The sequence below is a fragment of the Gopherus evgoodei genome, chromosome 24 (genome assembly GCF_007399415.2).
Source record: "Gopherus evgoodei ecotype Sinaloan lineage chromosome 24, rGopEvg1_v1.p, whole genome shotgun sequence".
In the NCBI taxonomy this organism is placed as follows: Eukaryota; Metazoa; Chordata; order Testudines; family Testudinidae; genus Gopherus; species Gopherus evgoodei.
In genome coordinates this window covers 6,853,759-6,981,559 of record NC_044345.1, presented here as the reverse complement: position 1 = coordinate 6,981,559, position 127,801 = coordinate 6,853,759, and the positions used below count along the sequence as shown (strand labels likewise).

Here is a 127,801-nt window from a genome sequence, read left to right as displayed (position 1 = left end):
GCTATTATGTAGACATATCCTCAGTGTGTTATCCCTGGTGTCTCCATCATATTCCTAATCTGACATTTATATCCTGCATAGTTCCTTCATTTTCCATTGGCTACAATGCTTTCCTTCACTCCCTGTCCTGAAATGGGGTAGGATGTTGCTGTGCGCTGTTAAGCAGCTTGCAGGATTCATTACATAGAGGGTGACAAGATACCAAATGTGAAAAATCAGGACGAGGGTGTGGGTTAATAGGCGCCTATATAAGAAAAAGCCCTGAATATCAGGACTGTCCCTGTAAAAACAGGACATCTGGTCACCTCCCAGAAGAGGCTGCAATTCCCTGACAGATGGTTTGAAGCAAGGCCTGTAAGTAGGCCATTCGCATAACGTGGGCTTGTCTGGGACCAAACCTCCAACCCTGTTAACAAGAACACAGGCGTCACCTACCAGTTTGGTGCTGTTTTTGGTTCTAAATCCTGTTTTTTCCCTCTCCCCCCCCCCCCCCAGTGGAACATTTTATGAGCTGGGTTTCTCCTCCCTCCTCCTTTTTTTTTTCCCCTTAGTTTCAGGATTGATAGATCTGCAGCGAGAACAATTGGAAATTCCATAGTTGCCTCCCCCCCCTTTAAAATACCCGCCTGTCCTGGTGCAAGTGGGGAAACCCACAGGCACCCAGACAGCCGCTCCCCCCGCCTGCAGGAGGCGCAAAGCCAGCGAGCCTGGATTTTTCCATCGCTTTCTGGATCGCCCCCGCCCAGACCAGACCCTCCTGCTTTCTCACTCCCCGCCCCCCCCACTCTGCCTGCCTCCGTGCTCCCCGGCAGGCCGCCCCCCACCCCCTTCACTCACATCCGGCCCCGCCCCCCGACCAGCCACCCATTCATCACTTCCCCTTCGGCCCGCGGGGCCCGCCCCCATCCGCTCGCGCTCTCTATATAGCGAGCGGCCCCCGCCCGCCCGCCCGCCTCGATTGTCCGACCTCGGAGCAGCCGCCGCCATGTTGGCGCTGAAGCGGAACGCGGTGATCGGCCTCAACCTGTACTGCGGGGGCGGCCCGACGCTGCCCCCCTCCGCGCCGGCCTCCCCCAGCGGCGCGGGGACCCCTCCCGCCCCCGGGCCTGCGGCGGAGGGCGTCCGGCCGGCGACGCTGATTGGCGGAGCCTCTTGGGGTTCCAACGGTCATTCTGAGGGGGCCCGGGCGCTGATTGGCTCCCCCGCAGCCGCCCCGTCTCTGGTGGCCGGGGGGCCCCGGCCCGGCCCGCTGTGGCGGCCGGAAGAGGAACTGGACGGCTGCGACCCCGACGCCGAGCGGATGGGCCCGCCGGGCGCCGCCGGCGGCTCCCTGCCCAGCACCCCGCCCGCGGAGGACGACGACGAGCTGGACGGGCTGTACCAGGACTCGCTGGAGCTCATCAGCCGCTACCTGCGGGAGGCCGCGGAGCTCGGCGGGCCCGGCGGCAAGAAGCTCCTCAAGCGGCTGCTGAGCGGGCCGCGGGGCGCCGGCCCCGCCGCCATGGAGAAGGCGCTGGAGACGCTGCGGAGGGTCGGCGACGGCGTCATTGAGAAGCACCAGATCGCCTTCCAAGGTGGGGGGCGGGGCGGGGCGGGCCACCCGGGGAGGCGGCGGGGCGGGGCGGGGGTGGTCTCCCCCTCCAAGATGGCGGCTGGGGGGAGGCGGGCGCCTCCCAGGCCTCCTGCCCTTGGCTGCTGCGACTCGGCCCCGGCTGGGGAGTGGCGGGAGGGGCCGGGCCCCTTGGGGAGCCGGGTTCAGGCTGGATCCCGGCTGAGGGGAGTTGCGCTTGGCACGGGGGGAGCCGTACACGTGTTGTGCCCCCCCCGGAGAGCGCAGGCGGGGGGGGCCCTGCTGGTGGCCTGTAGAAGGCAGCGGGTGTTGAGTCAGGCTGGGGCCCGGGGGCTTTCGGCGTGATCCCGGGCGGTGGCTCCCAGCCTGCGCTCCGGACCCCTGCAGCGTTGCAGACTGTGTCTAAGGCTCATCGCAAGCTTGGCCTTGCCCCGGAACCGGGGTTTGCAGCCGGGCGCCACGCAGGGTCTCCCGAGGGGTCTGCACCTCCGTTTGACATGGGTGTAGGAGGCCCGCAGCTGGGGAGAAAGTTGCAAACTACTGATCTGGGGAACGGCGAGCGAGCCCCGAGGAGCGGGCTGGGGAGTGGGGCTCTCCAGCTGAGTGCAGCAGGCTGGGCTGCAAGGCTCTTGGCACCAGTTAGAGGGCATTCTTGACAAAGCTGTTTGGAAAGAATAACCTTCGTTTCTTCCAAAACGAAACTAAACCTTGTTTATCGAGAGGGTGGGGAAAACCCTTTGACTTCTGCAAAGCTAGATTGTCACATATTAACCATAGCAGGGTGCAAGAAGTGAGTAAACATGCAAATATATTGTAAATCTTGTCCAAAGGTTAGCCAGTTGTGGATTAGACCTTTTATCTTCTAGGCTGCAGTAAAACAGAAGTACCAGCAAGTATTTATTCAGACGTTGATTTGTTGCACTGTTTTAGCATTTTACACCAGCTTCATCCTTTAATGCTGCACAATAGTCTTAAAATAGCTACAGAAACTTGAATGCTAAAGTCCATGTCCATAGGTGGGTGTCCTGAATCTTCTTGACTTGTAATATTCCCATCTGTAGTTTCTGGCAACCTCTGAAGATCAAGTTTTCTTCAGTTCTCTTTTAGTGTCTCAAACTGGATTAGTAATAGCAAAAGAGAATTTCAATACTACATTAAGCCCTGAGTTTCAGGTTCTATTGAAATGCCAAGCTTTGAAAACTTTTTCATGAAATTTGTGTAAGTCACATATTACAGTAGTTGCCATAATATGAAGTCTCAGAACTCCTGGAGACTTATAAGCAATGCTGTAACTTTTTTTTCTTTTTTGAAGAGAAACCTCAAATAACTTCTAAAATTTAATGAGTCTAAAGTATTTGAGATACTGTAGACTTTCCACGGGTTATATTGTCCTTAGTCAAAGAAGATAAGGACTTTCTGTGAGTTTAGTTCCTTGGGGAATGGAATTCATTAGCCTTTACAGTTGGCATTAAGCCACCTGAATAAATTATCTCTTTCATGAGTTTGAGTATATTGCTGGGATAAACAGCATTTTTGGGTGACTAATCTTTTAATTCCTGGTGCTGAATAGGGAACTAATATTGGAGGAGAATCCTGTAAATTTTAACCAACAACAAGAAGTAGTTAGTAGTTTCAAATGTCTGATGTTTGTTGTTCATCAAGAGGGCCCTGGGGCCAGAATGGTTGGACTTCCTTTTAATAACTAAACTAACATGATAAAGGAGTGACCATTTTCATAATTGTTCCAACTCACCTCGCCTGTTCAAGGAGTGGCCAAAAGACAGGCTGAAAAGAAACTGATTTTGTTGTTTAGTGGTCTGTCATTCTATATCCAGTGAGGAGGGAGGGTACTGTGATTTGGCTAATAGAGATTTTTCCCAAAGCTTAAGTGCAGTGTCACAGCACTTTCATTTTAGGTCCCTGTCTCAAAGGCTTTAACAAATTAAAATAGCTCATGCTAATATAATTGTGTACTAACACTTCCAAACTTAATGCCTGCATGCCTGGGGATAATGGCTTTCCCATCTTCCTCTATTCCACTTGGGAGGAAGGATATACCATACTGTCTAGCCTCTAAGGAGGATATTTTTGCTGGTGTTTATACTACCTATTGTATAGTGTTTGCAGTCACTTAGTGAGTTACTTTTGTAGTCTCAGTGTGTTTTTCTGCTAATCTTTTACTTCAGGGATGCTTCGGAAGCTAGACATCAAGAATGAGGATGATCTGAAGTCAGTGACTGCCGTTGCAACCCATGTTTTCAGTGATGGAGTAACAAACTGGGGTAGAATTGTGACACTCATCTCTTTTGGTGCCTTTGTTGCAAAACACCTGAAGAGCATAAACCAGGAGAATTGCATCAACACACTAGCAGGGATCATCACAGATGTGCTTGTCACAGGCAAACGAGATTGGCTAGTTAACCAAAGAGGCTGGGTAAGTGAGAGATTGCAGGGACTGAATGTGGCTAACAGTTGTCCATCAGTCTATAATGTTTACCTATCTCTGGCTGACACTTGGTGACACTTATGCTTGTACATGCCTAAGGTATACAGGGTCATTTACCAGTCCAGTTAAAACTACTGGCTGGAGCAGTGCAAGTAGATTATGAATCACTTAATTGGTGTAATAAACATATATGTGGTGCTTTATGGTGTTACTCTGTACTTAGAGCACTTTCATCCATATATCTGAAAGCCCCATCTACATATCTCCAAATTAAAGATAGGAAACAGAAGGTGCAAAGGTGAATTCACTTGCTCTGTCATACCATGAGTTCTGCAGTTAGATCCAAATTCCACACTCAACCCATGAGACAGGTTCCCCTAATCAGGTGGAATGTAGTGAATTGTTTCTGTATTTGGTACAAGTTTGTCATAATTAGTCCCCAGTTGGTGTGCAGGGATGCTGCTGTTATGAGAACTTCATAAAGGCAAACTGCATTGTGTGCCTCTTCTCCCCCTCCCCCTCCCCCCCCCCCCCCCCCGGAAAAATGGCTAATGTTAGACATTAATAATTGACTTCTTTTTTTTCCAGGAGGGATTTGTTGAATTCTTCCGTGTAGAGGATCTAGAAGGTAGCATCAGGAATGTTCTGGTGGCTTTTGCAGGCTTTGCTGGACTGGGAGCAAGCTTGGCCTATATGATGCGATGAGCCAGGAGTGGTATAAATGACCTAAATGCCAGGTGGGCTAGCTCTCCTTTGCATCTGGAGTTATTGAACTGCACACTGCCTACTGTGAGAGAATACCTATGACACTGTACTTCGCAGGAACATAGAGAATAACATCTGGGAATCTTGTTGAGTGACTTCTCCCCAGAAAGGATAGTATGGTGCAGTCTGACTGAGAGTACCAAGAGGATTTTTTGCTAACGAGAACAGAAAATGAAGCAAGTAACACTGCTTCCTTGAAGAGCCCTGTGAGAGGATGCTAAGAGTATTATTTCCAAGTGCAGCCTTGTCACCTAAGGGGAACAGCTCCTGTTCTGCAAATCAACAAAAGCACCAGTGGCTCTTACTCTGGACTACCTAGAGGCTTTTATTAGTTTGGTGTGATGGCTGTATGTGGAATGAGTTTCATTTCCTTAGCTCTGAGTTGTGATCATAGCTCACTGGAAATGTGGACTAGGGTCCTGTGGACCCACTGAGTCTCTAAGTTTTGTAGCTTGTGTCTTGAGTTAAAAGTGAAAAAAGGTTTATTCTGGGTATAACCAGATATACCAGCTATGAGTGGAACTTTTGCTGAAATATTCCTACATTCCATCAGCAGTAAAAAGGGTACAGTCAATCTTGAAAGCTGAGAAACCTGACCTAACTGTAGCTAATCAACCTCAACAGGCTGTCAGAGCTCCTTAGGCCATTATTTGCCCCCTCTGTTATGACTCCCAAAGAACACATGCAGCTAGAAAGGGAGTGCAGTTGTAAGTATGTAAAAACTTCCCAGAGGGTGGGGAGGCTGTACAGAGAACTTTGTAAATGTCTGTAAAACTGTAAAATATGTACATTTTTACAGAGATCTCTTGAGAAAGATGGCTTGAGTGAGTCCAGATCACTTTATTGAAATACTATACTTCAGCCCATTGCACACAGCATTTTATTTTTTGCTTCTTTTACCTGACTTCCACAAAGTGTCTCTTCCTCATGTACTCTAGTAAAACTGCTAGGCTTTTCTGGCAAAGATCAGCTATGTGACTGATTATTGTGTTCCCCATCATGTGCTGGCAACAGCACAAGTGTTCTTTTTATTATTTTGTTTTAATCTTTGGGCTGTTCCTGACTCTTTAATGGGTGGGTGAGTGTTCTGGAAGCCACTGTTGGCTATTTCCTAGTCACGTTTTATTTTGACCTATTTTTTTAGTCTTGATTCAAAACTAAGCTAATTTGAATGTAAGCATTTTCTCAAACTAAATAAAACTAAATTGGATTGAATCTGCAGTTAGCACCATGGATCCATTAATTTGACATAATTCAATCCTTCAGTAGCTACTTCTGGACAGACTTGCAGGGAGTAATCTGGTTTAACTATGAGGCAGTTGATTCCCTCTTTGGGTGCACAATAGTTTCACGTTGAATTTCGTTTTCAGCAAAATTAGGTATTGGTTTTCACTGTATAAAATCTTGTTCAGACTGAATTAGAGTTGAAGTGGAAGCTAATGTAAAACAAAGCCTAGACTTTAAACATGGTGCTAGTGTCAGGCTTGCTTGTTTACATAATAAATGAGCATCCTACTCTTGTCAGTAAAGTGGTTTTTGTTCACTTCTGCACAATTAAATCTTGCTGCTGTTCCTCTGCCTGGAAGTTAAGGCAGTAGCACCACATAACAGTATTCTGTGGCCAAGTGTATGCTATGACTCTAGTGAACTTTTCTCCCTAATGTGCATGTAATTTCCAGCCTTCTGCTACAGTGGTAGTGGAAGTCTTCAGTTATCGTATGGGCATGTACAGTATATTCATTCAAAGTGTTCTACGGGCCTGGGGTAGCTCATAGCCCTTGCACAGGGCTTGGAACTCCCTCTGACCATAGTGCTATCTCTACTTGCATCCAGCTGTTGCATCAATCACACAGATGACAAAGCATTATAGCTTTTCTAGTACTCTCTGTAAGCAGCTGCTCTGGCTGTCTTAGCAATAGTTTCCAACTGTGAACGAGGGGGTATCAAGACAAATCCCTAACATCCTGTCCATAGTACAAACGTTGTGAGAACCCTTACTCCATGATCATGTTCAGTTGACCCAAAATTATGTTAGTAAGGAAATACTCAGATTCCTCTCCAACACTTTAAATCTCAAATTGTTCAGCAGATTACAACTATCTTTAAAAGGAGAAGGGGGAAATCTTTCTTCACTGAGCAGCTCAATTTACCTCTTCAACAGTCACATACAAGAGTTCAACTAAACATCACACAGGACTACATAAAAAGTGCTAACAGCTGCACTCAGAGGCTCAGCCACAAAGGGAGAGGCTAATTCAACAGTTGCAGTAACATTTCACAAATAGCCTTTAATCTTTAGAGCTTTTGTTTAAGCTTGGGGTGGGTTAGTCTCTTCAGCCCTGCCCTGACATTCAGGCAGGGTCCAGACTATGTGTACAACTGAAATACTTGTTACTTTTCCTTCCCCCTTTGCCCAACCCCCAGATGTGCAACAGCCTTCACCAAACAAGTGTAGTTTTTCAAGGGTGTATTAGACTCCAGCTGCTCTGCAATTGTGCCTGCCTTCTTTCCTGTAGACTGTTCCCTCCTAAAATCATGCAAATATATAAGTATATCTGTATTTAAACCACACGTGCTTTCTGTAACCTAGTAAGGGTTTACTATTAATTACAGCCACTGTGTAAACTAACAGTGCAGTTTTAGCTATACCTAGAGCCTACTTTCTTGCCTGAGGCAAGAAGACATCAATTGATATTCAAGTATTGTTCCTGCCTGAAGCAGCTACCCAGGATTGACTGTCCCATACAAGCTTCTTTAGAAACAAGTACCTCTCCACGGCAGCTTCCCTCCTCCATGAGGGTAACTGGCCTGATGCATCTTGCTGCAGAAGCAATTCGTGCTGACATGTTACCTTACCAAAGGTTCCTCTTGATAATGGGATATGTGCTAGAGCTGCTAGCTTTTGACCTACCCAGAGTCATGCCCTCCGTCACTGCAAGCTGAGGGTGTTAGGACTGGTTTTAAGGGTATAGTGATAGGGGGCAGGGGGTTCTTCAGTATCAATGCACCTTTCAATGCGAGCAAACAGCTGTATGATATTACAGCAGAGTGAGGTGCAGGGGTTTACACTTGGTTCACAGTTTGATGTTTCTGTTTGCAACTAGAAGCTTAATTTTGGTTTGGAACAAAAACGGGTTTGTTGAAGAACAAGGTGATGAAAAAAGAATCATGCTTGCTCACCCTCTCAAAAGAGCTTTAGACTGGCTCTGTGTATACTGGTGATAATGACAAATTGCTTATGGGGAGGCAGGGTACTTGACACCATGGCAAATAGCTGTTTCATAGGCCTGTCTGAAAAGGCAAAAGCTGTATTGTGTGTAGCATGGGATGGTCGTGATCCTAACTGATGGGGTCTTCTCCCTGCTGCTTCTATGCCTTCATCCCTTGCTTGGGAGGCAGAATTCTTGGCAGCCTTGTTAAAAATGAAACCTTCTCACTATTAAACTAGAAAATGCTTAGTGTAATAATCATGTGCCTCCCTTTTCCTCACCCCTACTTTGAATGAACAGTCTGTCAGCTTTCATGTAACAATGAGGCAGATGGCCACCTTCTACAGCAGCAGCTAGTCGCTGGCCCAATCCTCAAAGGTATTTGGCTCCAACTTCCATAGGAATCAATGGAAGTTAGGGGCCTCAGTACCTTGGAGAATCTGGGCCTGAGCCCCTGGAAGAAAGGTGGTATTTTTAGTATATGGTGATGAGTCTGGAAGTGTTTGGCTGGGTCTTCCTTTTAAGCTGCTTCTAGGAATGTTCTCTATGCAACCTCTTCCCATAGTCCAGTGGCTTCATGCAAAGGTGGGGCTGTGTTATGGAAATATGCAAATACAGAATTTGTAGAGTGATTTCCCCTTCGCTACTTGGCTGCTCTTTTTCTAGGTAGTGGGTGTAAAGTGCGTCAAAGCTCTCTTGCTTCCTGGTAACCATGTCTATACTGTGAAGGCTATCTATTCACCACAGACTATCTCGGCTTTGGTAAAAGGGTGGCAACTTCCTTTCCCTTTCAAAGAAGGGCTTTCAGAGAGCAGAAAATGCACCAGTAATCACACTCCATACTTTATTTTTCCCTCTCTGGAGCAGTTAGTTAATAAAGGCTCATGTTCTAAACAAGAGTTTCCTCCAATTTTTGAACAAGGTCAGTGCCTTCATTTGTCCTTTCTGAGAATGATCCCGCAGGTCCTGGAACCAGCTGAACTGATCAGCTAAGAAACCCTCCTTGCCCTGTTAGCTATTAAGTTATCACAACACTAAGACACAGGAACGTCCATCAAACCCAAGGCTGAAGACATGCAGCAGTAGCATTTCTGTAGTACCTAGAGGCCTCATTGAGGTCCCTGTGGTTCCATATGGACCTATCTAATGCACACTATGGAGGGGCTGATTGATGTAGCAGGGCTTCTTGTATATTTCATTTAAAAAGAAGTTTGGGGCTTGCTTATGCAATATATCCTACTATGAAAAGTAGTTCCTGGTAACAAAACACAGTAGTAGGAACGTTATGAATGCCTGCTCTATCATCTTGAACATCTCTCTCTCATCCCCCATTCCTAACCCTTTTACTCTCGTTTTAATAAAGGTTCCCTGGACTATTTGAATCCCTTACTCCCCCACCCCTGATGGGATTTGTGGCCCACCAGCCAATCTCAGTTCACTTTTTCTTTTATCAGAAACTGGCTGAGATTTTCAACACTGGCTCTGGGATTTGGACATCAGAGAAGGGTGTCCAATCCCTTCCCCCTCACTTCAGGAAGCTTTAAAACTCAGTCAAAAACTAGACTATTGAATATAGTCACAGGATGCTAATAGAATTAAAAGTGACTGCGGTGTCCTCAAACTGCTGCTGCAATGGCAGCCTGCCATTTTGGGGATAATTCAAAACTCGCCTTCAAAACTTCACCACTCTTCCCCCCCTGCCCTGCCCCAAATCCCTGTGGGGCAACCATTATTTTCAGTCTGTACCCCACTGACATTTCTCTGCATTTAACACCCTTGGCAGAGGGATTTACTGTGCACCATGGGGTGTTAGTATGTGGCTGGAATACCAAAAAGGTCTGCCCACAATGTGTCTTTGGAGCTTTTAAAATCAAGTCATTCTGCTTACCAGTTTGCATCCGCCACACACAGGCTGATGCCGGTTGTTGCTCAGACATGAAATGTTTCATACCCTTTGAAGGGCAAGGAGGGAGGGGATTATGCTGTACCTTTACAAAGAATTAGTTTCTGTCACAAATGGTTGTTAGATCCCTGGGCCCAGCCCTCAAAGGTATTAAGGCTCGGGAGTTTGGAGTCTGAATATCTTTTGAGGAGCTGGGCCCTGACTACAACTTTCAGGTCAGAATTGAAGTGGGGAAAGGAGCAAAATGGTAATCAGAAGTGATGTTTAAAGGTCAAGCCCGTGCCACCTGCTGTGGCTAGAAACATACTTTTATGGCACTGCAAAAGTAGAAACCTCAGCACTAACGCAGGGTTAATTTAGTGTTCTCGTTGGGCCTTTGTCTAGCAGTGCTTTTGTACTACTGGTTTGGGGCAAAACATTGAGAGTTCTCAAGCTAACAAATGTACTTTTCACTCTCCCAATTATAATGCTCAGGGCATGATGTAATAGTTTCTATAGTGACAGACAGACGCCATAAACAGAGGACTGCAGTGATCAACTGTCTCTGCCAGCTATTCACTGCTGCTCCCAGCTAAAATCCCATAGCTTGGCTCCATATACCAAAGTTACACTGTACCAAAGTATAACACACTGAACACTCAGCAATGTGGTTTTTTGCATTCTTGCTAAAGAGCTTACTTCATACTGTGGCATGAGACTAGGCCCATTTCCTTTAATGGATGCAAGCTGAAGGTTTTCTGAAATACCGTGCAAACAGCAATGTGCAAATCATGCCTGAAATTTTTTGGTGTTGCAGTGCAACCATTGTGCAAATCTCTCTTGGTATGCATGCTTCCGCAGGTACCAGGCCAGTGCTGTGACAAAAATAGACAGCCTAGGGCTTTCATAGAAATTTGAGATGGCAACAACCTGTTACGTGATCTAATCCAGCAATTTCCAGAACCCCACCAGCCCCATTTTCCTGGTTTCTTTCCTAGAGTCTATTCAGTTGCCCCAAACAATAGTTTTTCCATTATTTCTCTTGGGAGGCCACTCTAAGTCCTTGTAGATGGTTATATTCACCTTTTCATTAGACTCAATTAAATAGCTCCCATCCATCACCATAATATCTGAACGTCTCCTGACTCCCGATCAGGTATCGACGTATTATCCCCATTTTAGAGATAGGAGACAAGGCACATAGATGAAGTGAGGTGATTGAGATCACAGCCTATGGGTATGTCTACACAGCCGCCGTCAGAGCGCTGCCGAACGTGGCTGTGGAGTCGGGGATCCAGCGTTGGGAGAGCAGCGCTGTAATAAAACCACCTCCGCGAGGGGAATCGCTCCCAGGGCGGGGAATAGCACTGTCTACACTGCCACTTTACAGTGCTGAAACTTGCATCGCTCGGGGGTGTTTTTTCACACCCCTAAGCGAAGAAGTAAAGTGGTAGTGGTACACCAGGCTTGAGTCTGTAGCAGAACCAGATCTCCTGAATCTCAACGCAATGCGCAGCCTCAACTTTCTCTTCTAAAGTGCTCCACTTTGAGTCTTCCCTTAGACAAACTCACATCAGTTTTCTTCTCAGAAGTGGTCATCAAAGGAAAGGTACTTTATCTAAGTGCTTGCTCTCCATCCTTCTACTGGGGATATTTTAGATACTTATCACATTACTGTAGTATCTGAACAATTAAAAATGTTCGAAGTATGTATTCTCACCCCTGTGAGGCAGGCCTGTGATCCCCATTTACAGATCTTTAGCGATAGCTGAGCAGATAAAGTCATGAGCCAACCCACCCCAACAGCTGGTTGCATGCAATGTTCTCACTTCACATCGTGGTCCCGACTGTTGGATTGGCATCTGGTTTTCAAGTCCCTTTGCCAGCCCGCCGGCTCCAAGCGGGACATTCTGTTTGCCTTTCAAAGCTGCCATTTGTGAAGCGTGTTCTTAGAAAGTCCCTTTACTCTGTTCTCTTGCCAGTGAGCAGATGCTAGTGTCCCAGAAATCCCCGGCACGTTGGCCAGCACTCCAGCCTCCCTTTCTTGGAAATCTCAGTAGAAAGAGAAAGGCTAGAGGAAGCCATGACCAGGACTAATGGGGTTCGGGCAAAGCTGCTGCGATGGATGCTCTTCAGCACTGCCACAGGGCTTTACACCTAAGCGTAGTCCTATGGACAAAGCTGACTTATATGGGATCTTCGCAAGGGAGCCTCTTTTAACTTTCCATCCTGGGAACAAACACTTGAATGCTGCCCATCTGTTAACACCATTGCTTTCCGATGAGATCATTGCCTTGGCTCCTACTGTAATAAGAGACCCCAGGGCCTTGCAACAACAACAAAGGGAATCCTTCCAAAAAGGAGGAGGAATCATTGCTAGAGATGGGGGGAGGGGGCATTCTGTCCCCCAACAAGTTTGCACTGGTTCATGGTTGTGTGACTGCTGGAGTTACATTGATGTAAAACTGGCGTGAGTTGCCCTGAGGATGTTTCGTGCCACCTTGGCTGCATTGAGCTGCCTTAAAGTGGGTGTAAATAGCCCTCTGGAGTCCACTTAAGGCAGAGGGCCTCCCTAGCTGATCTCTTGCTGCACCAAGCCTGCTCCCAGGCCCTCAGCACAGGGTGCTGGGCCAGAGCACGCTGCACTGTGGTTTCTCAGTGGCCCATGGAACAGAACAGAGTAGAGAGTATGGATACTTCCACACAGCTGCTGGGAGGTGTGATTCCTAGCTCAGGTAGACATGAGCTAGTGCCTAAAAACAGCAGCATGGCATGAGCCAGCTACCTGAAAACACCTCCGCCTGGCCCCCGAAGCATATCCTTGGGCAGTTCGCCTCCTGCTGCAGCTACGTCCCTTTTGCTGGCTTGAGCACCGCTAGTGAAAGCTCATCTACCTGAGCTGGGCGTCGCGTGTCCCAGCGGCTGTGTGGATGTGCCCTATGTACCCTGCATGGTGCCTGATGCAGGAAGTGCTGCCTTCTTTCTCCACTCCTATCCCTGCCCCAAGTGCAGAGTCTAAGGCCAAAGAGTCCGGGCCAGACTGCTCAAGGACGGACCTAGAAGCGAGCGTGGGAGGCATTCCATCAGGGTGAATTCATGCCTGGATCCCAGCCAGGGCTGGAATGTGGATGGCTCCCATTTTAATTTGTTTCTTGAGTGTCATTAGTGTACTGAACAGCCTGGGTTGCTTTTAAACCAGGGTCATTTCCTACCTTCCCCAGGGAGCAGAGGTGACTTTGAGCATTTCAGGTTGAGTTCCTCTGGCTGTCATGTTTTGTTTACCAAACAGACAGTATTTTACACAACATATTCCACTCAAAAATGCCCCAGGACAGCCCCTTCCAGCGGGTATAAACTGGCAGAGCTCCCTCAAAGTCAATGGAGCTGTGCCAGTTTACACCTGCTGAGCATCTGGCCCCATTGACTCCCATGGAACCATGACATTTACAGCCATGGGGGTTTTGGCCCCACTGACTCCCATGGAGCTACACCCATTGATGCCAGCTGGGGGCCTGCCCCCCTGATTCCACATTGCATGCCTGGCCCCATTTCGCAAACGGGTGAGGGCTGGACACACCTGAGCTCCAAGCCAAGAGGCTGGCCTGGCTGAGGGTGGCTATTTCAGTTGCTCCTCAAGGTGCAATAAAAGAAATCCCCGGTCACCCCCACTTACTTTCATAGACTCAAAGGCGAGTAGGAACCATTTGAATCATTTCGGACATGGGTTCCACACAGTCAGTTGGTACCAGCTTCTGGCTGTTTGACAACGTCTGTGCAATGTGCCAGAGGCGCTCAGCCTGGTCACAAAATCTAGGCAAGGACCATAACAACAGGGTCCTTGGCTGGTGATCTTAGAGGAGAGGCTCCAGGTTGAATGAGCCGCACAGCCCCTGCTCTGGTTCACCCACTCCAGGGCAGGGTTAAGGTACTTTGGTGGGAGGCTTGAATGGCTTCTGCCTGTTGTGAGGCAGACTGGGACACAAGCCACCTGGGTTCTAGCTCGGATAAGGCATTCCTCCCGTGCTGCCCCTGCATTCCCGAGAATCCTCCTCTCCCTCCCACGGTGGCATGGAGTTCCCAGGAGTTCCCTGAAACTAGAAATGCTGCGGTAAGGCGTCCCTGCAGTGCCAGGAGGAGTTCTTCCCTCGCTGTACTTAACCCACCTCCCTGGAGTTCTGCCGTTGACCTGGCAGCATCTACAGCTTAAGAGTGTAAGAGCATCGCATGAAATCTTTCACAGCCGATGTAGTTAGATTGATCTCAGGCCTGAGTCAACAAACAAAAGCAAGCCCAGGGGCTTGGAGAAATTGGAGGCCAGAAAACACGTTTCAGGCCGAGTCTGATCCATGGACCATCCAGGGGCAGCTTTGGGTATTCTAGGTCAGTGGCAGGGGAGCTTCAGCGATGGAACTGGGTTAGCTGCCGAGGAAGGACGAATGAGTTGGAATAGTTAATGCTAAAGTACTTTTTGGTAGAGATATTAAACCTCATGCTTCAGGGTCTAAACCAATCGAACTAAAGGGATCAGGAGGAAACCTAATGTGAGACGCAGATTGTTCCTCATCTGCCTGATGAGAAGTTTCTTGCACCTTCTTCTGAAGCATCTGGTGCTACGCAGGGTCAGAGACAGGATACTGAGCTCGATGGACAATGGGGCTGAACCAGCAATTTCCATGGGTTTGTGGGTAAGGCACTGGGCTGGAACTCAGGAGATTTGTGTGCTAGTCCTGGCTGTGCCACTGTGGGTAAACCAGATAATTTCTCTAGGCCTCAGTTCCCAGGTGCAAAATGGGGTAACGAGATTGTGAGCTCTTTGGGGCAGGGACTGGCCCTCACCGTGTGCCTACAGGACCTAGTACAATGTGGCCACCTCTAGAGGAAGGTGCAGAGGTAGCTGATCATCTGCCCTGTGTCTACAGCTGAGTCAGTTTCACTTTAAGCACGCTCAGGGCCAGCCCAGCTGAACTTGCTTTCTCAGAATTCAGAAGCCTCTTGCTAAGAATAAAGTGAGACGTTTCGGTTTTACTAAGAAATCTGAAGGAAAGGGCACAGAGCTAACTGGGGCCCCGGGCAGAAGTCGAGCATGCACAAGAGATCAGGGCCCGCTTCCTGGAACAGCAAAGGAGCAGGAGAGATAAAACGCCAGCTGCAGCTTATCGCTTCCCCATGAGCAGGGGTGGGGGCTAGAGACAGGACTGTGCGTCAGATGCAAGTGCCTGAGACTAGCTCACATTCAAAGGGGCTTGGCTCCCTGTGGCGCACAACAAAGCACCAGCGCTGGAGCAGGGCTCCACTCTACGCTCAGACCCCGATGATTTCCAATTGGATGTTTGTCCCTCCCAAGGGCTGGCAGAACCTAGCTCTTTTCATCCATTGGTCTGAAAGTATTTCACGACGCAGGGGAAGTAGCACCAAGTCCTGTTTTACAGGTGGGGAAACTGAGGCACAGAGCACTAGAAATGACATTCCCTAGATCAGAGACAGAACCCAGGGATCTGGAGCCCAAAGCCCACATGGGGTAAGGCAGCCATGGAGGCACACCCAGGAAGCCAGCTGAGCTGAATTTATCTCACTGGAATTCCCCTCCCTGATGCGATTTCCGGTTCCAGCCCCTTTCTCCCCAGCCCAGCCCCATCACCTTTGAGAAGGTTCATCTGATCCCTGCAAAGGGAAAAGAAGGGGGTTGGCAAATGAACAGCCTGGGGGAGGAGATCGAAGGGGACAAGAAAGCAACTGGGGCCTGGGCCGGCAGGTAAACGTCAAACGGAACCAAGAACAATGCAGTGCTTGAGAGCCAGCTGCTTCTGGGTGGCAGCTGGTGCTGCAGGCCTGGCCTGCCATCTGTTCCCAAACAGCGGCCACCCGTCCTGGCTGGCGACAGCTGCCTCTTTTGTCTGCCCCTTTGCCACGAGCAGCCTGGCCAATCGACAGCAAGTGAATTAGCCCATCCCGCTTTGTTCCTTCCAAGCTGCAGAACCCAGGGGCTCAAGGAAAATCCGCTTCGCCCTGGAAATCCTGAGCTGTCCAGCCGGCAAGTGGAGAGATCCCATCCCCCTGCCCACTTGCGCAGGGTGAGGCTCCACCTGGGAGGCAGCTAATCCCCCTCACACACACCCCCGGGTGCCACATGCTCTCTCTGCATGTGAGCTCAGCATCATGGGATCTCCTGCTTTCCCCATCCCTGCACCTCGTGCAGTGCGTGCGCCTCCACTCAGCACTTTGCAGGGTCCAGGAGAGAGTCACGTTCTCCGCTCATCGCACCTCCTGCCCCCCGCTGGGTGTGAGCAAAGGGGCTAGAGCCCAGCCGGCTGGAGGCCACCTGCAGCCTGGGGGGGTGGGTGTCAGACCCCACGCCCCAGCCCATCTCCGGGGGATCCAGCCTGCACCATCTCGGCTGTACGTGGACACAGAAATCAGGCTCTCCCAGCTGGATATAGATTACATGCACCACGAGTGGGGCCCGATGGGTTAGGCACTGAACACACACACACACACACACACACACACACCCCTCTCTGGAAACACAATCGCACACACACAACCCCCATCACACTGCTCCTTCTCCCATGTACAACCCATGCAACCCACTCTGTGTACCACACAAACCCCTCCTGCACGCACAGCCTCCCTACACACAGCCCCCATGCAGACCCAACCCACACAACTTGCTACACACACACAGCCTGCATACAAAATCCACGCAACCTGCTCTGTGTACCACAAAAACCCCTCACACACACACAGCCTCCCTACACACAGCCCCCATGCAGACCCAACTCCCACTATACACCACACAACCCGCTACACACACACACACTCAGCCTGCATACATATCAACACAACCCCCTCTGTATACCACACAGCCCACCCACCCCCACAACTCCCTACATATAACCTTCTGCATACACAACCCCCTCTGTATACCACACAGCCCACTCCCACACAACTCCCTACATACAACCCTCTGCATACACAACCCGCTCTGTATACCACACACAACCCCCCCACACACAGCCCACACAACCCCTTGTACACACATGCATACAACCCCCATCCCCACAGCTTCCTGCTACACACATCACCTTCCCCCAAGCCTAACCCTCCCCCCTCATGCGCACATGCAACCTCCTTCCAGCACAAACACCACGCCCCCCCCCCTTGACAGGCACAGACCAGAACACACCGCACCCATTCATAGCAACACACCCATGTCCCATCTCCACAGCTGAGCGATCCCTCTGTGATTCTCCCACTGGGAAGCAGCCCCTGCTGCCAGTTATCACAGAGGCAATCCCAGCCCAAGACCCCAGCCCCTGTGCCCAGGGGCTTTCCTGCCTTCTGAGCCAGTTAAACACACCCTGCGCCTGCTCTCAAAGCCGCATGGAGTACAGGGGGACCCTGGGTTGCTTAGATCCAAGGTGCGCCTTGTTCTGAGCTTCCGCTCAGAGTCCCTATTGCAGCTAATAAAACTAGGAGCCGTTTCCATTAGGCACCCTGCAGCTGCTAGGGTGGCAGGGTTGGGGGAGCGGGGCAGGCTGGCAGCTGCAGATCCCCATGCTAGGCCTGGGCACTACCCAGAAACCCTGGGGTGCTTAACAGCCTCAAGCTGGGCTTCTGCACAGGGCCAGGCCCTCCCACACCTTCTGCAAACTGGCTGAGTCCCTGCTGAGGGCAAAGGGCGTTATTCCTGCACAGGCAGGAGAAGTGTGTGACAGCGGCTGGCTGAGGGGAGGGGAAAGATATGGAAGCAGACCCAGGAGCATGCTGGAAGTGGATGGGGTAGTCACTTAGCCCTCACAAGAGATGGACCCTTGAATCTAGCTTGAATCTAGCCAGCTCGGGTGCCAAACAGACTTGTCCAGAGCCGCCCGGAGAGGGGGCGGAGGGCAAGTGGAGCAATTTGCCACGGGCCCCACGGGGGCCCTCACGAGAGTTTTTCGGGGCCCCTGGAGCGGGGTCCTTCACTTGCTCTAGGGTTCTTGGAAAACTCTCGCAGGGCCCAGGCCCCTAGAGCTTCTTCCGCTCCAGGTCTTTGGCAGCAATTCGGTGGTGGGGGGTCCTTCCGCTCCAGGACCCGCCACCGAAGACCACAGGCCCCCTGAATCCTCTGGGTGGCCCTGGACTTGTCCAGCCCCTGGTGAGGTCTGAGCTACTGCAGGTGGGACCCGAGGTAGCTAGATTAACAGTAGCTTGGCTGTGTGTACACGAGCTGCGCTCACATGCAGGGCAGACATACCCTAGGACAGGAGACACACAGCTGGGGAAGCACAAGGCAACAACGAGACGCTCCTGGTCAGCAGGATGGATGGCGGTCTCTCCAGTTACGGGTTTGACTCCCGGCCCTCCATGCCTCTGTGGTAGACACACTGATATTTCCCGTGCGGTTTGCTCCCTTGGTGGGCGGGGGTCATGCAGTTTGAAGCATCAGGAACCAAGGTCTGGGCTCCACACATCCCAGGGCATTATCCATGGGAGCTGGGAGGGGTCTTCATCCTGAGGTGGGTGTTTGGGGAAGAGGAAATCTGCTAGATCATCCCTTATGTGGCTTGTTTCAATAGAGCCAAACATTCCCCCATCCCTGCCAGTGTCCCTGCTAGCCGCTCTCTCCTGCAGCATGGGAATGCCTGGACATGACTGGTCTCCCATCCCAGTTTAAACTGGGGAGGAGAGAAGGTGCTCTTCTGGATAAGACTCATGCCAAGAAGCCTGGATTCCCCGTGCCGTGTGAGCTCAGGTACGTCAGCTTCCCTCTCTGCGTCTCAGTTTCACCCTCTGGAAAATGGGGGTTGTGATACCAGCCTGGCTTTGGTGAAAGCGCTTTGGGATCCTTGGATGGAAGCTACCTGGTGCTGAATATAAAGGGCGGGGGAGGGTGGCAGTCTCAGCCCCAGCAAGGCCTCAGTAGGATCCATCTCGCCATGGTTGAAGGGGAAACTGGTCAGTTTCCTGAACATTAATGTCAGGTTGAGGGTTGACGCTGGGCTCAGATGGGGACTAGTGAGACTGGATGGTGGAGGTGGTGGAATCTTCTTCTTTAGAGGTTTTTAAGGTTAGGCTTGACAAAGCCCTGGCTGGGATGATTTAGTTGGGGTTGGTCCTGCTTTGAGCAGGGGGTTGGACTAGATACCTCCTGAGGGTCCCTTCCAGCCCTGATATTCTATGATGGGCATCTGAGGGTTATTGCTGGGTCAGATGTGGGTCAGATGAGCATCGTGGGAGCGTAGTGAGTCTCTTGGAAGAACCAATGGAACTGGATGAATATCTTGGGGGGTATCATTGAGTCCCCTGGAAATGTCCATGGGATCACAGGGTATCTCGGGGGCATCTGTGGCGTCAGATAAGCATCTTGGACGGACCGGTTTGATCAGCTGATTCTCACATGCCCTGCTTTGAATGCTTTTCTCACCAGCGACCTCCCAGGGGTTGGGCTTCATCTTTTGAGGCATTACGCTGGGAACTCCTTGTGGGAGGATGCAGGTGGGCTTATCCCACTCACAATCAATCCCCTGGCATTGCTCAGTGGCATCCGGAAGCTTCCAAGGGGCAGGTCAGCGGTCTGGCAGAGCGTATGCCAGCTGAGCCCTGTAATTTCCCCGCCGTCGCTAGGGAAGCGACTTTGCTTTGTATCTGGTTTCCCTATTACTCATCCAGCCCCCTGACATGCAGATGGAACGTTGAAAGCCAGCGGGTGTATTTCACCTCAGGGCGGCCGGGGGAGGCTGACCTTTTCACGAGGCCCGTGACTAAGCCAAACTGGGTTAGAATCAAGAGTTTCCACAGAGCACAAATATTTTGGTTGTTACCGGCAGTGGTGGCCAGGCAAAGAGTAGAGGAAACCATCTGCTCAGAGGACAGGATTGGGCACATTTTGCCCCATTACACACATGGCCCCAGCCAAAGTGTGGGTCCTTCGCCGACTCTCATGGACATGCTTCGAGGTTCCAATGCGGCTGGCGTCGCACGGCCATGGAGTGCGAGACAGGGGAAGAAAGAGAAGGGGGAGAAACTGAGGCACAAAAAGGGGAAATGACTTGCCCACGGTCACTGGCGGAAATAGGAATAGAGCCCAGGTGTCTGAGCCCCCAGCTGTATTAGCCCATCTTTCTACACAGCCCTTCTGTGGCACCTGAGGACCTTAAACCACTTTGTAGACAGAGGTTATTAGCTCCCTTGCGTCGATGGGAAAACTGAGGCACGGCAAGCAGGCCACTTGCCCAAAGCTACTGGCTAGCCTTTTGCTCTAACCACTAGACCCTACTTCCTCCTCAGCTCTGGAGGAATCACATGTAGGCGGTAAGACTCTCAATGACTCGCCAGGGGCCATTCAATTCTAGCATTGCCCATTAAGGGGTGTCCTCCACCATCCCTGCCCAAGCAACCAGCACACAGCCACTCTCAGAGGCAGGCTACAGAGCCACGCTCTGATCCAGCCACCATGGAAACCAAATCTCTGCCCCACTGTTAACCCCAAGAGCCGTCTGCTACTCCAGATGCCTGCGAGCCAGTTTAATAGAGCTGGAGAAATGTGCTCCCCTCTCTCTAGGGTTGCTTGTGGCCGGTGGAGCTAACCAGGCCAGCTGCAGAGCCCATTCTGGACCTGTTCCCACGAGCTCCGTTAGGCCCTGGACCCCCAAACCGTGCAGGCTGGAGCCCCATGCCAGGCTGCAGCCTGCATTCTTCAGCACTTGACTAAGCTTTTCCCCTTGGCAGCTCAGCGTGTTTCTGTCTGCCTCAGTGACAGCACAGCAGGGCCATGACTAAAACAACGCTCTGCTCAGCTCGAGCCAGCGGAATGGGTCTTTGAGCCCCACTGGGCTCAGCGGTTCCTGGGCTCATGACCCCGGAAGCTGCGATTACAGAGCACGGCGCTACATGGCTCACACTATTATGGGGCCAGGTTAGGAGGGCCAGGCCGCAGCATACTGCGCATTGAAGAAACTAGAGAGGAGCCTGTCACAGTGGGGGCCCTGGCTTAGATGATCTACAGATCTTCTCAGGGCAATACACCATACAACAGTACCTAGCCCTAATATGGCACCTTTCATCAGTACATCCCTAAGGAGGTCAGGATCATTAGACCCATTTTAAAGATGGGGAAATGGAGGGACAAAGAGAGGACAATCGCTCACTCAAGATTACCCAGCAGCATTTAACCCAGGGTCTCCTGCCCTGGGGACATGCTCTCTAGAGATGCCCTTTGGGAGAAATCTTAGCAGCTGCAGACCTGTCAGATCTAAGTAAATATTAAAGTTCCCTAGTGCTTTCCATCTGTTGTCCATGATTTCTGCTCTCTCTCTGGCTGTGTGCTAGTTGGCTGCACTCCTCCACCCCAGAGGTGGGTGCATTACCCTGGTACTGTTTGAATACACAGCTTGAGAAGCCCTTTGGGGGAAGCCTTCAAAGTGCTATTGAAATGTGAGCTCAAGAATGTTGCTTTTTTAACACCGTACAAGCTGTACGGCAGGCTAATAGTGCCTGCTTCCGGATGGTGCCTGAGATTTTTACTGGAGTTGTTCCAAGGGAGCTCGGTGAAACTGGCCTCTGAATCTGAACTAATGGCTACTTTCCTCACAAGTCAGAGCAAACGTCCAGCCCTGGGCTGAATGTGCTGTGGGTTGTCAGCGTCCACAGGCTGTTGCCAGATTCTAGCTCCTGTGTCGAGTTTGCCGGGTCTCAGCTGAATGCAGAAGGGGGAGTTTATCGGCCTCACATACGCACCACAATGTCCAATGGGATTGGAAGCCCCTTTCCCAGGGTCCCCTGAGGCGTAGTCACTGATTTTTGGTTTGCCCTGTGAGTGCTTCACCCCGACTCCACCTTGAGGCCCCACCCTCACTCCACCCTTTCCCCCAAGACCCTGCCCTCACTCCACCTTTTCTTACCCCTCCCTCAGCCCACTGCTGGCTCCTCTCCAGAGCTCCCTCCCCTTCCGCCTCCCTGAACAGCTGATTGTCGGCCCACCCAACAGCTGTGACTGGTGCCTGCCAAGCATCTCCTATTTTTTTTCCATGGGTGCTCGAGCCCCAGAGCACACATGGAGTCAGTGCCTCTGGCCCAAGGGATGCAGCGGACAGGCCCAGAGGTACCATGGGAAAAATGCATGACAGGGCCCTGGGCTAATACTCAGCAGTCGGAGCTCAGCAGAGCAGCATGCGGTCACCAGGCCCTGCAGGGCTGTAGCCAAGGTCTGGGGAGCAGCGGAGGGCTCTGAGCTGGAATAGCAGGGCAGGAGTGCTGGAAGCTGGGACCGAGATGCATTGGCAGGGCTGAGGGAAGCCCAGGCCTGATGAAGCCGTGGGCAGAGACGTGAGTGGAGCGATCGGGACAGGGATTCGCCAGGGGGGCCGGGGGTTGGACGTGAGGTGCATTAGCAGAGCAATCCCAGGCTATGGAACAGCTGGGGCAGCTGCAGTGCAGGGCTGACATGCACCGAACAAGCTGGGAATAAAGGGGAATTTACACAGCTGCAGCCCTTGCTGTATCACCCCCTCTTCAGTGCTTAGCAGTATCCCATCAAGTGGCTTTCTGCTCCTTCCCTAGGATTCGGAGCTGGGCAGATGCCCAGGGCCCCTCTCCCATCTGCCCTCTTTAGATCCCAGCTCAGGGGAAGGGGGCCGGCAGGGAATCAGCCAGGGCACATCCTTAGCGGTTGAGCTTGGAAAACAGTTTGGGTTGATTTGGGGCAGATCTGGTTTTATCAGAGCTGGTTCACACATACTCCACTTATCTGAAGCCCTCTGAGTACAAAACGCCCAAGGCTGAGCGGAGCCCCTCCACCCCCAATCCCCCCCACCAGATCCGAGGTGCTATCCCAGTGATGCAGGGAGATCACCCATCTGGTGTCTGCAGATGTTGCCCGAGGGGTGGGGGGCTGGGGTCAAAGAAAGGCACTTCAGTGAACGCCGCCCCATTCATTCCTCCTCCTGGGTCAGCTGTTCTCCAGCCGAGGCAGCCGGGACATCACGCCGCTGAGTTTGTGCTGTGGGTGCACAGGGCAGGCTGGGCTCATTCAGAACACAGCTAGGGTGGGACGAGTTCCGCTCACTGAGGGTTACACTCAGAAGACGCTGGAGCCAAATCACGGCACATTGGAAAGAAAAATGAGGGTGAGTAACCATTGGAACAAACTGCCAAGGGGTTTGCCATGTCTTGATATTTTTAGATCCAGACTGGAGGCCTCCCTGTTTTAGCCAAGCACAAAATATTGGATTCAATTTCATCCAGGAGATGCTGGGTGAAGTCTCTTGCCTGTTATACAGGAGATCAGACTAGCTGCTTTAACGGTTCTTTCTGGCCTGAAAAATCTGTAAAGCGACTTGTTTTTGTTCATGCAGAGCTGGGAATAGAAGCCAGGAATCCTGACAGCTACTTGTCCTCTAACCACTAGACGAAATTGCCTTTTAGAGATGCCCACCTTTCGGCAGCCTGCTGGCCCCGGTGTTTTTAACTGCTGACCTTCGCGTTGGTTTAACTACGGTTGTGTCTGTTACCAATGTGAATTATTTAGTAAATTAGATGTTGGTCTGAGCAACAACTGGCACCAATGCCGACAGAGATTTGAAGGCCCGACAATCCTCATGCTTCAGGGCATAAGGTGACAGCCAGCAGGGAGGTCAGGAAGGAATTCCTCCTGGTACCATTGTATTGCACAATGCAGGCGTCAGTGGGTGGGTCATGCATCCATCTCTGACTGCCATTGGAGATGGGGTGGTCCATCCTGGTTTGCCAGCTCATAGCTTCCTATTTGAGATGCCCCTCTAGTTCCCCCGTCTTGTCTTGCTGAGCCCGTTGCAGCTTTAAACCACACCAGTGCTGCCATTTGACAGTCCTGTGGGGCTGTGTCTTGTACCACTTTGGGTCTGTTTCCCCTTATGTCCTGCAGGTGCTAAGCCCAGACAGCTGATGTCTTCCACCCAGGACAGCGGGAGAGGATCTTGCAGCTGTCTGTGCCTGTGGCTGGAAGAGTAGCTCAACGGTTGTATCCGAAGAGCCAGGCTGTAGGACACGAAGGCAGCCCTTAGTGGTTCTGCAGCCCGGCACTCCTGCAGATGTATTTCCCCCGGTACTTTTTGCTTCACCGTGGTTTCTATACAGGGGACTGTCCCACCAGCCACAAACAAAGTTAATTTTGAGCATCCGTTAAAGGCTTGATGTCTGGCTGGGCTTTGCAAGCGAGAGCCTCTCGGCATCATTAACTATTGATTATTTCTTTTCACAAGGCAATGTGATAGGACAGTGACTGGGTGTCAGAATTGCTGGGTCTTTTCCTAGCTCTGCCACTGACTGGCTGTGCAACCCTGGGCAAGTCACCTCTACCCTCTTTGTCCCTCAGTTTCCTCTGTCTGCAAAATGAGGGGCATGCCCCTGACCCGCCTCTCCAAAGCACATTAAGCCCAATGGATGAAAAGCTCTGTAGAAGCGCTAAGAGTTATCTATTAGTAGCCAAACATGCTAAAGCAAAGTTGAGAAGCTTATTGTTGAAATGAAGCCGCTCTCGAGGGGAGCAGAGCAGCTGATACAATGCACCACAACACCGCACAGCAATCGCTCACCCAAGGTGGAAATGCGGCCACTTCTGGGGCGGAATGCAGGCAGCTTTCTAACAATTCACAGCAACGCCCCACAAAAGGTTAGTGGAGGCAGAGACATGAACCTTAGCCAGTAGAAACCGTGGAGGGGAATTTAAGGAGGCTAAAGGGTAATGACACAGATTGGAATTTACCCCGGGCTGTGGAAGATACCATGGGATTTATTATGACTAGGTGGCCAACACCCTGACTTTATGCCTCATCTGAAAACTGAGGACATGCGTTTCCCTTACCCAACCTCTTGTGTCGTCATTTGCATGAGTGTGAAATGGGCTGGAAAGCACTGGCAGCGAGAATGCTGCGGCTAGCTCTTGCAAGTCGTGTGTAGCTGGGGAAGAAGGAAGTGACCACAGGCAAGAGCCGATTCCTGATTCTCTGAAACCCTGGGGGGGCATTTCTTAGAAACTCATCACGCAACATCATCTCTCGCGTGGCCCTGCTGCAACTTGCCATCATAAAGTGTGTTGGTAGCCGCCTTTCCCTGCCAGTTGCAGGATACTGGACACAATACAGAGGTAAATGGGTGCTCAGGAGCTCAGACTTGAGGATCTAATGGTCCTTCTGGCCTTAGAATCACAGAATATTAGGGTTGGAAGGGACCTTAGGAGGTCATCTAGTCCAGCCTCCTGCTCAAAGCAGGACCAATCCCCAGACAGATTTTTACCCCAGTTTCCTAAGTGGCCCCCTCAAGGATTGAACTCACAACCTGGGTTTAGCAGGCCAATGCTCAAACCACTAAAGCTCTGATTACAAGCAATGTATAGGAGTTGCTTCACCTGTCACTGAAATGCAACCACCTCTGGGATGGAGCAGAGCAGCTGATACTGCACACCACAACACCGCACAGGGATTGTTCATCCAGCCTTGAAATGCTGCCACCTCTGGGGCAGAGGAGAGCAGCTGATAATCGCACCATGACACGGCACAGGGATCATTCATCCAGTGTAGAAATGCAGCCACCTGTGGAGTGGAGCAGAACAGCTGATAAAGTGCACCGTTCCACTGCACAGGAATGGCTCACCCAGCTGCATATAGAAGCTCCTTCAGCTATCACACAACCGAGATAGGTGAAAATGCGTGACAGGGCTTGTCCCCCTTGGTGGAGGCACTGAACAATAACGAAATGCAACACGGTGTGCTCAGCTATTAATATATTACCACGGGCACACTCGTGTCCCCGGGATCATGGGATATGGTGCTGAGAACTTCCCTCCCAGCTATATTTGGAAAGGTTATTTACAGCAGCAATTCCATCAGTCCCTGCGGTATCTAGTGCCTTTCCCACGGCGACTCGGGACTTTTTTGCAGGAATCAGCAGCATATTTTCCCAAGGGGGTACTTGATGTACAGTTTTCACACACGTGTGCGTGTGCACGTGCATGCACACACACACACAGAGTTGTGAAGATGCACTACCAAATGCTCTCAGGTGAGACTTACATCCTCACATGTCATTTCAGGTGTGCATCGCCTGCGCGTGTGCGCACACACGCACACACTCACACAGTTTGCTCAGCCCAGCAACACACTCCCCGACATGCCCACTCTGTTCCCTCTCACTTGTGCTCCCAGACACTTGCACTCACAATCCCGATGCATTCCTACGGACCCACGTGGCCACGGGCACTGAGAGGCACACATCCCTGTGCACTCTCGTTCGCCCCCTGCACACACGCCGACACTAGTGGGCTTGTGTGCTCCCATTCATTTTCTTTCCAGTCAGGGCTGGAGCCTGGGCACCTGCGTCAAAAGCGCAGCTCATCTGGGACACACGACGCACCAGCGGTCATGCCTAGGCACCGGCGTTTGGCTCCCCCCGAGGGCTCGTCCTGGTGAACAGTCCCATGGGAGGTTCATCCCGCATACGGACTAGCTAGGATCACACTGTGTGTTGAATCAGTGCAACTTTTGCCCCAGAGGCTGCCTTTAGCTGCAATACCCATCAGGGGCCATCGCACCAGATTAACCAGGCATCCAACGTGCTTTTTCCAGGGAGAAAACCGAAGCTGGGGAGAGGACCCAGGAGTCCTGACTCCCAGTTTCCCCTGAGGTAACCTGCTAGATCCCCCTCCTCTAGGGTGACCAGATGTCTCGGTTTTATAGGAACAGTACCGATATTTGGGGCTTTTTCTTATATAGGCTTCTATTACCCCCTACCCCGTCCCGATTTTTCACACTTGCTGTCTGGTCACCCTACCCTCCTCTCTCACATCTTGGAACAGGACCCAGGAGTCCTGATTTCCAGCCTCTCCTGCGCTAACTACTAGACCCCACTGCCCTCCCAGAGCTAGAGACAGATCTCAGGCGTCCTGACTCCCAACTCCCGTCCCGCTCTAACCACTAGCCCCCACTCCCCACTCAGTCCCAGTGCAAAGGGAAGATTCCCCCCCCCCCACAGGGATAGGGTGTTGCTTTGCAGTGACCAGGGAGCGGCCGGGGCTGCTTCCACTCCGATTGGCCCATTTGGAACATACACAGACACGCTTGTGCACACACACAGGCCTGCGCACACACACACGCCTACAAGGCAGTTTGCTCTGCCCAGCAACAGCGCTGGTAATAGCATCATGGGGGGAAATCACATGATCCGGCTTCCAGGAAGCCAGTTCCTGCATCGCTTTGGGGGGAGGGGAGCTGCTCTGTGTCCTGCTAGGCAGAGAGATTCCCCTGGGCCTGACTCTCCCCTCAGCCTGGTGTAAATCAGGAGTAAATCCCCCAGAAGCCGGTGCCGGGGGGATCACCGCCATTTGGCCACCTATGGTTGTTTCTCTCCCGGCTGCCCTGTGGCTCCCACGCTCCGTCCGTCCTCTCGCATTGTCCGTCAGCAGCCCCCTGCTCACGCAGACATTGCGACAGCAGATCAGGCTTAAAAATCACAAGAGCTGTAAAAAGTCATGACCTTGGGGCACTCTGTGTATCGAGCTGCTGTCAGGGGTCAATATTTTGCAGCAGCTTCAGCTGCATTGATTATTACAGTCACGCCGAGTGGCCCAGTGGAGATCAGGGCCCCAGCTGCTGTGCGGGCACAGAGAGACCGTCCCAGCACTAAGCAACCTAAATCAGGAAGGGAAACTGAGGCATGGAGAGGGGAAAGTCCTTGTCCAAGGTGAGAGAGAGCTGGAAATAACAACCACAGCTTCTGGCTCCCAGTCTGATGCTCAAGCCACTAGGTCACACTGGGACCCACTTACAAAGCCATTCTGGCTCCTCTGGTAAACAGGAATCTCTGCCCCCCAAGGAGTGCTACAGCCCGTCAGCTGGGGATCTCAAAGTGCTTTGCAAATATTTATTAGGTCCTCCGCCACTCGCTGTGGTGTACACATCTCTGGGCTGCAGCTGGGGAAACCGAGGCACCAAGCCAGGTGGGAAGCAGAGTCATCTTATGAGTCAGTGGCAGAACCCAGGAGTCCTGAGTCCTTAGCTCCTGCTCTAGCCCCCAAACCATGCTCCTTCCCAAAGCTGGCAACTAAGAGAACCCAGGAGTCCTGGCTCCCAGCTCTAACCACCAGTCAGACCACATTGCCACTCGATCAGCCCAGCCTTCCTAGCCTGTCTTGTCCTGCTAACCCCTGGCGGGCGTTGAATACAGGAGCGGCCCTTGGAAACTTTGGCGTGGGACGCGGCAGCTGCAGGGCGGGGCTCTGTTCAAGGACACAGCCTTTCTGCCCTGGCTGAAATTAGCGGTGGAAATTGAAACAAGGGAGGCCTGTACGGCGGGGGAGGGGACCGGACAAAAGGCCTTTTGTAGCTCCTGTTTATATGTAACCAGATGCACCAGAACCGGCCCGGCGTGGAATTAAAATGCTCCTGCTACTGGTGGTGTCAGCGGGAAATAGGCAGAGGACCAGATGGATCCCTGGTGTAGCGAATGCCTTTGCAGCCAGCGGGTTCCCCACATGGAAGGGATCAGGCCCCCAGGGGGCTTGGGGAAAGGCTGGATGAGCTCAATGGGGGCACAGACAAGGATTTGTGATTCACTGGCGGCCCTCCCGGCAGGCTCTAGGTCCAATGAGAGCAGAGAATGTCTCAGCCTGTCTAATTCCACTGGCCTCCACCCCTGGAGGCCTGTTCACCCCATGGCTTCCGTCACACGTGACACGAGTTTTGACCGTTCTCAGTCCAGCTCCTGTTAGACGCTGGCCCAGAGGCAGTTCCCCAGCTGTGCGCAGACAAGGGTCAGGACTGAACAAGGGCCAGGGCCGGGGTTTGGGGGGGCAGCAGACGAGCTGTATGGGGGGAGCCCAGGGCTGAAACAGCAGGAGGGTGGGTTGAGCCCGAGGAGCATGGGAGCACCGTGTGGGAGGAGGACTGGAGGGCTGCGTGCATGGAGCTCCAGGCTGGAATAGCCATGGGGGATGAGTGATAGTCAGCACCGAGGGGCGTCAGCCCAGTTGTGTGGGACCCCAGGTCTGGAAGAGCAGAGGGAGCTGCAGAATGCAGCAGAGGGGTCTTTGCAGGGCTGCAGGACTCTGCGGGGGGGGAAGCATGCACGGTGCACGTTACCCCTGCTTGCCCGAGTGTGCTTGGGACCTCTGGTGGCCCTGATGAGTTCAGTGCACTGTAGGAGTGTGTGAAACCTCACGTACACCCAGCTGGGGGGTGGGGAAGGGGGACATTGGTCAATCATCACTTGCTCATGGACGTCAGTTGCACATGTGGCAGAGAGCTGACCCCAGAGCCTGGCCTGGGGCGAGGTCAGGGAGCTACTCCCAGCTGCCAGGAAGGAAGCCCCAATCCCCGCCCCTCTCTGACTCCAGCTGGAAGGGTGGGGAAGGAGCCCCCATGAGCCTTGCTGTAGGGCAGCTGGATCCCCGGGCAGTGCAGGCTCTTGCCCTGAAGGTCTCTGACCCAGTCACTGCCCTTCCCCATCCTCCCCTGTCTATAGTCAACATCCTTGCAGCTGCCTGGCGCTGCCTGCAACACATGCTAATAATGCAACCAACTGGCTACAGAGTGTGTGTGTGTGTGTGTGTGTGTACACATGCACACGCACACACACACACACACACAAGTGGCACTGCCCTCTATTGGATGCAATGAGACCTTCTCAACTGTGTACCATAGGCTCTATACTACCGACAGCACCTGGGGATTCTCCTTTAGGTGCTGGGAATGTAGGAGCTTTTGGGAACCAGCAGTCCCCTGTTGTTGCCATAATCTTCCAAGTAACCCCCAATTGTGTTACAATGCACACGGCTTCCCGCTGAAACAGTTTGCGAATGGTTTGCTAATTAACCTTCGCGATCCAGGGTTATTGTCCCTGTTGTGTAGCTGGAGATGCTGAGGCATGGACAGCCAGGCAGAGGCTCTGCCTGCCTGATTGCCTGCGCTTAAATTTGGCTGGTGCTGGGGCAAAACACCACCCCTTTCTTCAGCAGGGTTTTCAGCGTCTACTCTCAACTACGCCTGTGCAGCCCAGGCATGGTGGTGGAGCTGGTTCCTAGGCCCAGATCCCTGAAAGTATTTAGGCACCAAATCTCCAATGGGAGTTGGATGCCTAAACTGCGTTTGAAGATCTAGGCCTTAGTCACCAATGCTGGGGACCACTCACGCGCCCCTCCCAGAGCTGGGCTAGCCCCACTCGGCTGATGAGAGGGGATGAGTATGACATAGCAGTTCTGTCTGCAGGGTCCCTTTTAACCCTGCCTCTCCTAGAAGCCCAGCTGCATTTTACCAAGCTCAGGGGGCTTTTGGTCTCTCTCATAAACAGATAGTTAAGGATTAATGTCTCTTTTACCTATAAAGGGTTAAGAAGCTCAGTAAACCTGGCTGACACCTGACCAGAGGACCAATAGGGGGACAAGATACTTTCAAATCTTGGTGGAGGGAAGTCTTTTGTATGTGATCTTTGTGTTGTTGTTGTTCGCTTTTGGGACTAAGAGGGACCATAGGTCCATCCAGGCTCTCCAAAGCTTTCTGAATCAGTCTCTCGTGTTTCAAACTTGTAAGTAATTAGCCAGGCAAGGCGTGTTAGTCTTATGTTTGTTTTCTCAACTTGTAAATGTTTCCTTTTGCTGGAAGGATTTTACCTCTGTTTGCTGTAACTTTGAACCTAAGGCTGGGGGGGTCCCTCTGGTCTATGGGAATCTAATTGCCCTCTAAAGCATTTTCCATCCTGATTTTACAGAGATAATTTTTACCTTTTCTTTCTTTAATTACAAGCTTTCTTTTTAAAAACCTGATTGGTTTTTCCTTGTTTTAAGATCCAAGGGGATTGATCTGGACTCACCAGGGATTGGGGAGGGAAAGGAGGGGGGATAGTTAATTTCCCCTTGTGTTAAGATCCAAGGGGATTGGATCTGGACTTACCAGGGATTGGTGGGGGGAAAGAAGGGGGATGGTAAATTTCTCCTTGTTTTAAGATCCAAGGGGTTTGGATCTGGGTTCACTAGGGAATTGGTGAAGTCCCTCAAGGCAACCCAGGGAGGGGACAAAGTTTTGGGGGAACAGAGAGTGCCCCAGACACTGGAATTCTGGGTGGTGGCAGTGTACCAAAGCTAAGCTAGTAATTAGGCTTAGAAGTGTCCATGCAGGTCCCCACATCTGTACCCTAAAGCTCAGAGTGGGGAAAGAAACCTTGACAGTCTCACAATAGCTGCAAATGCTTTGGAAGGCTGCAGCACCCGTCACGGTAAATCCTGAGGGAGTGGGAGAGCTCTGGCATGAAGCACTAGGCGGGGGATGTTAGCAAAGCCAGAGAGCAAAGCGACTCCCAACTCAAGTTGAAAACAGTGCGGAGGAAATTCTGAGCTCTCTGTTATTCCGTCCTGGGGCACTGCAGAGTTACTAACCCGGGCCCAAATTGTCCTCTCAGTCACACCAACACAAACTCACTGCATGGCTACGAACGGACGCGACACCCAGGCAATGCACCAGCAAAGTGCCGTTGCACTTGTTTTAGCGAGAGTCAGGGCTGATCCCTTGTGAAAAGAAATGACACCGGTAATTCTGCCTCCTTGGTGTAAGCGCAAGGCGAATTCCCCCTCTTGCAGGGAGCTGGGAAACGTGTCCCAGCTGCAAAGTTCGGGTCACGATCCAGCTGCAAAATTTCCCAGCGTTTGGGTGGGAGGCGCTGGGATCCCAATCTTCTGTCCAGGCCTACGCGGTCGAACGCTAAGGGAGAAAGAGCTGAGAATCTCCCCAAGTGCCGTTGGGTGCTGCTAGGAGCCCTGTGGGTCCAGCCCTGTTGACACAGCAGGCGGATGGCTTGGCACTGAACCTGGGCAGATGCTGGCCAAGGTGATGCAGGACCCAGCCATGCCACTGGGGTAGTCCTGGGAGGGTGAGAGGATGGCGGGGCAGGGGCTGCAAGGATTGGAAGGAGAAGAGGTGGTGAGAGGGAGATGAAGGGGGTAGGGGTTAGAAGGGGGGGACTGAAGATGAGGCAGCTGGGAGAGGAGGGGGAGGCGAGGGAAGGAGACTGGGTGGGGGCGCTGAGGGAGGTGAGGGGAGGACGCCAGGGGCAGGGGCGGCTCTAGGTATTTTGCCACCCCAAGCACGGCAGGCAGGCTGCCTTCGGCAGCTTGCCTGCGGGAGGTCTCCAGTCCCACGGATTTGGCAGCAGCCTGCGGGAGGTCCGCCGAAGCAGTGGGACCAGTGGACCCTCCGCAGGCATGCCGCCAAAGGCAACCTGTCTGCCACCCTCACAGCGACTGGCAGAACGCCCCCCATGGCTTGCCGCCCCAGGCACGTGCTTGGCGTGCTGGTGCCTGGAGCCACACCTGGCCAGGGGGACAGGATGGGCGGGGAGGCCTGGTCTGGAGCCCTACCCAGTGTAGCACAAGGCATCCGAGGCTGGGGCGTCCAGCTCAGATCATGGAGCCTGCCGGGCCCCGGGGCGGGGTCAGGGGAGCCCCGCACGGCCTGACGTCACACAGCCAGACGGCCGGCATGTCTCCCAGTCACGGAGCCGGACACACGCCATTGCTCAGGCAGGAAGTGCTGTCATGGCCCAGCGGGTTCTCTGCTGGCAATTTTTAGTAACCTTGGCAGGTGTCATGTCACACGGGCATTGCTAGCTTGTGTCAGCCCCTGGGCGGGGACGTCGGCCCGAGGGGCTCACTTGGCCCTGCTGACATGAAGGGATTAAGCCCCACAAGCCGCCCCGGGGGCACAGAGTGGGCAGGACTTGCCCAAGGTCACGCAGTGAGTCGATGTCAGAAGGGGAACCCAGGAGTCCTGAACTGCCAGTCCCCTGGTGTAACCATAGACACCCTCCCCCACCTGAGCTGGAGAAAGAACCCAGGAGTCCTGACTCCCAGTCCCACTCCCTCCCCTGTTCTAATCACTAGACATCACGGCATTTGAAGGTCGCCGTACTTTGCCACTCACGAGCTGAGCTGGCGCATTTCACATGGGCAGGGGGGCGGGTGAGCAGAGCTGGCAGCGAGCTCTCGTCTGCCCGCACACTTCCGGTCCTGGCCTGCACCCAGCTCTCTGGGGGGCCCCATTGTTGCCAGCGGCAGGTACGGGCTCGTTCTGGAATGCCCGGGAGCCGCAGGGGGTCCCCGGGCTGCAGAGGAATGCCGCCCCCCCTACCCTTTCCACCTCCCCACCCCCATAAACACCAGAGCACTGAGTCAGAGCCAGCAGGAAGCTTCTGGGCCTGGATAACCACATTGCAAAGCAAGAGGCAGAGCGGCTCTCCGGGTTACCCCAGAAACTTCCTGCCCAGAAGGTGCAGATCTGGCCAGCTGCCCGCCCTTAAAGCCTTTGTGGCCAGTCACTGTGAGCGCAGGAGTCCTGGGTTCCAAGCCCAGCTCTGCTGCCACCTTCCTGGCTGATTTTTGTCTTACGGTTTGTATTAGCACCGCGAGTCAGCCCTTGAGCCAGGTGCTGTACAAACGCAGAGCAAAGAGCCAGCCCCTGGGCCAAAGAGTTTCCCGTCTCAGGACAAGACAAGAGGCACCAGCTGGATACAGGTGGATGGAGGTGTCTCTTAGCCCAGCCATAGGCAGGGTGGGGAGGGGGTGTAGCATACAAACAGAGCGAACACTACGCTAACAGTCAACAGCATGTCAGCCCCACAGGGTTTTTTGGTTTCGCTTTAAAGGGATTTTTTAGATTTTGTTTTAGAGCTGTAGCTTCTGCTCTCCGGCTCTCAGTTTCCTCTTCTATCAAGAGGTGATCATGCTGGAGGGGGTGGGGTGGCCGGGTGTAATTCATTGGAGAAGTTCTGGTGTTACAGAGACAGGCTTCCCCGGGGGGTCGTTATCTCAATAATTCAGTCCCTCGGTCCCCCTCTGGTGTGTGGCTTGGGCCTGGCTCTGCTCTCACCTACCCCAGGAATATATGAACCCCCCACCCCCCCGTAATTCCCCTGTGCTGTGGAGCCGGATCATTAGCCCCATTTTAGAGGGGAGAAACTGAGGCACAGGCAGGTGAAAATTACTCGAGGTCATGCAGCCAGCCAGGGTAAGATATGAAAGCAAAATCCAGGAGTCCTGATTCCTTGTCCCACCTCAGAAGTGGGAATGGGACCCAGGCGTCCTGACATCCAGACCCACCTTTGCCAACCACTAGAAACCAGTCCCCTCCCCGAGCAGGACTAGCACGCAGGACTCCTGATTCCCAGCCCCCATTGCTCCGACCACTAGACCCCCCACTCCATCCAGCATATTACACCCGTTCCCCAGGGACTTGAGGTACATTCCAAGCATTGCTCAGTCCCCAGTCTGGCTTTACTGGCTACACCCACGAAACCTCTGGCGGGGGAGGAGGAGAGCCCGCACCAGATTCCTGGCCTAGCCAGTAACAAACAGCAGTGGATGAATCACCCGTGCTGGCTGCAGAAATATGTACAGCGCTCGTCAGGCTTCCAGCCTGCTAGACAAGCTCTGCTCTCCAGCGGGGCCATGCCTGGCACAAGCCAGCGCTGAGCATCCCTGACTCTCCCGGGCAGCGGCTTGTCAAGTCCTTGACGCTGGCTGCCAACTCGCCTGTGAACAAGCCACTTGCTTCCTTGAGCTCAGAACAAGCCCCTGCCGAGGGACCCAAATGAAGCATCCGGCTTTTCCAAAGCAGCTCGGCACCCAGCAGGGAGCGGCGGGGTGCTGAGTGCGTTAGAAAGAAATCCGACCCATAGTGACCAGTGAAATGCAGCCACCTCTGGGGCATGACATGGCAGCTGTTTCACAGCTGTGCGGCACCACGGATGAGACAGGACTTAAGGAAGAACCTGAGCTCAGGGCCTCGTGCTGCACAGACACAAAGGGAAAAGCAGACCATGCTCAAGGAGCTTCCAAGCTAAATAGCTAATGGGTAGGAGGAGAAACTGAGGAAGGCCCTGATGTGCTGAAGGTCAGTAGTTGAGCTAGGCCTAGAACCTAGCTGTCCTGGCTGCTAGACCCCTGCCCTGCCTACTAGACCACGCTGCCTACCAGAGCATTTGCTGCCTTTACACAGTTGCAAGCTCGAGATGTGGAAGCCGGCCTCAGAGGCTGGCTGGTCATTTCCTGCCCCAAACCTTGGGCCAGCCCGTCGGTAGCCACAGATTCTGCTTTCGCTGCTGGATTCTGCTGAGCTGTGCAGCATGGCCCTGCAGAACTGCCTGGCTCAGCGAGCCCAGCGCCCTCCGGCCCCCACATGCTCTCTACGGGGGGAGGGCAGTTCTCCCACTGGGCGCCCCGTGGCCAGCACAGAGCTGACCACTTCCCAGCACCTGCCATCCCAGGACTCACCATGCCCCCCGTCACTAGCCATGCCCCCTCTGTGGTGGCTCAATGCCACCTGAGGTGCCTCCCCAACCTTTGCAGAGGAGGTTCTTGTGGGGGCTGTGGCTGGGACCCATACCCCAAGGCTGTGTCCAGTCCCGTGGTGGGTTAAGATTTTCTAAAGCTTCATAAACATTTATGTCCTGCTTTTCAGCCTGAAACCTTTGACCTGGGATCACATTCCTCCCCAGTCCCCCGGTGCTGGAATGTAGCCACTTCTGGGCTGGGGTGCATCCATGCTGTCACAGGCAAACAGCAGTTTAGGATAGGAAGTGAGGGAGACTCCTCTTTCCTGCTGAGGCTCAAGAAAGGGGAGGAAATTAGACCAGGCCGTTGGGGTTCAGGGGATTTTTATTGGCCAGTAACCTCTTGCTTTTACATTTCAGCTGAGAGATGCATCTTTAGGGGCGTCACAGTCCCAGCTAGCGCTGCTCCGGGGTGTGCATCTGCCCCAATCAGCTGCTCCCTGGTGGTCTTGCAGCCATGCCCGGCTCCGCCAGAGCCTGCTCGGAGCAGGATCATAACCCGAGGTGGTATGAATCGTAGGGGGAAAACCTGGGACCCCCCACCCCGCATACAATGGTTGGTATGCAACCCTTAGATCCAGCAGGATCCACCCAGGCCTGGCCACCATGCTGAGCTCCTCACCGGCCCCTGCTGGTGGCGGAAGAAGGGGGGTGCTAAGGCGAGGTGCATGGCTGCAGCCCACTCCTCTAGCTCCAGGGCCGGGTGGGGCTGAGACCCAGACCCACGCAGTGAGCACTCAGAGTCCAGAGCCGCTCCTCGCGGTGGGAGACCCCTAACTCCCCCAGCCGGAGGCATCAGGGTCCCCCCACCCATTACAGGAGCCGGTTCATGGGGTCGGGGCAGCAGGACGCTTCACCCACACCCGACACTGCCCCCTGCCCCTTCTCTGGGTGGCTTGAATGGGGTGTGGTGGTGACTCTGCTCTGTCAAGCACCTCATTGTCGTCTCCCCTGCCACCCCAAGCCCTGAGCAGCAGCCGGAGAACCGGCCATCTCTGCCTCTGGCTCCCATGCACAGAACCCAGCAGACACAAGCAAGACAAAGCCATGTGTGTCTGCTGCCAGCCATGCCTGGCACGGGGGGAGCTCCCAGCCAGCTGCCATCTGGAGAGTGATCTGCACAGGTCCTGCCAGTGGGGAAGAAGGGGGCAGGATGCCAGCACAGGAGAGCAGCGAGACAATGCCCGGGCAAGGGGGCTCAGCTCCCTCTTCGTGGGAAACTTGCTCTCGGGGCCCCCCTTTGCAGCTAGTCGCCATTTGGGGCTGGGGACATTCCAGTTGAGAGAAGAACTTGGGGCTAGTTGAGTGTTTGGTGCAACCTCGTTTATTTCCAGGGAACGGACCAAGGTCAGGCTCAAGGAGCAGCAAACAGCTGCCTTTGCTCCCTGCGCCAGGGACCCTCTTCCAGCTCACACCCCCTGACCCCAGGCCGGGTTTCCTCCAGGGCTGGGCACCAGGCTTCGCCACTGCTCCTTCGGGTGGGTCTGTGTTCTGCCTTCCCTCTCCCACCCCCATCAAACCAGCCAGCAGCAAATCTCACCCCCCTCCCGAGGTCATACGCACCCTCTGGCTTGGCCTTTGCCGGGTGCGTCCACACCTGCCAATTGCGAGCAGGTCTGAACTCACCCCAGAACGAGGTTACACCCAGCTCATAACAATCCAGATTGGTCAGCCTGGCTCGGCCGTGGTCTGGGGAGCAGGGAGAGGACAGGGCCCCTGCCCAGGCAATGAGGCCAGCTGGGGGCAGGGGGTCTCCTCTCCACCTGGTTCAGGAGAGCTGCCCGGCGGGTAGCGGGGGGATGTGGAAGCCGGGATTGTTGCTGTGAATTCCAGCAAATTCCCCCCACCCCCTCGCTCCAGCTGCAGCTCAGCTGCAAGGCAAAGGAGAAAGGAAAGCGACAGGATGTGGTGGGCTGAGTGGGGTGAAAAGCCCCGGGCTGTGGTGGAGATAGAGAGGGGAAGCTAGAACACAGAGAGCGCAGTCCCCAGCCCCCGGCCAGGAACAGAAACGAATCCCACGCACAGCTCCTGTGACAGCTCACGGCTTCTGCTACCCCTGGCCATCCCCCTCCCCAGCCAGCTCTGCTGGTGCACCTCACTTCCGACCCACAGCCCCCGGCTATCCCTGCCCTGGGGTCCCCTCCCTCAGCTCAACCGGTGCCCCTCACTCCCGACCCACAGCCCCCAGCTATCCCAGCTCTGGGACCCCCCTGCATTTCGCCTGATGCACTTCAGACACCCAATGCGTGGGTGGGGCTGGCAGCCCAGGGACTCAGGTCCCCATCGTGGAGTGACCCCCTCGTGGGCTCTGTTAGTGGCCAGGCTGAGACCAGCCAAATTCATCTCACGCGGGGACCTAGCAAGCAGCCAATGGGGCTTCATTGAGCCAGGGCCGAGAGCTGCCCCCTGCCCCCCACTACCTGCCCCACTGGCTCTCCAGTGAAGGGGAGGGCGGCTCAGCCCACGCAACATTGCGGGGGGGTGGTGGGGTTTCCACACCGTGTCTGGGGAAAGTTCCCCTTTCGGCTAGTCTGTGATGCGGCACCTGGGCAGCAACCGCAGCCAGAGATGTCCCCCGAGGGCAGGGCCCTGGCCACACAAGCGCAGCTCAGGCCACGCGCAGAGCTCTCAGGGGGCAGCCCGGGTCACCGGTCCCCTCCCTAGTGCAGCAATGGCCCCACCTCCAGCTCTGCCACCGCCCCCCACCCCACACAGCCCCCTCCCTAATCCAGCAATGGCCTCTGCCCCCTCCAGCTCTGCCACTGCCCCCCCAACCCACACACAGCCCCCTCCCTACTGCGGCAATGGCCTCTTCCCCGCAACTCTGCCACTGCCCCCCCCATGCCCCCCACACAGGCTCCCGGGGTCCCTCAGCTCTGCCTCTGTCCCTCAACCTCGCTCCGCAGCACCCCCAACTTCCAGCCCTGGGCTGCCCTCCCCCATCTCTGCCACTGTGCCTCAGTTCAGACCTGCAGGCCCCCACCCCCTGCTATTCCAGCCCTGGGATCCCCTCCCCCAGCTCTGCCATTGCCCCCACACCCGACCCCCTGTCCCCAGGCACCTGCACACACAGCTCTGCCGCTGCCCCTCAACCCCCCCTGCAGCCCTCTACTATTTAAATGATCAGACCTGACCCTGGCTAAAAAAAAAAATCACCTCACACACCCCCTGACCCCCGTGCATGGGGGGGTGCCCCAGGCCTGCCGCCCTCTCACTGTGCATTGGCTGCAATGGGAGCCCCCCTCCCCAAGCCCACTCAGGCCCAGCACCACGGCCTCGGGAAACACCCTGCCAAGGGAGCCTGGCTGGAGCCGGTGGCTGCGTATTGGCAGCCGCGCCCGGCCATGCCCTGGGCCAGCGTGGGGCACCTTTGGAACCAGCCCTTGGCAGGGAACACCCAGATACTGGCACCGGGGTGTGGCTGGGCGGCCCTGAGCCGAGCAAACAAAAGCCTCTCGCTTACACCCAGGGGGCCTGTCGGAGCAGCACAGACGGGGTGTGGCTGGGGAAAGGGGGCCTGAAAAGCCTCTCAACTGCTGGAATGGTCCCTGTGGAGGGGGAGAGAAGGGGAGTAAATTAGCTCCACCTCAAGGCTGCTGTAGCTTGTGCTGGATCAGGCCCCAGGATCAGGAACCCTAAAAAGCCACCGTTGGTTCCCTCCCGCTGACCTGGTGCTGAACTCGGCCCTAGGCGTCAGCCCAGTGTGTATGTGTGTGTGTGTGTGTGTGTGCGCGCGCATGCACACTTGTGCCTAGGTGGGGGTGCGTGTGCAAGACACCAGCCTCTGGGTTGCCTACATGCAGCTCTGCTTGGAGGTGCCCCCGGCAGAGGCCGGCAGCTGCACGGAGCTGGTCTGGGGAAGTGACCCCGGCAGAGGCCGGCGGCTGAGCTGAGCCAGGCTGGGGAGGTGCCCCTGGCAGAGGCCGGCGGTTGAGCTGAGCTGGGGAGGTGCCCCCGGCAGAGGCCGGCGGCTGAGCTGAGCTGGGGAGGTGCCCCCGGCAGAGGCCGGCGGTTGAGCTGAGCTGGGGAGGTGCCCCCGGCAGAGGCTGGCGGCTGCATGGAGCTGGTCTGAGGAAGTGACCCTGGCAGAGGCTGGCGGCCGAGCTGAGCCAGACTGGGGAGGTGCCCCCGGCAGACGCCGGCGGCTGCATGGAGCTGGTCTGAGGAAGTGACCCTGGCAGAGGCCGGCGGCTGAGCTGAGCCAGGCTGGGGAGATGCCCCCGGCAGAGGCTGGCGGTTGAGCTGAGCTGGGGAGGTGCCCCCGGCAGAGGCCAGCGGCTGAGCTGAGCCAGGCTGGGGAGGTGCCCCCGGCGGAGGCTGGCAGCTGAGCTGAGCTGGGGAGGTGCCCCCGGCAGAGGCCGGCGGCTGAGCTGAGCTGGGGAGGTGCCCCTGGCAGAGGCCGGCGGTTGAGCTGAGCTGGACTGGGGAGATGCCCCCGGCAGAGGCCGGCGGTTGAGCTGAGCTAGGGAGGTGCCCCCGGCAGAGGCCGGCGGCTGAGCTGAGCTGGGGAGGTGCCCCCAGCAGAGGCCGGCGGCTGAGCTGAGCCGGGCTGGGGAGGTGCCCCCAGCAGAGGCCGGCGGCTGAGCTGAGCCAGGCTGGGGAGGTGCCCCCGGCGGAGGCTGGCGGCTGAGCTGAGCTGGGGAGGTGCCCCCGGCAGAGGCCGGCGGCTGAGCTGAGCCGGGCTGAGGAGGTGCCCCTGGCAGAGGCCGGAGGCTGAGCTGAGCTGGGGAGGTGCCCCCGGCAGAGGCCGGCGGCTGAGCTGAGCCGGGCTGGGGAGGTGCCCCCGGCGGAGGCTGGCGGCTGAGCTGGACTGGGGAGATGCCCCTGGCGGAGGCTGGCGGCTGAGCTGAGCTGAGCAGGAGAGATGCCCTCAGAGGAGGCTGGCAGCTGAGCTGAGCTGGGTTGCTGGAGGCTCCTGCCATTCCCTTGTTCATCTGTTTCAATGGCCAGGGATTTCCTGCGAACAATACAAATTCCAGTCGCCCCCCTAGCGATTCCTTCCCGCCAGCCCAGGTCCGCCCCCCCCCCGTGCGTCGCCGGCTGATGTGCCAGCAGGAATCCGGATGCGCTCGGGTTATCTCCCTTGACCCTGGGGAGCCTGGGGGGCCCCCGGCAGGCGGCCTGAGTCACTGCTCAGGAATGCTGGTTGGCCACACACAGCCTGCAGCCAGCATGAGCTGCCAAGTTCCCAGCAGCTCCCCCAGCTTGCCAAGCCCCCTTCGCCTGCTTCTCAAACCCTCCACCCCTGAACTTGGGGTGCAGCCTGGTGGAGTGGGGGTTCAGGCAGTGCTAAGCCCCCTTCACACACGGCTCTGGGGTTGAGCCCTGGGGCTCCACTACAGCAGCCTCGGGGCTGCTCTACCTTCTGCTATGGCCCCTGGGGAGCAGAGACTTGCCACAGCGCAGGGCGCTCGGGCCATACCCCCGACCCACCTCCTGCACCGGGGCTGGGAGAAGGGCAGGTGCAGAGCCCCCTTTGCCAGCTCCACACCACCCTACTTGGCCTCCATCCGGTGCCAGGGGCGGGGGAGGCTTCCCAGGGGGCGGCTTCCACCCACTCCAATGCCCCGTAGGCTGCCAGAGGGGTCTCACCATCCCTGAGCATCAGGAACACAATGAGGGGGAGGGTCCTCCGGGCTTGATTTTGATGAACCTCTCGGCCCTGCCAGCAGAAGCCTCAGCAAAGGGCCCCTGATGCGGGGTGGCCGAGGGAGCGGGGTCATGTCCTTGGGGCTGGGCAAGGGGCTCAGCAGACGGGCCTAGTTCACCCCGCCAGCAGCAGCTGCTCCCTGCAGGGCGTCAAGGCACAGGCTGGGGCCAGTGACGTCGCTCCCGAGGCTCCAAAGTCCAGGACAGGGACTTGCGCTGCAAATGCGAAGGAAAAGCAGAGAGCTTTCTATGAATGCCCGTCCCTGTGCCAACCACATGCCCAGCCCGGCTTCTCCTTTGGACGGGACCAGCCCTGGCCACAAAGGGTCTCAGGGCCTGATCAGCCCGAATAAAATATCTATCTCCATAAACTCACCCACCCATCCACCCACAGAATCCGTCTACCCATCCAACCTCCCTCATGTAACCCCTCTATCCATCCATCCACCCACAGAACCCCTGTCTGCCATCCAGCCTTCCTCGTGTACCCCCTCTATCCACCCATCCACCCACAGAACCCCTGTCTGGCCATCCAACCTTCCTCGTGTACCCCCTCTATCCATCCATCCACCCACAGAACCCCTGTCTGCCATCCAGCCTTCCTCGTGTACCCCCTCTATCCATCCATCCACCCACAGAACCCCTGTCTGCCATCCAGCCTTCCTCGTGTACCCCCTCTATCCACCCATCCACCCACAGAACCCCTGTCTGGCCATCCAGCCTTCCTCGTGTACCCCCTCCATCCATCCATCCATCCATCCATCCACAGAACCCCTGTCTAGCCATCCAGCCTTTCTTGTGTGCCCCCTCTAGCCATCCATCCACCCACCCACCCACCCACCCACAGAACCCATCTGGCCATCCAACTTTCCTCGTGTACCCCCTCTATCCATCCACCCATCCACCCACAGAACCCCCGTCTGGCCATCCAACCTTCCTCATGTATCCCCTCTATCCACTCATCCACCCACAGAACCCTTGTCTGGCCATCCAACCTCGTGTACCCCGGCTATCCATCCATCTAATCACCCACAGAACCCATCTGGCCATCCAACCTTACTCATGTACCCCCTCTATCTATCCATCCATCCATCCATCCATCCACAGAACCCCTGTCTGGCCATCCAGCCTTCCTCATGTACCCCGTCTATCCACCCATCCACCCACAGAACCCATCTGGCCATCCAGCATTCCTCATGTACCCCCTCTATCCATCCATCCATCCACCCACAGAACCCGTCTGGCCATCCAACCCTCCTCATGTACCCCGTCTATCCACCCATCCACCCACAGAACCCCTGTCTGGCCATCCAGCCTTCCTCATGTATCTCCTCTATCCATCCATCCATCCACCCATCCACAGAACCTGTCTACCCATCTATCCTTCCTTGTGTACCTCCTCTATCCAGCCATCCCGCCATCCACAGAACCCCTGTCTAGCCATCCAACCTTCCTCGTGTACCCCCTCTAGCCATCCATCCATCCACAGAACCCATTGTCTAACTATCCAGCCTTCCTTATGTACCCCCTCTATCCGTCCATCCATCCAGTGTTCCCTGTATTTTCATGACCATGTGCAGAATGAATTTTGTTATCTGCACCAATATGGTGGTGATATGTGGTGGGAATGGGGCTGTGGGGTTTGGAGTGGGGCAGGGGGCTCAGGGCTGAGGCAGAGGGTTGAGGTGCAGGGGGCAAGGGCTCTGGCTGCTGGTGTAGGCTCTGGGGTGTGATAAGGGCTGAGGGGGTTGGGGTGTGGGAGGGGGCTCAAGGCTGGGGCAGAGGGTTGGGTTGCAGGGGGCTCTGGCTCTGGCTGTCAGTGTGGGCTCTGGGATGGAGCCAGGAATGAGGGGGTTGGGGTGCAGGAGGGGGCTCAGGGCTGGGGCAGAGGGTTGGGGTGCAGGGGGTGAGGGCTCTGGCTGGCGGTGCAGGCTCTGGGATGGAGCTGGGGATGAGGGGTTTGGGGTGCAGGCTGCCCCGGGGCTGCGGCGGGGAGAGAGGACTTTCCCCCAGCCCTCTCTGACCGCAGCAGCTCGGGCCAGTGAGAGGCAGCCACACAGTTTAGAGAGAACTTAGCCATCCACCCACCCACCCCTAGAAAACCTCTCTGTCGATAATTAGCCCCATATTCACCCCTCACCTTTCTTTGGTCTTTTCATGCTCCCCGTGGCTGCAGTATCGGAGCCCTATCCCATGCTCCTGTGTGGGGGCCACTGTCCTTTCAGCCCCGGCAGCTGAGTCCTCAGGCCAGGCCAGGGCTCAGGGGTATCTCAGACCCAGGGCAGGCCCCAGAGCCCGAGCTCCAGCCTGAGGGGGGACATCTACGCTGGTACTTTTAGCATCGCAGCAGGATCCTGATCCAGCTGATCCAGCTCTGAGACTCGCTGCCACAGGGTCTTTTGCAGGGTGGACGTCCCCTGGGTGGCACGCAGGCAGCTGGCTGGGCCCTGGGAGGAACTGCAGGGTCCGCCCATGTCCAGCAGCCTCTGTACATTGATCCCAGCTGAGCTCTCCCTCACCGCAGGGGTAGGGCACATCGGTGGTCAGTCCTCGGCCGTCCCCCAGCACCCACCGGGCCGCACTGCAGGATCTGGGGCCTGGCCAGCAGCCTGGCCGTTCCCACAGCAGGGCGTGGGCGGGTGTTTAGGGTTTTATAGCCGGGAGATTGCCCTTGAATAGCTTCATAACAGGATATTTGAGATAGGGTTGGGCACGTGGACATGTCAGTGGAGCTAGAAAGCAAGATCTGTGCATCCTGGCCTCGGCACCGCCACACGGGGTACTTCCTGCCCTCAACTCTACTGCCCAGAGCTAGGGACAGAACCCAGGAGCCCTGCTCTAACCACTAGCCACCACTCCCCTCCTAGTGCTGGGACTAGATCCCAAAAGACCTGGCTCCCAGCCCTCCCTGCTCCAACCACTAGTTCCCACCCCTCTTCTTTCCCAGATACCTTACCCCATGTCATCCCAAGTGTCAAAACTTGCTCACACACTACGGCCATGGAAGACTTTGTGTAATAGCGCCACGTGCCTGCTGGGCACAAAGCAGTTCATTACAGCCATGATTTTCAAATGCTCCTAAGGGAGTTAGGTGCTCAAATCCTATGGAAATTCTATGGAAGTTGGCTTCACAATTCATTTAGGCTCCTTTTGGAAGCAGCCTAGTGATCAGAGCATTGGACTTGGATGCAGGAGACCTCAGTTCTCTTCTATGCCTCGCTCAGCCTGCTGGCTGACCATGGGCAAGGCCCTTCCCCCACCAGACCTCAGTTTCCCCAGCTGTCCAATGGGGATAATTGTGACAGAGGTAATTGCCTGCGATATCCTGGGTACCCGTCGCTGAATGACATTTACTACCTTTGATCTCCATTGCATTAAAAAAATGCAGTTGTGGCCGTGTTACTGTCGGGGTGTGTGTAGCCTGTCTAGGAGCTGTGACTAATGCAACCCTCAGGGAACTGGTAGGACCGGCAAAGTACTGTTTGGGCTGGGCCGGATGACGTGGGTTTCCCAGGAGCGTCTTGGCTGCGTCAGAGTGACCATCGGTCAGATGCCCCGCCCCATGCTCTGGGACAATCACAGCACATGGATTGAGTCCTCAGCTGGAGGGGCCCGGACCCTGGCTGGAGTGTCTGCACCGCATGCTAGATTCCACCACCGCCCTAGAGTGTCCACACTGCACGCTCAGCCGGGGCTGACCCTGGCTGGAGCTGAGGCTCCCAGCTGTGCTACGCACCCACACCGCCCTTCTGCAGCGGCTCTACGGTGTGAGCTGCGTCCACACTGCGCTGCGGGCGATCTTGGACCTGCTCAGTCCTGCCCCTGTAGGGCCCAAGTGCTTGTTGTGCTGAGTTAGGCTGAGCTTTGTGGACGGAAGTGGGGGGGGAGAGGTTTTAGGGCGCCGTGTAGACAGACTCTGCGCAGCCCTGCGCGCGGTGTTCTGCTGATGTTGTTATCTGGTGACCCCTGGCGGCTGAAATAAGTAACACACCAGCTGCTGTGGCTCTTTTTGTCACCAGATGTTCACAAGGGCGCTGCATGGTGGGTGCTAAAAATCGGCCCCACGGGACCTGCTGGGTGCCGGGCGCTTTGAAGACTTGGGCACGTGTTTTGGTGCCTAGATGGGAGCCGAGCCCTGGAATATCGGGCTGCTGCTGCCCCCTTGGGAATGTGAATTCCCTTGGTTTTGGTTTCTCTCCATCTCACCGAGCCGGTGGGGATTGGGCTGGGTTTCACAATGACCTGGCCTCTCTGTGCGTGGCAGAAGTCGGTTTCAGGGCAGCTTGGCTTTGTCCTGGCTGCAGTTTTCCTTTCCTGGTCCCAGCTGTGGGTGGTGTTTTGGGGTGACAGGGCACGCCAGCATGCCCGCCTCCTTCCCCACACTGCCCGGGGTGTGATCTCAGTGCTCTTTTCCTTCATTTCCTCACACCCATGTCACTACAGTCCCTGTGCAGCAGTCATCCACCCCCTACCGTGCACGTGGCCCTCTGGGCGGGAGGGGGGAAAGGGCTGTCTTCCTGAAGGCTGCTGTGTGACTGGACTCAGCTAGCTCTGGTCCTGTCCCTCGCGCCCCCCATCCCCGGCACATCCTTCCAATCCTGTGCCTCTTTATCAGACTAAAACAATGAGGAATCCGGTGGCATCTTAAAGACTAACAGATTGATTTGGGCATCAGCTTTTGTGGGTAAAAAACCCACTTCTTCAGATGCCTGCACTTCTTTATCAGACTGGTGCTTGAATCTTTATCCCACCTACCCCCGGTCAGATAATTACCCCATCAGCTTCCTCTGGGGACTAATTAGCAGCCGAGTGCTCAGCACCCTCTCTGGGTTCTGAGAGGGCTTCTGGTCACCCTCTGCACGCTGGCACGGGACTTTTCACGAAGCCCCATTTTGGCCTCGTATCAGGGTGTTCCTGAGCTGGGCCTTAGGAGCCATTGGCCTGCCCTCCAGAGTTTTACGCCAGGGTGCAATAACCCACTGGCTTGTGCCAGGGGGCAGGAAAGGCGGGGGCTGGGATCCGGTCTCTCACATTTGTTTTGCACTGGTGTCACCCGGTTGGGCTCACGCTCCCTTTCAGTCTGTGCCCGGCAGAGCCTGGTCAGACCCGTGTGCCTATAAACTGACGGCGCTGGGACCCAGCAAGGAGGCAGTGTAGAATTGCGGCTTGAAGATGGAGGTGAATTCCCTGGGCAGGGAAGGGCTACTCCCCTTGCTAGCAATGTGCTGCTTCCAGGTGCTTAGGGCATGTGCTTTGCTGGATTCGGCACTGTATCACCCATGGGTGCTGGCCTTGCAAGCCATGGAAGAACTTACTCGATGCCTCTACCTTGGCCAGCTGCTGTCTGGCCAGCGTAGGCCTCCCCCCAGCTCACCCCTGCTCTCTGTCAGCTTGTAGGGCAGTGGCACGTCACCTCGGAGCATCCCGCTGCCTTAGGGCTGCGTCATGTACCAGGGCATCACTCCTGGCAGGGGGTGTCTCTAGGGTTTGCACGCCGCTCAGTAGCTGGGAACCCTGCCTTGTACCAACAGGAGGCCCAGCAGGGCTCCAGTTCAGAGCAGAGTCAGTAGTGAGCTGGGTGGATCAGCCAGAGTGGGGAGCGAGAGGTCCATGAGCTGCTAACGTGCCCTGTCCAGTGAAAGCAACCAGCTTCTCAGAGTTATGTTGCATAAAACATGCTGCAGGGGGGATTGCTGATGCTGGTTGTTTCAGAGCAGCTTCAGGTGACCCTACAGCTGAGCTGCTGCTACTAGCTAGAGCCCAGCCACTAGCAGGGGCTGTGTTTGGTTCTGGTAAACTCAGGCAGACCCAGTCTGTAGCCCAGGCTGCACCAGCAGAAGAGCATCCCACGGAGCTCAGCTCGGACGCCACAAGCCGGGCTGGACAGGTGTCCTTGCCCGTTGTCAATAACACACCAGACCAAAGCAAACATGCTCCTTAGAGCTCCCATGTGTCTGGCGGCAGGACCCGCAGCACAAGGCAAACCGCCAGGCACCCCAGTGGTTCCTCCGTCACCTCCTTGCCATGGATCGCAAAGCACCTTGCCCTGAAGGCTCCCAATCCGCCCCGTGCTGCCGCTGGAGATGTTGAGCGCAGAGCAGGGATGGGACTCACTGAAAAAGGCAGGCCAGGAATAGAAATAGAACCATCCTGGCTCCCAGTCATCTGCTCTTACCGCTGTCTCAGGTATCTTGATACCCCACTCTCTGCTAGCCCATGCTTCACTGCCCCTTACTCACTCCCCCTATGCAAGGGTTCCCTCCGGCCTCTGCCCTCTGGAAGACCCATCCCTCTTTATAGCAGAGTAGTGCATCTCTCTGAGTCCCGACTGACCAGCATGTGCTAGGCTCTGCTGCCAGAACCTGCCGTGGGAGTAGGAGACTAGCTGGACAGCTGATGGGTGTGTCTGGGAGAAGACAGATCAAGCCTGTGGGCGGCCGGACAGCTAGAGATGGTGGATTGTTTACAATGCAACCAGGCACAACGCACTGTTTGCACTGCCACGTGAGACCATATGAGTGTGACATCAGGCCTAGCATGTGGCTGCATCCGGATGCAGATTATGCACTGTCCGGCCTCTGCCTCCTTTAAGGTTGCTGGCAACTGGGGGAGAGCAGCTGATTCAGCTCTCACTTACTCCAGTGTGACGCCCTTGCAGGCCCTGCAGTCACACTGAGATAGAAACGGTATGATGGGACACAGGAGCAGAGTGGCTTGTCCTCCCCCCCGCAGCCTGGCTAGACGCACTCAGAAGAAATGCAGAGGCAGCTAGTTACACTGATGAAAATGACTAGAAAGACAGTAGAGAGACCAGGTGCGGGAGGGAATATATTTTACTGGCCCAGATTCTGTTGATGAGAGGGAAGCTTTCGAGCTGCTTCTTCGAGGTTGGGAAAGGAACTCAGCACCTCACAGCTAAACAGAGAGTGGAACAGATTGTTTAGCATAAGGAGCTAACATTGGCTGAGATCATTCAAAGAGACGCGGCCCATTAACGCCCCTGCAGTCGTAGGATTGAAAGTGGGGTGAGTGAGTGACACAGTGTTGTAATAAGCCATAAATCCTTTGTCTTTATTAAGACCATGATTTTCGCAGGCTCGTCTTTTGAAGATGTTGTGCAGGTTCTCCTTCGAGGCTGAGGACTGAGAGGTCAGATTGTGATCACTTTGTGACAAATGTCTTCCCACAGGTGATCTAGGGTGTCATAAACAGATAGTTAAGGGTTAATAGAACAGGAGTACTTCATGTCTCTTTTGCCTGTAAAGGGTTAACAAGTTCAGTGAGCCTGGCTGTTACCTGACAAGAGGACCGATCGGGGACAGGATACTTTCAAATCTTGAGGGAGGGAAGTTTGTGTGTGTGCTGTTAGTTTTTGGTTGTTGTTCTCTCTGGGTTCTGAGAGTGACTAGATGTGCAACCAGGTTTCTCTCCAATCTCCCTGATACAGGTTCTTATAGATTCAAATAGTAAGTACAAGGTGATAAGGCGAGTTAGGCTTATGTTTGTTTTCTTTATTTGCAAATGTGTATTTGGCTGGGAGGAGTTCAAATGTGTATTTGGCTGGAAGGATTTTACTTTGTACTTGTATACTTAGGCTGGGAGGGTATTCCCAGTGTCTATAGCTGAAAGACCCTGTAATATATTCCATCTTAAATTTACAAAGATAATTTTTACTGTTTTTTCTTTCTTTAATTAAAAGCTTTTCTTAAGAGCCTGATTGTTTTTTTATTCTGGAGACCCCAGGGGACTGGGTCTGGGTTCACCAGGGACTTGGTGGGGAGAAAGGAGGGAAGGGGGAGAGAAAGGTTAATTTCTCTCTGTGTTAGGATCACTTTCTCTCTCAGGGAGAGTCTGGGAGGGGCAGAGAGAAGGAGTGGGGAAGGTGGATTTTCCTCTCTGTTTTAAGATTCAAGGAGTTTGAATCACAGTGATCTTCCAGGGTAACCCAGGGAGGGGAAGCCTGGGAGAGGCAATGGTGAGGGAAAGGGTTTACTTTCCTTGTGTTAAGATCCACAGGGTCTGGGTCTAGGGGGTCCCCGGGCAAGGTTTTGGGGGGACCAGAGTGTACCAGGCAAGTACAAGTACCAGGCATTCCTACAAGTACTAAGCAGGTAATTGAGCTTAGAGGAATTCATGCTGGTACCCCATCTTTTGGACACTAAGGTACAGAGTGGGGAATTATATCATGACATAGGGGTTGCGTCTTTTAGCATTTTCCTGTGCAAATTTATCGGAGAGCGCAGCGATTGTCTGGTTTCACCCACATAGTTGCTTGGGATAGATGTGTGTAGGACCCATGGATTCTGAAAGGTGGGTTGTGGGAGGTGTTGATCATTGTAGCAGTGGAGACAGGTCAGCAGGTTTTGCATCTGTTGATCTGGCAGGCTCTGGTGTCACTTCAGGTGGTTCTGTGGGGCACTTGCTTCTGCTGATGAGCTTGGCGGGGTGGTTTGAAGGCCAGAAGAGGGGGTTCGGGAAAGCTTTCTTTCAGAATACCCCACAAAGTATCAGTTGTAACTGTTTAATGCTACCCTATATGAGCTCCACTGGTGTGGATCTAGAGGTGTGTAGTTGGAGGAGAGGCCCATACTGAAACAGGTTCTCTCGGGGTATTTGGGTGGCCCGTTCCATGATGCAATCATGATGTATATCTGGGAATTTCTCCTCGAGCATATTCTGTGCTATCTGAGTGCCTGGCTGTAGATAACAGATTTATTGGCGTGTTTGGGGGCATAGGTGGCAACTCCGTGGGTGCTCTGGGGCTGGAGCACCCACGGGGAAATATTGGCGGGTGCTCTGCACCCACTGGCAGCCAAGCTCACCTCTGCCTCCGTTCCACCTCCTGAGTGCGCCGTGTCCCCACTTCTCCCCCTATCTCCCAGTGCTTCCTGACATGAAATAGCTATTTCACAGCAGCAAGTGCTGGGAGGGAGGAGGGAGGAGAGGGAATGTGGCGCGCTCGGGGAAGAGGTGGGGCTGGGGCGGGGATTTGGGGAAGGGGTCCAATGGGGCAGGGAGGGGGTGGAGTTGGGGCAGGAACTTTGGGGAAGGGGTTAGAATGGGGGCGGGAGGGAGCAGGGGCAGGGGAAGGGGTGGAGTCAGGGCGGGATGGGGGTCAAGCACCCACCGGTGCTGGGAAAAGTTGGCACCTATGTTTGGGGGAAGGTAGGTGTGGTGATCCCTGGGTTTCTTGTATATGGTTGTCTGTAGGGTTCCAGTGATGAAGTTGATTGTGGTGTTCAGGAAGTGAAGGCTACCGTGCGAGTGCTCCCGGGAGAGTTTAATGGACAGGTGGTGGTTGCTGGAGTTGTGGTGGAAATCGATGAGGGAGTTTAAGCCATCTGACCAGAGGATGAAAATATCATTGGTTCTGTGGCGCATCTGTCCAGAAATTCTTCTTTGGGATGGCCCATGAAGAAAAGGATGAAATGGGTGAGTGTGCCGACATGTCTGGGGTGGATCTCTGAGGGTCGTCCATTGTCTTGTGGATATTTGAGGCAGGCAGCTATGCCTTCAATGTGAGGGATGTTGGAGTACAGGGAGGTAATCGCCATAGTGGCAAGGATGGTGTTCTGAGGGAGGTTGTTAATGTTGCAGAGTTTGTGGAGGAAATCAGTTGTGTCCTGGAGGAAGTTGGTCCTTTGTGTGGTGAATGATTTGTGGATGATTTCCATGGATCTCGATATTCCTTCAGTAGGAGCACAATGGCCAGATATGACGGGTCTGCCTGGGGTACCTTGTGCATCTTGGGAAGCAGACAGAAGATAGAATTGTAGGGGGGACAAGGTGGTAGAGTTGTTCGGGGAAGGATTGATGATATCGTTAAGTTCCTGGGTGAACTGTGGCAGGAGTCTTCTCTGATCTCTTCCTAGTAGGCGGTGCAGGAGAGTTGTCAGCTGGTCTCGTTAATGTAGTCATCATGGTTGAGTACCACAATGGTGTCCCCTTTGTCTGCTGCTTTGATACTTATCTGGTGGTTAGCTTTCAGGGACTGACTGTAGCTGTTCTCTCGGTAGTAGAGAGATTGGGGTGGATGTGATGTTTTACTAAGGATTTCAATTTTTTCCCTGATGCAATCATTGTAATGAACATGATGTGATTTCGGCTATTGTGAGGTCATATGATTGTTTTCCCTTATGACTGTCAGTAGGGACGTGATAGTTGTGGGTGGTGTTGTTATTGTGGTGAAATTCTTTGAAGCAGAGTCAGCAAAAGATTTTTTCTAGTTGATCACCTTAGTACAATATCAGATTTTGTGGTGGGGCAAAGTTCAGTCCCTGGTAGAGTAGAGACAATTCAGCTCCAGATACAGGTGGTCTTGATAGACGGATGATGTTGGGGTGTCATGTAGTGTCCAGGTGGGTCCTGGTGCCCTGGTTTCTCCTGGAGGTGGTGTTCTCTGGGTTGTGGAGTTCTTGTCGTTTGTTCTACTTTTTTGTTTTGTGTTGGATGGTTGGCATCAGAGGGGGTTGATAGTTGTTTTGAGTTTTTCGCATGGTCTCCAGGTAGGATTCCTGATTTTTTCCTTCCCATGTTTGGCACCATATGCTGATTTCTTGTTTGAGGGGGGGTCCGTTCTGGAGCATGTGAGCTCCTGGTGAAGGTTCCTCAATTTTTCGGAAGTCCTTTTGCACAGCTGATCAGTGTATTTGGGGCTGTATGTCAGGGTTAGAGGGTTGTGGAGAGTGAGTCATCTGAGGATGTTCTGTTTCCTGCCATTGCTCAGGAAGTCTCTTTTTTGCTTCCTTTTTCTTCCTGTTGGGGAGTTGCCATTTCAGATGAAAATTCAGTTGTCTCCCATTGTTGTCTGCAATGATGTTGTAGCCAGGTTGGTCCCTGACAGAGAGTGAGATTCACCAGGCTCATGCCACCATCCCGGCCAAGCAAAGCGCAAAGTCTAAGGCCCCAGTTCTGCAACAACACAGAAGAATACGCCCTTCAATTCTAGCATGTGAGCAAGGCTCATTGACTTAAGTGCTCTGCTGAATCAGGGCTTTAGATGGTAACCGTTTAGGGGACGGTCTCTCACTCAGCCTATGCAATGCCTGGCACAACAGGGCCCCACCCTCAGATGAGGATTCTAGATCCTACTGTAATACAATATTAAAACATTATTATTCTTTACACAGACTTTCCCAGCTCCAAGCCCGCCCCCTCCAGATTTCTCTGCACCAACCAACCCTCAACCAGGTAACTAATACTGAATACTTTTTTTTTATGGTCTTCAAGTTGGCAAAAGTAACATATTTCTTAAAAAGAGGGAAAAAAAATATAAGCCCACAGGGAAACATCAGCTCATCTTTAATAAAAAATAAATTAGATTTGCACAGAAAAACCCAGATACAATCTTTATAATATATCGTTATATATTTATATAATCTGGACACTCTGAATGGCTTTGCAGTAAAAATGTTCTATAAAATGTCTTTAATATAATGCCTCTATTTGTCAGGGGTTTGCTACCCCCTGCTACCTTCTTCTTCACCCAGCCTCATAAAATGTGTCCCTGCAATGCTCTAGCATGGGGTGTCCATGTTGTTGTCGGGTGGCTGGGCCACAAGAGGTGAAAGGTCTACTACAGAAAATGCCTGAGAGGGGTGATGCTTTAGCTCAACTGGTAGAGGCGTGTGCTTTTTTTTTGTTTGTTTGTTTGTTTGTTTTTCTCTTCTGAAGATCCCAGGTTCAAATCCTATGCATAGCTTGAGCAGGCAGGTGGGGATTACGCATGGATAACAAAAGTTATGGGAAATCTAGGGCCTGATCTATAGCCCATGAAGTTAACAGCAAGAATCCCGTTGGTCTCAAGAGAAGCAGAAAGACGTGATGGAGAGACGCTATTCCCAACACAGCCAGCCAGCCCATGCAGATGTCCCTGTGGCCTGGGGGGCGTGTGCTCTACGCAGGAGGTTTGCTCTGTAAGTTCCCCAGACAAAGAGGGACAGGGAAGGAAGTTGATGGGGAAACAACTGGAGGGGACTCGCGCGAGCTTGACATGCATTCGGGGGTCAGGTCAGCACCTGTAGAAGCGGTTGGGCTGGGTGTGCAGGGCAAGCTTCCCCAATGCAGGGGCATCCCCTAGGGGTGAGAGGGGAGTTCAGGTTCCTGCTGCCGGTTCGGTCCTTGGTCAGGTGCTAATCAGGGCGGTGACTTTTGTCTGCCAGGAGCTTGACTGAAAGCCACCCCACACACACACTTCCCCGACCTCCGAGCTGTGTCACCTCCATGCCCAAAGAAGGGGCTCAGCGGCTCAGACGTGGGACCCAGGTCAGGCTCTGGGGTGGGACACGTAGCACATGGGTCCCTTCACACCGTTACGAGGAGGTCAGCTGGTACGGGGCATCGCTGGGCTTCGCAGCTCCATGGGACACAGGTTGTGTGTGGGTCAGGCTCCGCGGAAGCGACAGGAGTCGTGTTTCCCAGCAGGAAGCACCAATTCCTTCCGGTAGCTGGGGGGTGGCGGGCTTTCTGGGCTCAGCATGTGTTGAGGGGGCAGCGGGGCCAGAGGCGGGGTCATACAGCATCACGGCCCTGGGGAACAGTCAGCATCACCCCTTCCCATCACCATTGGGCCCATATGCAGAATTGGTCAGTGACTCACAAGGGCCCTGATCCTGGGCAGGACTGCCCCCGCTAGAGTGAGCGTGGACACGCTCTCAGCCCCACCCAGGATCAGACCCTAGATCTGCCAGCGGAACTGGCCTCTCCAGCGACAGGGAAGATCTGTGGCCCTGGGACAAGCCACACATGCGGCCTGGCCGTGATCCTTGTTCAAAGCCGTCCCGGCTGCTCATTCCTCGTCCCTGCGGGCAGAGTCTGGTTGTCCCCTCCCCACATGCAGCTGGGTCACCTCAGGGGGGATGAGCAGCTGGGTCCCAGGAGCATCTGTGAGGGCTGGGCGTTGGTTTCACAGCCCAGGTCCGTCCGAGTCCTCCCCAAGAAACATGCCCAGCCCCACGATGAGCGGGCGAGAGCCCAGCCCCCGTCTCTGGCCGGCCGGCGCCGCTACCGGCTCTGCATGTCTTTGCTCCGCTCCACGGCCCTCGTGCAGGAGGCGCAGCACACCAGCTTGTAGTACGAATAGACGCAGAGCCGGGCCTGCACCACCACGGGGCAGTTGTGGTACTTGTCCCTGCAGTTCTCGCCTGGAAAGAGAAGGGGAGCGGTGAGGAGCTGGGGGTGCGGTTAACACTGCAGGGAAGCCCCATTTGGTCCCACACCCCCGGCGGGCTTCCAATCCATCATCACCGCTCAGCACCCATGGAGCAGCCATTGCTCTCAAAGGGGTTTTACCAAGATGGGGCGTTGGGCAGGAAGTATCATCCACTGTATAGAAGGGGAAACTGAGGCACAGAGAGGCAAAGTGACGGAGCTGAGACTAGAACCCATGAGTCCTGGCTCTCATCACTAGCCTGCTGCACGCCTTCCCTGCTCTGAGAATAGAACCCAGGAGTCCTAGTTGCCAGTCCTGTGCTCATACCCTGAGCCCCCACCTCTAGGGAATATCCCCCCCGCCCCGGCATGAAGCTCAGGGAGTCCATCCCCTCTATATCAGTCTGTGTCACTTCCCATTAAGCACCAGGTCCTGGTCTCTGGGTCTGCACCACCTCCCCTATCAGCCTCTCCCCCATGCCCTGGGCTCCTTTTGGCTGCTCTCTGCTTGGGGCACTGTAGTGGAGAGGCATACAGATGGACCCAGGAGCGGGGGGGGGGTAAAGTGGGGAGAACAAAGGGGAGACTGAGCAGGCCACGGGGCAGTTGGCATCCCTTACCAAGGTCGGGGGTGCAGGGCTGGGTATTGCATGAGCGTTTCTTGATGGGCTTGAGGTCCGGCTGGCAGAGATTGCTGAAGGTTTTGTTCTGGGTCAGGCACTGCACCTCCCTCACCTGGACTCCCCCTACACATGACTTGGAACACTGTGAGGGGCAGAGAGGGGGTTAGGAAAGTAACTGACATCCCCCCAGAACCCTAAGTACTCCTGCGGTGCTCTGCAGATTTTGTGCAGGGGAATCGGCCTCCCCACCCAGTACAGAGATGCAGCCACCTCTGGTGCAGAGCATGGCAGCTGACAACAGCCACTCAGCAACGCTGCACAGGAAATCACTCACTCACTCACTGCTGAAATGCAGCCACCTCTGGGGCAGAGCACGGCAGCTGCTAACAATACACAGCAATGCTGCATGGGACTCACTCACCCAGCACTGAGATGCAGCCACAGAGATGCATGGTTCAGCTGCATGTCATAGCCCCTATACGGCTCCCACCTGAAGGGGAGTCTCCCTAGGCTAAGCTGGCAGGGGCCTGGGTTGGAGGGTGGGAGGATCTGGGTTCACCTCCGTGGGAGCCTGGGAGCTCAGGTCTGTGCGGGGAGGGGCCTGGCCTGTCTGGGGGCACGCAGGGTCTCACCGCGCTCCAGGAGGTGGAGAACCAGCGAGCGTCACAGGCACTGCCGGTGCAGGGCTGCAGAGAGGGCGGCTTCTCCAGGGGAGCACACTCCGATGCCTCCGTCACGTTGAACTCCGAGCCCAGCTTGCTGACACAGATCACATCCCGCCGCTGGGTGCCAGTACCACAGTCCGCCGAGCACTAGGGGGGCGGGGAAGGGAAGGGGACTCAGTCTGCCTGGGGCGCTCAGAGCAGGGCTCCTGCTTGTCACCCAGCCAGCACTGAGGGAAAACCCACACGCTGCCCACCCAGCACCCACATCCCACCTGGAGTGCTCATCATTAGGGCATGTCCTAGCAGGACCAGGCCAGCTAGTCGTGGGAGAGGCTGTTCTCTCTGTCTCTGTTAGCTGGCAAAGTGGCTTCCCGGAAGTACGGTGTGTCCCTGCGGGGTCTGCGAGAGACCTCAGCTTCCAGGAGGGCAGAACTGAGGTTGGCGAGTGCACACACACACCAGGGTAGCTAAAAACCCTTGACAGAATGTCCCCGTGTCCACACTACTGTAACAATCTGGGTAACGAGTTATGCCTTGGAAGGTATCATCGGAAAAGTAATCATCTGCTGATCAATACTGCTCTGATAAAATATGGGTGGCCACATTGTGAAGCGATAAGATTCCAGCTGCAGGGGGATCTTAACATATGGTCCAAAGGGAGCCCGGCAAACAGGCCTGTCTCAAAGGAACGAGGAATCTGCTTAATTGGCATTTAAGCAGCAGACTCATCAAGCAGGATGGGTACACACAGAAACCCCAAACGGGTGAGGAAAAGCAGCAGGGAACATCCTTCCACACAGACTTTCTGTCGCCAGAATCTCAGCTGGAACTGTTTTCCAAGAGGAGGGGAGATGCTGTAAAAAGGGGGACAGACACCCCAAGGCTCCCCTCCTCTCTCTCTTTCTCTGCCCATTGATTCTCTGCACCAGAGGGACAAAGGAAGCAGCCGTTGAACTGGGGATGGGATCCTGGCCTAAGAAGCTTGTTCAGTAAGACGGCAGAGAGCATATGGTGAGGAAACCTTGCCCCGAATTGAACAGAGGTTGTTAAGTTAGGCACCAGCAGCGTTTTCTCTTTACTTTTCTTGTAGCCATTTCTGACTGTTATGCCTCATGACTTGTACTGACTTAAAATCTCTCTCCTGGCAGTTAATAAACGTGTTTTATTGGTTTATCTAACCCAGCGTGTCGGAATTGCAGTGTCTGGGAAACTCCATTTGGGGGAACGAGATATGTGCACGTCACTTCTATTAATAAACAGAGGGACTTTTTATTCACTTGTATTGTTCAGCAGAGGGCCGAGCAGGACAGGATGTACATTTCTGGGGGGAAATCTAGGACTAGGGGAGTGCTGGAGTTACCCTGCAGGATCAAGGTGCATCTGGCTGGCTGCAGCCATAGCTGGGAGTGAATTGCATGCTGGAGGCTGTTTGGGAGCAGTCCAGATTGGAGGCTATAGATGCCAAGCTGTGTAAAGGGCACCCAGTTTAGAGGGCGGGGTGACACAGCTACTCGTTAGGCTGGCCTGTACACTGGGTATGTGTCACACACACACGCCCCACTGATTGTTATGCATGGGCACACATACACACAGCTCAACACATGTGCACACCCTTGAACACACACACAGAGCACTGATTGCTCTGCCTGGCACATGCACACAGCACTGATTGCTCTGCCTGGCACACGCGTGTGCAGCACACATACCCCACGGTGAGTGCAAACCATCCCAGGAGGCTGCAGAGAAGCATCCCCAGGCCTGGTCCTGAGAGCAGGGTGCTTTCCCACCCAGTCCGGCCCAGCGCCCGTACCCCTCCTCACCTCGCTCCAAGGCCCCGTGTACCACTTGACGGTGCGGTGGCAGGGCCCGCTGTTGCAGGCCCGCATGTCGGCCGGCTTGGTGCCCGCGCAGGTCTCCTCCACCTGCCCGTTGGCGTAGCTGGACAGACAGACCACCGAGCGGCGCTGGATCCCCGTCCCACACTCCACCGAACACTGGGACCGACAGGAGAGAGATGCCATCAGGGAACCTGGCCAGGCTCTGAGAGACGGGCACCTCCCAGCGCAGGACTCTTGGGGCCTGGCGCTATCTAGCCTGGGGTGGTTCAGACCCCCCACACCCTGGCTCATTACACAGGGATCCACCTCGCATTGGCCCCATGGCTCCCTGGGCCATGCAGAGGCTGGGGCGAGGGCCTGTGCTCTCATCCATCGTTCTGCAAATCCTATCAGCTGCGCTCCCTCCTTGGGACGCTAGAGAGCAGCACTGCCCAGCATTGCAGGGAAGCCACGGTCGGGCTTCTCCAGGCAGGGAGCCACCGGCCAGGGTCGGCACCTAGCCCCTCCTGGCCCCTGACCCCAGAGGAGCAGCAGCCCCAGCCCTGGGGCAGGGAGCTTCTCCTACAGGGAACCCACTGAACTCGCCCGGGCCAGGTTGGGGAGTAGGGGGAGGGTCACCATGGCACCAACCTTGTTTCTGCAGAGACCTGGGTTCTAAGGGTCTCAGGTCACAAGAGAAACGAGTTTGCTGGGCCTCGCCCTTGTTCCTAGTGGAAGGGCTTCAGCATTGCAAGATCACTGCAAAGTCTGGCATGCCTGGGCTGTCCCTGCTCCAAGAGCCCAGGGCTGGGCTAGCAGGGGCTATGGGTCAGGACTGAGGGGCACCAGCGGAGCAGGGGGGCAGGTCTGGGTTAGCGGGGGGGCTGTGTGTTGGGATTGAGGGGCACCGGTGGAGCTGGGGGGCAGGGCTGGGCTAGCAGGGGCTGTGGCACCGGTAGAGCCGGGGGTGGTATCACCGACCGTGTTGCTCCAGTCGCTGTGGAACCAGCTGCGCACACAGGGCCCCATGTCGCAGGCCTCGTTGGCTGGGGGCCGGTGGCTACCGTTGCACTCGCCGTCGCTCAGCAGGTCGCCATGGTTACTGATGCAGCGGATGTGGCGGGTCCGGTGGCCCAGGCCACACAGAACCGAGCACTAGGGGGAGGGCGGAGCAGGAGATGGTGTCACCATGGAGACTGGTGTCACCACGACAACCTCTTCCCGTACGGGATGGGAGGGGAATCCCTGCCCCCCAGGGGCTCCCCTCCCTCATGACACCCCCCAGGCATCCCTCCCTTCACAGCACCATCCCTCAGGAACTCCAGCTCCCATCCTTCCCCCATTCGAGCCCCGCGCAGGGAGCCGCCCCCGTCCCCCCCCATGCCCAGCTCCCGGCGCTAGCCCCGAGCCCCGGCCCGTCCTTACCGCGCTCCAGTTGGTGCGCACCTCCCAGTGGCTGCAGACGCGGAGCTGGCAGGGCTGCGTGGGGCTGGGCTTGTCCAGCTGGCTGCAGTGCTGCGGGTGCACCATGGTGCTGCGGTTGGCGTAGGTCTGGCGGCACAGGACCTGGCGGTGCTGGGTGCCCGGCCCACAGGACTTGCTACAGGCCGACCACTCGCCCATGTCCCAGCTGCAGCCGGAGAGAGTCAGGGTCAGCCTGGGCTGGGCACTGGGGCCTTCCGGGCTCCAGGCCCTGCCTGTGGCCGTGGGCACCGGCACCTGGGGGCACCAGCATGAACCACAGTCCTGAGGTGGGGACCCGCACTCACTACAGCCTGGGGGGGGGGGGGAATCGCACTCACTACAGCAACTGGGGGGAGACCCGCACTCACTACAGCCCGGGGGGGGGATCATACTCACTACAGAATGGGGGGAGACCCGCACTCACTACAGCCCGGGGGGGGGAACTCCTCACTCACTACAGAACTGGGGGGAGACCCGCACATCACTACAGCCTGGGGTGGAATCCACACTCACTATATCCGGTGGGGTGGGGGGACCCACACTCACTGCAGCCCTGGTTGGGGCAGGGGGTCCACACTCACTAGAGCCCGGGGTGGAGGAACCTGCACTCACTACAGAACTGGCGGGGGACCCGCACTCACTACAGAACTGTGGGGGGACCTGCACTCACTACTTTCCGTGGGGGGGGGAGACCCGCACTCACTACAGCCCAGGGTGAGGGGTCCCCATTTCACTACAGCCCTGGACCTGCCCTCCCTCCCCAGGGCCCTGTGTCTTGCCTCCCCCAGAGGGCGCTGGCCAGGCCGGGGCAGGGGGATGCAGACACTCACTAGGCTGGGCAGGGCTGGGTGTTGCAGGCTTCGTCCAGCGCCGGCGGTTTTGGGGCATCAGCACATTGCTCCTCCTCAACCCTCCTCCTGCGAGTGTCGGGCGGCGCAGCGGAACACGGGCTGCCAGAGCCCTGCAGAGACACGGGGGGGAGAGGGAATAGGGTCCCATATAACACAGGGGTCATAGACACGGCTGAGGGGACCCCAATAACCTGGGGTTGTAGACACAGGGGAAAGGAGCAACAGGGAGGAATGGGGCAATGGGTTTGGCGAGCAGGGGGACAAGAAGTGGAGGGAAGGGCAGTGGGGGGGGATGGGCATCAGGGGGATGGGTTATGGGGATGGGGCATAGGAGGGGACAGGAATCAGGGGGATGAAGGAGAGGACAGGTAGCAGGGAGGATGGGGGTGGGGGGTGGGTCATGGGGGGACAGGGCGTAGGAGGGGACAGGAATCAGGGAGATGAAGAAGGGGACAGGTAGTGGGGAGGATGGGGGTAGAGAGGTGCGTCATGGGGGGACGGAGTGTAGGAGGGGACAGGAATCCAGGGGACGAGGCAAAGGAAGGTGAAGGATGGGGATTGGGGGTCTGGGTCACGGGGGGACAGGGCAGAGGAGGGGACAGGCTGTGGGGAGGGGGCTGGGGCCCAGGGGGGTCACTCACCTTTCCCGCAGGAGGCAGAGCAGTCTGTGCTCCCCACCCGTTTTCCAGTAGACGCCGTGTGCCTGGGACCGGGGCGGGGTGGGTGGGGGCGGCAGTGGTGGGACGCGGACGTTGCGCTGCAGTGTCCCGGGGGTCCTTCTTGACTGGCTGGCTGGTGCTGGCCCCCGGTGCCGGGTCCCCATGGGGTGATCGTAAGAGGTGGGTGGCACCAGCTGGTCGCTGGTGATAACATGGTCAGGGCACCTGGAGGGGAGAGCAGAAGGGCACCCTTGATGGGTGATATGGGGGGAATGGCCTCCCGGGGAGTGCGGGGATGAGCCCCTCAAGGGGTACTAGGGATGTGAAGGCCACCTGGGAGGTGATGGGGGGGAGGCCCCAGGGGGATGAGGGGAAGGCCCCGAGAGGTGATGGGCCCCTCTGGAGGGTGACTAGGGCGGTGAAGGGTCCCCAGGGAATGATGGGGGAAGGGCTCCCCTGCAGGGTTATGGGGGAGGCTCCAGGAGGCAATGGGGGGGGAAGGGCCCCCTGGGGAGGGAATGAAGGCCCCCCCGAGGGACAGGGGGAAATGGCCCCCCAGGGATGATGGGGGAACGGCCCTGAGGGGTGATGGAGGAAGGGCCCCTGGGGAATGACGGGGGTGACGGGCCCCAAGGGGAAGTGAAGGACCCCCAGGGGTGATGGGGGGGAAGGGCCCCGAGAGGTGATGGGCCCCCTGGAGGGTGATGGGAGGTGAAGGGCCCCCAGGGAATGATGGGAGTGAAGGGCCCTGGGGGCGAGTGAAGGACCCCCTGAGGGATGGGGGGAATGACCCCCCGAGGATGATGGGGTGAAGGGTCCCCAATAGGGTGATAGAGGAAGGCCCCTAGGGTGGAGTGATGGGCCCCCCCTGTAGGGTGATGGGAGGTGAAGGGTCCCCAGAGAATGATGGGGGAAGGGCCCCTGGTGGTGGGAGTAAAGGCCCCCCGGAAGGTGATAGGAGGTTCTTACTGACGCCTGCCGATGGCTGGGAGGGTCACGGGCGGGGGCTGTCTTGGTCTGGCCCCCGCCAGGAAGAAGCGGTAGGCAACGCGGGGTGTCCTGCTGGAAGATCATCTGGGGGAGAAGACAGAGAGCGGCTTGAGCAGGGCGCCTGGGGGGTGAGGGGAGGGGGGCACCTGCCATTCAACAGGCCACCCAGCCAGCCTCCAAGTCTCTCCCACCACAGCCAGCAACGGCCTGCCATGCATGGAGCCAACCGGCTGCTCCTCTGCCAGCACCCTTCCCTGGGTATCCCCCCCCCACCCCAACCCCTGCATCCCTAGTCCTGCTCCCCACTGGCCCCGGGCCAGAATCCCTCCCTGCTCCCCAGTCTCTTCTAGGGCACACGGTGCCCCCGTTCTCCAGCCCTCCTGTCCCCCCCAGGAGCCAGGCCCCTCTGTACTCACATACACATCAATGGGTTCTGTGGTGGGCCCCTCGGCTGTCAGCGACTCTCCGCCCCCACGGGGCTCCTCGTGGCCCGGTCGGGTGTAGATGAAAACGGTGCCGCCTGCCTCGTAGCGCCCGGGGGGATCCACTGCCCAGTTCCCATTGATGAGCGACTTCCCAGAGCGGCTCCTCAAGGCTGCAGCACAGAGCGTGTGTGTGTTGGGGAAGGTGAGCAGCCTGAGCCTGGGGTGGGCTCCAGGACTCCCCCCGTGCTCACTCGAGACCCCGGCGTGCTCTGCATGGACTGCGGCCCTGAAGCCCATGCCCGGGGCACAGGGAGAGCTGCCACGCTGTGGCCCAGCAACAGCCTGACAAGAAGGGGGAGCCCGGGCAGCTCGCATGGTATAAGGGCAGCGAGTGAAAGGTGCACTCAATGTGTGCGTGTGCATGTGTGTCCGTTTCTATGTGTGCACATGTCCACGTAGATTTTGCATGCATGTCTCTGTGTTGGTGTACAAGTGTGCCTGTATAGAGCTGCGTGCATGTCTCTGTGTGTCAGTGTAAAGGGGTGTGTGTGTGTGTGTGTGAGTGTAGAAGTGTGTATGTTTGTATCAGTTTACATGTGTTATGTGTATGTCTGTGTGTGTCAGTCTACAGGTGTGTGGTATGTGTGTGTCAGTGTAGAGGTGTGTGTGTGTGTCAGTGTACAGTGGTGTGGGTGTGTGTATCTGTGTGTCAGCGTAGAGGTGTGTGTGTGTCTGTATGTGTCAGTGTACGGGGTGTGTGTCTGTGTGTGTCAGTATATAGGGGTGTGTGTGTATGTGTATGTCAGTGTACAGGTGTGTGTGTAGATATGTCTCTGTGTGTCAGTTTACACATGTGTATGTCTGTGTGCAAATCTTTGTGTCACTGTACAGGACACGTGTGTGTCTATGAATCTGTGAGTCTATGTGCCCACATGGATGTATCTGTGTCCGTGTGTGTTTCAGGTTACCCGTGTGTCCATGTGTGTGTGGGCATGGCCTGTATGTGGGTGTATCTGTGAAACGTGCATGTGTAGGTGCACATATGTGCACATATCTGTGTACCTGTGTATAAGTGTGCACATCTCTATGCAGACAAGTGTAGGTGCATGACACTGGTTGTCCCAGATCCCATTAGAAAATGGTCTGAGCTGCAAAGTGCCAATCTGGACCCAAACTCCACTGGGAGCAATGGGCTCTCCCATCATATCAGCTCCTTGCCCCATGGCTCATGCCCCTCGTTGGCGCCAATGCCTGGTGTGTCGGAGGATACACACTTGCCTAGAGCACAGAGCTGCATGGGAGGGAATTTACCAAAACACCTTCCTGACCATGCAGGCAATCAGCTGAGACCCTGGAGCAGGAGAGCTGCCTGCCCTTATCTCAGCTGGGTGTGAGGTGCCTGGGTGTGTGACGTCTAGATAAGGCATGCCTGCATGAAGATATAGCATGTGTACACAAGGTTTACATGTGCAGCGCGTGCCCAAGGTGTGCATGTGCAAAGTGCACAGGTGATGCAGGAGAGGTACATGCCAGGTATACATGTATTAGGCACATGTGTGCAATGCATCTGTGCAGTATGCTTGTGCAAGGTGTGTGGGCAGCGCATGCGAGATGGCATGGGCAAGGAGCAAGCCTGCAAAACATGAGTGCCAAGTGTGCATAGATGAGACCCATGCAAGTGTGCAAGGTAGGCAAGCCAGGTGCACATGTACAAGGCATGTGCTTGTGATGCCTGTGTGTGAAGTGTGCAGGCAATATGGAAGCCACATGCTTGTGCAAAATGTGTGAGCAACAGCTGTGCACACCTATAAGCATACACGTTGTGTGTGTAGCATGCAAGGTGTGGGTATGCCAAGTGTGAGTCCGGTGCATGTGTGTGTGTGTGTATAGCAACATGTGTGCATGCAAGCTTGCACAAGTTCCAATGCAGGGCAAGAGTCCCCTGGTGATGACGAGCCCCGTTCCTCCCCATCCCATCTCACCCCGGCCTGCCCCAGCCCTCACCCAGGTAGTTTGGGCTCTGGGTCATCTCGGTCACGTTGATCCTGGTGGCGCCCTGAGGGGATCTGGAGGATTTTGTGGTAGCCGATGGGGCACGTTGGAGTCCCTGAAGTTGCCCCACCACCAGCTTGCAGGTGGAGTGGTCGCCCCGCACACCCCGCAGCTGTCCAGCGTCCGGTTGGACCCCAGGACCCCCAGTCGCAGCCGGGGCTCTGCAGGGCGAATGCCAGAGAGAAACAGGCGTGTGGACTCAGATGGGATGGGGCCATGGCAAGACCCTCCCCCCCGCCACATAGATCCACCCCCTGCCAGCCCCCTGGCTCCTCTGCCGTGCCAGTGAGCCCTGTGCAGAACAGACCCCACCATGTGTGGACACAGGCAGCCCACTGCCCTGGCTATGTTCTATGGGCCCCCCTCCCTGGGCGAAGCTTGGCCTGGCTGGAGGAGGGCAGCAAACCCACATCGCACTAGGAGCTGGGCTGAGACCCGACACAGTCACCGCCAGACCCCCTGGCCTGGGGGGACCCCCCACCTCTCCGAATAGGCCCTGGAGCAAGCCTGTCATGGTGGGGTGGTGATGGCACAAATGCAGGGTTCCCAGGTGAGCCCCTGAGAAACTAACCAGGGCCTGCCTTAAATCAGGGGGCTGCCCACATCTCACCCAGGCCCCTAGCTGGACCTCCATAAGCCAAGAGATATGTGACCACATCGGCCCCCCTCCTTCACACGCTGTTTCCTTGGCTGGCCACACAGCCCCTTCCCAACACAGGACCCTCTGCAGCCGTGCCTCGTTTCCTTCTGTTACCTAGAGGGACCCCAGAGCATGGGGGGCTCCCGACTGCAGCCAGGGGAGCACCCTGCTCTGCCAAGAGGTGCCGCTGCTCCTTCAGGGCAGCCTAACAGCTGGTCCAGTTTTGGGAGGTATGGGGGTTTCCACCTGAGCCAGGCAGGGAGGGGGACCTGAGCTGGGCCAGATGTTAAACTTGAGGTTAAATGCAGGGTATAAATTACCCCTCCACATACCCATGCAGTCAGTGCTCAAGGTCAGGAAGGGGTTAACGAGGGAGGAGTACATGGCAAAGAGGGACTGTGGGGCTAGGAAAACAGACAGACCACCATGAGAGGGGCAGGGGGTGGGGGGAAGGCCAGATGGAGCGGAGTTGGTGGGTGAGGGCTGCTGTGTGGGGCAGGGCTCCGGGCTCTCCCCCCCCCAGCATCCTTCCCCCGGGGGCCTGTCCCCTGGCTCCTCCTTTGGATGAAGGGGGAACTGAGGCATGAGCACAGGCACCACTCTCCTAATGTCACTGAGTCTGTTAGTGGCTGAGCCAGGAAGAGAACCCAGCAGTCCGGGCTCCCAGCCTGCTGCTCAGACCCAGAGACATCGCCATGCCCCACTCCAGGCCAGACCTCTACCCTGTTCCTTTATCCCTTGAACTCCAGCCACAGCCTGGAGCTTCAAGCAGTGGTTCCTGGGGAGGGGAGGTCCCGGGGCACAGAGCTCCCCCTTGCATATAAACTCCCACACCCCCGCCTCACTTACCAAGCACTCTCCAGCCACGCAGATGTCGAGGGAGGCAGGCCTCGCACGGTGTTGCCGTCCTGCACCTTTCTCCGTGTGCCGGACGTAGAACCGGAACCCCACCGGGCGGCAGTTCAGCTCGCAGCGCTGGGAGCCCCGCACTGCAACCACATGGATCCAGGGCTCAGGGCAGCCCTGAAAGGGGAGAACCCCCGGGCAGGGCGACAGCAGCACCTCGAGTTCCACCGAGAGCAGGGGGCACCGGGCACCGGGCAGCCCCAGCGGGAGCCCGGCTCTGTCCCAGGAGAGCTCTCAGACCGGCTCATTGCCCCCTTTCCCTGCCACCCTCCCTGTGGAAACAGACCCCGGCATCCTGACACCAACCCAGCGCCTGCTCATCCCTAAAATGAGGCTTTCCCAGGGCACAGCTAAAGAGTGGGGTGGGGAGCTGACAAGCCTTAGGGGGGCTTACTTATATCCTGGAAGGGGATTAAGGGGGCTTCTCAGGGGGTCAGGTCAGGGCATTCCCCCCCTCCCCCAAGCTGGTGGAGCAACATGAGGCTGATGGGGATGGTAGGTTCAGACTAGTGCCCCTGGCGGGTGGCTCACACACCCCAACCCCAGCTCTGGGCATGGGCTCTCTGCCCGTCGTGAAAAGCAGCCACTCAGCTGGGCCTGACCCCAGGGAACGAACCAGGTAGAGACCAGAGAGACCCCAGGGGCCGGGGGTGCGCTCTGGGTATCCAGGGGGCTGCACTGGCAGCCAGCGGGGGCTTGCAGAGAAACCAAAGACACGTCGTTGGCAGCGTGCGCCACCCAGAGCTCGGAGGGAGCCCAAGGAGGATGCGAGCCCTGCACCCAGGGGCACAGATGGGCTGAACAGGGTGCCTCACTCTTTGGGACAGGACCGGAAAGAAAATATCATGTCTAGGGGACTGCTGGCGAATTCAGGTGGCCAGAAGGGAATTGGCCGCAACCTTGGGGAGATTGCTGGGGGATCATTAATGATGGACGGGGTTTGGAGCTCCTCTGCCCCCCTTGCACTGACTCAGAGGGAAGAGCGCCCGCTATGGGCTCCTACCCACCCCACCCCCCAGTTTGTTTCCAAGATCTCCCAGCCATCGCTAGCCCAGCCCGGCTCTGAATACTGGGCGGCTGGGCCCGGGGCGTTTTGGCATCGCTGCTGAATGTCCAAACCCCTCCCAACCCCTCCCTGGGCTCGGTAATGAACAGAGTTGGAGGGGGCAATCGAATGCCCACCTTGTCTAGTCCTTCCCAAGTGACCCACCCCCAGGCTGCATGCTGCCCCACGAAGGGTTAATCCCCCTCTGCCAGCCCCGCCCCGCTCCAGGCCAGGGTGGAGTGGGGGAGCAGCCAAGACTTTTTAACATTTTCCAGAGTTTATTTTACTAAGAACAGCCGGCTCCGGGGGTGATTTATCACCAAAGGCCCCCCTCCCCCCATCCACATGGCTCCCTCCCTTGCCCCCCAGATGTGCAGCGATTGGCCTTTCGCTGCCCTATCTCGCCTGGCAGCCCCGGCTGGCAAAGCCTTGGGGCTGATAGCGGGGCAGGGAACAAAGGACTTTTTGTGCAAGCCCTACTCCCCCCGTGTCTAGCACAAATCCAAATATTGGCTGGGAGCAGAAATAATACAGAGGGGGAAGGGGGAGCTGCTTTCACCCTGTCGCCTCTTGCTTATGCCGGCTTTACCCCAGTGGAGCGCATGTGCCTGCTCTGATTTCCCCCAGGGTCGCAGGCCAATTACACCCCTACACTCTGTGGCTCGACTGAAATCCCCCTCCCTTGTGGCAGAAAAGCTGGGGAGGGAGCAGCCCAAGCCAGCCTCATCTGCCCGGGCCAATGCAGGATTCACGGAAGTACCGTTAGATCTTCCAGGCCGCCCTCCTGTATAACCCAGGCCAGAGAAAGCCCCTCTGTTGGCCACCAAATCTGCATTCGGCTAAAGCCTGGAAGATGTCAAGAGCTGGAGAAGTCTCCATTTCCCCAGGCAGTTCGTTCCGGTGTTATTCACCCTCTCTTGGAATGATCAGTCCCTTAGTTCTGCTTGGGATGGGTCTGGCTTCAATGTCCAGCCTTCAGTTCTTGCCAAGCTTTCCCTGCAGCATCCCTAGCCTGGCGGGATGATGCGTGGCCAGGACCGGAGGGCAGCCACCCCCAGGAAAGCGAGAACAGGGTGGCTGGGCTACTCTAAAAGCTGCTCTGTGCATCTCCTGGACATTGACAGCTCTGCCGGGGGGCCGGATGGCACCCAGAGCCCAGCCTGGCTTTGTCACCGGGGTGTGGGCGAGGAGGAAGGATGGCCCAGTGGTTAGTGCAGTAGCCTCAGACTTAGAAGAGATGGGGTTGATTCCCTGCTCTTTTACCTGTGTCCTGTATCTCATGTCATGCAGGCCCAGCTCCGCCAAGGTCATCGGCTGCCTCACTCCCATTATAAACCTTTCCAGGCCTTAGTGGCCCATCTCTACAAGGGGGATAACAGTGTAGCCCTGCCCCACAAGCAGGTTAGGGGAGGAAGATACAGATGAGGAGATGCTCTGGTTCTGCAGTGGTAGCAGCCAGAGCAGGCCCTTAAGTAAACAGCGAGCCCAGCTCCTGGAAACGCAAACCACCCGGCTCCAATCTCCCGGAAAGGTTTGGGGCAGACGCCTTGGGAAATCAGTTACCAATCAGGGCCAAGCGGGTGCAAACGGCTGCTTGCTCAGACAAGCTGCGTCTCGCCCTGACGCGGGCGGGCTGGCATAGACCCGCGTCCTTTGAACACGTCCGCATCACAGTAGATAAGAGAAAAGGCAACGGGGCCCTTTCGACTTTCCAATGCCTTTGCTAGAGCCCTTCAAAGAAGGCTAGGAAGGGAACGAGGGGCTTATCTATGCAGAGTTTTTGTCCTCTGGTCTACGCAGGCTGTGTGGACATTCCAGCTCTGCATTAAGCCACGGGACTAACCCCTACCTGCAGCCCTCTGAAACCAGCGGGGATAAAGCGGGTTAGATCTCGTGTTGCGGCTGCAGTTACCGCTGTATAAAGGTGGGTTAGGCCCCGTGCGCTTCGTCCCGTCAATTTAAGATCTGCCGGAAGCTGCACCAGTTAAATGGCTTTTCGTTAAAACTGGTTCAGCTTTTGGGTGCGGATGCCCATCTCTATGTCAAACTGTTTTTCCTGGTTTAACTTGCACCTGTACATTTCCCCAGCAGGAGCTGGGCCAGGTTGAAATCAGCGTCAGAGCGTCCCCACCCCACAGGCACTGGCTTCGCGACGGCTGTACTATCGTGTAGCTGCCCGTTAAAGCACTGCCCCACTCCCCGCTATGGGTGGAGTTATACTGGTATAGAGATGCCTATACCAGCACAGCGTCTGCCCATAGGGGAAGCAGCTGGAAACTGGGAGTTTCTAGGTTCACCTGAATAACCCCTCCACCACACACACACACACACACACACACACACAGCTCTCGGCCAGCCTTGAGGTCTGACCTCAGCCGATCTCCTCCGCATCTTCTGGGCCCATTCTGCAGGGAGTGGGGAAGGGGCAGATTCCGGGGTTCTCTGGGTATCTGAGAGGGAAAATGGAGTGGGGGAGGAGCAGAGAGGAGGGAGAAAACAGGGATGAATAAAGCAGTGGGAACAGATGTGAAAATGGAAGAGGGAGGGACGGGGAACAAATGCAGGAGAAGACTCCAGCCCAGCCTGGCTGACCGCCCCTCTTTTTCCACCACTATCATTCTTCGCAGGTCATTAATCACTTGGGGTGACTTTCTGCTCTCCCGTTTCCAACGCAAACGTCCCGTCCGTCCGGGCTCTTTTCTTCCCCAGGCCTCTCGGTCTTGGCTGGATTCCCAGCCCCGCTGCTTCTCTCCACACCCTGCAGATTGCAGGGCAGAAAGACCGGGTGGTTTCTGGGTAACTGAATTCACCGAGTCACCAACCCCGCAACATACTCAAAACCATGCCCTTTCACATTGGGAGCCAAACGGATGGTTTACCTGGCAGCGGTGCACCTTTGCAGGGATGTTCATTTGCACGGTGGTGTCTGAAGCCAGAGCCACCCAGCCGCTGGCATGCAGTGACGCTTGGGGTACGTCTCCCCGGCAGCTGGGTGCCTGGCTGCAGCACGTGGCCCCGGGCCTCTCGCAGGTGCTCAGTCACCCCCCAGCTGCAGTGTAACGAAGTCCTTGCATCGTCTCCTCTCACTGCAGGAGCCAGGCTCCTAAAGGCCTGACACGCCTAAGTCACCTGGGAAAATGACCTGCGGCTCCTCAATCACATTGGCCCCTCTGAATTTCACCCAATGCCTGAAGTGACCTCAAAAGCAGACACCAGGCTCCCCGCCCCCAATTCAGTCTCACGGCGCAGCCCCCAGCATCCACTATGGCCCGTGATCTTCAACCCTGGGCAAACAGGGCAGTAAAGAGACTTGGCCCTCGGCTCTTGAGCTCAATGGGTCTCCATCAGGAGCACGTGTACCCCTGGGGGTACGCAGAGGACTGCCAGGGGTACTCAACTCATCTAGATCAGTGTTTCTCAACCTGGGGGCTCGCAAATGCAGGGCTGGCATTGGGGGTGGCAAGCAGGGCAACTGACCCGGAGCCCCAGCCGCAGGGGACCCCGTAAAGCTGAGTTTCATGCTTCAGCCCTGCTGCCTGGGGCTCTGGCTTCAGACAAGTCTTGCAAATGCAAGACGGCTCAAGCCTCACACTGAAATGTAAGTACAATATTTATATTCCAGTTGATTTAGTTTATCATGATAGGGGGAAAACGAGAAAGCAGTTTTTTCCAGCAATCGTGTGGCTGTGACACTTTCGTATTTTTCGATATGATTTTGTAAACAAGGAGTTTTTGAGTGAGGTGAAACCTGGGGTACGCAAGACAAACCAGACTCCTGAAAAGGGGACAGTAGCCTGAAAAGGTTGAGAATCACTGAATGTCACGTTCTCTGCCCCCCGCCCGATCAGTCTCAAGGCGGTTCCAGGTCGAGCCTGGGCTCCTGCCCATAGCACAGCTCCTTTCTTGCAGCCCCATCCCCCCCCCCACCCCCCAGCAAAGGTCATCAGCACCTGATTTCCCAGCCCCCACCCCTCTGCGGAACACGGCTTGTTGTTACACTACAATTCCTGGCAGACCTCCCCAGCCTGACAGATCACCGCATACTTCGAAGCAAACGTCTGCAGGGCCCCCTGAGATCCCCCACCCCCGGCCTCACTCCTGCCCTGCGCCAGCCTGGGTGATTGAATCCGGCTGTGGAGCTGCGGGAAGAGTCCAGGCCACTCCTGTTGTAAATCGAGGGCGGGCGCGACAGGGGGGCGCGTGGGACAGCGCAGGTGGGAGATGGACACGGATGGATGGGGGCGAACGACGGTTAACGCACCAGGAGCAAATGCGTGGCATCTTTTACAGTCCAGAGCATGGTGAGCATGGCTAGCGGGTTCACAAACTCTTTAAAGGGATGCGGCCCTATTCTTAGAGACTGCACACTTCCGATGCCCCTCAGCCCTGCAGTCAAACCAAGAGATTTACAGCCTCTTTTTCAGTCTGTCTCCTCCTGAGCTATCTGCCTGACCCTCCCTCTCCCCAGGCTGCTGAGCACTCAACGCCAACATGGGGTGAATACCACTTAAGAGGGTGTGGTCTGAGCGTAGCACTGGGAGCTGAGGGGACAGGGGAGGCCTCACTAAGGATAACAGCCTACTACTGCTGCTAACTGACCATTACGCCTTTAGCTCAAGGTGCAGAGGGCCAGGGCTCAAACCCCGCTGACAGGGGCAAACGTGGTTGCCACCACATTAAGGGAAGATTGATTCTTGAGGCTGGTCCAAGGGGTGAGAGGGAGAGGGGCTGGGAGGCAGCCCTCGGAGGGCCAGCAGGGGGTGTTTGGTATCATTCGGGGGTCTAATGAGACAGCAAATTGTCGCCAGGGGGGTGGAAACCTCAGGTGGGACATTTGGAACTAGATGGGATGAATCAGAATCATCAAGTTGTGACCCTGACCCAGATGGACCCAAACCCACCAAGTTCTGACCCAGATGGACCTGAACCCACGAGTTCTGATCCTGATGGACCCAAACCCATCAAATACTGACCCAGATGGACCCAAATCCACCAAGTGCTGATGCCGATGGACCAACTCCACAAGTTCTGACCCCGATCCAGATGGACCCGAACCTAGTTCTGACCTCCCCCAGACTTCAGGGGAAGGGAGGGTGCTGTGGAGGTAAGGTTGAGCCCAGATCTGCTCTGTCCCCATCCCCACTGGGTGACCCTGTCTTGCCCTCCAGCCTGGCACCTTCCCTCTCCTGGCATGCTGTGGGCTTCGGGGCCGGTTTAACGCTGGCCAGAGCGCGTCCCAGCAGCTGGACACATGGCATCAACCTGAGGGGCAGGTGGGAGGCCCCGATTCTGCCTCAGATCACGCACATGACCTGGCGCCATCCCCCATCCCCCCCTGGCAGACCAAGCCATCAGAGATGCTGGTGCCCTCTGGTGCCAGCTCGAGGGGGAGGGGGAATAGCCAGAGCAGGACCCTTTAATAATAATAACCCAGCCAGGGTTTATTTTCCCAACGTGCTGTCTCAGCGGCTGGAGGCCACGGCTCTTCCCCGGCCAACTGGAAAGAACACAGTGTTTGAACAGAAATGCTATTCATGCTTCACGTCCTCGCCCCCCGGCGGGACTCGGCAGCCGAGGGCTGGCTGGGCATGGACGGTAGAAAGGTAGCTGCTGTGGGGAGTGCATGTGCAGGGCATGCCCCTGAACATCTGGATGGGAAGGGGAAGGATCTCGCACATCTGGATGGGATGAGGGGAGGGAGTGTGGATCCTGCACATCGGGCTGGGACGGGGGGCAGATCCTGCACATCTGGATGGGCTCCGCCTAGCTTTAGCCTCTGGAAGGAGCTGAGAGCCGAACAACTCCTCGTCCCCCAAATCAAAGTGCCTGACTCTAAACCTAGAGGGCCAGCTCTACAATGCAAGATGGGGTGAGGGGGGCACATAGAATAGAGCACAGTGGGGTGGAGTGGTTGGTCAGCTGAGGGAGACCCGGGCCCCCACCCCACTGAGTCACGCCGGGCAATCTGGGCCCCTGCCCCACTGGGCCATGCCGGGAGATCTGGGCCCCTGCGCCACTGGGACACACCAGGAGATCTGGGCCCCCACTCCACTGGCCACGCCGGGAGATCTGGACCCCTGACCCATGGGGCTGCACCTGCACCATGGGAGATCTGGGTCCCGACCCACAGGGATGAGCCTCTTGCCCACGGGCCCATCACTGGGAGTTGGGGATACGGCAGCACCGGATCCGAACTGTAGTGGCACCAGCAACTCCACTTCTGAAATGATCCCCTAGAGGCGCCGGGCGGGGGCGGCTGCCTTTGATCCTGCTGTGGAACTGGATTAGCAACGGCCTGTCCTCCGAAAGGCCCCAACTGAGCTGAGCTAATCATGGACTCCCGGCTGGTCCAGCCCTGGCCGCGCAGAGCCGTTAACAAGCCACATCCTTGTACTAACTGGGTAAAGCCTGCGGCACCAAGCGTGGGGAAAGGGCCGGTGCCCACTGAGAACACTGTTTAATGAACGCTCAGGGCTTCGTTAGCTACCCTGCACTCCCCCACCCACGGGGCTCTGCTATCCGGCTCTGGGGCGAGCTCAGAGAGCCGTTTGCCCTGGAACTGGCTGTCCCACGCGGGAGGGCACACCCCATGCCAGAGCCCTGGGGATATGGATGGGGAGGGCTGGGTGCCCAGACTCCTGGGGTTCTATTTCTGGCTTTTGGAGGGGAGTGTGGCCCCCATGGTTAGAGCACGGGACTGGGCACCAGGATTCCTGGGTTCCATGCCTGTTTCTTTCACTGACCTGCTGTGTGATACTGGGCCAGTCGCATCCCCCTGCTCTGTGCCTCAGTTTCCCCACCTGTAAAATAGTCGGTCCCTGCCTCCCATTGCGTAAAGTGCTTTGAAATCCTCGGTGAGACGGGGCCAGAGAAGGACAAGGGTTATAACAGAGACGTTGCTGTCACCTGCTTGGCTGGGTTTTAGAAAGGAATCTGACAAACCCCTCTTGGCAGCAGTCTGATGGCTAACGACCCCCCCCAGTGCCAGACCCACAGTGAGCAAGGCCTGGGGAAGGGGCAAGCCCCCGGCTGCGGGGTGAAGCCGTGAGATGGGCTCACCTCACGCCGGGGAAGGCAGAGGGGCTGGCGGCTCAGATTCGCACAGCCCTTGGTTCTGCTGAGCCTGGCGCACAACAAACAGTGTAGCGTCAGCTGGTTATAAATCTTCCAGCGCTTAATCAATTTGCTATGCACATCATTAGACCAGGGCCGTTCCGGGGACGTGGCCAGGGGAGGGAAAGTCCAGCAGGGTGGGCAAGGGGGCTCTGGCAGGGGATTGTTTGTAAAGGGGTCCTGCAGGGTTGGTGGGTGCCAGCTGGGGGAAAAAAAAAGAAGAAAGAAAGAAAGATGAATGGAGGAGAGAGACGAGAGAGGAGGAAGAGACAATGAGGGAAAGGAAGGACAGAATGACAGAGACAGAAAGGAGAGCTGAAAGAAAAGAACGAAGAAGAGAGTCGGGGAAGGCAGCCAGCCAGCAGGCCCAAGGCGTGGGGCGCCTGCTGGCACCCAGTGTGGGTTCTGGATTCCTGCCGCCCCTGCCCTGCCCGAGGACCGAGCTGGGCAGAGAGCGCCGGCGGGACATAGAATAACAGACCGGGCATGGGGCTGATGCTATTCGACAATTACTGCACAGGCCATCGGCCATGAGAAAGGGGATTATGGCCGAAAAGGCTGGATCTGCCAACTTGGCAAAAAACACCTGCCAGCCCTTGAGGCATGGATGGGGCAGCTGGGCACAGACGGTGGGGAGGAAAGGTGGGTGGAGTGGCACCACAGCACAGAGATGAGGGGCTGACTCCAATCTCTACTCCCTCCCCCCCAGCTAGGTTCTACCTTTCTCCATCCAATTCGCTTGGTGCTGAAATGTCTCAGCCTGGGGCTCGGCCTCTAGGGACTGTGGGGCACAAAGGGGTTCCTCTCAGGGGCTTTCCTGGGCACTCCTCACCCCCAGATCAGCTGCTGCTAGTGTTTTGAGCAAGAAGCTGGGTGTCAGGACTCCTGAGTTCCATCTCTGGTTCTGGGAGGGGCGTGGGGCCTAGGGGTCGGCATTTCAGAAAGGTTACAGCTGCTGCCTGCCACCCAGAGGCGGTCACTGATTTAACAGAAGATCCCCCAGGGTTCCAAGCAGTGATTGGACGAACAAGTTTGAATGAGATTAGAAGTGACCCCAGTGCCCCTGCTCAGAACCGAGAGATCAGATCAGAATTGGAACCAAGCCCATAGCCTCCCCAGATCACCCTGCCCGCCCAGATCAGACTCAGCCCCTGGTCCCCTCTGGATGGGAACTGCTCCCTGACACACACACCCTGGATTGGGACCAGCCCTTGACTTCCCCCAGATCGGTGCTTGGTCCCCCAGATTAGAACTGCCCCCAGACCCTCTCTGGATCAGAATCATCTCCAACTCAGAGACAAGTGTTTTCCAAACTTTGACACTGTGCTCGTGTGAATTATTATTTAATTCTCATCCAGTCCGGCTGGAGCTGCCTCCGAGACCTGAGAGGTGTGAAGGTCCTGCCCTCCCCCCTCGGGCCGGTGCCCTCTCTCTCACATCACTGCTGAGGACATACGGGAAAGGAAGAGAGCGCGAGTCAGGGGCTGAGGCAGGAAATGAGAATGTCCCAGCGCTCTGCTGGGACCCCAGCCCCCGGCATGGGGAACCCTCCACCCCCTTCCTCAGCACAAGGGCCTCCTTGGAGAGAAGTTTTCCAGCTAATTGGCTTCCAAAGTGCCCTGGAGGTGGTGATTTAAGAGACAAAAGGCCCTTTCCCTGCAGATATGTTCACAGCCAGTTCCCTGCAGACATGTTCACAGCCAGCAAGGCACACGCAGTCCGTGCTCGCATGAAACACACATGCAGATCCAAGCAGTACGTGCGAGGAGCCCGTGGACACAGCCAGGGACACACACACAAAGCATATGTGTAGATCCGTCCAGGCACCATCCTTGCCCCACCTGTTCACATGCCACACACGCAATCACTTCCACACACACCAGCCCCCAAACTGCTGCCATGCTCAAGGACATGTGTGAGCCCGCCCCCTGTCCAAACCCCAAGCCCGGGTTACGCTCCCGAGCAGCTTCAAAATGAGCACTGAGAACTAACCGGCTCATCAGAGAGCAACCCAGGCGGTGGGAAAGGCTCCACAAGGAGACCCTGCACACACCCTGCTCAGCCAGGGGAGTGGGGCAGGGTGCATCCATCACCAGTGAAACGAGTTTGCCGGGCTCAGCCGAGCGACACCAAACAGCTCCCTGACCCACTCCCTTGGCTAGGAGACGCGGGCACGTGGGTCTCTGTTGACGCCCGTCGGCGTGAGTAACCCTGGAGCCGACAGGACAGACACGCCCTGGCCCAGCTGGGGCCCATCCATCACCGTGTGACTACACAAGCCCAACAGCTGCAGGGAATGTGTCCTCCAGGTGCAGAGACCAAATCCGGCTGCCAGAAATGAGGCAGGGTGGGAGCAGTGCCTGCACCCGCGGGGGAGCAAGGGAAGGGGAAAGGACCCAGAGAGCGAGAGCAGCCGCGGCCAACAGCCCCGAGATAAAATCCTGAGCACAGGGCCCTTCTGCAGTGCCACACTCGGCCCTGGGGGCGGGAGCTGAGAGGCCCCAGCTGCGGTCATGTGTCTCAGGGCGACAGCCATCGGAGAGCAAGGATCTTTCACCCTGCGACTCTACAGCCCGAGCAATCAACACGTGGAGGGTATGGGCCAGCCCACCAGAGACGCAGGCATCTCCTGGGAATGCCAAGCCACGGCAGAGCAAAGAGAGTCCACTGGGCTCCCCGCTCCCCTGTAACCATGGGAACACCGCATCCCAGTCCTGGCTCCCAGTCCCTTACCGTCCGTGAAGGGCTCCCACTGGTAGAGGCGCCCATGAACTCCTGGGTGTTGAAGGCAGCGCACTGCACGGCTCGGGCATCGGGCTGGTCGGCTGGGCATGGCTGGAAGGGAAAGGAGCTGGGATGCAGCTGAATATGGCACTAGGAGACGCCACGCAGGTCTCCACACTGCTACCCATCGTGGGGGCATGCATTGCTATATCAGTGCCCATCACCAGCATGAGATACAAACACCCTGGGATCTGAAATGCAGCTGCCCCTGGGGTGGGGCATGGCAGGTCTTTACCAGCCACACGGCAATGCTGCACAGAGATCACTTGTGCACTGCTGAAATGAGGTGGGCATGGGAGGGCAGCACCTGGTTAAGAGCCATGTAGCAACGCTGTAGCAGAGGCTGCTTACCCAGTGCCAAAATGCAGCCACCTCGGGGTGGGCCATGGCAGCTGTTCATCAGAGATTGTTCATGCAACGCTCATGATCCTTTCTTTCTCCTCCCCGGCATCCATCCTCCCCTCTTCTCCTACCCCATTCCTTCCACTCTCTGCCCATCCCCTTTCCCCCTTACTGCTTAGCCACCTCCCCACTCCACAATCTTTCAATGTAAAGGATCAATCCCTTGAGTCAGCAAAGCCCTCGAGGCCTCAGCTGGGGGAAAGATGCTATGGGCTGTGAATGCACTTTCTTTGCCTTCCTTGGGGACCTTCCCTGTGAAGATCTGCAGGTGTTTTAAAAATGTTCCTGGAGTTGCAGTTGGTGAGGCAGGAGAGGACTATCCCGTTATAGGAGGGAAACTGAGGCAAAGGGAAGGGACACTACTAGCCCGGGGCCAAGAGAGAACCAGTGAAACAGAACCCAGGACTCCTGCCTCCCAGTCACCTGCTCTAATCATCAAACCACACTCCCTGCTCAGCCCCCCTCCCTGCTCTAACCACTGAAATGCACCTCCCTCACAGAGCAAACCCAGACATCCTGGCTCACTCCCCTTAACTGCATGACCTCAAGTCACCAGACATGGGGCCCCTAAATAACTTCTTCCCAACAGCCCCTGTAACTCTCCCAGCATGCTCTGGGCCCTGTCCCGCGCCTCCAGCCCCACATGGCTATTTACAGGAGCAAGTTCCCGCCAGCCAATGGGGGAGGTTTGGCTGGCATTGTATAAACGAGTTGGACGGGTGATTTATAAGCCCTGCGCTCTCAGAGCACGGTGGCCGGGCTTTCCTGGATCCGGCGGGGCCTGACATTTGTATATTTTTTCACTGTTTATTAAACCGAAAAAAAAGAAGCAGCAAAAATTGGCAGAAAAAACCCCATTAGCAACCGAATCGCTTGTCGTCTGCCTTTCCAGCTCAGATGCTCTCAGCCTCGCCAGCGGACACTTCCCTAGATGGACTCAAATCCTTTTACTGTTAAATGGACGCAGGCCCCACAAGATAGTTTGGTCCCGCTGGTTAAAGTGGAGGAGGAGGGAGTCAGGACTCCTAGGTTCTTTCCCGATGGGCTGGATGACCTTGGGCAAGTCATTTTCCCTCTCGCCTGTAAGATGGGGTGGCTAATACTGCAATAAAGTGGGTGAGGGTGTGTTCCCAGCACTGCCCTCTCCTGGAGGAAAGCAGAGCTGATCACCTGTGTGTCTTATGCCCTATACTGCTAGTGGAGAATGGAGAGTCTCCTGTAGCGGGTTTGAAGCATGGGGCTCTAAGTTCTAATCCCACCAGGGGGAGGCATTCGACGTTCCTGTAGGGAAAGCAGAGGCCCTTACCTCCTGCCTGCAGGCTTTGAACTGCTTGCTCTCCCCCTCGCAGTGGAAGGTCTCTGTGCCGGGGTGGTAGAGATTCCACTGGGGCACCTCGGGGCCCGGGTGCAGGCCGAGCCTGGGCCTTTGCCCCCTGGCCTGGAACTGGACGGGGCTGCCGCGGTGGAGAAGCCAGATGTCCGGTTCTGCCAGCCGGTGACGCGAGGGCTGTTCCAAGAAGAGGCTCTGGGAGGCCCGGGTGCCGTAGCCGCCGGGGCGGTACTCATTCTGTCTCTGAGCACGGGGCCTGGCCAGCTGGTGGGGATGGGAGCGCGCGGGGGGGTCGACAGGGCCTGCTCCCTCTGGCTGGGTCAGGTGGGTGGCCTCAGGCCTGGGCTTTGGTGCTCCTGTGGCCCGACGGTGGGAGTGTGAATGGGGGTGGCTGAGTTCTGGTGCCTCCTTGTGGCCACCCCCTGCCCCGCGTCCCTTGGGCACCAGCTGCGCCTCCAAGGCGGAGCTGTGGTTCTTCAGCCCCTCGTGTGTGAGGCGCAGCTCCCCCCGTGGCCGAGGGGCGCGGCCGCTGCTCGGGGCCCTCTCTCCCACGGGTATCCCAGGGCGGGAAGGCTGCTGGGTGCCCCCTGTGCTGTCCCCGGGCCCATCTCCATCTCCTCGCTTGAGGGGTGCCTGTGCTCCTGCCTTTGGGCGCGACTCCTGCAAACCCGTCTCCTCCAGAGCCATTGGCTCTCCCCCGCCGGGCCCTACAGTGCTGGCCAGAGCCCAGCCAACAAACAGGGATGGCTGCTCCGTGGGAGAGGGGCCCGGCTGGGGAGTGCCCTCCGCGGTGCGATGCCGGGTCCCTTGTGGCTCTGGGGGTGCTGCTGCTGGCTCCCGATTCTCTCCAGGACTCGCCTTGTCCTCCGAGGAGCCTGTGTGGGGCTTGGCCGTGGCCTCGGCCTTCAGTGGCTCAGCGCTGCCCTGCTCGGCCGTGTGGGGTTGGCGGTGTGGAGCGGGCCCATCTCCCCCACTTCCGGGCCTCGCCCTATGCCCTGCCAGCTCTGACCTGTTCTCTGCCAGTGCTCCATCCTGGAGCTGCATGGAGTCCTCCGCCAGCACGGCCTTCCTCTGCTTGTGCTGCAGATGGTGCTCGCCCTTGGCCGGCGGCTCCTTCTCCGGCTGGGGCTTCCTTGGCCTTGCGCTTGGGAGTCTTGGTGGGCGGCGGTGGCTGGTCGCTCGAGGGCCCTGGGTCTCTTGAACCGTGGCGTGCCCCCCTCTGCCACCTCCTTGTGCAGGGGCAGTGCAAAGGGCACCTTCCCGTAGCCATATTTCCCCGGTTTGATCGACTCTCGAATTCGAGACCTGCAACGAGGGGCGGGGTGGGGACGTATTGTTACAGGCCCTGCATAAACAGAGCAAAGGGGGAGCCAGGGACCTGTGTGCGCCTACTGGATGGCTTCAGAATGGCACGCCTTGTGTCATGAGCCCTGTACTGCACACAGCTCAGGGGATTCTCCCATTGTTTAGCGGGGTGGGGCTAGGCTTCTGGAGTGGGAGGATCTACACTCTCTCCCTGCTGTTGCCATGGGGCATTCCAGGTGCCGTTACCGTGCAGCGGTGTGTGGCCTTGATTTAGTGACCCTGTGTGGGAGCTGGGGGTCACACACAACACTGCTTCCTAGCTAGTATGCGCGAGAGAGCAAGCTTGGCCCTGTGGAGAGCCCCTAGGAAGCATGGAGGAAGGATGGTGCAGTGGCTAGAGCTAAGGCCTGGGGCTAAAGTGATCCAGGTTCAGTTCCTACTTCTACCTTTAACCCCTGCGTGACCTTGGGCTAGTCCATCCGTGCCTCAGTTTCCCATCTACCCAATGGGGCTAACAGCCCTGTCTCGTGGAGGGGCTGAGAGGCAAAGTGCATTCGAGGTGCCCCAACAGCATGGTGATGAGGCCCAAGTAGCTCACAAAAATCACCTGATTCCTTTTCAGTTTCTGAGTGGATTTAGCCCTGGGAGCCATTGCCGGATAGGCAGCCCTGAGTGTCCCAGGACAAGGACAGTGAGGGGCCCACACCTCACTGTGGAGACATGGGTGGTTTGGTCTCCATGCCCAGATCCAAGGTATTTTGGCGCCTATGGAAGTTAGGATCCGAGCCTGCCAGCTGGGAGGGGGGCTTCAGAGTAGAGGCCAAAGCAGCAGGAATAGTGCTGGGACCCCTGCACACCCGTCACGTGACCCAACACCCCAAGCCAGCCAGTTCCCTCTCTCTCGCCTCCCACCCCACCCAGGTCGCGAGCCCAAGCTGTGCCACAGGGGACCCTGGCTCTCACCTCCTGGCGGCGCGGGACTCCTGCGTCGGGGACACCACCCTTGGACCCGAGGGCACCATGTCGGGAGCTGCGGGCTGCACCGCCCGCCTCGTGGCTGCCCCGCCGCTCAGGTTTGAAGAGGGGGAGTGAGCCCTGGGCAGGCAGCCGTGCCGGTGCCGAGCTGCTGCGTCTGAAGGGCCTTTCTGGGCTGGAGGTGGCGGAGGCATCCGGGTGGCGCAGCCGACGCGAAGAGTGGGTCAGGCCGCGGCTGGAGGCGCCTGCTTTGCCAGACGGGTCCTCTTCCTGCCTTGGGGCACCGGGGGCGAGGGCTGGGTCCCTCCTGCGGCTGGAGTGCGGGGAGGAGGCGTCCCGCAGCGGGGACAAAGGCAGCTGCTCGGAGGGGAAGGACTCGTGGCGGATGTACCTGTTCTGGGGCCCATAGCGGGCGGGAGGGGGGGCCGCCCGGGTGTGGCCGGGGCCGCTGTGGAGGGGGCGGGCAGACCCGCTGTTGAGGGGGAGGGCAGAGCCATGGTGGAGGGGGAGGGCAGGCCCCGGTGGGGAAAGAGGCGCCCTCGACTCCCCATCAGTGTGAAGGGGGTAGGACGGCCTGGGCGGGTAAGGATTGGGCTGTTCCTCTGGGTACAGGGGCTGGGCATACGTGTGTGGGCCATGAGGGCCCCCCCAGGGGGCTCGCTGATAGGGAGGCAGGCAGGTGCGGACCCTTTCCAAGACCCCCACCCCACAGGGCTGGGAGCAGGATGACCATGGGCCCCAGCTGCTCCAGGCACCCGCCACTTGGTTTCCAGCTTCATCCTCCTCGGGCACCTGCCGAGATGTCCGCTGAGGGACCTGCAAGGGCACAAGGAGATGGCCTGGTCACCGGGGGGCTCCCTCAGGAGGGACCTGTCCCCAGCTCCAGGCCGAGGTGATGCTGCCGCACCAGCTGGGCGCTCACACCCTCCGGTTGGCCATGGCCCTTAACAGCAGAGGACATCCACTCCGCTGGGGTGGGCTCAGGCCCCCACCTCCCCCCATGAGCATCTAACCAGGGGCTTCACCCCCTCTACACAGCGTAACGCCTGATCCAGCAGCCGGGGCTCAGGGGTGGCATTGGGTGCCCAAGGGGCAGCTTCGGCCCAGGTCTCTGGGGCTGGGACAGATGGAAAGATCTGGGCAAATAGAGCCTCCTGGATCCGGCAGCAGGACAGTTGGTACCTGGGAAGAGACCAGAGCAGGGGGAAGAGAAGCCAAAAGACGGGGCTGAAGGGAAGCCAGCTGGGTTGAGGGGCACAGACCTGCTCAGTCAGCATTTCCTTTTGTTTCCTTGCTGCTTAACGCAGGGCCCTTCCCTGTACCCGCCCCCACCTCAGCTGGCTCTGCCTGGCCTGGCCTCTCCTGGGTGCCTCAGACAGAGGGACAATCCCACGCCAGGCGGGGCGGGCCCAGCTGTGGGGCAGGCTGGGGACTTTATCGCTGCCCAGCTGTTCGCTCCTCCTCGCTACAACATCTCAAAGGCCCCTGGCCTGGAGGGCTCATCGTTAGCCAAAAAAGGAAATTAAGAAAACGAACGTGCTCATCGATTGCCAAAATATTTGGCCTGGTTCAGGAGTGCCTCAGAGACAGATAGTGCTTGGCTGGATTTTACTAAAGGCACAGGTATCATGGGGAGGGCTGTTAAACCCACTCAGTGCAAAGCAGAGCACTGCCACTGCCCCCTCCAAACATACCTCCCACACCTCTGCTCTAGTGGCCAGACAGCCAGCCAGCCAGGCTGCAGCCCACTAGCTTCACCGGGGCGGGGGGCTATGTATTTTTTTATAGCTCAGTCATCGAACGGAGATTCTGCTAAGGCTCAGCATCTCCAGAGGAAGCATCAATGACCTCTGGCGCTTGTAGAGTGCTTTTCATCAGGAGATCTCAAAGCACAGTGCAAAGCAGGTCAGGATCTCATCACCATTTGGCAGATGGGGAAACTGAGGCAGAGCAAGGGACAGTCAGGGGTAGAACCTGGGTCTCCTGAGTCCTACGCCACTATTCTAGCCCCTATGCAACACTGGTCCTAGGCTGAGAGCTAGCAACTCATTCCATGCAGGCCAATGGCAAACAGCTGCCAGATGGGTGTAATGACTGTTCCCCAGTAACACTCCAGGCTGCATTCAACCCAGTAATCTAGAGCCCCCGTCAAACAGCCTCCCCCCACGAGCCCATCCAGGCCCCTGTGTCTGCATCAGAAATTTCTCACGTTTTTCTTTTCATGTCCAGGGACGCTGGAAAGTGCCAGCAGGCCAGGCCGGGATTTCCACGCCAGGGACCCAGCCGCCCTGCACCCGGCACTTTCATCTGCTCCCGGAGAAGCAGTGGAGGTGGGTGGAGGGAATGAGATTTCAAAAGATTTGGGGCCCCCTCTCCTTCCTCTCCAAGAACAACAGCACCTTAAGGAACAACACAGCCAGGCTGAGAGCCGAGGGCCAAGTCTGCTGCTGGCGTCAACGGGCGCCGTTTGACTGGAGTCGATCTGGAGCAAAGCTGATTTACGCCTGCTGGGGCTCAGGCCCACGATGCCTCAGAGCCTTTCCTGCACTCAGAAGCGTAGCTGCCAGCGCAGTATAAGCAGTGGGGGCAGGCCTGGATACAGCCCTGCTGCCCCTTCACACAAAGACTCTGGGCAGCTGCTTACAGCATTCTAGCCCCAGCTCTGTCACTGACCTGCTGGCTGTTGTGCCTCAGTTTCCCCTTTGGCTGTTCAGACTGTGAGCAAGAGGGCAGGGACTGTCTTGCACTCTGTATCTCTGCAGTGCCCAGTTGGGGGCTTTCAATGCTACCATAATCCTGTGGCGTAGTAGGCAGAGCACTGGCCTGGCATGCAGGATCTACGCCCTGCTTGCGGGGTGACCTGGGGCAAGTCACGGCCCCGGGCCATGCCTTGGTTTCCCCGCTGTAAAAAGTGGGGACTCATACTGACCCCTTTTGCAAAGCGCTTTGAGATCTGCTGGTGAGATGAGCTAGGGATTGTTTTATTGGATTATTAATCAGCTCTTCTCTGGGTTGCTTCTGCATGCAAGGATCTGGTTGACTTCAGGGCTTGGAACAAGATAGGGAGCCTTTCACCTCCAGAGTGCTCGCCCCTGCCCTGCCCTGAGTCAGTAACAGTTGAACGCTGAGACCATGTGTGAAAGAGATGGCTGCATCGGGGGGGCTTCCAGGCAGGATGACAGCCAGCTGTTGAGTGACGCCCGGAGCCCCTGCTGCGCTGTCCCCAAGCCTCGGCCGCACACTCCTAGCAGCAGGGCCCGCCGCTCCAAATCCCAAACTCCCCAAGCGGAGGGCCCGATCCTCTGACTTCTGGCACTTTGTGCGGCCTTGTGCCCAAGTGGGCGCAGAACACCAGCAGATCAGCACTGTTGTGTGTGGCGCTCACTGACTGGGCACAACGTGCAGGGCAAAGGGTGAACGTCGGCTCACGACTTGGCTTTTGCGCAGGGGCCTCTGGTGCCTAAGGACACTGGTGCAGGAAGGGCTGGGGAGGGGGGAATGGGAACTGCTCGGCGGAGCCAGGGAAAGCTCCGTTTTGCAACACACAGCCAGGTTAGCAATGCTGCCCTGGATAAACACATGCAGAACCACCCCACCCCGCAGAGCGCTTGGCTTCGCCCTCAGCCCAGATTGCTGCTAATTTCCACGGGCTGTAAACGCCTAACACGGACAAGATGCTGCTCCTGCCCCCGCCAGGGCTCACTGCAACATGGGAGAACACTGCGTGCTGGCTCGGCTCTTTGGGAATTTCCTCGATGACGGTGGTTCGGAAGCTCCCCTCCCCCCGCATCCCGCTTCTCATGGACTTTGTCCGTGATGTGATGCTGTGTTTTAACACACGTCGCCCCTGCCCCGGCCTCTCCTCCAGCCCACAGGCAGCCCTGACATGCAGGCTGCCCGCACAGCCCCCCAGACGGAGAATCTGGTGAAAGGAAGAGGCCTTTTGCCAGAGAACCTGCCCACCTCGCTCACTTAGTGCACTCCCATCCCTGTTCGGTGTCGCGTGCATACAGCTCCCATGGTGTATGCAAATCCCAGGGCAGAATCCGGTACGAATCTTAAGCCTCTTTCTCCCACTTATTTCTGTACCTTCCTCTGCTACTGGTTAACCTAGGACCTGAGCTTTACTTGTTCCTCCAGGGATGGGATCGGGTGGGTGGGGAGGTGCTCTGACTCTTACACTATACTCCCTTCCAGCATTAGAAATGGAACCCAGGAGTCCGGACTCCCAGCACCCCTCCTACTCTGTCCACTAGACCCCATCTCCCCCAACTCCCAGCTGGGAATAGAACCCAGGAGTCCTGACTCCTCACCCACCTTCTTTTAACAGATAGACCCCACTCCCCATTCACAGCTGAGAATAGAACCCAGGAGTCCTGACCAAGGAGACCCCCCGCCCCCAGGTGCTGTGGCAACACTGTGAGTTTCCACTACACTTGTGACCCCTGCACACAAGGCCTTGCCTGGCCCTCGGTGTAATTTAGAGCAGCCCTGAGGTTGCTCTAACTCATGCTCTGCTTCTCACAGCCTGATATGGGCTGGGGGAAGCAGAGACTAGTCAGAGCACAATGCGCTCGAGCAACATCCCAGATCCACCCCCTATGCAGGGGGCTGGGAGCAGGGTGAGCGCCGGATGCTTATGCCAGGGAGGCCCTGGGATGAGGGCTTTCTCAGGGGAATGTAAAAGCAGCAAAGAATCCTGTGGCACCTTATAGACTAACAGATGTTTTGGAGCATGAGCTTTCGTGGGTGAATACCCACTTCGTCAGAAGCACAGGATTCTTTGCTGCTTTTACAGACCCAGACTAACACGGCTACCCCTCTGATACTCTCAGGGGAATGTTTCTTGCCTGAATGGCATAAAGAAGCCTCAGCATCATTGAAAATCAGGCCCCAGGGAGTTATCCCTGCCCCACCATTCCCACTTGCTCCTGGTTTGCATGATTTTTAGCCACTTCTGGGGCAGAACATGGCAGCTGTTTAACAGCCCACAGCAACACCCCCAGGCAATGCAGTGCTGGAGTACAACATACCCAGCCCCAAGGGAGGGTCATGGGGAGAAACACCATCTACCTCCAGTTGGGACTGGCCAGTACAACCCCCCAAAAAGCACCAGGAGATTGTGATTGACCAGGTGCAGCCAGCACGTTTGGCGTCACCCCCACAGAAGGGAGAGCGCCCCCTAGGGGCACCTCCCCAATGCTTTCCAGGAGAAAGGTCTCCAGGTCACCAACAGGGCCGCCCAGAGGATTCCGGGGGCCTGGGGCAATCGGCGGCAGGCGGCTCCGGTGGACCTCCCGCAGGCGTGCCTGTGGAGGGTCTGCTGGTCCCGCGGCTCCAGTGGAGCATCCGCAGGCACGCCTGCGGGAGGTCCACCGGAGTCGCGGGACCGGCAAGCAGCAGGGCGTCCCTCGCATGGTGAAATGTCTAGAGCCAGCCCTGTTCGGCGGCGGGGGGCCCTTCCGTTCCAGTACCTGCCGCCGAAGTGCCCGAAGATCCGCGGCGGGGGCCCCTCGCCAGCGAATTACCGCCGAAGCGGGATCCGCCGCCGAAGTGCAGCCCACTCTTCGGTGGTAATTTGGTGGCAGGGGTCCCCGCCGTGGGTCTTCAAGGCACTTCAGCAGCAGGTCCCGGAACGGAAGGGCCCCCCGCCGCTGAATTACCGCCGAAGACTGGGTTGCACTTAGGCGGCAGGTCCCGCTTTGTCTGTAATTCGCTGGCGGGGGGTCCTTCCACCCCGGAGTGGAAGGACCCCCCCACCGGTGAAGACCAGGAGAGGAAGAAGCTCCGGGGCCCGGCCCTGCAAGAGTTTTCCAGGCCCCCCGGAGTGAGTGAAGGACCCCGCTCCAGGGGCCCCCAAAAACTCTAGTGGGGGCCCCTGTGGAGCCCGGGGGTGGGGCAAATTGCCCCTCTTGCCCCCCCCCCCCGGGCGGCCCTGGTCACCAACCCTGCCTAGCGTCCCAGCCCGGCTCCGGGGGAGGGGGCCAGGATCTATCCCTGTTAGCCCTGCGGGGCCAGCCTGGCTCCAGGAGAGGGGGTGTATCCCTGTTAGCCCAGCAGCAGACCCCAAGAGAGATGCCCCAGCCAAGTTCCTTGATGCTTTTTTAGCTGGTGATGAGGCCTGTGACTCCAGGAAGTGGTGATGCACATGTGACATTGGGGCTGGTGAGATCACTCACGGACAAGCTTCGTGCTTCCCAAGCTGCTCCCCCACCCCACCAACCCGCCCCCCTGCCCAGCTGTAAGATCCTTGGTCTGGTGACTCACCTTCCTGCTGCCTTGGCAGAGCTGGGCCATCAGCAGGGCCAGAGCCAGGGTCAGTCCAGGCACGCAAAGCCTGGAGAGAAACCAGAGACGCTGCCATTAGCAAGAGGAGGTGCCCACCCTGCTGCTCCAATGCCCTGCTCCCTTCGGTCTCCATTAACCCCTCACTCTCCTGGACAGCCCCCCTTATCCCAACACCTCACAGCTGCTAAGACTCAGTGGCTGTTCCGGGCTGGCCAGCCTCCTCCATGCGTCTCTGCTATTGGCCCGTGTAATCTGTTGTACAGATTTTACCCAAAGCAAGAGCAGCGATGCTTTCTTGCCTTGTGGCTAGGATGCCCTGTTCCTCCACCAGCGCCAATGCCCCAGCGCTCAACAGCAACCTACAATACCAAATCAGACTAGAGGATCACAAGGTCCCTCTTGGCCTTGGAGTTTGGGAAACCATAAAAGCAAAGCATCCTGCCCCATCAACCCTACCATAATAAACCTGCACATGCTGCTCCTGTACTCATGGGTAACTCTCCAACAACAAGCCTGTATAGGCAGCCCCAACACCCAGGAGCAACCAGAAGACAACAAACCGATATGCCCATGAGCAACCCTACATTAACAAACCCCTCGAGGACTCTGGCGTTCGAAGCAGCACTCAGAAAAGCACCTCCAACTCAGTAACACTTTGGTCACGATTTTGTGTTGCTAGCAGCCCAGGCTGGATTTGAACCCAGAGCCTTGAGCCACCTCCCATTCCCAAGCCACCTGGGGCGGGGAGGGAGGGGTTTGACCTGGCATCCGAGTAGCAAGCAGCTCCCTACCCCAGTCCCGCCACACTCCTTGATCAGCACTGGAGACGAACCAGCACCCTGGAGATGAAAAGGTCCCATATTCCCAATTCCCGCGGGCGTCACTGCCAAAAATTGAAAGCGGGGTTGGGGGGGGAGACCACGTCCAACGTCAGACACCACAACAGAGCATACAGACCTACCAATACTCTGGAGGGGGGCACAAACCAAGACCAGCAAAGACCCCCCCTTGCCCATGCACCCCAGAACTATCTGAATGGGGGCTCCCATTTGAAACAGTGCCCTAGTTATACTCCATTGCTGCCTCCTGAGTCATCCACTCTTCTCCAGGACAATGAGTTCACAGAAATTGGCCCAGCATCTTCTCACTCTGTCTCTTTCTTCTCCTCCAAACAGCGAAATAGCGACTCATCGTCTTTCCGACCCGCTCGTCCATGCTCAAAGGCCCCGCTCCTCTCCAGGAAGAGCCCCCTCGCTCCTTTCAGCACGAAAACGGGAAGCCGAACTGCTCGTGAACCCTGAGTCAGCCGGGGGCGGCTGTTAACATAACCGAGTGAGGGCCAGTCTGGACAGCACATCTTCGCCCAGGGGTTGCGGGAGGGGGCCGCAGCTCCAGTGCAGTGAGGGGGAGCTGCGGCCTGTCCCTGGCTGGCTGGACGTTACAAAGCCAACTGCTCCTCCCAAGAGAGCAGGAGTGCATCACGCCCTCACGGCTAGCGTGCCAGAAGACCTGCCTTCTAGTCCTAGCTCTACTGCCGAATGACCTCGGGCAAGTCCCAGCCCTGCTCCGTGACTCAGTTTTCCCCCTCTTTAAAATGGGGCTAAGATTATCGCCCTCCTTTGCAAAGCACATGGCACTCTCCAGACATAAAATACGGGTGAGGCATCATCACGGTGACTAGACGAAAGACCGGGTGGGGGGAAGCTAGACGAGACCACAGGAAATAGAACAGTAAATCAGTGCCCGTCCTTCTTCCAAGACACCTGCTCCTTGACAGCACCCTCAGCCCGTGTCTCGGCCCCAGGGACAGCAGGATGAGTGGTACATCCACCCCACAGCAGCACACTCCAGCACAGCAGCTGTAGCACCATAGTCTAGACTGTCCCCCAGCGAGGGAAGAGGTTTCCCCCCAACTCTTCGAGAGGCTGGAGCTGGGTCAACAGAGGAATCCTTCCATCGACCCAGCAGTGTCAGCTCCGGGAGCTTGGCCGTGGCTAGTGCGATCACAAGCGAGGGGTCTGTGGAGAGGCCATTCCCAGTGAAATCCTGGTAGAAGCAGCGTCAGAGAAGTGGCAATCAGTCACATATCAGGGTGGCGATGGGAGATCTAGGCCTAGGGCCCTTCCCAGTCTATTATTTGGTGTTTGGGGTCTGGAATTCCTGACCCTTTTCTGGACTCCCCAGGAACAGAGAGGAGATCCGGCTTCCGGGATGACTCGAGCAGGGCGGTCACAACATGCAGGCTGGGTTTAAGGGGCGGCGGGCAAAGAAGCATGCGGTTTCACATCCAGGTGGCACAAATGGCACCGGGGAGGCAGCAAACACAGCGAGGGGATGTCAAGAGCAGCCAGCTGTGCGGGTGACTGCAGAGTAAACCTGGGCTGGGCCAGGCCACGTCATGCGTTAGGGGCCGTCATCAAGTTGTCGGCCAGTGTCTGGGGTAATGCTGACCGGGGCCTGAGACTCCTGCTGCAGCCAAGGGAGGGCTGGATGCAGCCCCAGCGCCTTGCCCACGGTGTCTGGCCCGGAGCTGCCTCTGCAGCATCCTCAGCCTGGGAAATGCGGGGTGAAACTCCTGATCCTCCGCACACGCCAACCAGAGGAGCCGGCCAAGGCCCCAGGGGTTAACCAGCTGGAGAGGGTGCATCTTCCACAGCATTCCTTCAGCCAGCAGCCTGGGAAAGCCAGCCCAGCCCAGTCAAGGGCAAGGGGTATTTTCAGACTGGAGGAACACGGCCAGTAGCCACAGGCAGCACTGGGGGAAAAGTCGCTGTGCAAAGGAGACCGGAAAAGCTCTGCTTAAAGGGAATCCGACCCCCTATCCAAGGTCTCTGGTGGCGGACGAAACCAGCGCAGACATTCCAGGAGGATTCGCACATCCGCCCACCGAGCCCCAAGTTCAAGGCTCCGTGTTTCCCCCAGCAAGAGCTGGCGGCAGCATGGGGCCCCAAAGGCAGCCCAGGGAGCTGAGGCGGTTGCATTGCTCGGTTGTTCGGGGAAGCACCTGCAGCCAGAGCCCAGCAAATGTGGGATCCGGAGCTCAGGGTGCTGGGTTAAAATCAGTCTGGTCAAGGAGTGAGTCAGATGCCAATTAAATTGACTCAGGGCAACGTTTTCAAAAGCACCTGAGGGTACGTCTACACTGCAAAGGAAAACTCAGGCTCGTGGGGCTCAGGCTGCATGGCTAAAAACAGCAGTGTAGACGCTCCTGCTCCGGCTAGAGCCTGGGCTCTGAGATCATCCCCTCTCACTGGGTTTCAGAGCCCGGGTTCCAGCCCAAATGGGAGCGTCCACACTGCTATTTGTAGCCCTGCAGCCTGAGCCCCGCAAGCTCAAGTCAATTGATCCAGGCTCTGAGATTCAGTGCCACAGGATTTGCTTTGCCGTGTAGATGTAACCTAACTGATTTAGGAGTTTAAATACCAATGTAATATAGGCTCCAAATCACTTAGGCACTCTTGACGTTTTAGCTCTAAAACTCATATTAAAATATCCTGCAATTCTAATTACAGTTCAGATTAAGATTCAGCTCAAATGTATTAAAATGCTGACTCAAATGATTAAAGTTCAAATTAAGATGAAGGGCTGGCCCTGCAAACTCTTACGCCCATTTAATTTTACAGTCTCGTTCGTTTCAATGGGAATGTCCACGTATATAAACGAAGCTCTTGTGGAAACGTGTACAGGATCAGAATCTAAAAATCCAACTCCAGAGTAAAATTCAGATTACATTTATTCAAAGTAAACTTCAAATGAGATGTATTCAAATGAAGACTAAGAATCAAGTTCTGACTCCAGCAACAATTCATTTTAAATGTATTCCAGTTAAGATGCAGGATTCAAATTTGATTCATTCAGATTCAATTTAAGATGTGTGTCTTTGATTACCAGATCCTAGCTTCTAAAGCCAGACAGGACCACTCTGATTCTTTCATCTGCCCTCCCGTATAACACAGGGCAGAAAACTGCCCTGTATTAAATCCTGTTTGAACTCGAGCATGTATTTAGAACAACATCCAATTTTACAATTGCCAGGGCTGGTGAATGCACCTCTACCCTTTGGAAATTATTCATGGTCAGAATAGAAGTTTGGATTCAGAGTAGATTCAGATTCTAATTCTGATTCAGATTAAAGTCTTAAATTCAGAGCCTCAGATTGACTTCCTGGGGCTCTTATCCCAACCGAACCCTCCCTCTATCCCCCCGAGGTACCCCTGTTAGATCTCATTCAGCTTCGTGCAATGGTCTCTAGCAGTGAACTCGTGGCAAAGCCCAGATCCCAGCCGGAAGCCAGGTGCAAGCCAAGAGGGCTGAAGGTTGCTGGTCTTTTCAAGCGCTGTTGACACAGATGAACTCTCTCGTGCTCTGTGTTTATTATTGTTTCCCCCGGCTTGGACGAGGAGCTGCAGGAGCGTCGAGCCGTGGTCTGAAAGGTCGGCTTGTTCGAGAGAGCTCCCAGGAGCCGCTCCACTGCCTCGGCAGGGTTGGAATTAGGTAGCTGCGGCCCTTGGCCCTGAACTCCTCTGGAGAAGGCACCTTCTTCAGCGTCTCATCTGCTCCCAGCCTGAGACGCACCCCTGGGCCCGCACTGGTTCATGCCTCAACGTGGAGCTGAGATCTCTGCGTCTCACAACCCAAACCACAAACCGTTCAAGTGTCCCAAATGGCTGCTGATGTTGTATCGCAACATGCCTCCCTTCACCACGCACTGACTCCTAGCCCCATAGCAGGACTCCCACTAGGAAGTCAATGCCAGAACATTTCCCGTGTACCTCCATTCTGTGCTCAGGCACCAGCCCTTTCGCCGCTGCTCACATGCCCCTGCAATGCCGTTGCTCGCATGCCCCTGCAGTCCAGCTGCTCCTGGGTTAAACAGCTCAGGACGGTAGCACAGGGTCTGAGTAGAACTCATCCAATTAGCTAAAAGAATCTGGCCTCTGAGAAAGAGGAAACACTGTTGCAACTTACGTTCTGCAGCTGTCTAATTAAATGGACGCAGAAGCCTCTAGAGGCTTCTGTTCTGCCGCCTGGATGCTGAAGGTAAAAAGAAGAGGCCTGATTCTCTTCTCTGTTACACCAGTTTAAATCCATATTGGGCCAGATCCATAGCTGGTGTAAACTGGTGCAGCTCCACTGATGTCCAGAAAGCTGCAGCCAATATACATCAGCTGAGACTCTGACCTACTGACAATGGTGTCACTCTGGATTTACCCCAGTTTAAGTGTGACCAGAGTCAGGCTCAGAGACAAACATCGGCTCGCAGAAACTCCCTGGGTCTCCTGCTCTGCTGCCCGGCAGCCTGTGCTGTCATTTACACCCATGCAGATTCAGATTCAGCTGAGGATCTGGCCCCAGTTCTGCTAGCCATCCTGGCTAGAGCTGGGCCTTCCAGGCTGTCAGGGGAAGTTTCACTACATTTACCAGGAACGTGAAGGGAGCTAGCGGAGAAGGAATGCAGGCAAGGAAGGCCACATCCCAAGCTAGGAGGCCAGCGGACACTATCTGGGTCGCCATCTGAGCACCAGGAGACATTGTGGAGCCGACCAACTCAGCTTGGGGCAGCCTCAGGCCATGCAGGGGCCGCCAGCGAACAGGTCCCCGCGTGCAGTGTGGTGCTCAATCTCGGCCTGACATGGAGCGTGGGATTCCTGCGTCGTATGCTCCTCGTGGGCACAGTCTCTTGCTCTAGCTTAATCCGTGGCCCCTCCACGGCCCCTCTGCTCCAAGCAATGCCAGAGGCATGGCTGCCCCTTTCATCTCGCAGGGACAGGCGTTGTGATGGGCACCAGGTTCAGGGCAGGGAAGCTCCCACCTCCTGATGCAGAAGTGAGCTGAATTCGCTTCACTGATGGTCCCTTCTCGGTGCATTTGTGTCCTTGCCACGGCAACAGTGCGAATACATTGGTGTGGACCGGTTTCCTTCCACGTCCCATCCCGTTCCAGAACTGATGCCAACCACAGGTCACAGCAAAATCAAACCTAGGAGCTGCAGCACAGTCTCACGCTATAGCTGCAACTCCACTAGCTAGCAACAGTAGCGGCTTTTATCCGTTCGCTGCACCAGCCCCCAGAGGGAGAGACGGGAGCATGCGCTCAGACTTTTAGGCTGCCCCTACATAATAGGCACTATCCACAAAACTGCCACTGTCCTTTGGCCCTCACTTCCAATCCCTCATAAAACTCACTTCTCCTGCAAACCTTATGAGAAGTGAGATTTAAAGGGAAGCCACCCCCATGGTCCTGTGTCCTAGAGTCAATCCAGAGCCCAAGGTACGACTGATCTGCCGTGATTTCAATGGGCTTTGGATCAGGAGCTTCTAAGTGGCCGTATTAGCTATTAATCGTCCCCTGATTTTTACCTTCTTTCCCTTCACCCTGGTTTTGGTCTGTTTAGGGCCCTCACGTTACGCTCTGTGGGCCAGGACCGAGCATTTGCACCTGGCCAGCGTGTGTGTCCAATTAATGTTCTAAAAATTCCCTGTGAACGGTTGGGATCCCCTGCCTTGCAACCCAGACTGCTGGGGAGCATCCTTCTGCTCTTGGGGGGTGGTGGGATGGCCTCAACAGCGGGCGTGACCCACGTTCATCATGTCTCAGATGCTCAGTCTGGCTGGCTTGGCTGCCAAGTAAAAGGACGGTCTTTCTAACCCACCAGCCCACACCTTCTCCCAGGCTCATAAGAACCACGCCACGCTCTGTGTGGTTTACGTGCCATCCTGTGCGTAACCCTGACCCCGAGGGGCTAAGCCAGAACTGAATCCACCCTGATCCTGAAGCTGGGCTGGGCTAATGGGAATAGACAAATGCCAGCTCCCTCCCCCAGAGCTGAGATGCTCCAGGGGGCTAGCAGGATAAGTACTCATCCATGTCACTAAAGGAGCTCTGATTCTACATGTGCACACATACACCACACGGTACACACACACGCATCCCCACACGTGCACACACTCGCACGCCGATGTCTGGATAAGAAGGGACATCTGTTGTCACTTTTCTGACCCCAGCTGCCTGGTAACACCCAGTAAGTAGGAGCTGGGCGAGGCAGAAGAGAGGAGTTGCCCCGGCAGATCAGACTGTCGGCTTGTCACGTCTGGCATCCCTGCCTCCGGCAATGGCCGAGACCTGATGCTCCAGACAAAGGAAGTAAAAACATTCCACACTGCACCTGGATGCCCTGTGCGGGCGGAACATGGGGAGGTGAGGAAGCAGGGAATCCCCGCCTGACCCCAGCAGGTGGTCACTCGCTGCCCTGAAACCTGAGGATCTGATTAACCATGTTATCTGAGCTCGCACGGCTTCCATGCATGGGCCAGTGAACAGGACACAGGCTGCGAGGCAGAGAGCACAGGAGGAAGGATGGTCCAGTGATTAAGACACTAGCTCACTCCCTGCTCTGACACAGCCTCTCTGTGTGACCTTGGGCGAGTCTCTTAGCTGCTCTGTGCTGCAGTTTCCCCATCTGTGCAATGGGAAGAAAAGCACCGCTCTGCCTCCAGGGTATTGTGAGATACATGCATTGCAGACGTGAGTTGCTCAGATAGATTATTCCAGGCTCTGCCCTTGACTCACTGGGTGTGCTATCCCTCTAGCTGTAAAGTGAGGGATGAATGGCTGTAGCCTATGGACACAGCAAGCCACAAAAATAAACTGAGCAGGGGTTGGGGCTACCTCCTACAGCAGTGAGTTCCACAGATTGACTGAAGTCCCTGTACATCAGATGCCAGGTCTTTCTCTTCCCTACCCCACCATATCTAAAACCTACAAAGAAGCTCAGGGACTATCCCTCCTTACCTGCTCATCCAGCCTCCATAAACAGACCCCATCCTGCCTTAGTTCCTTCCTTTGAGGTGGAAGCTCCCCTGCTTTACTTCTTCAGAAGACCTCCTCTTCCTCTGAGCATCTGAGCTGTCCTGAGAGTCCCAGGACTTTTTAAGGCGTCCTTGCCTCCCTGCATAAAAATAGTAGAGACCAAAAGTCAATTGCTGTATAAGCCTTTTACCTCCACCTTAAATATTGACCACGCCTCCGGCAGTTCTGGTTTTAAGGGTGGCTCTGTTCTTAAATCTAACACTGAATCCCTTTGGGACATTTTATAATCAAAGAACCAGCTGCATGGGGGAAGCATCATTGCAAATGTGGGTGCACCACGGCTCTCTGCTGGAAAGAACTGAGAACTGCTCGCTCTGTGCTTAGATGCCACACTGCAGTGAGGATTCTTCATTAGCCCAGGTGGCAGAGGCCTATGCTTTCAGAGAAGGAGGATGGTATTGATAACCCTGAGGCTATTGTAAGGTTCCCAGCTAGCTCGGGTGCAGCATTGCCAGCCCCCAACGCCAGGAGACAGGCCTTCAAAAAATCATGAGATTGAAAAAAAATAATGAAGTCAGGGATCTTGTTTTTTCCTTTCTGGGTTTACAGCCCTTTGGGGAGTTACATGTTTCAGCTTTTCTCTGCAACAATGAGAGTTAGGAAAAGTCTTTTCTTATTGAAATAAAAGCTGAGAACTCATCATCACCTGACTCCAGGAGCTGGGCCTTTAAGGAAAATGACAAATCTCGCAAGACACCCAATAAAATCCCAAGAACTGGGGCCCCGCTAATGGCAGCTGCGATTATCAGAGGGTACGCGTCTATCCATTGTCACACCTCTTAGTGCAATGGCTGTCATTCAGTGTGGCTGCCCCTCGTAGAGGGAGGGTTTCAAATGGGATGCGTGCTTCATAGCATGAGTATTTTCACATGAACCTATGGGAATCAGACACCCAAATCCCACTGAAGTGAGAGTTAGGCCCCAGACTCCCTTAATCTCCTTGGAATTCCACACCTAAAATGCCATCATCGTTCGGTGACTCATGCCCAGGGAAGAGAGGGTACGAATGGGCCTCACCCGGATAAAGCTGAGGCCAGGCTAGATCCCAGCGATGACTTCCAGACCGTGAGATCTTGGCGACGGCAGAGCGGCTCTCCTGAGGAACCCTGAACAGCAGCTGGGAAATATCGAGCACAAGAGTTGCTCCCAGTGCGGGGCCCCTCAGCAGACTGGATGGGACGGGCTCATCCCATCTCCAACATGGGCTTTACTGAGACACCCTCCAGAGGATCCAGGCCTGGGCTGGGGACGGCGGGTCTCCTGGGGACGGGACCAGCTTCTGACCTACCCGGCTCAAGAGCAGCTGCTCGTGATTGGTTGCCTCTTGTTGACATCCCACAAGGTCGTCAGAAATGGGGCCCAGGGGCTAAGATCTCGTGTGCAGTCTCCACGGGCCAGTTCACCCTTGGGGGCAATTAGCACCAACTACAGCCACCCTCACCAGCGCTCGGCTCCCCGGGGAACTGGACCTACCCCGACCTGTTCGAGAACAAGGGCACCTGACTGTCGCTGCTGCTGGCTACTGCTGCTCCGGGCTGGGGCCCAACGGGTAACCGAGTGGGGATGGATGCTGCAGCCCCTCTCACCCCCTGAGCCATCCAGCCCTCGCCCCAGAGCCAGGGCCCATCAGGCAACCAAGAACCAAAGTCGGGGTTGCTGCTTTCCCAGATGGTCCCGTTAGGGTGACCAGACAGCAAGTGTGAAAAACCGGGACGGGGGTAGGGGGGTAGGGGGTAATAGGAACCTATATAAGAAAAAGAGCCAAAAATCAGGACTGTCCCTATAAAATCGGGACATCTAGTCATCCTAGGTCCCGTCCAGGGATGTACTGGGCAGTGCAACACACAAGCTCGGCTCTCCACCAGCCCCCCCAACCTTTGAAATAAGGACTTTCTGTTAGATCAAAATTCAGCACAGCCCTTGAGACTTTGCCCTCTGGTTCCACCCAGAGCAATGTCTAGGAGAATCCACCCACCCTGTGCCAGGATCCTGGGGAAAGCCTGGCCCCTCAGGCAGGATGCTGTCAGCCCGGACTGAGGGCTTCTTTCTTGGCGCTCGCCTCTGTGTTTTGTGGCAGGAATCTGGACGGCTGGCAACGCACTGCAGCCAGTGGGACAAAGTTGGTCACCGCACAGCAGGAGCCAGTGGCCCACAGCAAGCTGAAATGTACACACACACACAGATCCACTTCTGCTCCCATGCACAGAGATGCGTACCTGATCCAGAAACACAGCACACACGGACACACCGCCTTGTACACCCTGTGCCCCATTTCCCCCAGTGCAGAGTAGGGGGGGCTGTGATGCTCCTCAGGCAGAACGGCAGCCTGCACGCCCCCCGAATTCCCTGCCCCTGCAGGGCCGAGGTCCCGTCCCCAGGCTGTGGGGGAGGACGGCTGCACGCTGTTCAACTGTCCTGATAAAGAACTCCCTCTGCAAAGACCGAACTGTTCCTTCCTCCGCTTGGGGCCATTGCTCCTTACCCAGGCTAATTCCATCCTTCCTTTAGATGGCTTCCATGGAGGTATTTAAAAGCTTTGATCACTTCCCCTGAGACTCCAGCACTCTCAGGACTAGGAGTTTAACCCCTTCCACCCCTCCTGTTACGTTTACCGCCCAGCCTTGAAATCGTCTTCCCGCACCTTGGGCCGAGGTGCTCCAGATGGGCCAGCACTGGGACTCCCCCGCCCTTACATGTGACCCCTCTCTGCACCCACCCGGAAAGCGAGTCAGTCCCTGGAGCACTTCCCGATAAGCTCTGCTCTGTTCACACGGTAGCACCACTGAAGCCAATAGGGGCCCTCTGGATTTCGCCCTGGGTCGGTGAGATCAGAATTGGTCCCAACAATGCGTTCACTACCAACCCCCTAGGTCTCGGGTGTATTGCAATCCAGGGTGCTGTCCCTCTGTGCCTGTCCTCTGGCTGAGTGGCTGTGCATTCAATCAGCACTGGATGCAGGACGTGGGGCCCGATCCTCATCTCAGCGGTGCTGGTGTAACGCCACTGTCATCCATGGGACTTGCGTGCAGCAGGGTGGGGTCAGGCCCTGGACTGCAGGTGAACGTACTCCTCCCTCTAGTGATTGTTGAGAGAGACAAGGCGGGGGAGGTAATATTCTTTATTGCAGTGGTTCTCAACCAGGGGTGCGGGGTCCCTTGGGGGACCGTGAGTAGATTTCGGGGGGGGGGCTGCAAGCAGGGCCAGCATAGATTTGCTGGGGCCCAGGGCAGAAAGCAGAAGCCCCACCATGAAGCCTGAGCAACTAGCTTTGTGGGGGCCTCTGTGGCGTGGGGCACTGGGCAGTTGCCCTGCTTCCTACCCCCTAACGCTGGTCCTGGCATTTAAGTACAGTTGTTGTGGCAGAGATGAGTTTTTAATAGTATCTTGGGGGGCCCTCAGAGAGAAAAGGGTTGAGAACCTTGACTTTACTGGACCAACGTCTGCTGGTGAGAGAGAGAAGCATTTGGATTGAAGAAGATGAAAGTTTTGTCTCTTTCACCGGGAGAAGCTGGATCCAAATGAAGAGATGACCTCACCCACCTCGTCTCTCTCATATCCTGGGACAGACGCTGCAGACAACCGCTGGTTGTTGTCGGATGGTGGCACCTAGACACCCATCACGCTGAGCACTGCGTGAACAGAGCAAGGGACAGTCCCTGCCCTGACGAGGAGCAGACCAAGCAGGCTCTTATCCTGCATCTCAATTGCTGCAACCTTCTCCTCTCTGGCCCGGACAGACGCCATGTGGCCTCGCTCAGAGACATTCCTGAGGCTGTTGCAAAGATGGTTTCCTGGCCTGTTGCTTGGCCCCCTCTCTGCATCCCTCCAGTGGCTCCCTCTTTCTCCAATCGAACAAACGTTGGCTACTTGCCTTCACCTTCAGAAGTCAGGACCCTTCCCCAGCCCGGCCCCTCCCTCCCTAGCATCTCTCCTGCACCATCGAGATGTCGACCCACGATCCACCTTCTGTCGCCAATGTGATGCGTGGTGCAGATGAGCCTCTTTGTGCTTCCTCCTCTGCTCCTCCTCACCCCAATGGGGGAAGCTCCCTGTCAACGTCCACAAAACAACCTCCTTCTAAACCCCCTCAAAACACTCCTGAGCCCAGGTTGGGCAGAGACTGGCTTTTTGTCCTGCGTGTGGTTCTTTTTCTCTGGGTTTTTGGCGGGGGCGGGTCCATGCTGGAAGGACTGAAAAAGTGGGGCAGGGGGACACATTTGCTTCAGCCACCCCTTCGTTATGGTGGAGGCGGGGCCAGGTCAAATCTGAGTGAGTGGCATTGCAACCTGGTGCATGAGGTCACAATGCCACATAAATTTGTGCCAGCCACCCCTATGTGGCCAAGCGAAGAGGTTTTGCTGGGGTGCCACCTGGCTGTGGTCAGGGGCCAAGGAGGGGCCCCTGGTCCCCTCCTCCGTTGTGCCCCTGCTGAGTTCAGGTTCTCGGAAGTAGGAGGACGGGTGGTCCTATGGTTTCTCATCTCTGGCACCCAAGGGTGCAAGGGAATTCAGAATCCAGTCCCATTAGACAATTTCTCTTCCTGGGTCTTGCGCTTTTATGTTTAGGTTCCCAAAATGACTAGGGGCGGGGGGTGGTGGGGAGTGCAACTGTTTCCATAAGAACCACAAATGTTTTTGTTGCTATTAAAAATAACCCCCCTGGTCACATTTCTATTTACATTCAACTCCCTATTTAAAAAGTCATCCATGTAAATCAACGCCCCAATCGTGGGGTTGACACTACACATCGCTGGCTCAGATTCTGCAGTCAGTTACTCTTGGGCAAAATCAGACCAGCTCCCCTGGACCCCTGGATGTCTCACTTGCAAAAACAAGGTGCATTTTTATATTGAGCTGGCCGGGAATCTCATGACAAACGATTTTTTGCTAGGAAACGTTGATTCACCAAAACCGAACCTGTCGGGAAGGGGCCCATTTCCACCAATTCCCGACATGAAAAAACCTTGGGGAAAAGTTTCATAATCTCCCATTTTGCTGCTCTTGGAACTAAAATTTGCGGTTGGGCAGTTCAAAATTGAACTTAATTTATACTAAAGAAAGGTTGAAAAGGTCCAAATTGAAATGAAACGTTTCAATCGCCTCAAACCAAAATGTTTTCCATTTGTGAATATTGTTGAGTGGGCCTTAGTGAGAATTAGGCTCTGTTAACTTTAGGTAGTCATGCTAGATGCGAGATTCTGGCTCTGTCCGCTGTTGGTCAACCAGCCCCTAATCCACGCTCTGGTATTTTATCTAGTTGGGATGTCTCCAGCTCCTCGTTATGTGGCACTCGGCTCAGATGGGTGAGTGAGATCTAATATGCTGCACCCGCTGCATTCCCCTTTAGCTTCCCAAATCAGTCGTGACCAAGTGGGGGATTAGAAATAGCACCAGCTCTCCAGGGCGTGGGAGCATTCAACAAGCCACGGCCAGGCAGCAGGACAACCGCTCAGCCAAGACGAATCTCTGCCATGCAAGAGCCCGTAACGGAGCTAATGCTTCTAATGCCTGCTCGTTGGAGCGCTGTCAAATAGCCTGGAATAAAGCAGGTCAACACGCCAACGCCCCACCCCAAGGGACCCCCAGATCTCAGCACTAAGGCCTAGCTGCATCCGTTGTCTCTCTCTCCAGGCACTGTCACTGCCCAGGTTCTTATCCCACTGATCCACTTCCCATGTGGCTGGTGAGAGGGAATAGACCCGAAGTGTCCTGAACCCAACCTGATCCGGTCACCAAGCCACACAACCTCCCTGTACATTGCTTGAGAATCAGACCTCGCTGACTGATGGTTGTGCAAACTCCCTGGCATTGCAAATATTCACCACTCACCCCTGCCAACTCTCTGATGAGCATGCCTTGGCCAGGAACCCCAAGCCCGGCACGAGCCACTCCAGAACCCTGGACTTCAAAGATGCGTGTCTATCACGTCACCTGAGCAGGGGCTGCTGCGGAGAAGGAGGAGGATGCGTTTAGCCTCAGGAAGCATCTCCCCAGCCTGTCTGTAATCCCGACCTGGGTCCTTCCTTCTCAGCCCGGCCTAACTTTGCAAATATCCATGGGATCAGGGTGTGGCGTGGGGAGATTGATCCCTCACTGCAGTGTGCATCACCATTCCAGTGGGCAGGGTGGCTGAAGCCTGAATGAGCCTCTGGGCTCCCCTCTCACCTCCTGAGACAGTTCTCTCTGGGGTAGGACTGAGACAGGCTGGAGATCAGGCTACACGGACACTGCATCTGTCCTTTGGAGACACAGAGCTCTCCAGCACCGTCAATCCAACAGTCAGCACCACCACTCAGACGTACCAGGCCTAATCTCCAAGATAGCGGAGCCATCACAACGTCCACCAAATCATGTCTGGGAACCAGGGGACATTGAAAGACTCCTCTGATGGACCTGTGCCGTGGGCAGCCCCTAGCTCGGCAGCACCTGATCCCCAAGGCTAGCGCTCAAGGGCGTTTCGGTGCTGAGGATACAGTTATGCAGGGATTCTGACTGGATGATCTTAAAGTCTATGAATCTATGAACCTGCTGGTTCAGCTAAGAATCAAGAGGGAGACGATCCCTCATCAAGGTTTCAGAGGAGATTATGCAAAGAGCGGAAAGAAGCCAGGAGACTTCACGCAGCGGCTTTTTGTCTGTGAGGAAAGCGATTAGCTCTAATCACTTTGGAACCAGATCTCTGGGCTTGAAAACATGATATTGTGTGTCCCCAGCTGCCCCTCCACCAAGCTAATGCCTAAGGGTCAGGGGGAGCGGAGGGCAGGGTGCTTGGAAAAGTGAAGGTTGTTGGGAATTGGATCAGGTTGTAAAGTGACATTTCACCCGACATGCCATCAGATACCATCCAACAGGTGTCACCTGTAGGGCTTCTGATCTGGCCCTGGATTTAACGGTAAGGCAGGGAAAGGTATCATGCCTGCCTCTCCTCCTATGCCCTCCTAAGCACCCTGTTTAGCCACTTCTTAGCTCTCAATGCTAAGCGCTTACAGCACTTTTCAGAGATGAACTAATTAACCCTCCCCAAGGTCTGCGGGAGCAAGGACAACATTATCCTCCCCATTGCACAGAAGGGGAAACTGAGGCACAGAGTGGTGCAGTGACTCACCCAGGGAATGAGAGCTGGAATAAGCACCTCACTCTTCTCAGACCATCCAGTGATGCTTCCCTATCTGAACTGTCCTTCAAGCTATGAGAAACCCCTATAGCTGTGCTTGTCAGCTAGCCAGTCATGGAATGGTGGCTGTGAAACTTTCACCAGAACTTTTTACAAATGTGGACATGGTATTAAAAAGGGAGCGTCTGTATTTGCTCCGTCACTCACCACAAGAATAAACAGGAGTCAAAAGACCAGGACTTAGCGATCTCTGTGTCCAACTGGGCTTTCATCCCTGATGCTACTGAGGTACTTAACATTTTTTTCACTTTTGACTGTAAAACCAGGCTGGTCAATTTCACTTCATGTTTTTAGTCAGTTTCACTTTCTGGTTCTCATAGGTCAGGGCAAGTTTATTTTGTTTGAGTCTCTGGTCCCACAGAAAAATTAAAGAAAAAGTGTGACAGATGCTAGTCCCATCCCTTACGGCACTACTGCAAAGGGACCAGGTGCCACGGTGATGGGTGTAGTATAGGAACCCTCTCTAGGATAGAACACAATTTTTGAGATCATGATATTTCCTATTCCAGACCATTGAAAATCTAACCCTAAATTGGCATTCTCAACTACCAGATGCTTCCTCTTTCAACTAGAAAGCTGGAAAATTTGGAACCCGATCTGAACGTGCAATTTCACACGCCCCAAAATTTGAGATGTGGGATTTTGCATTTGGTTTGTTACAGTGAGAGAGCCAGCCACGAAACCAAGCTTCCAAAACACACCAGGGCTTGGAAGAGTTTTTCTGGGTGGGGCCCAGATCTGGGTTATGAACTGAATCCAAGTCCCCATTGTTAAAGAAACAGCCTGCTCGGTTTTGTTCAGATTCAAGAGCACAAATTTTCTGATAACCTCATATGAGCCACCATTCCTTTGCAGCAGGGAGGTGGGGGTGGAGAGGGAGCAAGGGGAGGGGGGGAAATATGCTAGAGGAATTAAGTGTCCAGGGAAAGCAGAAAGCTAAGACAGATGTTTTCGCACAGAAAACAGGAGGTGATTTGCAGATAACGTTGGATGCTGTGAGCTAACTGTCTAGCAAGCCATTTTAATAACACACAAAAAACAATGAATAAAACCAATGCTGGATGCCAAGACAGCTGATGCCTAGTGGAAAAAACTTTCAGGAACACTCTGTATGGAAAAGATCCTGCCTTCGCTCCTTTTATTGCTCTCTCTTATTAAGGGACTCGAGAACTTTTTGCATGAGAACTCAGGAATTTGGCTCCAGTGCTTATAAACTCCCTACCTGAAGTTACAACATCACAGTCATTTCTGTGGCAGTCAGCTACAGGCCTGCCAACTGCAAGCATGCTAAAATCACTCATCAGGCCCCTCAAAATCATCAGATTGACTTAAAAATAACAAATAATGTATTTTGAGTTCTTTTTATCTGCTGTCTGGATTTTGAGCCTTCAGGACACACTCAGGACACAAGCTTTTATCTGCCACTGTGAGGGCTAGAAACCTTTTTCTTTTAAATCGAAGGTGAGCTTCTTGTACTGTCACGGGACTCCAGGAGCTGGGGGGGTTACAAAAAACCCACACCAACTATCGCGATAAAATGTGAAGAGTCGGCAACGCTGCAACAGTGACACCAGAAACGAGAAACATGATGTCAGGAGGGAGAAGGGGAGCCCCAGAGAGCGGCAAAACCCCCATTTTCATGCAAATAATCCTGACAGTAATAAAGAAAAAGAGAGAGGAAAACCCTCCATTATAACTAGCTGGCTCAAAACAGGACCGTTTGCCGGAAGACACAGCATTATGGTCCTTCTGCCCCTTTCTCACTGGACAAGCTGTTTCATGTTCCCTAGTAACTAACAGCTGGACGAGAGCAGTGGTTAGGTCCCTAAACAAAAGCCAGGTCATCACAATAAAATGAAGATCCATGATCTTTGCAAAGAGCGAGGAGACCTTAAGGGGGGAAGAAGAGTAGTAAGTCATCCCCCTCTTCCCCTGATCTTTAGCCTGACTCAGGGCTGGGCCAGCCTATGTGATAATTTAGAGCAGCCTAAAGGCTGCTCTGAGCCACATATCCCCAAAGGATCTTTACACCAGCCAAGGACTGCAGGAGCACTTTGCATTATGGCTCCACCTCCTCTCTCCATCAGCCCCCTGCACCTAGTGGGATATAGGCAGCATAGAGCTGATCAGTTAGATGGGACAGTGATGAAAAGGGGGTGTAGCTTGGGACCAAAACCCAGTCCCAACTCATTTTGTCTGGCCCGTCCCATCACAGATATGGGGCCTGAGTGTCTTTGAAAAGAGACTTTCTCCTCTGTGGGATTTTCAGACCACAGGAGCATCTCGACTAAAACATCGGGACTAAGCACCGCCACTTAGCACGTCGGCAGCCCGTTCCAGGGAGGAGGCATTTCATCCACCATTTCATCTAGAGACGGCCCAGGACTGACATCTCAAATGCCCTCAGACTTTGAGGGGTTAAGAGAATCCAATTCTGGAACCTGAGCCTTATAGCCCATCCTCCACTCTTCCCCAATCACTCAGGGAGGCATGTCCCCCAGCTGGTGATAACAGATCACAAAAGTTCAAAGTCAAATTTCCAGAGGGGGCCTTGGATTTTTAGTGCCTCATGTTTTCTGTATGTGTATATATATCTCATTACTATATGCTCCATTCTATGCATCCGATGAAGTGGGCTATAGCCCATGAAAGCTTATAGAATCATAGAATATCAGGATTGGCAGGGACCTCAGGAGGTATCTAGTCCAACCCCCTGCTCAAAGCAGGACCAATCCCTGACTAAATCGTCCCAGCCAGGGCTTTGTCGAGGCTCAAATAAATTTGTTAGTCTCTAAGGTGCCACAAGGACTCCTGTTCTTTTTTCAGAGGTGAGCACCCACCACACCGATCAGAATCAACGGGAACTGGGCCTCTCAGCACCCCGCAGGCTGTCTCAAGTGGGGCCCCCCAAATCACTAGTTACTTTGACCCTGATTCAGCAAAGCACCCAGGCACCATTTATCCAAGCACTTAAACACAGGCTTAGCCGAACGGGGACAGACCTGAGGACAAGCATAAGTATCTCAGGTTCTAAGGCCCAGCTCTTCAAAGGGATTTCGGCTCCTGACGGCCACTGATTTCTCTTCCCTTGATTGAGCTGAGTCTGAATAACCTGCCTAAGGGCCTACATTAAGTGTCAGATCTAGGACTAGGCCCCAGATCCTCCAGATTGCCACAACACCTCCCCGGAGACCCGAGGCTGTTCCAATTCACTATGCTCACATGTGTTCCTTAACACTATGACGTACTCTTTTCTTGGAGATGCGCTGGAAAAGGAGACAAGGCGCTGGGAAATAAAGCAGAGACCCGGAGACAAAAGGAAACGAAGAGCCAACATCAAGAGAACGCTCCCGCTCCAAGCCAAACTGCTCTGCTTAGTTCAGTCCCATTAAAAGTCCCTGCCCTCCGCCCTCCTTTGGTTTGACATCTGCTTTACAAGGCTGCTCAGCACCAGCGGCCAAGCGCTGCTCACGTTTTGGAACCCAAGAAAGGATTGCGTCTTCCTGAAGCCCAAGAATTTCAGATGAGCTCAGCGCGGGTGGGGGGGAGGGGGGAGCGTTGCCAAGATCTTTGCAAAATCTCACTATGGGAGCTGCTGGGCGCTGAGTGCTTTGGAGAATCTAGCCCCAGTCGTGGGTGCCGATCCCCTGGAAATCTGGCCCGGAGTTCTTGGTAGAATCTTGCCTTTCATCTTAACAATCTCACCATCTGCATTAAAGCAGAGATCAGCCAACCCCGGTCCTGCAATCAGATCTGGGTGCAGGAGTCCGTCTGCACAGATGCCATTGCAGCTGCAGGCCCACAGCCAGGGTCACACACTGCTGCTGAACGCACCTGTAACTAGATGTACCAAGCACACAGTAACGAATCAGCTTCCATCCACAGGGGAACAAGGGCCGATCAGGAAAACCGTGATGCAAACTGGTGCAAATCAACATCCGGGGCAAAAACGTCACAAACAGAGCTGAGTGGGCAGTGGGGATCTTTATCCCCTCATGAAAAGTTTCTATGAACATGACAACATTTCTACCAAATTTTCCCTCACAAACGATTTCAGCAGGATTTCTCTTGGTCTTAAAGTCAAGCAGCTCCGTTCTAAGTGTTTGCAGAATCAGGGCACATCCACAGTGCAGAACAAAAGCCACATCAGTGAGTCTCAGAGCCCAGGTCAACCCACTCCCCCCCTTTCTGGGTTTCACAGCCCCAACACCTACATTGCTATTTTTAGCCCTGTTAACCCCAGTCAATTGACCCGGACTCAGATACTTGCTGCCACAGGGTTTTTTCTGCAGTGTGGATGTACCCTCATTCAGTCGTGTGTTATAGACACATGATACATGCAAGATCCCTTCTCAAGAGGGCGCTTGACTGAACATTTTAAAGCAGGGGTAGGCAACCTGATTTTCAGTGGCACTCACACTGCCCGGGTCCTGGTCACCGGTCCGGGGGGCTCTGCATTTTAATTTAATTTTAAATGAAGCTTCTGAAATATTTTAAAAACCTTATTTACTTTACATACAACAGTAATTTAGATCTATATTATAGACTTATAGAAAGAGATTAAAATGTATTACCGGCACGCGAAACCTTAAATCGGAGTGAATAAATGAAGACTCGGCACAGCGCTTCTGACAGGTTGCCATCCCTCGATCTAAAGCCTGGTCCACACCTAGTTTTCGTCCTGGTATAAAAGTGCCTTATGCTGGAATAGTTTATTGCCCCTTCCTGTAAGCACCTTTATACCGGTATAACTAGGGGAGGCTTGTACCGCTTTAACTACCCTGGCAGAGTACACTTTTGCAGAGAGAGAAACCAGCTTGTTAGCAGGGGCGGGGTCTCCTGCAATGGAAAGCTACCATAGCATCGCCGGTGCGCGTAGGGAAAAATCCGGTGTTGGGCATCAGCCCGCATGGTTCTTCCGTTTCTACTTTCTTTGATCCCCACGTGAAAAGGAAGCTTCTAAATGTGATATTTAGGCTAGCAGCAATTTACTCCACTCAAAGGAATAAATACGGCAGGGAAATGCTATTTGCTCCTCATCTAATGACATCTCGGGCACCATCTCTTCTGTGTCGGGACGGCACCCAGCACTAAGGGTGGCGCTCTAGAATACACAGAATAATCCAGGGGCATGTTACCATCTGTTAGGAGGGATTTTATACTACAGCAAAGTCACACACACACACACACACACACACACACACACACACACACACACACACACACACACACACACACACACACACCCTGCCCTGTCACGGGCGTGGATTGTAATCTGAACATTGCAGAGCACTGAAATAGCTTTGGCTTTCCATTCTCTTCCACTATAAACAGAATTTGTTCCGTTCCAGTCCGCAATTAGCAAGTTCCACTGCACGTTATTTTGGGGACCACTCAAAGCTTCTGGGGCTGCTACTGACAGACTATAGGAGATTCAGGATGGATATGAAGTTTAATCTCTAGGACTCCGTGCTGGTTCTAAACTGACTTGGGCAGAGGATTTGAAGGCTCGGGGGCAGGATTTAGGGTTAATGGGTGGGCAGGGGTTAATGTTGGCATTGCCACTCAAATGTATGCTTAGAGGAGGTGTATAATATATCCCCATATCCTTGTGAAATAATACTTTGCTCTTATAGATTGCCTGTCATCGGAGGAGGTCAAAACCTTTCTCAGCCAGATGGGATCTGTACTCCCCACTCAGACAAACTTCCCACGGGAGCCCATGGGACCCTAATCAGTGACATTTCACAACTCCTCTATAACGGCAAGGAATAGTCTCCCCTTGGGAAAACAGAGGCATAAAAACAGTGATGTCAGCTCTCCTAATTTAACTGAGAGTCTTGAGTTACTTGGCGCATTTCTTGCAGCCCCAGCTGCTGGAGTCATGTGAATACATCAAAATCTCAGCTTCCTGGTTGTTTGGGCTTTTTTTTTTTTAAAGTACATTACTAGCCCTCATGGTTATGAAAAAAGCATCAAAGTCTCAGAATCCTGAGGCCTTACAGAAATCCCACAAAATTTATTCTTTTCTTTAGCAATCTCATCATTTCTAAACTAATCTCATGGATATTTTTTTTTTTTTTGCAGCAAGGGGGGTCTGGAGAGATGACTCATCATTTCCAAACACTTGTCATTGGCATTACTGAAGAGCAAGTAAATGACTTGAACAAGGTCCCACAATGGAAGAACCGGAAAAAGAACCCAGGTGTCATAACTTCCAGTCCCTGATCTGATGATTAAACAAACACTTCTCTTTCAAAGCTAGCTCTAGACTGCGGGATCCCTGAGTCTATCCCAGGGGTAGTCAATTTATTTTTTTTTTTTTTGGTCAAAGTCTAAATTTCTTGGTCAAGGTATAGCCAAGGTCCAGACTCCAGTGAAAATAATAAAAAAGCCAACAACAATAATAATAATAAGCAAATAAAAAGATTGTGGGGTCTGGAGGTCCGGATTTGGCCTGCAGTCTGCCTTGTTCTAGCTGCTATTACAATGCATATGCCCCAGAGAGAACGCACACAAACACATTCAGTGTGAAGTCATTTTTTTTCCACCAAGCAATTCCACTCCACACGGGAGCTTCCCAATCAGCACATTGCAATGTAGTGAAACAATCTGGGACTTTATTCGACACATGGCTCTATAAAGGGAATTTTGCTGGGAGTTGACAGCAGGTGGGTTCTGCTGTAGCACCGTCCACCGCCTGCCACCTCCCAGGAGATTACGGCCCACTAACATTTTCCCTCGGGGATTAAGCCAGGCCGTGTGAACGACAACGGAGTGCAGCGCACGCAGTCCTGGAAGGACTGAGGTTCCAATCACCCCAGCAGCAGCTGCAACAATGGGTGATATGCATCAAGAGGTGGGTTTTAGGGTCTTTTGGGGAACAGAGCCATGGGCTGGGTACAATGGGCTGGCACCAAATTGGGGTGAGATTGAAGCAATGTGTCCCAGAATAATATCTATCTATCTATCTATCTGTCACAGAGAAACGACCCACATCCCACCCTTGCACCTAGGACCACCCAGGCTGGCACTGAGGACTGAATGGGAGAGATGTCATAGGTTTTACTCTTCGAGTATATCACAGGAGGGTAGTGCCAGCCAAACGTGGCTATAGATCAGGGTTAAAAAAAAAACAAAAAACAACAACAGCACTCTTTAGGTTTCTTTATGCGATGCAGGGTCCTTTTACATTTCTCTCACCACAATCCTTTTCTCTTTTAGTGACAACAGCAGAGTGGCCAGTGGCTTCCATTGCTCAGATTCCTCACTGGAGTATCTTGGAAAACTCAGCCCGAAATACCCGGACCCACAGGGTAGATCTGTGCTGGGCCCAGAAATGGCTAAAGGCCAGAGCTCTGCATTTACCTTTCTCTTCCCCTCTGTAACCTGTCCTTGTTTGTAAACATTCCCCTCCCTGCCCTCTTCCCTGAGCCCTTTGAAATGAAAGAATCTGAAGTATTTTTGGATGCCAAAGTGAAACAGTAGAACCGCGTTTTGCTGTTTCCTACTGCACAGAGGCGCTCAAAATCAATAGGGCTCGGGGAGTGCGCGGGGGGGGGGGGGAGTTGCATCAGGTCCAAAGCCTTCAAGGGTGAGAACCACAACTGGGAAGGAGAAAACCGTTGGGGAGGGGGGAGAATTTCTCACTTGCACGTTTCATAAACAAATGTTTCCAGCTATTTCCCAGGCAGGGAGGGGGCAAAGCTTTGTCTCTGCAAGAAATAAAAGTAAAAGCAAAGTTGATGGGACGCTTTTTGTGTGTGTGTGGCTTGCGAAAGCATCACCTCTGGCTCCCGTTGGCACGTTCCAGCCACTGCTTTCAACACACCCCAGTGCACACAAATGCACACACCGCGGTAACGATGCCACACCCACGATGGGCAGAGAAAAGGGGAACTTTAAAAAGCCGGATTGACTTTTTGTTAAGCCTCTGGTGTCTGAAATATTATGAACCCCCGGCCCTACCCCGTTGCTTTTACAACAATGCACCAGCGGTGCTTTCAGGCGGACATCAGTGCAAAGCGAAATATTACTAGCAGATGAAAGATTCATTTGCAACCAAGGGTGGTACAACAAGACCCATTTTAAAGACACACACACACACACACACACACACACACACACACACACACACTCTTACACTTTTCTGGCACTTTCTGGGGAGTAGCAGCTAAAAGATTGTCATACACCTGTTGGGGTTTTGAGACTCTTAGCCAGCAGCACACTCAGGCAACAGGTTTCAAACTACAGTGAAACTGACCCAATTCCAGTGAGTATCACGCAGGAGAAATCCACTTATCTACAGAGAATAATCAAGCCGCGTCACTTACCTTCTTTCTGAAGAGCTCCCGAGTCACATCCAGGGGTTGGGGCGAGGGGGCTGCAGACTGGACGTTTAACCCTTTGGCTCTGGGGGTTGTTTTGAGAAAGAAATTTGCTCCTGGAGAAATAAGGGGGGGGGGCAGAGATTAGATATAGAGAGAGGATGGATGTGGATAGATAGGGGGGTGTATGGGGACAGATAGATGGATGGGGCGAATGGGGATAGATAGATGGGGGGGATGGGGATAGAGAGAGGGCTGTGTGTATAGGGATAGATAGATCTAGAAAAGATCTAGATCGATCTAGAAAAGGGGTGATGGAGGGATAGAAAGAATCAGGAGCTGGATATAATATTTTGGGAGGGAAATCCACTGAGTAGCTGGTAACGCCAGATGTTTCGCTTGGGATCGAACAGCTGGTTCCTTTTCCAAGGCAGAAAACGCGCTTTTCCAGCGTCTCCGGACGCCCCCAGTCCAGCACTGCAGATCCCGGGGAGGTTGCAAGCCCCTCACCCCGCTTCTGCTCCGCGCCCACCTCCCCGTGCAATGCGGGCAGAGGGTCCAGCGGCCGGTCCGGACTCGGCTGTAACTTTCTTGTTGCTCCCTTCGCCCCCCCGCTCCCAAGCTGCCGCGGGCGGGTGCACGGGGGCCGGGTCACGCCGCCGGTCGCTGCCTCTCTCCGCCGCTGCCGGACCGGGGGCTGGTCAGTTCCAGCCGGTCCCCGCGTGCAGCCCCCCAGGCGCGGATCGCAGCAGCAGCCGCCGCCCGGCCTCCTCCTGCCCCTTCACCGCCTCCTTCCACAGGCAGCCCCGGCCGCCCCGCCTCCCTCCCGCAGCCTTCGACCGCGCACCCCTCCCCCGCGCCCGGGGCTTGCTTCCCCCGGCTCCTACCTCCTTGCATACTGCCGGCGAGAGGCTCCCAGCGCCCGGCCTGAGAAAGGACCGAAGAGAAAACCGAGCCGAGCCGAGCCGAGCCGAGCCAAGAGACCACCCCCCCCCAATTGCCAGCTCTGATTCATACGCCTAACCACCCTCTGACCCCTACACCCCCGGGGGCTGGAAATTCAAAAGCAAGTGGGGTGATTATCCCTCCAAGTGGGGTGATTATCCACACACCCCCGGGGGGGGGGGGAAACTGAGGCATGGAGAAGGGAAGGGACTTTTGTCCAGGTTGACCACATAGCAAGTGTGAAAAATAGGACACTTTTTTTTTCCGGGAGGGGGGGTGTATAGCTGCAAGACAAAGCCCCTCGTATCCAGGGCCACCCAGAGGATTCAGGGGGCCTGGGGCAAAGCAATTTCAGGGACCCCTTCCATAAAGAAAAGTTGCAATACTATAGAATACTATATTCTTGTGGGGGCCCCTACAGGAACCGGGGCCTGGGGCCAGGGCCGGCTCTACTGTTTTCGCCCCCCCAAGCAGCGCGCCGAATTGCCGCTGTGGGCGGCGGGGGCAGTCCGTGTGCCCTTAGGGCGGCAGGCGCGTTTCCGCGGCAGCAATTTGGCAGCAGCTTCTATGTTTAGCTGAAGCCCCCACAGACAGCTAAACATAGAGGCTGCTGCCGAATTGCCGCCACCGTGGAAACACGCCTGGTGCCCTAAAGGCACACGGACTGCCCCCGCTGTCCGGCGGCAATTCTGGGTGCTGCTTGGGGCGGCGAAAACACAGGGACTGCTGCCCCAAGCACCAGCTTGGAATGCTGGTGCATGGAGCCGGCTCTGCCTGAGGCAAATTGCCCCACTTGCCCCCGGGGTGGCCCTGCTCATATTGGGATGTCTGGGCCCCCTAGTTTTGCCCAAGCTGGCACAGCGACTGGGCGGCAGAGATCGGAAGGGAACCCAGATGTCCAGACTCGCAGGCCCCTGCACTAATTGCTAGAGGACGTGCCTAGCTTCATAGTTATGGGAAGCAGCCTGGCCTAGTGGATAATCACTGGCCTGGGAGACCTGGTTCTATCCCTAGCTCTGTCGCTGGCCTGCAGGATGAGTGTGGGGAAGTCCCTCACCCTCCTCTGTGCCTCAGTTTCCCCACCTATAAAGTCAAGCTAATGGCACTGACCCCCTTTGGAAGGCGCCTGGTGCTCTGTGGCTGAGAAGCGCCGTACAGGATCTGGTCACTGTCAGTTTAGGAAAAGTGGCCGCAGAGACCCGGCCTCTGTGCCCAGCTCTGCTACAGCCTCCCTTTGCGGGCCCTGGACTATTCTCTCTCTCTGGGCTTCAGCTCCCCAGCCACCTGGGTCTACAAGAGCCTGTGTCTGTCTCTGGGGCAGCTACCATCACACAAATAAATCTTAAGCCTAATAAGCCCATTGGAGGCAATGAGATGGCCACAGGCAGACGCCGAGTATCCCCAGGAGCCTCTTGCTAGAACCCCTCATCCTTCGTCACTCCCCCCCGGCCCTCTTCCCACCAAACGCCTCAACTCCTAACATCGGACCATGCTGTTCTGGGGAGTACTCAGCTCTCTTCTGGGTGCTGTAAAGCAACAACGGGAACCTCTTGCTCCAACTAGCCCAGACTTGCCTCACTAACCCTCACCAGTGCCCCCACGATTCAAGGAAATCCAAGCAACCGTGTGGATTTTCGAGCAATTAGAAGAGTTGCTCTTTGAACAGAAAGCTGGGCTTACCCTTGGCTCCCGCAGGCCTGGCCGTACACGGCTAGGAGAAGAGGAGCAATAATTGCTAGATCCCCAACTTGGGAGTGGCACAGGGAAATCCTGCTCTGGCGGAAAGCACCATAAAACCTGCCATGCGACTGGGTTTTATGTCTCCAGCCAGAGTCAACCCCCAAACCCAGCACCAGGCTGGTGAGATGATTCATCCCTGGGGAGTGCCACCTGTGAGTCACACCCACACACTTCCAGCTGCACCTGGCAGACTCCCCTCCAAACACCAGCCCAGCCCCATCCTGTGGGATTTGCAGTTACGAGGGCTGCAGCTCTCGCCCAAGAGGCTGGACCATGCGTTCTTGCCAAGCAGAATTTCCCAGGTAGGGCTGAAAACACCTGGAAACTTGACTGCTTTTGGCTGACCATGTGGAAGTGGATCGGCCTCTCGAAGGGACAAAATCCCTCAACAGATCTGGGCTTCAGGACACAAACCAACCTCAAACAGGTGCGGCTTTGGAAAACCCTTCCTCTGCGGCCAGGGTATGGCATAGTCGCCCTCCAGTGCTGGGTGCTGCACATCCACATGGTTAGAGTGAGTGCCTATCCCCGCAGTCTGAACAGGCCAGACAAAGGCAGGGGCAAAGGAAGATTACTCGCTCCATTCTACAGCTGGGGAACTGAGGCCCAGAGCCATTAAGGCCCAGATCCTCGGAGCTATTTAGGTCACCCAACTCCTCCTGATTTCATTGGGATGCCTTTGATGATCTGGGCCTAAATGACTCACCCAAGGTCATACTTGAAAGCAGGGGCAGAGCTGGGAGTAGAGCCCAGCTCTCAGATTGAGGCACATCTCAGTGTCTTAACAAGACCATCCTGCTTTTGGGGATGTCTTGCATCTCCTTCTAAAGCATCAGCTCCAGGACACGGTCAAGGACGGGATTCTGATTTTAGCTGGGCTGCCCCGGGTCCCCAGCCTGGCCATCCTCACGGATTACCTGCTTGTGAACAGGCGGGGAGCGCTGGGAAAGCAGCTTTCTCTGTTCCTGCTTCCTGTCCCAACCGCCACGTGGAAATCTGGGTTTGAGGTACAAGAGCAGGGAGAGAACACGAAACCAAAAGTTTCCAGATTGCAGAAGGACTGTCAGGTTTTGGCCTCCTGCTCAGATCTGCTCTAGGAACGATTTGAGGGCAGTTCTCTGGCCTGTGTCATACAAGGGGTCGGACTAGAAGGTCTCTAGGGTCCCCTCTGGCCTTCGAATGGATGAATCATGAAACGCTGGCAAAGGTTTAGGTTGACTCTTCTTCTGAGCGGACCCAAGGGGGGGGCCGAGAGTCTTGCCCCTCCAGCTCACCTTACATGCCCCCGGCTGTCTTTTTTGTGGGTGCCGTGCCCCTCCCCCATGCCCTGCACCTACCGGTGGTCTGTATCCAGCCCTCCTGCTCTGGGGACTGGCAGGTATCAGCGGTGAGGGGCGTTCAGAGCACAGCTACAGGACTGGGCCCCGCTGGCTTCAAGTTGCTCCTCAGCTGGGGGTGAACTCAGAACTCAGGCTGCTTTCAAATTGCCGTCCAGCAGAAATGTAGGTGCCATGGGGAGTTAGGCACCAGAGGGGATGCACTGCAGCTCTGACGAGGTCAGTGGTGCTGAGGGGTGCCAGCGGCCCTGGATTATCAGGAAGAGCCTTTCTATAAATAAAACATCGCCCACTCATCCTAAAGCAGCACAGAATGCCTTTGGTCTCTGCAGTCCTCACTGCTTCCCTCTGGCTGCTGAGCTCCTGGCATGGCCACCCAGAGGAGGGGGACAAGTGGGGCAATTTGCCCCAGGCCTCCACGAGAGTGTTTCGGGGCCCCTGGAGCGGGATCCTTCACTCGCTCCAGTGGCCCCAGAAAACTCTCGTGGGGCCCGGGCCCCAGAGCTTCTTCTGCTCCAGGTTTTCGGTGGCAGTTCGTCGGCAGGGGGTGTTTCCACTCCAGGACCTGCTGCAGTGGCCCTGGCTTCTGGGGACTGGAGGGGCTAGGGCAGGCTGAACATGGAAGGCCATTGCCTAGGACATGGCTGAATGACACAGGAGGCACCCGCATTTGGGCCTCATGCTGCTCCCTTCCCCCCCCGCCCATGCACAGAGGGTGGCTGGCAAGTAACGGGTGCCTGCCCTAGAGGGGCCCATGTGTGCCCAGCGCTGGTGCTTGCGGTGGGATGTGTGTGGGCACAGCAGAATCTCTGGGCCACTCACCAGGGGAGGCAAAGGGGATCATGATGCTAAGAAAACTTCCCTGTAGTTTTCAAATATAACTCTGGCAACCCTGGCGAGCGTCCTTCTCCAGTACTCGAAATCCCATTCACAGTCTAGCCCTTCATCTCTTGGGCCCAGATCCTCGGAGGTATTTAGGGGCCGAGCATGAGGAGCTGGCCTCAATTTCCCCATCTGTATAATGGGGGTAATGGCACTGCGTTGCCGCCTTTAAATCCATTAAGGTCTATGAGGAGCTCAGATATTCGGGTGACGGGAGCCAGCTCAGGCCCAGAGCTAGACAGATGGAGTGGGTCAGGGAGCAACAGCAGCACATTGGCGAGGGCAGAGCGCGACTGGCCAAGAATCCTTGCTGCAGAGCGGGTAAGAGCCACCCAGAAGTGGTGACAATTAATATCTGACAGATGCCGCAGGGAAACAGAGCCCCCCCGGCCGCACTTACTCTCCCCGACACGACTGAGTCTTTTGCCAGGCGGGTCACTGGCTGCCCCGTGTTTATGGATTTGGACACCGCTGCTCTAGCTCTCCGGGGGCCCTGAATGAGCCCTGACAGGACTTCCAGCCCCAGAACCCAGTGAACGCAACGTGCTCCTGCAGGTTGCTAGCACAGGCGTGCTCCTCCGCGCTTGGGGCTTTCTCCGGTCGCAGCCTGGGAGAGTGTCCGAGACGCACGCCTAGGGGGCCAGATCCAAAACAGGTCAAACTCTTTGCATTGACTTCAGCAGGCTTAGCTCAGGCCCCTGCCAGCAGGAGGGGAATGGGATGGGAGGAGGCTGAATCTGGAAATATTTCTTCGCGGGGAGCTCTGCGCAGGGACGCGGTAAAGGCCCCATTGCTCCAGCCACTTACAACTAGACCAAGCAGTACTTTGCATGGAACAAGCTTGCACTGGGCAGGGTCTGGCCTAGATGCAGTTGAGCAGGACCTGATCCCAGGAACACCTAGATTCTACAAATAAAAGGTACGCACACATTTTATATATAGTGATACACAGAGAACCCAGGTGCCCGGGCTCCCAGCCCTCCCTGATCTACTACCAGACACTACCTCCTCTCAGAGCCAGGAATAGAACCCAGGAGTCTGGATTCCCACACCCACCCTTGCTCTAACCACCAGACTCCACTTCCTCTCAGTGCCAGGAATAGAACCCAGGAATCCTGATTCCCACGGGCCCTACTCCCTTCCCTTCCCCTAACCACCAGACTCCACTTCCTCTCAGCAACAGGACTAGAATCTAGGCACCTGATTCCTCCGCCACCCCCTTGGTCTAACCGTCAGACCATGCTACTAGAGTTAATAGGGGGGGAAAAAAACCCTCATTTGGGGTCAAAAAGCCCTTCAGCCCTGGCACTCCCGGGGTGCCGCTGGAGGCAGAATAGTTGTATTTCAGAGATGTTATCTGCATCCTTTGCAAGGAAAGAAATCCAAGCTCTCTGGCCCTGCAGCAAGTCCGCACACGTTCAGGGCACTGCCTGAGACCAAAGGGGTCGACCAAGCCTGACCTCCTGTATCAAACAGGCCATGGGTCTTCCCCCAAATCGCTCCTGTTTGAATGTGCTTTGTCCTGCAGATCTGGCAAAACATTTCATTTTGATTTTGCCTTTTAAACCTTTTAAAAAAATGTTCATTTAGATTTTTAAAAAATCTCCATGGCTTTAGTTTCTAAGCAAAAAAAATCACAACTTTTTGCCCAGGCAGTGGTGAAACTGGACGCTTTGACATTATTGAAATGCTTCAGGGTTTTTCTTTATAAACTAAATTTGATTAAAACTGACACTTCTCCCCCCTCCCCCAATGTCTTGATTTTGATAAAAACTGCAGTTTTGGCTAAAAATAGGTTTCCAAGAAAAATTTCCCACTCCCTCTGCTGGAGGCTTTTAGCCTGGTCTTACCACTTCAACACATCCCACGCAGTGGGGATTCACCCACGAAAGCTCCTGCTCCAATACGTCTGTGAGTCTATAAGGTGCCACAGGACTCTTTGCCACTTCAACACAGTTATACCAAAGGCAATTTACTTAGTAGAGGCAGGACCTAAAGCAGCAGCTGGGAATCACTTTTGCTTTTAAAGGGATTTTTCCCAGGGAAAATGCTTGTACTTGAAAACATATCATTACCTGACTAACTTATAAAACCTCAGCACAGGATCAGGACCATGCAGAATCATGCCCCTCGGGTCACATTTTATGGCACTGTGGTTGGTGAACAAAATGATCATCATTCTTGTGAAATTTTTCTGAAAGCTTCAGCTCCTGGATTCCCGTGATTTTGGGAGAATGTTGACTTTCCTTTAAAAAAGAAAAAGCAAGTGTCTAAGTCCTTGTGGTTCTGGAAAAAAAAAACTTTAAAATGTGAACCCTAAACCCAGAAAGGAAATAAAAGAGCCTAAAAATGTGCATCTTTCTTTAAAAAAAAAAATCCCATGATTTTAAGTCAGTCTTGTGATTTTGGGGGCCTGACTCCTGACTTTCAAAAGCTCAGGGCTGGCAGCATTGCACCAGTGCCACGAGAGTGCATTCAGTCTGGGCAGGGTGTCCCGCCCCTGCTTGGCACTGCTGTCAATGACCATCTCTGCAGGGCAGTGGAGAATAGGGTCCCTACAACATGGCTGTGTCTTTTTGCTCTTGTACACAATGATGAGAACAATGTGAAGGAACCCCACGGCACGACAAGGGCCCTGTTTGCTGACTACCTGCAGTGTGCCGAGCCTAGCGCCGCACACGCACTGCTGCTTTGCTGGGCAGCTGGCGCCTTTGGAGACACAGAACACGGTGAGTGCTGTCAAGGGGTCCACAAGCTATTTAAAGGGATACCACCATCTTCCAGTGCACTGCAACCATTGGGCTCGCTGTGTAACTAACCAGGCCCCTTGTCTCTCTCTTTCTCTCCTCTTCTCACAGCATCTAGTGCCACTTTCTTCTGCATTGCTCACCGCTGCTGGCACAAGAGCCTTCTCCTCTGCAACAGCTGCTGCCTGCCTGTGTCTTTCCCCAGCTCCGGCCTCTCTGCATCTCTTTCCCAGCCTCATCTGTAACCCTCTCCCCCTGGCAGGGCCTTCTAATTTCTCCCCATTTTTCCCTGGAACTGAGTGGGTTTTTTTACTCTCAGGAAGCATTTGGGATGGCGAATAAAGCCCTTGTGCCTGGGCTGTGCATGGGACTCCTCTCCCAAGCACTGTTTGAGAGAAGAGGGTAGATGGGGACTGGGGGGGGGGCGCTAAGGGAGGGTGAGTCTCTCGCACCAGTGGGTCCCCCCAGGCCCAGGTAATTGCACATCAAGTCAGAGCCGCTCATCGTCCAGCAAATTCCCTTGCCAAAAATAGAACAGAGCAATTAAAAGCATTTGACAACCCTGGCCCAGGTTGCTCCCAGCTCCCTCCCGCCGCTGGGAGTCAGGTCTCCGAAGGTTCGCTCCCCTTCCGTCTGTGCTACCCGCCCCCTCGGTTCTTGGCTCCGGGCCTGCAGTCTGGGGTTTCCCCTGGCCCCAGGGCTGCTATGGCTGTGGGCTGTGCGAAGCAGAAGACACTTTGCATGGCACTTCCGAGGGTCTTCCACGTCCAGCAGGCACCTGCTTCATCTGCTCAGAGCGGAGCCTTGGGCGTGAGCCCTCCACCCACCAGGCTAAAAGGTGGGATACAGGCCAGTGGGGTGGGAGGACTCAGGGCTGGGAGAGGTGCCCCATGCCAGCGACCCAACAGCTCCAGGAAGAAGAGTTCGGGGCGACGTTGCCTTGTGGCTCAGGGGTTGGGCCAGCATCTGGCACTCGTCCGTAGTTGGCGTCCACCTGGGCTCAGCCTGCTGTGACCGTTTGGCAGCAGGACGACATGGCTGGCGCGCTGTCCTCTGTGCTGCCACCGCCTTTGGGATGGTCCCAGCAGGAAAGCCAAGGGGAATTCTCCCCCCTCCGGGGCCCTGTCTGCGCTCCACTGTGGATTGAACTGATGTTCGACAGCCGCATACATAGACCTAAAGGCAGCCTTCGATTCAGTCAAGAGAGCTGGCTGAGACTAATACAAGATCTAGCTAGTGACTCAGGGACATGGGTGTGTTGGGGAACCAACATGTTTCACGCTAGATCCAGGGTGATGCAGGGATGTCCTGGCCGCAGCCCGGTCCTGTTGTGCAATAGATTGGCTCCTTGGCCGTATTCCTGCAAATATTGAGCTAACCGTTGGTTTGACCTCTTTTACCAGCCTGGCTTATGCAACGGTGGCGTCCTCTTTGGTCAGGATGCAGGCAATCTCAGAGAGCTTCCAGCATGAGGCAGCTGTCTTGGAGCTAAAGGGTTCTGGGCAAAACCAAAAACCCAGCACAAGGTCAGCACAAAAGGCGTGATGCAGACGTCGATGCTTCTGGCCGCACCGCAGCAGCAGCAGCAGGGGACGTCCTCATCTATCCAGGCAGGAAACTGTCCTCCAACAGGGGCTGGCTGCCAGACATCCTAAGGGGAGCTGGTTTAGCAGCCTCAGCTGTGTGGATCTGCAACCTGGACCCTTCTTCAGCAAGTCATCAGGAGGCAACAGCTGAGTACGAGACAGGCTGATGTTGTCAGGAATAGGGATGTACCATTAAGAACCAGCCTCAAGAGGACGGAACTCGTCACTGGCTGCTGTCGGCCAGCTCTTTTGGGTCACGTTGCCCACCTCGGCCACAAAGCGCCCACACGTCAAACCAGCCTTGAGGTCAGGAGGAGACGCTGCCTCATCACGGACTGGCGGCGGTCCCGCAGTCACCTGGGATTAATCTGGCTGCAGCAGCTTAGCAATAACCCTGTGGTGCTTTCAGACGCTTGGAATAAAGCCATGCAGTGTGGTCATGGTCATGAGGTGCAACGCACCCCTGTGTCTAAGCACATTGTGGTGGTGGCATATTGTGGTGCCCTGGGCTGGAGCTCCTGGTGGAGGGGTTCTCCAGTTTCACAGAGCTCTTCTAAGGAAGTCAAAGGCTTAGGACACAAAGAAGGTGCTGCCACCCGTCCAGCCTGGGCTGCTCTTGGCACGTCCTCCCTGTTGTTAAGAAGTCCCATCTGCTTTCACTCGCTGAGGACTGTCCAAGCCCGTCCCCCCAGCTGGCCAACTGCACAGCTGTCATGGCAGCCGGTCTGGTCTCGTCCTTAACACCCAGCCCCGCTGCTGCCATCTGCTTTGCTAGAGCACCATAGAGCTGCTCTTTGAGGAGGGTGCTAAATGGGATTCCAGGTGTTGCCTGGTCCTCTCTGGATTTGGGACTAGATCATGGCCAGTCCATCCCCTGTCCCGGTAGGGAGGAAGAAGAGAATGAAGATTTTATCCCTGATTTATGGAGCTCTGCTTTGCCTCTCCACAGGTCAGGATGGACCTGGACACCCCAGAGCAGCGGAGAGAGTGCTCAGCATCTTAAAGTCAAGCTGGCTTTGGTTAATCACACTAGCCAACTCTTTTCCCTTCCTGGGTCCCATGGCGCTTTACGAAGGGAGGGAAGGGTCCCGTTACGAGGGAAGCATGATTTGGTGCTTTGGACTATTGGGAACCTGTTGGCTGAGCCAGAGCCAGATGAAGACCTGAACGGTGGTGGTGGAGCCCAAAGCCACAGGTATGAATCCAGCCCAGGTGTGGGGCAAGTGTCTCCAGTTATCACCTGATAGCTGATGGGCAGTGGTTTGACTGGGCTCGGTTCCATGACTAGCCGTCACCAACTGGTAGGCTCAGCACAGACCGGGTCATGCAGAATGAACGCCCATGTCACACAGCTCTGCTTGGGAGGTTTGCTGCAACCAGGTGTGACAGGCCAGGCAGGCACCCAAACCTGATGGGAGGATCCCTCCTTTAGCTGATGCATTAGCAGGACCCTTTCTCAAATGTATTTGCTGCAGCTGACCTGGTTATAGTGAGGAGGATTTGCATTGAGAGCTGCCACCTGCCCAGGTTTTCCCAGCATTATCCCTTTTGTGAGGGAGCTGTTCCGGATGAAATGGGGCAGGTGTCCTGGTTTGCTGGTGCCTATTTGCATTAACAGTAGCGCGAACAGAGATCAGGACCCCATTGTGCCAGGACAATCCCCACTTCAAAAGGCTTGCAAGCTAAATAGACAAAGAATGGGAGGGGAAACTGAGGTACACAGAAGGGAAGTGACTTAGCTGGGAATAGAACCGAGGGCACCTGAATTCCAGCATGTTGTTCTAACCACTAGACAACCCTGCCGCTCTAGAGACTGTCCTGCTGCCCCCGACTCATTGGGTCTGACTCGCAGGGAGAGGGTACCCCAGAGGTCTAGGGGACATGCGGAGCGGGTGGAGGTAGGGTGCTACTGATAAGACAGACACTAGCATCTCCACAGTGTATAAATAACACTCCCTCAGCGAAGATGTGCGCACGGCAGGGCTAATATTAGCATTTTTCTGGCAGGGCTGGTTTCCTGCACCCATCCAGAGGAAATAGAAAGTGAGTGAGTCACCAGGACCTGAGGAAAAAAAGGGAATTTTTTATTATTTGACGAAGTCTGAGTTTATCGCGCTTTGATCTGGGGCCAGAGAACGTGGGATAAAAAAGACAGAGACTCTTCAAAGGGCAGCTGGATTGTTCTACCCTGTTGGCCTCCCTGAGACCCTGAATGTCGATCTCTCGCTGAGGGGGGCATTTCTCTGGGGAAGAGAAAACCCCGAGACCGCAGCCGAGTCCCCCAGCTACTGCTTGTCCTTGCGGGCCCGATCTGTTCTTAACGAATCTGCCGGCCTCTGGCATCTGTAATGCGCCAACCCCCACAGACCCCAGAGCTTAGTGTGCTAGGGATCTGGGGGCGTGAGAGGAGGTCTCAGAGCAGGTCCCGCCCGGGGCTTTTGCTGCACGGGAGGCCCAGGCAGAAGTTCCTTGGCAGTTAGCAAGTGAGGGGACTGACTGGCTCAGGAGGCCAAGAGCAGGCCACTTGGTTTGACTCCAGCACCACTGGCTGTCAGCCGAGAGCAGGCCATTCAGAAGTGACTCTGGGAGTCTCCCTACAGGGGCCTGGCACTCGGAGGGTGGTGGCTTCACGTTTTCCAAAACTCAAGCCCTTGAAAGGTGTCTCAGGTGAAGTCATCACTCCCCCCATCACCAATCCCGCCCCCACCCTTTGGACAATCTTGATGACACTATCCCTACTGTCATGGAGTGTGGGGGAGTCTGGCCCTGCACCCCTCTTCCTGGGACTCTCAGTGACTCTCAGGCAGCCAGTAAAACAGAAGGTTTATTGGACAACAGGAACGCAGCTTATAGCAGAGCTTGTAGGCACAACCAGGACCCCTCAATCGAGTCCTTCTGGGGTTTCAGGGTGCTTGGATCCTAGCTTAGGATTCCCTGAATTCCCACCACCCAGCCCAAAACCGAAACTGAAACTAACCCCCTCCAGCCAGCCCCTTCCTTTGTCTAGCTTCCCGGGCAAAAGTGTTGACCTCCCACCCCCCTTGCCTAGCTCAGGTTACAGGCTCAGGTATTATCCATCCCTTAAAGTCCTCCCCTGCTCTCCCACCCCCATGCAGACAGCCTCTACTCCATCACACCCACCTGCAGGCCCCTGGGACTGGGGGCTTGATTGGTCATTCCTCAGTGGGAAGGTGTCTGCCTGGGGGTAAGGGGCTGGACTCACCATCATTATTATCTATTTGTATTGTAGCAGCACCCTAGTGTGCTAGGAGCTGTACATTTTATTGCTAATAGGTGTTTTACAGTAGCACCTGGGCACCCCATCCATGGACCAGAACCCCAATGTGATAAGGTGCTGTACATTTTATTGCTATTAGGTGTATTATGGTAGCACCTGGGAGCTACAATCACAGACCAAGGCCCCAGTGTGCTAGGCGCTGTACATTTTATTGCTATGAGGTGTATTATGGTAGCACCTGGGAGCCATAATCACGGACCAAGGCCCCAGTGCACTAGGCGCTGGACTTCTGAGGAGAGAGACCAAGGGCTGACTGATCCAGGCAGACTGATCCCCCTCCCTCACCCCACTGGGATTTTTTAAAGAGGCCTCTGGGTTTCCCGCCTTTACAGAAGCATCCCTGTTTCCTCCCCTCCCCTTCCCTTACCAATTGAATAGTTGAGGTTAGCAGAGCAGGATCCTGGCAGCCAAATCCAGTCATTGAATTAGTGGTGGGATTAGGGGTAGGCCACAAAGTAGCAGGGACAGCTGACTAACCCGCCCACTGGCACTCGGGTGCCTTCGCCAGCGCTGCGGCCAGGCACCGGGGGCTGCGTGTAATCAGTAGCACGTGGCGAAGGGCTTGGGATTGCTATGTTGAGTAAAACCCTCTAGCCACTGTGGTCTAGGCATGCAGGGAGCTGGGGTTAGCTGCTGCTTAGGGCTTTTTTTTTTTCTCTCTCTTTTGGCATATTTTCCCCTGTGGTAAGCAGGTGGCTCAGAGGGGAGAAAAGGCAGAAACATCCCAGCAGTGGGAACTCTGTCTCTTGGGCTGATTAGATAGTAGCAGCAGGGCCCATGGGGCTGGATGCTGCACGAACACAGTCCCTGCCTTCTGCAATCTAAAGAGACAAGGGAAACTGAGGCACAAGGGAGGACTAGAACCAGTGGCAGATTAACCACTGAGTTAATGGGCCTGTGCCCAGGGGCCCCGGCCAATTGGGGGGCCCTGGAAAAACGGGGGCCCCAACCCGCTCCTGCCTACCGGGAAGCAGGGTCAGAGCGCTGGGTGGGCAGGGGAAGCACCTGACCCCACTCCTCAGCACAGGAGGGGACAAAGGGGGACTGCAGGCGGAAGGGGTTGGGAGGGGCCCCCACTGGCTTTGGCCCAGGACACTACAAAACTGTAATCTGCCTCTGAACCTGGTCTTTTGACTCCCAGGCCATCGCTCCACCCACTAGGCCATGGTGCAGCGGCAGGAGCCATCTTGATTTGCACCCAGCCCGGTTGGTCAGCTGGTCTCTTCTATCTCCAGCGGCTTCCTGACCCCTCATCCCCCGAGGGGGGCGATGCCACAGGCAGCGGGGGCAGCGTTCGTGGGCATGGACGGCCTGTGCTTGTGCAGGGCTGGGAACAGTGCACCCTCGTGTGCTGGCGGTGGCTTCCTTCAGCAAGGGGTTGCCAGCTGCCCGAAAGGGCTCGGCCAAAGTACACAGCCCGTGGGCTGGGGCCGGTGTTGGAGGCACCGGCCTGTGGACGGAGGGCTGGGCTGGACTGAGCAAGGTGGAGAGAAGCTTTCCGGTTCTCCTGACCTCCCCTTCCACGCCAGGATGCCAGGCAGGCACCATGCTCTGTGCTGGTTCCCCCCGTCCATGTGCACTGCAAGTTCTCCCTGCAGTCCACCAGAGGAGGATACAACCGCCCCCCTGCCGCTGAGCTAGCATGGGAATGTCTCAGAGACCCTAAGGTCAGAAGGGGCCATCATGATCATCTAGTCTGACCCCCTGCACACTGCAGGCCACAGAGAATCCCCCCGCCACACTCCTGTAACAGACCCCTGGGCTCCGGCTGACTTACTGACGTCCTCAAATCGTGGCTTAAAGACTTCAAGTGACAGAGAATCCCCAATTTATTCTAGTTTAAACCTGCATGTGACCCGTGCCCCACGCTGCAGAGGAAGGCGAAAAATCCTCCAAGGTCTCTGCCAATCTGACCCCGGGGGAAATTCCTTCCCGACCCCACATCAGTTGGACCCTGAGCATGTGGACAAGCCCCAGCAGCAGACACCTGGGAAAGCACGTAGCCCTGCCCAGCAAGCGTCCCCTCTCTGGCCACTGCAGATAGTTGCTTCTAGCAGTCACAGATCAGCTACGTGCCATCATAAGCCATCTCCTCAGACCATCCCCTCCGTAATCACACCCCGGCTCAGTGTGTCAGGAGCACCCTAGATGATCTTCGGGCCTCCAGATCCATTCAGCTATTAAACAGCCTTGTGAGCAAGTTCATTTCGGGGCGGGGATTTGGAAACATTTTGGTTTCGTTCCGTTTCCAAACAGAGGGGGGAAAAAATGGTTGAAATGGCAGAATTTCCCACAAAATGGGAAAGCCGGTTCCAGCCCAACCCCTGCCACCTGGGCTGGGCCTGGTCACACAGCGATGTACCGAGGGCGCTTCGACATCAGGCATGTCACTGCACTGCATGAGCGGAGGGGGGGAAGGGGGGCAGACAGGGCCTGATGTTAATCACTAATAATTGGGGCGGGTTTATGCCAGAAAGCGCCCCCAGGACTTTGCGGCAGGAGGCATTTTCCTGCCACTGCTTTACTGACCTTCTGCTCACAAAGGCACCTCTGGCAAGTTGCAGCAGATCCAGAGAATTCCCTGCCTGGCCCCTTAACATTTCCACGGGAAGGAAAACAGAGGGGAAGCCACAGCTGGACAGACTTTTCGTTGGCTTGTTTCCTCCTCTCTCAGCTGCCCTGTTGGATTTTAAAATTCATCACCTGAGATTGGGAGGAAAGGGAACCCAGGAGTCCAGACTCCGCCTCCTCCCGGCTCTAACCACTACACCCCCCTACCCCTCCCGGACTAGAACCGAGTCCTGGGCCCCACTCCCCTGCTAGAAACTGCTGACAGTTGCACGGGTCCAGATTCAGCCTCAGCGGAGTCACTCCGGATTGGGGCCAGGCATCACCAGCAGCGGGATCTGGCCCGCAGTCTGGGACACGCTTGGGGATGTATGAGGCGTCCCGGAGGCAGCAGTGAGGTCTGGATGATGCCCTCCACTCCACTTCAGGGTTCTGTGTTCCAGTCCAAGCGGGCAGTGCTGCTCTGGGGCCCCAGCACCAGACAACAGGGTTCCCTTATCACCGGGAAACATTCCTCCCGGCAGCTGTCGCTGTGTTGGCTCAAGGCCCAAATTAGCCCCCGGGAGATCGGAGCCCCTGGTTCCATCCGGCTCCTATCGGGCCTGGCGGCTTGTCCGCGTGATGTGATGTCTGAGGGCTCTGTCAGCGCCTGCAGGCTCTGGGCCTGATATCCACCAGCTGCCTCTCCAGTTCGAGCACTGAGAGCTTGGGCACACTCTGGCTGCAACACGACTGGAAGGGATGGCTCAGAAAGCTAAATGTCAGGTTTGAAATACACCGGGCCTGATTCTCAGTCACACACTGGCCCCTCTAGGCCACTCCAGCCAGGCAAAGAGGCCAGAAAGTGGGGGGAACCAGCCCCCGGGAATCCCTCCCTCTGAACAGGGCCCCCCTTGGCTGGTGTGGACCTGCGCCCAGCCCCTGGCATGGGAGGCAGACCAGGAGTGTGGCTGGAGTAGCATATTCTGCCTTCGTAGGGGGCAGCAGGGAGCAGAGGATAAGCTAGAGCAGCCCCAAGGCTCCCCCACACCTCCCCATAGACATACGCTGCTCTTCGCCTTCCTAGGCACTGCAATTCATCGACAGGGCCTGCCACCAAGCTTGCCAGTGAGGGGACCAGTGTGAATCCATGGTAAGGGGGCGGGTTGAGCCGGGGACCCACCGGGGAAAGGAGTTGAGACATTTCAAACTTATGTCACAGAGGCCAACAAGAGCTAGAGACGGCTCTGAGTCTGCACCAAATCTCTGAGCACTGAGCCCTCTGGGGTTCGAGGCTGGCGTCAAACTCCAGCTGGGATCTGCATCTGAAACCTACCCGCGGGGCCTGTTTCTCCAACAGACCAGAGGCAAACATCACTGGGTCCTTCAAAACTGAGGTGTGGATGCAGCGGGTTTCCTCTAGCCATTCTCCGCTAGCATCCCTCCGTATCCGCGGGAGTGCCGGTCTGAATGTTTTTCATGGAAAGTTCCCACCCCGCCTCCAGAATAAGACAGTTTCCTCCAAAACCTATTTTTTTGGCAGGGAAATGTCCATTCTAATGAAACATGTTGATTTCCCCCCCCCCCCCCCGTCCCCTCCCTCCAGGAACGGAGGAAAGGAAAATTCTCACTTCATTTCATCTTTCCACTTTGTGGTTCCACTTGCGTCACAGCACCGACTTGCAAATGACGGTTTTCAATTGTGTTTGGAGTGAGACTGTCGCTTTGTTCCTCTTTTGTCAATGGACATTTTAAGTGGAGTCACACCAGGAAAGTTGCCTCAGTGCTCTGTGCCTCGAGTCTCCCCTCTGGAAAAGGGGGGTGGTGTTCCTGTAAAGCACTTTGGGATCTGCGGAGAAGGAATACTAGCTAAGAGCTAGAGATCATGAGTAGTACAATAAGGTTTGGCAGAATTTGGTTTTTATTGTTTTATTATTTTCCACAGATAATCTCAATGTTTATTTTAAGCATTTTTATCTGTTTAAATGTTCACAGTTGTGGAGCAGTCAGACAAGAATTATTTACTGTAGTGTGGCAGAGCTCTGACCTTGCCCCCGTGGGTCCTGCACTTCTAGGTGGTTATTGCTAGCCTCAGTGTGACCCTCCACGTAGCCCTTCTCTCTCTAGGGCCAGGGTTACAGTCTACTGAGCCCTTTTCATCATACGCCAGCAAGGAGGTTGGGGAGAGAACTCCCACACTCTCTGTTGTCCCTAGGGGCTTATTTCAGAACAGTTTAGCCTCCTGTCCTGACAGGGGCCTGACTTCCCCTCCCAGGAGACGTTCCTGTAGTGGTAGGTTGGGGGGAATCCGGGCCCATCCTCTACTCCGGGTTCCAGCCCAGGGACCCTAATGGTAGCAGCCGTTGGCAGCCGACCTTTCACTACCAGAGTTGCTACATTTCCCTGGGCCACTTCCCCACAGCTCTCCTGCGTCTCCCTTCTTCACCCTTACCTTAGGGCTCCCTTAACGATGGTTTGAGGGTGTCTTCATTAACCAGCCCTTCAGCCGCACTTCCTCTCCTCTGGCTCCCCGGTTCTCCTCTGCCTGATTGGAGTGAGCCCTTTTATAGTATCAGCCGGGCCTTAATTAGAGTCAGGTGGTCACATTAGCTTAATGGCCTCACCTGACTCTTTGCAGGTTAATTAGTCAGGTGTTCTCATTAGCCTGGTGCAGCCCCTGCTCTGGTCAGTCAGGGAACAGAAAACTGTTGATTCAGTGGCCAGTATATCTGCCTTCTGCTATTCTGCTGTACCCAACTGGCCTGGGTCTATCACAGTAGATATTGAGATTAAAGCTTTAGCAGCCAGCTGTTTTAGCAGAGCTGCGCTACACATACTCTTGTCTGAGGCAGTGCTCCCCAAGCCCTATAGGGGGCAGCAGGGTGCAGAGTGTAAGTTAGAGCAGCCCCAAGGCTCCCCCACATCTGTTCTTTATGGTGCGTTCATTACAACATGCTTCATACACATTAAAGCAAGACTTTAACGAGTTCTCAGGCAGCATTTTTCTTACTTTGCCTATC

At 55.5% G+C, this 127,801-nt stretch overlaps 2 protein-coding genes across 2 annotated transcripts; one reads left to right on the top strand and one right to left on the bottom strand.

Moving 5' to 3' along the window:
• Positions 1-967: 967 nt before the first annotated feature.
• MCL1 (MCL1 apoptosis regulator, BCL2 family member) lies at positions 968-6,310 on the top strand. The gene is made up of 3 exons (XM_030541790.1): positions 968-1,574; positions 3,757-4,004; positions 4,605-6,310. Exons 1-3 carry the CDS (start codon positions 986-988, stop codon positions 4,719-4,721), a joined length of 954 nt encoding a protein of 317 aa, XP_030397650.1. The 5' UTR covers positions 968-985; the 3' UTR covers positions 4,722-6,310.
• A 46,197-nt stretch (positions 6,311-52,507) lies between these two features.
• On the bottom strand, positions 52,508-110,372 carry ADAMTSL4 (ADAMTS like 4). Its single transcript, XM_030542010.1, is given in 31 exon segments — positions 52,508-53,989; positions 54,617-54,761; positions 55,252-55,431; positions 57,105-57,278; positions 58,083-58,256; positions 58,527-58,731; positions 59,396-59,475; positions 59,477-59,526; positions 60,058-60,100; positions 60,102-60,300; positions 61,045-61,125; positions 61,127-61,149; positions 61,482-61,660; positions 63,495-63,552; positions 63,554-63,583; positions 63,585-63,608; positions 63,610-63,641; positions 63,644-63,686; positions 63,689-63,703; positions 65,032-65,171; positions 75,980-76,015; positions 76,018-76,081; positions 77,739-78,882; positions 78,884-78,955; positions 78,957-79,067; positions 80,031-80,069; positions 80,071-80,858; positions 86,310-86,379; positions 94,122-94,278; positions 109,706-109,815; positions 110,210-110,372. Coding segments are annotated over 29 exon segments (4,371 nt in total). The 5' UTR covers positions 94,154-94,278; positions 109,706-109,815; positions 110,210-110,372; the 3' UTR covers positions 52,508-53,849.
• Positions 110,373-127,801: the final 17,429 nt, after the last annotated feature.

Coding starts and splice junctions, on each gene's coding strand:
- MCL1 (XM_030541790.1), top strand. CDS start 986: ATGTTGGCGCTGAAGCGGAACGCGGTGATCGGCCTCAACCTGTACTGC. Junction 1,575..3,756: donor GCACCAGATCGCCTTCCAAG/GTGGGGGGCGGG, acceptor CTTTTACTTCAG/GGATGCTTCGGAAGCTAGAC. Junction 4,005..4,604: donor TAGTTAACCAAAGAGGCTGG/GTAAGTGAGAGA, acceptor TTTTTTTTCCAG/GAGGGATTTGTTGAATTCTT.